Source organism: Larimichthys crocea, chromosome III (genome assembly GCF_000972845.2).
Source record: "Larimichthys crocea isolate SSNF chromosome III, L_crocea_2.0, whole genome shotgun sequence".
NCBI classification, from domain to species: domain Eukaryota; kingdom Metazoa; phylum Chordata; class Actinopteri; family Sciaenidae; genus Larimichthys; species Larimichthys crocea.
In genome coordinates this window covers 22,579,765-22,722,933 of record NC_040013.1, presented here as the reverse complement: position 1 = coordinate 22,722,933, position 143,169 = coordinate 22,579,765, and the positions used below count along the sequence as shown (strand labels likewise).

Here is a 143,169-nt window from a genome sequence, read left to right as displayed (position 1 = left end):
TGGACAGTCCACAATAATGCTACAGCTCAAAGCTCCAGTGGCGCAATCGGTCAGCGCGCGGTACTTATAAGACAGTACACTGTAGAGCAATGCCGAGGTTGTGAGTTCGAGCCTCACCTGGAGCATTTCTGTATGCTATTGGACACCTGTGTTTGTTGTAATGAAAGGCAAGTTGTGTGTGATGACTGTTAAGATATGAAAACATGTTTAAATACAGTAATAATAATTCATAAACCCTCATACCACATGGACCAAATAAAAAAAACAAGCTCAAAATAAAGTGGTACCGCGCGCTAACCGATTGCGCCACTGAAGCTTAGAGTTTCAGCTCGCTACTTAACCATGATCTGTCTCTGATTTAAATGAGATTGTGGAAAAAAAAGTTCCAACTGTTCATTTTATTAATGATTGTTTTTGCTCATTAAAATCTAGAAAGATCAGCTGGAGGTTAAAGGTCAGACAGTGTGTACTGCAGCTCAAAGAAACTTCACCAGTGAACTAGAACAGCATGAGGTGTGAAACCCAGCATGACAAATGTCATCTGCACGTATGTATCAAACATGTCTCATCGCTGGATTTTTGGCAGCTGGACAGTCCACAATAATACTACAGCTCGAAGCTCCAGTGGCGCAATCGGTCAGCGCGCGGTACTTATAAAACAGTATGCTGTGGAGCAATGCCGAGGTTGTGAGTTCGAGCCTCACCTGGAGCATCTTGGTACACTCATGTTTGTGTTTACGCCTGTCCACCACAACATGATGGAAAACATTCAGGTATTTATATATTTTAGTTTTTTTGTACTGTTGAGCTTCATCTGATCTGTAAAACTTCTAAGGGGTAAGCTGTGTTCTAAATTATCAGCCTCACATGACTCGCTAAAATTCAAATATTTTTGCAGAGGAGTAATTCCCTGAAGACCTGTAACTCTAACACCAACATGTATTTTGATACTCTTGGTTTCTGCTCCTTAGGCGAGCTATTCCCCCCCCAAAATGACCTATGACATAGAGTACATGCATATTTCCTTTCAGTCTGTGTCTGAGCAGAGCTTTTGTTTGAGTTCCAGGACTCTTATCCAGCTTATCAACTTTAAACACGAAAAAAAGTGGTAAATATTTACCTGCCTGTTACGGACTTATACAAAACTTAGAGTGTCACCTCAGGTTACAGTTGTTCTTGCAGCAATTTAAGACATTTCAATAAAACGGCACATTTGAAAAGGTGTAAAAAAACAAAAATAAACAACACCATGGGCGTGGCCCAGGAGAGCAGTGCCAGGTGAGTAAATGACACAGGTGTCGTGTACGTGTGCAGTAGTGCATTGGACCCCGAGGACACGCACACACACCCAGAAGACAGGTGGATGCATCCGCCCGGTTCAGTGGGTGACTTCAATTGTTTAGTTTTGCAACACAGAAGCGCATGAATGTCTGAGACTAATAAAAGACAGCTTAAAATCATATATGTCAACCTCATATGTGGCGATAAATGAAAAAACACCAATGTTAGTAGGTTTAATTCACCATAAGTTGTATAGATAAGAGAACGTGTGTATGCAGGGAGTGTCAGGAATCGGTGTATCAGTGTGAAATTCTTCACATGTTTCAGTGAGGACGTGAAGCAAATTAAACAAGGACTCAGTCAGGTTGACATCTATATCTTGTTTTAATCTTGAGAATACAAAAATGGCAAAACTATACAAATTTCAGCTGGAGGTCTTATACCTAAAAAAAACAAAAAAATACAACTCACCATCCTTTATGTACTGATGATTTCTTGGCATTAATTCAGTATGACAAAAGAATTCTAAAAAAAATCAGTGAGAGATGTTTTTTTACGACTTCCACAAACGCCTTTCAGCCTGTTCACAGATCACAAAGGGAAGATGAACGCTCTGATGGCAGCAAGAGGCAAATATCAAGTAACAAAACAGGTTTTAAATTTCATTCATATAATAGAGTTCACCCGAATCACAAAAAAATAACATTTTTTTGCCAATGCAAAAACAATACAATAGCGGTGAATGGGGTTTCATTTGTGGTGCTCGAAACATTAAAAAAAAAAGAAAGAAAATCAAGCGGTAATTTGTCTTTTCAGAAACAATGTCAATGGTTACAGTGGATAAACCTACTTTCGGGTCCAAGAAATAGTCCCGATAAATCCGAGGCTAACCACATTGGCACTAGCAGTCTAGAATATGTTTTGTTCTTGTTTGTTTTATTTTGGTGATCTAAGCTAACCAGCTGTCAGCTGTAACTTCATATTGAAGGGACAAACATGATGGAGTTGGATCGATCCAAAGCACTTGCACTCTTGCTTTTCTGTTTCCTTGTGTCCTTTTGATTCATTTATTAAAATATATGTATTATTACGCAACAAAATCCAGTATAAAAAAATATATCTGTTTAAGGCTCAACGTGGATGATAGTACGAGGAAACGTAAAATTAGAGATTTTATTTAATGCTAGTGATAATTTTGTTCCAAATTCCATGGTCCTCTAAAAAGACTAAAAGTATGAGACCTCTTATGTAGGTTAATAAATGATCAGTGGCTAAAGAATGATAAGTGGTTCATATATTGATCTTGTGCCTAACACAACATTTCATAGGAACATGTGATATTTGTAGGGTAAAACTCTTCGTTTACTTTCATTATTCATTCTCATATTCATCATTTTATTGGATGGTACTTCTTTAAAAAAATCCCCCACCCGCTCAACCTTCACTTAACATTATTAAATGTTCCAATAACGAGGCTTAAAAACCTTCACGAATCCGGCCAGGTTGATGTCACCACACGTACACGCAAACATACACACATACATAAACACACATACAGGATGCACACAGCACTTTCTTCACACGGGTCGCTCTTCAGAAGTTTTTCCATCGGATGGCGGAGAGGATGGTGTGGATGAAGTAGAGGAGTGTGGCCACGAAAGCAAATACCTGAAACAAACAAACACGCACATAAATAAATAAAGTCCTTCTACATTTTTCTGACACTCACATTTAACAGAATAGTTCAACATTTGGACAAATATGGAAGCTGAGGGTGTCAGCGCGTTTGTTGATTTGCATGGAGGAATTCTATATCCGAATTGTTCCTTAGTACGAGTATTTATTTAGCATCAGGACATCAAAATATTACATGTACATGGACCCTGATTTGTTCAGCAAATCACAGTCTGCAAGCAGTTAGCTGCAACCAACTTTCCAAAAAGAGAGTCCCTAACTTAACAAAGTTATGTGTGCCTATCTCATTGGTCCAAAAACTGTTAGGGAGCGGCCCTGGTTTAAACTTGGCTCTCCCTTGTTGGTGCACAGGCTGGTCCCAGTCTCTTGGCACTCAGCTGCTCCAATCGTTTTCAGCCAGCTTGCTAAAGAGGAGGAAATCCTAAACTCCCCCTTGGATGTTCAATTGTACCTAGTCAGTGATCTGAGACCTCTATCTTACAGTATGCCTCACATGACTTCATACTGAACTTTTAGGGGGTTTGACTTTTTGACCCTGACAGTATCTTGTCCCTCTGTTAATCAGAGTAGCCCTCTGTTCTACAGATCCTGTTTCAGTCAGCTGACAGAGGTGGCTTTCTGCTCTATGGATCTATAGAAACCAGGGTGATGAGTTTGCAACTTACAGGTCACACATTACGAATATAAAACATTTTATTCTAACAAGGGTAACGGCTATCCTGGCTCCGCTCTATCCGAATCCTCAAAAACTGTTGGTGTACCGGTTTTTAGTCTTGTTCGCGAACTTATTGGAATACTTTGTGTAAACAAACAAGATAAAACAGGTAAATTAGTGAGTTTGAGAACTGCTGGTAAGTGGATTTAGTTTCCCTCTGTTTGCAGTCTTTGTGCTGTAGCTTTATATTTACAGACCATCCTCTATCTCTCAGCAAAAAAGCCGATTTTGAACTATTCCTTTAAACCGTATGACAAATCAAGCTGTAAACTGGCTGCAGACATGTAAAGAACGTCAATCTGTCAATATCTGTTTGTTATTTAAGTGCTGGAAATCAGTTCTCACCACAGCAGCGATGTCAATCTGGTATATTCTTAAAACGCCGTACTTCTTCAGCATTGTGATGTAAGCCAAATCAACCCCTGCACTGAGGTAGAAGAACGCCGCCAGGCCGTGGTAAGCAAAATCCTGGACACACACACACACACAGAGATTAAATAATATTGCAGCATGCTTATATTATTATTAATTATTATTAATTTCTCTCTCAGGTCTTACAGCAGCAGCCCAGCCGGAGCTGTTCTTGTGACCTCCAGCGACGAAGATGATCATCCAGAGGAAAGTCATGACGAAGCAGAAGACGGAGACAAACATCACCCAGCCCAGAGGGTTCGGTGGATCCACGTGGGTCGACGCCACCAGGATCCAAACCAACCCACCAAACACCTGCAAAGAAAGAGAGGTTATTATGGTTTCTGATATTTTGGATATGTGTTTGTTTGTGGAGGAGAGGCTGGGTTGGCATTTAAATGCAGGAGGGGGAGAGGTGTGAGGACGGCTCAGGAGAGCAGTGCCAGGTGACCTTAAATGACAGAGCTGGAGCTCTTTGTGTTATCATAGCGCATTGCACCCAAAAAACAGACAGATGCACCCACCTCATTTGTTGAGATTTTGTGAATGACCTGTTACAATGGGGTACTATTTAGTTTTGCAACACAAAAGTGCATGAATGTCTAATTTCATGGCAATCCATCACAAAAAAAAAGATGAAAAGCCACCAACGATAAGTTTAATTCACCAGAAATGTCACGCTGCTAACGTGCCTAAACGTGAATATTTAAAAACGTGTGTGTGCAGTGTATCAGGGAAGTTGTAAACCACACCACATCCGTCTGGGACACCAGATATATTAAAACAGTCTGGGTGTATAGTTTTACACAGATCTAACTTTTTTAGAAACGCTTTGCAAGTTAATGCTTGTTTGTTTTCTCCTTTTTCGGGTTCCCACTGTGACAGTAAGTCACTGAAATCCTGCAATTACTCTGAAATAACTGCTGAGATTGTGAGAGTGTGTTTTGCTACTTAAAATGACCTTTGGCTTAGGGGCCATGCTATCTTTCAGTCTAATTGGGCTGTGCTGCGATCCTGTTTAAAGCAGATGAAGGAAAATGAAGAACTTTGTCGTCATTACTGGCAAAAAGAAAGACTGACCGAGTGTCTGCTTAGCACCTGCTGAGGTATCACTGCCATTATTTTGACTGGGACATTAGGTCACCTGTGTTAGTGATTCAAACATTACCTGGATGCAGGTCGACTCACACAGTTATTTGTATTTACTTCAAGATTAAGCTTCATTTTTTTGCCTCATTTGTGTCTGTGTTGTCCTATTAAAGTGAAGAGGCCAAGAAACAGCAGCGACGTATAAAAGCTAAACTATAAATTGGATTGCATACAGTCAGCAAATATTAAATCTCTGAATGTGGACTGAACAAACACTTTCTATACGTATGGGCGGTGTTCGATAGAATATTAACCACTGGTACTGATACTGAGTCATAACTAACATGGCGTCTGACCACAAGTCACACCTGATAATAATTCAGACGACTGACGCAGCTCTAGTCGAGAATCAGCTGTTGCAAACAGTAAGTTCTGATTCCCGTTTGAAATATACATGTGCACTGAGAGGATATTTGTCCTCCAGTCAGATTTACTTCTGTGGCTGATTGATCACACTGACTCAGTTTTGCATTATTGGGAATGAGACGTTGATGATTGTTGTTACTTTCAGCCAACAGATAAGGGAGGGGGGGTTACAAAAAGCCTCAAGCCAGATGCATTTCTTGTTTTTCTAACTGGCTACATTAATTCTGTTTGTTTTGGGGACAAAATAGACTTGTGTGTGTGTGTGTGTGTGTGTGTTCTACGAGTTGGTATGATAAAAACCAAGTCACCAAAACAAATTGGAGGGCAAATTCAGAGATGAGAAGAGAGAATTTCTCAGTTTTACTGCTCACCATAAACTGTGACAAATACAAATACTGGTCAGATCACTGTCTTTCCATTTCATTCATGCATATGATGATAAAAGCGGAGGAAAACACTGCACACATCACCTGTTCAGCATTGAATCAATGCATAGTCATGTCTTGCATGTTCATGTCTTCTTCTCTGGTCATTCAGGTGAGATTATTTTCCCTTTTTTTCACAATGCACGATTAAGGAAAATGTATTAAATTGAAATAACATGACTAGGTGTCGCTATATTCTTCTTTTGTTTAGCTCTCTTAGTAAAATGCTCTTTTGTTTTACACTAGAATTTTCTCATCTTGTATCAACATGAAACCATGAAAGGAGGTTGCCAGTGAAAATAATCCACCAACATGCTCATCAGCGAGTCAGAGCCCGATAAAAGAGGCTGTGTGTTGTTCTGCCCAGGCGTTAACACCCAAAAGATACACATCTTATCATCATCTTGTCATATTTCAGGATGTATATGTTTTTGTTTCGCTTTTTTTGACAGAACAAGATACCCTCTTTAGACTTTTGGCCCTTTAAAATGTGCACAGACTTGTTTTTATGTATCTCTAAGTCAGAAACACGACTAATTAAGACGATTCTTAGTGCATCATTTTCATCCCAGCCCTTCCCTCGATGAAAAGAAGCCAGGATAAACAACCTCAAATAAATTTACTCAGGGGGCATTTTAACACAGACACCTTCCGTGGTCCAGTTATTTTTCCTTGCGGTTATATGAGCTAGTTTTCTATCTTTTGTCATCGTTCAGGGAGAAGAAGAGTTGGCCGCATTCTTTCTTAGATTAGTAGCACAGATACAATATGAGTGAAATGTGAGATGTGAAAAGACGTTATGAGAGGTGCTCCTCCCATGATGAGGAACATGTTTCATCTCACCATTTTCACCGAAAGTCACATTTTTTTGCATTGCACTTTTCATCGAAAGAGTTTTCACTTCACACTTTAACTAACATCGTATTTATTCGTAGATATAGCAGCACAAAAAGTCTTCTTTTTTAGGGACTAGCGTTTGACTTTGGCCATGAAGGTATCACATCATGCTGGCATGAGCTGTAGCCAAAGAATTCGTGTTATAATTTGGGCTTTTTTTTAAAAAAAAGGTCATGAATTTTGGGTTAATAAAAGTTCATTCGCTCGTTGATCTGAGGCTCCAAACAGTTATTAATACTGAGTCTATCAATTGCCCCTTTTCCCCTTAAAATGACTGCAAAATAAAACATTAAAAAAAAATTCAAAAATCAATCCAAAATGGAAATAATCCTACGTCATCATCCACTCACCATTTCAGGCAGGTAAAATATATCCGGGGCCGTGGTGCATATCTCCAGTCCGCTGGGCAGGCTCCCCATAGGCTGAGCAGTAGTTGCAGCCATCTCTGCCTGTTCTGCCTTCTCCCGGTACTGAGTCAACAGTGAGCAACCTGCCCTCCTTTTCTGAACCAACTAAGCAGCAGCAGGTGTTTCTGACTCTTATAGGAAAGCTAAGTTAGCAGACAAACCCGTTCCGCTATTGTGAGTGAGAGATCCCTTCCCACAGCTTCTTGCACCACCCATCATCTACCTCACCCAAGGCTACATGGTGTTTAATGTGAGCTGGTGATCTGTGAAGGGATTTTGAAACAACCCGAAAGAGGAATTTTGTGCCCTGTGGCTACCGTCAAACCTGTGCGGCTGAAATGTCGACACTGTTTGCTGCTTAGTAAAGAAACGGCTCGTTGAGTTTTGGGTTGCGCTGACTTTATGAGGCTTTCATCGGGAAAAGAGTGCCTGCAGCCTTTATTTGTACTGCACACAGTGGCTATAACAGAAGTTTCTTTTCAAAACATAGATGCTCATGATTGGCTTTGTAGATAAATCATTTTAACCTTTGTGTTTTGGTGTCTTTCAGCCCTTTTTCTGGGGGGGTTTACGACACACCTTTATTGTTTTGGTCCACTCTTACTTTCATCAACCATTACCAGCCACAGCCAATGCAAAGGACCAGAACCAAATAGAAGACAGACAAACGTAATGCCGGTAAACATAGTTGAGCAATTAGTTGTTTCTCTCAGGAATTGGAGGAGACCAAACCAGAGCTAAAAAAGACAGACACTATCGGACTTATTTGCCAACAAATAGAATATCAAATCAAACTAATAAAGTGATTTACATTTCACTCTTCTGCTCATAGGTTTGGGCTGTTAGATAGATGCTGCTTTCAAGTTGAGATTCAGGACATTAAAAAACAAAAATTAATTAATACTTTCCAGGCAACATTGTCTTGTGATGAACTGACATCATGTAAGAAAAATCTATAAAATGTTGCAGAATAAAGAAGACAAGAGCGTAGGCACACACGAAATACAACATGCACAGTAGACATTACATGTTCACAGGCACTATTTCAGTTAGAGGTCATTGTATCTGTGATAAATGCAGAAGTCTTGACTGGAAACCTGATAGATTCAGACATAGTAACCCAAAGAACTCGTGCCCTGGAGCTATGTAATACTAACACCACACAATAAACCATTATGTGGCTCATTGTCTTTGCTAAGAGGGATATCAAAGGTTTCACATCAGAGGAAGAAGATTGGTGTTCTTTATTATGTTTTGCAGAGAATTGGTTTAATTTAAACTGAAGCAGCTTTCTTTGACATATTTCCAGGAGATTTTAAAATAAAGCCTTGACATAAGAGTAAGGTGCATGTGTGTATGAAGATCAGTGTTGATGATAGAGAAACAAACCTGTTTACAGACTGTGATCATTAGTCACCAAACAGAAAAAGCCACAATGTCTGAATTTACAATTGATTTATTTCACATTATAGATTCCAAAAAAATGAAATGAGTGAAATCATCGAAATATTTACATCCTCAGATTTTTGGAAGTTGAAAATAAAAATGCAAAAATAATAAATCATACATCCAAACTGAGCCTTTTCGAGGAAAGAAAAGAAAAGAAAAAACAAACAAACACTAAAGTTATTGTATTAAAAATGAACAAAAAGACTAATGGTGTTCAACAGGGAGAGTTTGTATTCCTACATTTATCTTTTGTTTATCATAAACATCGAGAAAACATGCAGGAAACAAAGTGCATTCCCCCATCCAGTCTTTTAGTTGTTCAAGGTTTCAGGTTTTAATATTTATGTGCTATACTACTACTACTACTACTACGGCTTTAGAAATGTTGAAGGCAAATACGTCAGTTTTGGAGGTCACTGGTCATTTTACCTGTAAAGTCACCTGTAATCAGTGATGAGCGATGTTGGACCATAAAAGGCTGCAGGTTGTTCTGTTAACAGTAAACACGTAATTTCCATTTTATCTCGTTTCCTTTCAGATGCTAAAGCCGAAACTGAAACCAGTCACCACGTGGCTGCCTCCAAAGATTTCTGCCTTCATATAAATACATGAAATTTCATTTGTGGCGCTCACAGCCTCACAAACTTACCTTTACTGGTTAGTGTGATTATTTAAAAAAAAAAAAAAAGCTATGGACAGCTTTTAATTACGCCTTAAAAAAATAGTCCCGATAAAAACGGTGTCGATAAAATTTGGGTCAACTAAACAATTAAATCTGTGATTTCATTAGTTATCTACACACATCCATTTTCATTAAAACTTCATTTATTTCTAAACACATTTTAACTTGAACCTCATTTCACTTGCATCTATTCTGACCAAAGTGCTCCATCTCTGATTAGGAAAAGTGAGTCATTCATTTATTTTTATGTTTTGGCACTTTGGTTCAAAGGAAGTTGCCGACATGAAAATAAAAAGAACAAAAAAAGAAAAGTTCAATGACAGGTTAGCTGTTTTTTTTTTTTTTGTTTCTTCTTGTTCTTAGTTTGTGTTTGATGTTTTGTTTCATTAGGACCTCTGCCACCGGATGGCAGAGAAAATGGCATGGAGGAAGTAGAGAAGAGTGGCCACGTAGGACATCACCTGAAAACATACACAGACACACAGAGACACACACATCATTGTCACGTTGAGGTAAACATATATGAGAGATACATTTTGATTTGAATATCTACGTCAGTTCACAGTAGAGCTACAAAATGAGATTATATCTTTAAAAAGTCATGCTGCACAACCAAATGTTCACACAGAACTTTAAACTCTTAACGTCTCTTAAATCAACTAAAAGTTGGAATATATACATAATATTATATACCATGATACTGGGAATCCAATCACAAATCTATTTTACTAGAAGCAGTTATATAGGTAACTTATGGAGTTGTTTTACGTACCACTGCAGCGATGTCCAGTCGGTAGTATTTGAGATTGTCAGCAGTTGGAGACACCGCCAGAATTGTCGCTTTCAGAATGGTGACATACGCCAGATCCACAGATGCACTGAGGTAGAAAACCACCGCCACAAAATGAAAACCCACGTCCTGCAGGGGGAGGAATTGGGGCAGAGTCAGACAAAGGGAGGAAAACCCGAGGGAAGACGAGCAAAAGAAGCCTAAGCTCCATAACACAAGCAAAAACTCAAGATAAGAAAAACTCTAATAGCTTCCAGGACCAGCTTCCACTCAGGGGAAATACTACACAGTGTGCTAGTCACAAACACACCCTATGCATAAATGTGGTTAATTAACATTGTGCACTGTGGAGATAATGCTCAGTTAATACTGAAGGTCGGGATGCTAATGATGCAGCCTACTGTAGCATTTTTAATGTTACAAAGCACAATGCTATTCTAGAAAGTGTGCTTCCAGCTCTGTGGAAAGAGTTTGGGGAAGGCCTGTCACTGGTTCAACATGACGAGTTTGGTGTGGAATAACTTGACACTTGAAACTTGAAACTTGGACAGAGCTCTGAACTCAACCAGCTGAGAAAAATGGGCATGTCTAACCAAGGAGGGCCAGACGCTGCTCTGATTGGCTCCGCAGAGGAAGATGAAGAACCAGAGTGTCGTCAGTACGAAGCAAAAGACGGAGACGAACATCACCCAGCCCAGAGGGTTGTCTGGCTGGACAAGAGTCGATGCCACCAGGATCCATACCAAACCTCCAAACACCTGCATGATGACAAATGGAAAGGAAGGGTGAGGGAAAAGAAAAGCCAGAGTGATGCATCTCATGATAAATTAAACATACAGAAAGTTGCGAACACAACATTATCTTTCATTTGGAGTTGTGTTTCTGGCTCTGTGTTTGGTCCCCACCATCTCCTCTCTGGATCTTTTGGCTGCTAAGAATTCCCCTATGTTCACCAGTTAGTTGCTAAATGTGTCTGACGGCTTTATGCACTGAAAAAAGCTGCTTGATCTGCCCAAACATTACGCCATTAGTTGGAAACAGTACAGTTGCAGGCCGGACAACAACAACAACAAAGTGAAACCTGCAGAAGCAGAGACATCTTGGCATTCAGTCCCTTTGTATGGGTCAAAAAGTTGGATCATAAAGCATCATTACATAAGACTCTTGATGACCGACCCACAGTTTTTAACATGTTTTCTATACACTTGTAGTTTCTAAACCCACAATCCCCTTTACAATAAGGGTTGGGCCTTAGGGCTACACTTTGAAAAAAACACACACACACACACAACATCAGCAGACTTGGGTGTAATTTTCTTTCTCTCTCCTCCTTTGGTAAACATTCTGCTTGAAAGAGTCTTTGGCATTTAGATAGAACATGAACCTACAGCATTTGTTCACTGATAAGAGGCACTAATGCTTTACTGTAGATACCGTGTACCGTTTTTTGGTGTTCTTTCCTTTTCATGTTGCAATCTCGTAATCTAAATGACAATTAAGGCTCTGGGAACAACGGCCAATATTTCAGGGCTTCAAGTGTAGCCAGAGGATAATGCTTTTTCGGATAATGTCTATAAACAGATATGTGCATATAAATGCAGATACATTTTATTTAAAAAGCTAAATCATCATCAGGCGACAGTCGGTGTATTTGGCCAGTGCATCCCCCTGTCTTTTGCCTCCGATGCTTGAATCTCGGTCCCTTTGTTTGCAGACTTTGCATTCATGTGCAGATATCTGTTTAACCGCCTCCTGTCTCTTGGTGTAGTGTGCATGCCAGCTCACTGTCATGCTGCCGTGGCCGACTAGGACACTTGATTAAACGGAGCTATTGTATGTTGTTCGAACCACCTGTGCTTTTCCTTCGATGACAAGTGGAAATGTCTGCTGTGAAAAAGACCTATTGTGTCCTAGCTTTGATTTTTTCTCCAGTTGGCCAGTTAAGTGCTACACACAGGCCGCGACAGCTCGATCAATCAGCATTAAGGCCTCAAGGATCAGGTGTGCAGGAGCGGAGCTGGAGCAAACGCTTGCAAAGGGGGCGCATTTAGATCTCAGAGAGGAAAATTTCCCACAAATAAACTTCACTGCTTCTCAGATGAGGGATTAACACAAGAGGAGAACATAGCTGCTCTCACAGCTTTCAGCTAGAAGGAAATTCTATACATTTATATAACAAAAGACCCCATTCCCATTGTACACTTACTGCTACACAGCATTTTTTCAGGTGTACTTTCGATACAGATGTTCAGGTTTGCATTAACAGGTTTTTAACTTTTAAAATCTTATGTTAAAGCAACATTTTTCAACAACTTTCCCACCATAAATCACCAGATTTTCAATCATTTTTATACACTTTTATACTGTTTTTAGTTTTCTTTCTTCTTTTTTTTTGTTGCTCAATCACTTTAGCTGGCTGATATCCAACCATCGTATCTGAATTTCTGTTGGGGGAGAGGGGGTTAATTGTCTTAAGATTGCAGTGAAACTATTTCACTCAGCTGTGTAAACACAGTGAGTTCAAAGTCAGGACAGGTCTATTCATAATCTAGCCGTTATGAATTTCTCTACCTCAGTACACAACGTTCATTCTGACCGCATGTAAGGAATGTGCCACGCCCTGAATGAAACACTAGAACTGTAGGTCTTTACATACATTCATTTAATCCCATGAAGTCTGTATGATACTACTGACAGATGTCACGACATTCATGCACCGTTATCCATGAGAACATTTCTACATGCGTTATGTATATTTTGTAAACTTTGCAATCTTGAATCCTGAAATTCTGAGGTTTTAAATAAAGTTAGTCCACATCACACATGGTTACATGGTTAATGGTTGGCTCACTGGTGAAGAAAACCGTACTTTTCATATGATCAGTTTTATGTTAAAAGTATTGTTACAGTTGGCTTGTCTTGCTTTGAAATATGCAGGTTTTAGGATAACAAAATCTCATTTTTTGCAATCTATAAGAAGGTGAGACTGTTTTTCATTGGAGATATACTTTGAGCTCAATAAGTAATACATAATCAGTTATGATTTTATCCAGAAAACATTGTTGTGTTATATTTAAGTGACACGTTTGCTATTTTTTATTGATCATATGTAGAGTTTTTTTTTTTTTAATCTAAGAAACTCTGATCAAGTAGCTTTAAAATAGACAAAATCATAAGCTGCCTGTGAAAACTAAGTACTCTACATTCTCTGTCATTTTTAAAAACAAGAGGTCAAATTGTTGTTATCACGTTAAAGGACCAGTGTGTACAATTTAATGGCATCTAATGGTGTAGTTGCTAACTGAAACCGAGCATGATAGAAAAATAGTGTTTAGTTTGTCCCTTCTGAGCTACTGTAGAAAAATGGCATTAAAATTCAGCATGGTGAACGATTCGTGTTTTCAAGTGATTATTTTAGTTCCATATTCTGTAAATAGAGCCCCCTAAATCCTGCACACTGTACCCTAGACCTGAAGTGATGAAACAGCTCCAATGTTTCCGGTTTCCCCACATGCATGACTGTCACTTTGGATTCAAACCTTTGATGAGAGAAAGCAACGTTAATCAAACACCTGACAGTGCTCGAGCACGGCATGTTCAGCAAGTGAGACGTGGGAAAATCACCTGAGGCAACAGTTCATTGCTGTAAAAAAAAAAAAAAAAAAAGACTTCATACAAACATTAATTTAGGCTATCACATGCAGTGTTAACCAAATATTTCATAAGAGTTATCTCTATCACTCCATATCAGACTTATCTGTTCCAGAGGAAAATTATCTATTCCTTTACAGTCCAATCCAGGTAAAAGGGAATTGGCATGCAGCCAATTAAAGTTACACTTTAATTACACCGTGCCAAAAGAGGCCTCGGCTAAAATGTTGTTGTTGGCAACATTTCTGACAGTGCCATCTTGGGACTTTCACTCAACGATGTTATCTTAAAATGCTGTGTAAATCATCTGAATAAACAACCATAAACTTCTGAAACCACTCCACTTCTTTGCTGTTCATTCAAAATGTTCAAGACAATCCTTGCATTGGCAATAAATAGCTAAATATGGAATTGTTTTGGCTTGTTACATGCCGCAAAAAGAAAAATCAAAAACATAAACTGCTTTCCTAACTTAATTTAAAAAAAAAGAAACTGCCTGATGGTTCTGGAGCGGCAATGCCACATTTCTATCAATGTCTTCTCGCTGGTTTTTCCATCTAAACTTTCTGGGTTTGATATGATTCAATTACAAAAACAACACAGGACAGCAGACAAAAAGCTGCCAAGCCTGTCTTTTCCCTGCCCTTTCTGTATACATGATGGTTTAGGTTTACAGTGCCAACTCTGGCCAGAGTAGTAAATACCACCAGTACATTTCCATACCTGTGTAGCAGGTTATTTCATGAAAAGGTGCAATGGGCAGCAGCCTGAACAAAAGACCCATGCCCGCAAGTAAACCATGTGAGTTGATGGTTTAGATTTACACCTCCCTCTGCAACTAAAGCTGTTTTTCCGCCTGTGCCACACAGATTTTAATCTTTAGTTCCCTGTACAGAAACTGGAGATAGTCTATAAATGTTTATGAATGATGCATTTCAGGAGCTATATGTGTTATATTCCTTCACTGAAATATTGAATCAAGTAGGAAAATGGGTCTCATATTGCGAGGACAGACACACCTCAGGACAGATGCAAGAGATAAACAAGAAATGGGAGCATTCAGTAGTTTTTCCGCCGAAGAAGAAACTCTGTGGCCTAAATTCACACAACGGGAAAAATCTGATAAACCATCTAGATCAACATTTGACTGAAATATTACCTGGGTTAGGCCAGGTTTATACTGTGGCTCCATAACCTCTCTATTACCATCCATTACCATTCTCTCTCTCTGCCTCCATAAAATAGCCCCCAAAAAGTTCAGTTGGTGACTACTATTGCAAAAAAAAAACCCTGAAACCTTCATATTCAAACACTTTATTGTAGTTTAAATGATTATAGACAACTGAAACGGCTGTAAATAATCAAATTAAATTTAAAATCATGATCCAACATTTGTAAAATATCTACATTGTTGCAAATGGATCCATTTAAACATTGTTATATGGCCAAAAAAGTGGCACCTGTCACCTTGTTGCAAAGTAACACTAATGACCAAGCTTCATATGTAAGCTATATATAGTCTAGTCAAATAAATATATAAATATATAATTCTTTCACCGTGTCACTGCAACTTCAAATGTCATGCTGATTTCTCGCTTGATATTTAGCTTTTTGTTGCTAAAACATGAAGTTGAAGTTGCTGTTTTTCCTGTTGCTGTAGCAACGTGTATATACTCAGCTGGTTGCTAAGCTTTCCAAGCGGCATAACCTGTAATTAATGTCAACAGTAATTATTTAAATGAGTAGATATGAGTGTTTTAGCTGGCAGGGCTCTAACCTCCTCATTAACCAGTTTTCATTGGCTCATTATCCTTGTGTTGTTTTGGGACCAGGCCGAACTGATCAGCTCTAACTCTAATCTTCGTGGTTGGTTTCACTGTGCTCTGTGTTGGCTCCACTGATCAAACACTTGATGCCTACTGACCAACATAACAAGACAAGACAGATTCCTATCAGGAACAAAGACTTCCCTCAGTGGAGAAATGACTAAGGGAGCAGATAGAAAGTCAAGGAAACAAGATCGTAATCTAAATGATGCTGACCCGAGTGAATTAGAGGTGATAGAGGAGAATGTGCAAGAAGGAAACAGATAAGAGAGAAAGGAATAAGATCTTAGTCCATGACACACTTGGGTGAGCAGAGTACGGATGGAGAAAAGGGGGATAATGTTTCAAACAAAAAGAGAAAACTTCTGAGAAAAAAAGGTGATAATGAACAAATGCAAAACTCACAAATTCAGGGAGGAAGAACACATCAGGAATGGAGGTGAAGATCCTGCCGCCTGTGGGCAGAACATCACCCGAGGTGGTGGAAGCCATAGTCCCCAAAAAAAAACAAAAAAACACTGTGTGAGGGTGTGATTTCTTCCAAAATGAGATGGGTAGCCTGTTTAAATCTGCTTTTTAAAGACCATTTTCACTCCACCTCTCGCTCTCCTCCCGCACCTCCCTCTATGTCTCTTCCACTCCACCTACCCATCCATTCCTCTAGTTGAAACTACCAGTTCGACAGGTGTTTTTTTTTTTTTTTTGGCTTTGTTTGTGCAGCAGGAAGATGTCAGTGTTTGTGTGTGTGTGGGTGTGTGTTTGTGCGCGCGTGCATGTGCTTTTGGGTGCAGTTTTTTTTGCATCCACCCCCATATGTTGTTTCTATAAATGTTGACGGTCCATTTACATGCACACAAGAAAGTGATTGTGAGGCAACTAACGCATGCAGGGATTCACGTGGGGTATTACGGTAGCTACGGGTAAATGTTATTTGGTTAGCAAATGTACAAGTGTACATCCTGTAACTTTATCTGGACAAAATGAGTTGTTTTATATGGTACACTGCACTAAACAGCAAAAATTATTTAGGCCACTGAACTCCAAATAATCCCAAACAAGAATGTTTGGGAGCTCGGAAATGTGTCTCTTGATATATTCATATTGTAACAGAGCTGGATATGGCACAGCATGTACATTTTAACAAATGCACCAAAAAATCTGCTTCCGAAAAAAAGAATTGGTTGAATCTTTAGCCCTTTGCAGACATGGAGTAAGTGACCCAATGGAAAAAAAAACATACAAATATACAGGACACTCATATTTGTGCAAAACACATAACGTTCCTGACTTCATCGAGGTGTTAAAAAGGTCTCGTCAGTCAGACATACAGGCGTCTTTTACATCAATGTTTAGTGGCATCCAGCAGTGTAGTTGCAGATTGCAATCCCCTCCACTCGCCTTCCTGTTCCAAGCGTGAAGACGAAACTACCGTGGCTGCAAAATGTGCAACAAACACAAAAGAGGACCAGTGTTTGGTTTGTCTGTGGAAACATGGAAGAAACCCACACCATCAGTAGATCCTGTAAAAACCGTAGATGCCCTTAAATCTTTAATATTTATTATACAGACATGACAGGAGATTTATAGAAACAGAACAAGTGCTCCCGTGATATTTGGCATCTTGTGCAGATAAGTTCATCAAGTATTAGACAGAGAATGTGCTCCAATATAGATTTTTAAATTGCCGTCACTGCCCGAACTGCAGAGCAAGAACCGTAGGCTGACATTGGCGAGAGCCTCATAAAATAAAAGTCTGATAGACGGACGCTGAGATGGGCTTCTTGCTGTTTGACTAGAAATGGATGGAGAGAGGAAAGGAAGGGGAACTGAGAGATGATTCTTGAACGAGCCATCAGGACAGCCAGGGCAAACGAGAACACATGTATGCGGATGAAGCGGGAAGCAAGCAAACAGAGAGTTAACAGAGAGGTTGGGAGTGGCTGTAACACTTGTAGTTTTCCGGGTAACACCAAACATGTACTGGTTCCAGCTTAGAAAGAGTCTAACCAACTCCCCGTGGTAGCTTCAGATGAAACTTAAAGCATTTTTTATTGTTTTGTCTGGGATGATGTCAGTCAGCTGGGAGTCACAGTACACATGTAATGCTTTATGAGGCCGAGTGTGCTTTTGTCACCCAGTCAAACTGTCAAACACAGCGTGATGGTTTCCAGGCTAAGGGATTAAAACTCAGCACAATATACAAAACCTATTGTATAGGTCGAGTCTTTTCAGCTTTTTCAACTCTCCAGTTTGAATTAATCTGCAGTGTTGTTACAAAATAACAACATGCATGCACATGTTTGTGATGAGCTGTTAGAGTTATGGGGTCTTTCAGATACAAAGAGGCACATGAAGATGTGAAATCACATCCATCTTGTCAGGCTTCAAACTATGTGCTCGTGTCTGATCCATTGTGTTTATCAGTGTCCTATGTGGAACTATTTGCAGTTACAGAATAAGTTACGGCCGTGGTTTATCACAATGCAGTTCCTCAAACGGCCAATGGTCATTATCCGTGAACTCCCATATTGAAGCGGCAACCTCACAGCGGAAAGCAAAGCTGTTTACTTACTAGTAGTTCAAACTTTATTATGGTTTAATTTATGCATAATTAACAGCATAGCCGCTTCGAATGACAGGTCGGCGCCATTACAGGTGACTTCTTGAGGCACCCAAATGTCATTCAGGTCCCCTGACAATCCATGTCTTTGGCAGTTTTGAGATTTGCCAGCTTCAAAATGGCTAATGACTGCTAAAGAAATATAAGCATTGATGCTTCTAGCATTAGTTATATAAAAAAAAAAGGGGGAGCATGTCTTCACTAAAACAAGAGCGACACAGAAGGTTTTTCTCAAATGGAAATTTATTTTCACTTTTCTCCCAACCAACTTCATGATGTTACATGATCTGTTTATCTGATTGGTTGATGTTTAATCATAAAAAAAACTGCTCTTTTACAAACAGTTTCCGATGACGTCTTCCTAGATGGTTCTGTGTAAAGAACCATTTGGCACAATCAGGGTTATTCTTTCTACATGAGTCACAAATGAAAGATTAATGGAAACAAAAGCTACGGGCTCAAATGACACATAATCTTAAATGTGAAGAACGTCTCATTCATCTCGATATCATGTTTAACCACGGCATGTGTTGCTAACTAAAATACTAACAACGAACTATAACAGATATTTCGTAACAGCCTTCAAGTGACGGCTGGTTTCTGGTGAAATGTATCTTGTGATTTGTGCTGGGGAACTGACTCGCCGTTTGAAAGGTACCATATAATTTTAATGTTGTGCAGTCAGTCATTCTGAGTAGCTCTCGTGGTGTCCAAATGGAGGTTTGTCTCTTTCAGAGAGAGAAACTTGCTTTGATGACACACCCTGAGTCAACCTGTTAACGTTGTAAACCGCTGTTAAGGTGAGTGAAGTGTGTTTGGAGACCCTCTTCTGTTGCTACAAAGCCAAAGGTTAGGTGACACCAAACGATGCCTAAGTGGTCATTCAGTCAACCTGACATGACCGCAGAGATTTTTCCAGAACCTCCAGTTCATTGTACATAAAACACCTGATGTTTGAACACCTGATGTTTGTAGCGAAAGAAGTTACCTAGCAGCCATCAGAAATTCAATGACCTCGCCCCCGAATATAAAACTTGTTTTAATGTTTTATGAAACAGTGAGTCAAAAATGAGGTAATCATCACAAGTTAAACAATTACTTTATATATATATATTCTGCAATATCATTAAATCTGCATTAACATCTTCATAAGATGAATCAGTGTTGTGTTTCCAACTTACTGCGATGTCCCCAAATGGCCACATAAACCTATTAACGAGGTTTGAAAGTTAACATTGTGAATGCGCTGGCAAACATCAGCTTATGTACACACCGAGCAGACACTATCATTCATATGGAGGCGTGTTTGCCCACCTGATGAATGTAATGTCAATATACTCTCTTCTTAGCTGCGTTTTTTTTTGTTCTCCACTGACCTCCACTAAGGCAAAACATTTAGCTCTGGCTGTGTGGCGTTTGGTCGTAGGCCGATAAGGTTACAGTTGGTTTGTCTGAGCTTTTTCTTGGGGGAAAGTAGTAAAAAATAAACTGCTAATAGGAGTGGTTTGAGGCAATTTGTGGGCCGTGAAACCAAAACAATGGGCTGAAAGACACTAAAATGCTCTGCAGAGCTGAGGGGAAATGCACTCTGGAAATGTTTGTCTGGGGGTTCACTTCAAGCGACCCTTTCTACTTTAGACATAGTTGTTTGAACCATTAAAAAAAATACTCGTAAGAGCAGTTTTAAATTGAAAACTTGCACATGCAACCTGTTCAAACTTTATTTCAGATATCTGACCTTCTTCCTTTTAATATTAATGTTTCGCAAATGTTTTGAAACAATTCATAGAGCGAAATCATCCTAATCATTTCATCTTCTCCCCCAAATATCTCACAGTCTTCAGTTTCTTTCAACAAAGCATCAACAGCTTTTTAAAAGAATCTTGTAAAAGCTCATGTTGTAAAGGTTTGTTTTTTATTCTCATATAATGAAATGAGATACTATCTTAGGCTTGTCTTAGCCACCAGACAAACATTCATACGCAAGTTGTGTTTGGCCAGTGTTAAGAGAGACACACCTTGGACTAGCTCCTTCGTTATGGATCTGGTTACAGGTTGTAATCCTCCACATGCACAAACACACACACACACACATATATACACAAGTACTTCCATGGGAACCCCTGCCAGCTCTGTGAAAATACAATGGCTGTTTGTCAGTGTCGGGTGTAGCTACACACTGTAACACACATACATACACAAAGAATGATGAGGAATGCATTGTGTTTTACGTCCTGATGAACAAAACCACACATTTTTGTATCCATAAAAAAAATGAAAATATCTCAGGGCTTCATTCCACCACACTGTGAACTCTGACCTCGAGGCGAGCAGGGCGGCCTGGAACCAGGTTCAAGCTGCTGTGCTGAATTCTTGCTATAATATATCCAAGAGATCTGCTCCTTAGCTGAACCTTACCTCTAACCTCCCATGGGGAAGATGAACACGGATGCTTTACAATATTAAACATCCCACATGTCTGGAACATAATCCTGAATGTGTAACATGAAAGCGGTTGCTCGTGGTGGCGAACTGACTCTACAGAGTGTTTTTTTCATAGTGGTGCTGTCAGATGTCCACAATGCTACCCACCCAGCACCAGATGACAGATAAAGTGAGCGACAAGCTGCTGAGCACAGTTAGCAACTAAAGAGGCAGATATTTTCCTCAGGAGATGGTGGAGACCAAAACAGAGCTTAAAAAAATAGTGAATATTGGATTCAAACCCATCAGATGGTCACAAACAAACCTTCAAATGAATGCTAAGGTTGGCCCATGTTTGTTGGAAGTGTCACATCGACTATATAAAGTCATAATATCAATGTGTATGCTGTGTGCTACAAAAATAATTTTAAATTCTTGCTCATATGTGAGAGGAACCAATGCGTTACATGTCTAGTTATCAAGACGATGAGTGGAATATTCTTAATAATCTTGCATTGGATCAATGTTTACAAAGGTCTAAACCAAGCATAAAGAATTAATCTCCCAGCTTCCTGGATCATCTTTCCAGCCATAACCTATCACATAGAAACTCCCACTTTCCTGCTCAACCTGCTCTTACTCCTGCTCCCCCTCTCTCCTCCTCCTTCCTCCTCCTCCTCAGACACAATGGTCCTCTTGGGGCACAAAAAGAACTGGGTGAGAACGTCTCAACACATCCGAGAGATAATATCAGTCATGTTTACAATGAGGTTTTCTGTCTGTGGTTGAGTATCATCCCACTACAGTTACTGTACTGACTTCACCTGCATAGTAAAAACCAGATTCTACTTATTAACGTAACATATTCAGGACCGACAAGTGTTGGCTGCATCAAGTTTCTTGCACATTCTTTATACGTATTTTTAGACTCCACCTATCTATGTAGGAACTTGGCTTACACAACCTGTACCTTCAAATAACATTTTAAATAAAGAAGAATGACTTAGCAAATAGGAGCAAAGGTCGAGTGAATCACAGAGCGGTGCATACATATGTACTGATTGTTAACACCCTGTCTCTTTTTATTGCGCTGTAGGTTCTAAGTTTTTATTGCCCACGCTGCTCAAATCAATTCCCCTTTAGGAAAATAAGCACTGATTTGTTATTGCAGCTTCCTAAATGCATATTTCTTTTTCTTTTTTTAACTGTCAATAAAACAAAAGAAGACTTTTTCCAACCTGTAATGAGCATTTTATAAAAGTAATTATAAATTGATGAGTTAAAATCAAGATTGGATTATGGTAATTGTTAACACTGATGGTAAGGCTAATTACTAAAATTTTAAACAAGGATAATTGTTTTTGGCACCCTGCCAGCATCAGTTGGTCACAGGCGTAAATGACTCTTTAGAAGCTGGCATCAGTTGCTGCTTGATCAGCAACACTATCAGCATCTTTTTAATGTGTTTATGTACTGTAGTGCTTCGTATGACTAAAATACTCACCTTCATCTACATGGTTATTATAAAGATGCCAGAGAAATGTTTGTCTGGTTGCTGTTGATCATTCAGTTTAGTGGTGAAGAGGCAAAAGAGAAGAAGTTGCTCTTGGCAATTTCATGGGCAACGCACAGCAGGGTGACAAACTTCAAGTTGCTCAAAGAGTTTTCTCCATCCCCCTCCACCACCTTTGTTCATTGCTGCCTTTAGATATTCCATTACTATCGCCCTGATGGTTACCTTGTTTTTTTACCCACACCAAACAAGCGCTCTCTGGTCACCGCAGACACCATCACCACGGCAACGGCACTGGCACTGGAATGTGGAAATACAGGATATTCATTATTCACCAGCTCAGGCAGGACATGAAAACTGTATTTGCACAATTAGAAAGAGACCGGACGTGAAATATTGAGGTCTTCTCAGTGCTTAGTTGAACAAGAAGTTGATAGTTGGGGGTTAAAGTTGTGGTTTGTAATGTTTAAATCTGATTGGATGTTAAAGGATGAATGCAGTTAGTGGGTCCATGTAAGTAATACAAACATGGATGGGTGATACTCTTTCTTGGCGTTAGGGCTAAATTTGAAGGAGTAGTAGTTGGCAGCCCTGCTACCCACTAACTAACATGTTATATCTGCTTTGTTTGATTTGTACAAGAACTGAGGGTAAAAGAGAGAAGCTGCGGTGTGTTGAATTATTCCTTGAAAGGTCAGGATGTGTTGTGACATCAGCGGAAATTATCTGTCAGTTTAAATACTGCATAAAAAAAAAGATAAACACCACCTTAACATTTTTAAAAGTCTGAGTCATAACCCAATATTTATGAAGCATGAAGTCACATGTTTGTTTCGACTTTCCATGAATGTTACAGTAACACTAACAGATAACTGCTGTATCATCGTTACAATTTATTTATTATGATACCGTAGACGCGACTTGCCTGAATCTGTCTGCGCTCAGACTGATCCAACCTCTCGCTGCTCTTGTTCTTTTATACCAGGCTATAAAAAGATGACAGCAGACTAATTATTAACTCCATGCCTTGTAACTCTACACTACACACACACACACATATACACACAGACACATGACTAATGTTGAACTAAAGGGTGGAGATGAATGGAACAGCTCAGTGTCCGTGCTGAAAACAAGCTACATAGAAACATGCCGTGCTTTTAATATAAAGTTTATTAAAAATAGAACAACATTTGGCAATAAATAAGTATCAAAACATGCTGCTAATATCACTGTCGGTTCTCTATTAATATAATGCTGCGGTATCGGTACAAAGTGTTATTATTGCAACCTGTTTACTTTAAGAGAAGCAGTGTGATCTCGATGATATCAGTAAGAAGGGATGATAATGTCAGCATTGTCTACATTTGCTCAACCGCTTATTTCACACACGTTAACAGGCTTGTCAGTGTGTCATGCGACCACAAAACACACAAAGATGTCTTTGCGAAAGCGCCTTATGTTCTGCGCGGTACGTGTATTCTCATTTCTCGATAAAGAGGCTGCTTTCTTGTCACAATGCAGAGGAGTGTGTCGGTTTCTGTTATGGTCTGCCACGTTGACCTAAAGGATGCATCTATATTACTGTCAACGAATTTCAAGGATGCGTTGATCCCACTAACAAGTGATATCTGTGTATCCAAAGCCTGCAACAAATGCCAATTTCCCAGGTATTTTTGAGAATTCAAGTATCTCTCCATCTAGTTTATTTACATTTGTTTCTTAAGTGGGCAATAATTTGTGACCGAGAGCCAGAAATATTCCAAAATGATTATATTAATGGCACATTTAAGGGTTTTAGTGTTGTCTAGCACACACACATATACGTGGTGTGATGTTACCGTGCCACATTTAGGAGGTCAAAGGTCAACTCTGTGATATCAAAGGCGAGATGCTGATGCATGGGGTCGACGAAGACCTCCGGGCCTCCAGATTGGCCGCTGGTGTGCTGGGTGTGTTTGAGGGTGTCTAGGTAGGCGTAGATGACTCTGGCTCGTTGCTCCTCGGTGGCGGGATCCGCCCAGCGATGACGGGGCAGCGAGGGCGAGTGGAGGAGGAAATAGACCGACGACATGTAGACCTTCGCAAACTCCCGTTTTAAGTAGGACAAGTCTCTCTGCAAGGAGACATCACACACACCTCGGTGGACAATATTCACTGGACACACACACAGATAGATTTGAACTTTTTTTAGCAGAGAAAAGCTTAAACTGTCAGCACCCTCTACAGATGAGTACTGGTACTACATGCACTGACCTTCTGCGCTCTGCTCATGTTGGTCTCCGCATCCAGCCAGACATTCTGAAAGAAAACCTCAATTTTTCATATATATATATTAAACTTTGCACAAATTAGTATTTAAGTTTGACCATGATGCACTCCCTACTGACCCTGAGAGCATCCAGCAGGTCTGGTTGGTCCAGCAGCACAGGGAAGGTAGAGAGTATAGGACTACATATCAGATCTGAAACAGAGAGATGTCTTATTCAAACAGAGTAACAATCAACGTCTCCAATATTTGGATTAAGGGTACTGACGGTGTGTGTTACCTGCATTCTGCATGGTAGGCCTGTCCATCAGTAGCGCGTCGGCCAGCAGCTGCCTGTGTAGAGCCAGCAGGTGGACGCAGCTCAGACAGTGCAGCAGAGTGTCCGGTAGGACGCTGAGGAGGACAACACGCTTGTCACTAACGTACAGAGCACAGCGTATGTTCACACACAAGCATTTGGGTCGAGGTGAGTCATGAATGGGCAAATGATTTGTTGTTCCCCCTGCGTGTGTTGGAGCTCTGTGGTAGTTTTTTTTTTTTCACACCTGAGCTGCGTTCTGGTCCGGCTGTTGACTGATTTCACCTTCACGATCAGTTTGTGCTGCCGCCTGGCCTGAAGCATCTGCTGGAAAACACCAGCTGGAGCTGACAGGAGAGGAGAGGCTCAGATTTTTCTTTGTTTGTTTTACATCCTGCTTACAAGATGTTTGTACATACAGAGCAATGAATTGTTTTTTTCTCTGCAGTTCTCTCTCTGTTCTTACATCCTCTGGTGACTGATGCCTCTACCTCGACATCCTTCTCATAGGGAGTGCCACCGTTCACTGGCAGCTCATACGTCCTACAAACAGGTTAGATTGGATTAGATTTTTAAAGTATCAAGGGCAGATTTATTCAGTCCCTAGTGTTTTAGTCCGTGTGTACCTGTTGGGGATTGGATTTCCAGTGTCATCGGTCAGTTTGAGGAAAGCCCAGCCACAGCTCAAGTCCCCTCTCTCACCTGTAGACTAAAACACACCCCAAAAAACAGGTCTTAACGGTGGTTTTCCATTTCCTGTGTGTGATTCTGTGTCATGCACTGACTTAATCTCATCACTTTCACGCGTTTCCATGTGCATGTGTTTGTCCTTACATTCCGTATAAAGGTGACTCCCAGTTCGAAGAGGATGCCGAGGTCGGGAGATGCAGAGTTGCAGCGTAGGAAACAGTCACCGTCCAGGAAGGTGGGCAGGATACCTGTCATCTGGAGCAAACACACTGGATTTCAGATTAAATTCAGCCTTAAGAACAAGTTCAGTGCCAATTCTTTCAGCACTGAACCTCAGTAACAACAACCAGTCAGAGTGCAAGAAGTAGTTTGAGCAAAGGTCACAACACCTGACCAGACAAACGAGGAAAAACAAAGAACAGTGTGTAAGTGCAGGTTTATAATGTTTTAAACATACCCTTGGAGAGAAGCTCCAGGTCTTGGGGCTCTTGGAGTTATAGGTTGCCCTCACTGTGTGGATGTTACTCAACACCTGAAACAACAAGTACAGCTCGTTCAGAACAGTCGGGAATAGAACAAGAGAGCGAAAAACTAAGAAAGTCCAGTCTGAAAAATGTTGTTAATAAGCTGACAAAACCATCATGGATTGATACATACACACACATACAGGTGGTTTGCAAATGGATTTTGTAGACTAATTATGAATGAATAAAAAGTATTTATTAAATTGTTTTAACACTGCAGAGATTTCAGGTGCGTTAAGAACGTACAGTGTGGCAAACAGCTGTAAACACAGCAGAAATATCCCCACCTGAGTTCCATCAAAGGCGCAGAAGCGAATGTGTCGACTGAGGACCTGAACTCCGACCCCGGGAGTAGGAATCATCCTGCAGCTCCACAAAGTGAAACAAACACAAGTCCTGACCTGCCGAGCACGGACCTACGAGATGGAATGAGTTTGTTCGGTGTAAGAATCTCAGATACGCCGAATAACACAAACACACACAGAGGGAAGGACTGCCTCACCCTGCCGGTGTCTGGGTCCAGGAAGAGGTCACTAAAGGAGAGCTTTGACGGGCTAAGCTCAGGCTGAATACAGTGACTTCCTCTGTATGTTGAACCTAAAAGAATAATACACAAATGGTTACAGCTTTGCCTTTTAATCATCGCTGTATTTATCATTCAAAGAAGTACTAGTACTAAAGGCATGACTGTCGCTCTTTGACCTTCCACCAGCAGTTTATTGAGGGTTGATGGTCTAAATCCTGAAGGTATAGCCCCCATGGCGGAGAGCACATCTGTTGCATCAATCTGTTTCACACACACACATACACACACTCAGTGAAAACCATACATACGTTGTACATACAATTCACAACTGTGGCTTTAATGTTGACAGTAAAATTAGCAGCAGTGTGTGGACGTTTACCTCAGTCAAAGCCTTTCTGACTGTTCCCCAGTTGGAATATGAAGCACCGCTGTTGAAGAACAGAGACATTCGGATTGAACCGGTTGATGATGGCGGTTGTTCGTCATGCAGATAACGAGCCGTCTCTAATTACTTTGTTACTGACAACAGACAGTCAATCTACAAAATCTACAGAAAGTAGAACCTCTGTTTCTCTTTGTCATCGCTCAGTTCTTCATCATCTTGCTCTTCCTCCTGCTCTAACTCCTCCTCGTTTTCATCATCGTCGCCATCTTCATCGTCATCATTATCATCAATACCAGAGCCGATCTGAAAAGTGAGTGAGTTTTAACTCCCAAAGATCCAGTGTTTTGTATTTTCATATCAATCATATTTTCTAAGAGGTTTTCCTAAAGCTCTTCAGCTAAATAAATAAACACCAGTCACTAGTTTGTGATGCAGATGTTTAGCAGGTTGTGTACCTTCAGGTAGGTTTTTGGAACCACTCCTCTGTTGCCTTTGCTGTCCTGAGCCAGCCACCATCCATCTGCAGTCGTCCTGATAATCCTCAATACTTCCCCCCTCTGAAAACAGCATGAAAACAACAAGACTTCACCTGTGAGTTCACATGATTCACAGGCAGAGTTTCTCTGCTTGATTTCACACTGTCTCTCTGTCAGCCTTTCATTGTACCTGCAGGGCTCTGATTAGGAAGGCAAGAGCACCCTCTTCTGAACAGTAATATAATAAAAAACTAAAGTATTAAGCCAGTCTGTCTGACTGCTGTCTACTGTAGGTAACACACAATGTATGCTCAGACAACCCCACTTTAAAAAAACCCCAAACTATCCCTTTAAAGAGCCTGGGTCCAGGTTTCAGTGGAATACTTGACCAGAAAGAGGTAAAGAGGTAAATTTCAGTCTGCCAACTGTGAAAACAGCAAGAAGGTTGCGTGAAGCATCCTTGAGTAGCTGAGGAGTTGGTTGGGGACAGAAACTACTGGAATGCTTAGGCTGCAACTTCAGCTGACCTCTGGCTTCTAATTTTAACCACCTTACAGACCCCCGCATGTTGCTGACGTAGACGTAGACGTCTCTAAAACGGGAAGTACTTCACCTGAACAGACAGATCTCCCTCCTGCTCTCCTTTGAAATCACTGAGGACCGTGTAGACACGAAGGCTTGACTGAGAGGGCGGTTTCGCTGCCCGCCTTTCGTCTTCATCGTCGTCAACATCATCATCACTGCTGTCTTCGTCATCGTCATCATCTTCGTCATCATCATCCTCCTCACTATCTTTCTTTGAAACGTCGCTGTGGATCAAAACATGGTCATGTGAATGTAAAACTAGTGTTTTTTTCCTCTACAACCTTAGAAAACATTGAAATATTGAACTACAAAGTTTCTGTGCGACTCCTTTAAAAAGGACAAGCGTAGATTAAACCAATTCACTGTGCGGTGAACGCGCAGGTCACTGACCCCGCAGCAGAACTGGGTCCTGGCGGTGAAAGCTTCAGAGAGAGTGTGTCTATACGCTCCAACATGTCCTGCAGTCGTCTCTCCTGTTCCTGCTTCCTCTGATCATAGTTCCCCACTGGAGCTGGCTCGTCAGCCTAGAAAGCGACAAAAATCATGGCAGTATATTTACCGACTTCAAGAGTCTAGAAGAAGAGAATAAGACACAATACGTACACAGTACAGTGCTGACAGTACAGTACAGAACTAACCTTGCCCAGTTTCTTCAGTGACTTTAGTGTCTTCTCTGCCGATATCTGCAGTTCTTGACATCTGTTGGGTTAATCGTAGGTTTAGAAGACAGTCAAATCTCATGGAAAAAGATGATTAAAATCAGATAAATCCTGACAGGATAAAAAGAAGTAACAGACATAAGAATCAGAGTACAGCTATGCCTCTTCAATAGTGTGGATGAGGTCTTAACTGGAGTAACACTAGTGTAGGAAGCAGTGTTGTACCTCTGTAATGCCTTTTCAGTGGACACATCCTGAGTCTGCACGTCCTTCACCAGACTGTCAAACTGGATTTAGAAAAACAAACAAGATGAATTAGAAATGAACACATGAGCAGTCCAGGTCAAACTGCATTACAGTGTGTGTATACTTGATGTTTAATGATACATATAGCTCTGATCTGTTCTATATTTCGGGTGTAGTTCATTGTCATTTTACAATATATTTGTGTTGATTTGTCCTGTACACGTGACATCTATTGCACGTCTGTCCGTCCTGGGAGAGGGATCCCTCCTCTGTGGCTCTTCCTGAGGTTTCTTCCACCTTTTTTCCTTGTTAAAATGTTTTTTATGGGCAAGTTTTTCCTCACTCGAACCGAGGGTCTAAGGACAGAGGGTGTCACTCCCTGTACAGATTGAAAAGCCTCAGAGGAAAATGGACTTTGTGACTTTGGGGCTATACAAATCAAATCTGATTTGATTTGTTTCATTGGCAACAAAACTACAGTCCAGCAGCCTATGTGGAAACTACTTCAAACAGGTCATAGAGGCTTTCTTTGAATGTTTTCTAGAAACCAAAAAGCAGCTAATCATGAGAAAATGCTCAATGTTTGCCTTTGTTTACATGTTTGAATAAGAGGCTAACCAATACAAAATGACGACTAGCTTTACACTAGCGTAAAATACACATGTAAAACGGTTTTTATAATAAATCTGGCATATTTTCCACACACGTGGAGCTGCGTTAGGATCACTTTATTTTGGAAAGTGCTCGGTTAGTGGCTGCAGATCTCTTCTTCAACACGTAAGCGAGCGTCATTTCTGTCACAGACCTGTTTTGTGATGTCGTCCACTTCCCTCTGGACGAGCTGCAGAGGTCCTTTTCTCTTGGGTGGCATTTATTTGTTGTTTACAGAGAATAATCCACGTGTGACAGACTCGCCTTTGCAAAGCTAGCTGACGCTACATTTCTTTGACCGGTCGCTAGGCAACTAAATTGTTCTTCTTCTTTGTCTGCATCCCTCAGATGTTGCATTTACTGCCCCCTGCTGGACTTTACTTCTTTACTCCTTCCTCTTTGTTATATTCTTTTAATTAAAACAAGATACCTCATAATGATTTTCCTCCCTTCTCTAGATTTCCCATCCTCTATTATACTCTTGAAACTATTCTCCACTGCTCATGCCTTCATCATCTCTTCCCTCTCTTCTCTTTCATATCAATGACAAGCAACAATCACACACTCCACTGTCTCCCCACATCTACACCAACCAGGATGTAGATGTGTTCAATATGAAAGGACGCTCACACATATTTCTTCTGCTGTCTACTTCATGTTTTTATTGTGTTTTATCTTGTTGTGCAGCACTTTGGAAACCCTGTGCTAGAAATCATGCTATATAAATGAAGTGGATTGGATCTTTTAAATTCATACTCCTGACTTCTTTCCCCACCACAGAGAAGTCCTGTAATTTTTCAGGCTAACCATTACATTTGTCTATTTACAGCAGGGGGAACACATCCTGACAGCTTGGATTATTACTGTCAAATATTGTTCCCCCTTTGTAATTGTATGTTCTAAAAAAAAGTAAGTATACACTATGTATTTTTTTGTTTAATGATATTAAAGTCTTTAATGCATGTCTGAGACTCCTTTAATGTTGAACAGAGGGTTTCCAAAGTGCTGCACAACAAGATAAAACACAATAAACAACACAATAAAAACATGAAGTAGACAATAGAAGAAATATGGGTGAGCGTCCTTTTATATTGAACAGAGGGGAACAGTATCTGACTGTAGCTGTCAGGATGTGTCCCCCCTGTTTTAAATGGTCAAATTTAATATCAGCCTGAAAGAAAACAGGATTTATCTGTTGTCCCAGTTTAAAAATAAAATGTGGATTTCACTTCTACAATACAACAGGGTAAAACTTGTGTAAGTGCATGTATGCTTGTTGTGAAACATGCTGCCTTCAAGTTCAGCTCGTTAGTTTGTGTTTTCAAGTCCTTAAGCAGTCCAAATTATGATTTCAACACAGAATTCCCGCTTTGCTTTAGACAAAAAATGTTAAATGTTGCTTTTGTTTCTTCTAAAGGTCACTTCTCGGTAAATCTACCTGCTATTTTCCCTTTAAAAATACGAAATTACGACGTTTTTGGGTGGACGAGAAGGCACCAAACACTCAGTGTTATGTCATTTAACTATCATGGCTGCACCCGTCGCGCTTATTCAGGGGGCCGGCAGAGGACTGGGGCTTGAATTCTGCAAACATATCTTAAAAAACAAAACAAAACCCGCTGCGGTTATAGCGACATGCAGAAACCCGGACGGAGCAGCCGAGCTGCGGGGTCTTGCCGTCCAACACCCGGGCAGAGTGACGGTCCTCCGGCTGGACGTGAACCGAGAGGAGGACATCCGCGGGGCTGCGGAGCGGGTTAAGGAGAGCTTCGGTCGGCTGGACATCATCGTTAACTCCTCGGCGATGCTTCACCCCTCAGGAAAAGGGGAGACCAGCTTGAGAGATGTTTCTGCTCAGGTAAAAACATGGTGTTATAACAGTCTGAGGATAAAAAAGTAGAGTAAAAGAGAGATAACTATGAGGTTTTGTAAGGGTCATTGTGGGTTAAGTGGACTCCTGAGCTAATTATGTTATTTTAAATGGACCATACTTTAGAAATACAATGTTAGAAGCCACATTAGTTTAGATAGATAGCAAGGAAATTAAACATGTGCAGAGAAATTAGACTTATGCTGTTTTTACAAAGAGAAAACTATATATTAAATGTAAAAAAAATCTTTATAGAAATAAGATATAGAACTGCAAATAGACATTTAAAAAACTATAGACAATTAAATTGGCTGTAGAGAATGATTGATAGTCTAGAATGAATAATAAAATGTCCAGCCAGGAATTAGTGCAGCAGAGAATGAGTCTGTCAGTTGTTCTTTGTGTCCTTCCTGCCATAACTGAGAGGCGTTGGGACAGTTTTATGGTTTTATGGAAAGAGTCTGCCACTGAACAGCCTCCTCTGCCCGGCGGGCCTGTTGTGCAGAGGAGGTTGTGCATTGTCCAGTGTGGCCTTCCCTCTGCCACTGTCACCAGTGAGTCCAGCTCTGTGCCAACCACTGAGCCAGCCCACACCTTACCAGTCTGTCCAGTCGAGCTTGTGTCCCCTCTTCCAACCTAGCAAACCACAGCATAGAAGAGGACAAGATCATCAGATCAGAGATTATTGAAATTAAGTCAGGATGTTTTTATATATTGCTCCATATAGCATAATTGTTCTTCCAGTAACTCAAGGGACTTGATTTATTGAGTAAATAATATATTTTCCCTGTGATCTGTTTTTTGTTCATCCATTTCTATGACTTTAGGGAAATATCTGAACACAAGGAGGAACATTTGATTACACTTCACACCCATTCATTCACACATTTGTCTCTCTCAGTTCCGCCCATCACGTATGTTAATTCATCTTTATCCCCTTTCAGGGCATCATATCTACCTTGACGACCAACACAGTAGGTCCTCTGGTCATGGCCAAGTACTTTGCACCCCTCCTTCAGAAGGGTGGAGGTGGTTTCGGTCAACAGCCTGCAGAAAAAGCCAAACAGCACAGTGGCATCATCGTCAACATCACCGCCAAAGTGGGATCTATCGGAGACAACGGTGGGTGTTTTGTGGCTGGCGGCGCTGTACGCACATCATGTAGACTACACAACTCAGAGGAAAGTTTTATTATTATGACCCTAAATCACAAGATAAGTAATTTGAGGTGTCTGCACAAAGATGCATAGTTACAGTTAGTATTATTATACACATATAGTTTACATCAAGATAGTTATTTTGGTCGTCAGCTGTTCTTTTGAACCATCTTGACTTTGAGGTTATTTGGAAAGGGGTATCAAAAAACCATCCGGTTGGCACCGTTGACAGGAGAGATGATATTTATGATGTAGCAGGGGAAAGATCAGGTCAAAGGTTAAGGGCATATATTGGGGTATCCTGGAAAAGGGGCCTATCTTCTTCCTTTTTCCATCTGACACAAGTTATATGATATTGTTAATTTTGTTTGCATGTCTTGGAAGCATGATCTCCATCGTATAAAATGGCTTGTCCCGCATAGTTCAGGAGAGTCTCAATATTTGGCCAGGGGCTCTCCAGGTAACGTTTTACTAATAAATTTGTTATGCAACTAAGACAGTGTCAGCGGAGTTTCTCTTCAAACATCTTCAACTGCATCACCACTGAATATACGACAATTTCTAGGTCAAGTATGCTTGCTAACGTAGTATGATATGACTCATTTGTGACCCATGTTTTCCTCTCTCCACCTCTGCCTCCTCCTCTCAGGTCTTGGTGGTTGGTACAGCTACAGAATGTCTAAAGCAGCTCTCAACATGGCAACCAGGAATCTGTCTATAGAGCTAGGACGCAGCCGGCCCAAGGTAGGTTTGAGTGTTATTATATAAAATATAGAAATCTGTGTCCATTGTATCTAGATTTGATGAAGCTTGTTTGTGGTTTTTCCAGGTGGTGTGTGTTTCCTTACATCCGGGAACAGTGAACACGGACCTCTCCAGACCATATCACAGGAACGTGCAAAAAGACAAGCTGTTTAGTACAGAACACTCTGTGGACTGTCTGATGAGCATCATCGACACACTTAATATCGAAAAGACTGGCAAGGCGTACAGCTGGGACGGGACTGAACTTCCTTGGTAGAATCAATAAATGGACAAAGAGAGAGATGAATTCACTCGCCTCTATTGAAGTTGGTGGAGTCACAGTCCAAACAGTCAAAAATAAACCTCTACTTTCTACTACCTCACACCCAGCCAATGTGCTTAAATCACCTCTAACACTTCTGCTAATCATAATGCCATCGCATAAAGGCCTTATGAGACCTTAAAGGTCCAGTGTGTACAATCTAGGGGGTTATATTGTCAGAATATGGCATAAATCAAATATATAATACTCATAAGTATATTTCCATTGATGTATAATGACCTGAAAATATGAATAAATGTGTTTTTGTTACTTTAGAATAAGCCTTTAGTCTTCAGTGGCCTAGAACAACCAATCACTTAACCACTGAATTATGTATCACCGAATCAAATAATCAAAATGCAGCAAAAGATTCTGAAAAATAACACTAACTCCTTGTCCAAACAAACTTGTATGGCCATAGTTTTGATGATACAAATGTGACACAACTTATATTTAACTTTTCAAACCTATGAAATACATTTTTTCTTCTGGTTTCAGGAGCAAACCTCCTGCATTGTATAGATGTGAGTGTGTGTGTGTGTGTTTGTTTGTGCAGGCCTTATTTACAGAAGAGACTTATTGAAGAGAAGAGACTTAAAGCATAATTGGCTGGTAATGAATGAGCTCAATCCTGTTAAGGGATTTTTGTACAACGCTGACCTGATTCTTACCGAGTTTAGGTCACCGGGTTAACTTGTCATTACAACCATATGGTGCAAAAAAGTTAAATAATGTTCTTAATTTCATTTGACTTTTACTCTAGATTAGAACACAGCACACTTATTAATTTATAGTTAGTTAATTACTTGTAACCAGAAGATGGCAGCATTTCAAGACTTCATCAGTGCTTCACATTTATGGCCTTCTCTCAAGTGAATTAGTGACATTATGGACATGACGGTGCCTGTTTATCTATGGTCATATGATGGTCTATATTTCCAGGAATTAATTGTTTTCAATGTAGTGAGTTAGTGATACCATAACAGACAATATTGCCAATATGTCTGCATTGTGACTTTATATTTTAAGGCAAGGATGTCAGATTTATCATCATGGTGCAAATGTGCATTACAGTTTGCACATGTACACACGTCTTAAAAAGTTTTATCGGGAATATCAGTTACAAACTATAGCATCTACAGCTTTAAATACATATACAGCATTTTAAAAACTCCTGTTTACATCAGGATTATCAGGATGACTGTTCTCCTTTATCAAGCTGACATTGTTGTTTTTTGACCTTTGTATCTTGACAAAAGCGTGCTTGCAATCAAATGCTCTGCCTGAGATCAGGTGACCCTTGAATAATAATCTCAGGTCCCTTTTGAAATAAATCTTAATCTTAATGTAAAGGGGGGAGCTGTTCACACATGTCCCAGATTAAACCGATTCAAAACAACAAAAGGCTTATTATCAGATGCTATTGTTAATAGAAACACACAGTGTTAACGCAGAGAGATGTTTCTGCTCAGGTAAAACATGGTGTTATAACAGTCTGACTTGCTGTCTGCAGGGACGCTCCTGGGCTAATTCTGTTATTTTAAATGGACCATACTTAACAAACACAATGTTAGAAGCCACATTAGTTTAGACAGATAGCAAGGAAATTAAACCGATTCAAAACAACAAAAAGGCTTGTTATCAGACACTATTGTTAATAGAAACACACACCTACATCTGCCTGCAGCACCATACACACCATTATCTTCACCCCCTTTTGTATAATATATTATCTCTAATATAATATATATATATATATATATTATCTATATATTATATATACATACACATGTATATACATGTATATTATATATATATATATATATATATTAGATTAGATATACTTTCCCACCACTGGGAAATTTACTTGGTACAGGAAAGTGTAACATACACTACAGAATTAGAAAAAAGTAGAAAAGGCAAAAAACAACACAATAAATAGACAGAAATATCTATAACCTACACAATAAACAGAAAAAACAATCAACCTTCAAAACAGACAAGTACTGAGGATAAAAGTGGCATGATATATAAAAAGAGTATTGTAATGTAAAGTGACCATAGCGTAAGAAATATTGCAAAGAAAGTGACCATGATACAAATAATAAATAATAAAATAATATATATATATTGTTCTTGATAGATGGTTACTTGTTTACCTATGTTGTTTTTGTTTGTTTGTATACTTGAGTATTGTAACAAAAATAATTTCCGCCCTGGGATTATTAAAGTATTTCTGATTCTGATTCTGCTTTGCACGCAACCACAGTGTTAACGCATCTTCTCATTTGCATCTCTGACATGTTGTTGACTGGCAGCAGCAGCATCATCCTCATCATGCGTGGAGAGAGGACTGCGGGGAATGAGGGATGACAGCCTTATAAATAAAGCGCCCACGACAGCTGCAACACACTGACACTGTGTGTGTGTGTGTGTGTGTGTGTGGGTCCTCCCTTTTTACATTTCTTTGTGTGTAGAATTACAGCGTCGCTTTTTGCTGCAGAGAGAGGAGAGAGAAAACCGGTCGGAGGAGGTGAACGGGTTCGGACCTCTCCTGGAGGAGGCTGGTGTGACGTAGCCATCCACACACACACACACACACACACACACAGGCTGCCGCCGCTGCTGCTGCCAGACTCTCAATGTGTGTGTGGGGAAATGACCGCGAGTGACCTCAAAAGGAGACACTGTGTGTTAGCGACTGCTCGCGTTTCCATTTCACGCCGCATTAAAAGCGTCAAATTCAGACACTTGCGGCGGTTTGAATGCGTTAAATTGTCGTGTAGCTAAGCTGAAGTCGTCCCCCCGCGGGGGGGCTTTGTAACATTGGTTTCTCCCTGCAGATGCTAAAGCTAAGCTAGGCTAGGCTACGTGGGGCTAGCTGCTGTCAGATGGATAAAGCCAAGTCGATGATGGACAAGAAAGGAGCGTCGGGACCCTTTCATGTCAACAACGGCTTTAACGGACACGTCTCCGGTAGCTGCTGCAGCAGCGGCGGCGGCGGCGGCTGCAACAATGCTTTCGGGTCGAGCGGCGGAGCCAACAACAGCAATAGCAGCAACAACAGCGGCGGCGGCGGCGGCACGTTTGAGAACATGCACCATCTGCACCGCGGGGACGATGCCGAGTGCAACGGCTCCCCGGCCAAGAGGTGCAGGCTACGGAGGAGGACGGAGTCGGTGAGGCGGAGCAGACCTCGTAAGGACAAAATAAATTGTTTTATTTATTGTTTAATTGTGTTTTTTTTTCTGATTGGGGTGTGTATGTGACAAATAAATCAAGGTGGTTGCTACCTTCTGCTGTGCAAAACAAATCATAATTTCATATTTAATGTTTATAATCACAAATCCATTTGATTACATTAGACTGGTCTCAGTCCTGCAGCCGTCGTCAGGGAGACCACCCTCTTGTTTGTATGAACCCTGTGAGGTTGGCATTTGCTGCGCTCTGATTGGTCGCTTCCCTGGTGGTGAAAAAGCTCCTGATAAGTGGGCCTGGCTTGCCTCAGCCAATCAGCGCTCGCCTCTTGTCTTTGTAGAGGCAGGGGGTTGAATGGGTCGCGGCCACGCCCCCCCCTTTTTTTATTTACCGAGTGTTTCGGATGATGATGTGAGTAAAGATCATCCAGGAAAACTTTGCACTTTTAGCGCATAATGTCGTTTTCTTCGCAGTTGTCTGTGTGAGCTTTTTTTTCCTCCCATGAGCTTGTCTTGTGTTTGAATATTTTGCATAGATTTTTTTTTTGTTTTGTTTCTTTTGTGTGGTGCACCTGTGAGCTGATAATTTGCCTTCACTATGAAGCTCATAAGTGAAAAGAAACCTGGTAAGTGTGAGTCTGAGTTTGCCTTCATTCATTATTAAAAACATCTCTTTATAATTTGGTTTTTCAGGCGATGAAAAGATCTCTAAAAAATGCATTATCTGATTTGATTCATGTTTCATTCTGCACGGCGGGAATGTTTCACATTTCAAAAGTGCTAAAAAAAAAAAATGTCATGCTTTGCAGGCTTCTGTTTATCTTTTTCACAACATGGGAGTTTCACCTCATGACACCTTTCCAGCGCTCTTTAGTCCAAAGCCTTTTAGGATTTATTGCGGCTGAGTGTGCATGTCGTGGAGAAACTTGTTCTTATCCTTTTTAGAGATGTTTTCTCAAAGGAGAACAGCTGTTAGTTGCTAAGTCATGCACTCAGCATTCCTTACGTCAATCAGTAATTGTGTTTTTAGGGAGAAACGGAGAGAAGGCGGTGAAGAGATGTCATCACTTTTTTTTGGTTCCTGTTTTCAAGGAAATGTTCAACCTCTGACGAGCTTCCGTATTGCAGTGATAATAATCAATATGATCTTAGATATTGTGGTCAATTATTCTAATGTATAAATGTTCACTTTCTACCTAAATCTGTCACAGTGTGAGCAAAACGGAAATCAAAACATTGATAAATGAAATGATTTGACACAGTTTGATGGGTTTGAGTTTCAGTCTTTTTTTATGCTGTAAATATGGATTGTGGTTTATGTAAATATAGGAACTCCAGTTTGTGATGATATTGTATTTATTGCTGTATCATAATCAGACGCTCTTTACTGTCTCAGGGTGCAGACGTCATGTATTTATTTATTTAAGTATCGTGAGTATTTGTTGAGTGTCACGTCTTTAGGCTACATCTTTTCTCATTTGGTTAAGTGTTGTATGCTGAGGATTAGACCCGTGTAATACCAGTTAACCTTAGCTCCCGCTCGCTGTCCTTTAACAAATGTTGACTTTAGTAAATTAGTTGACAAGCATGCAAGTTTGCAACCTGTAGAGTGTCACAGGACAACTTTTAAAATGTGTAGTTTGCACTGGGAATGCATTCAACTTTAAACACGGGGCTATCCTCCTATCACAGGAATAGTGAAGATGGGTAGTCTTTGTAATGCTTAGTAGCCTGAGAAAAGAGGGGCCTACCCTGGAACTGGCCCGGATTACGTAATTAAGTGGACATCTCATCAGTAAACTTTGAAATGTCTGCTCAGAAGCTCCTCTGCTTTATGGCTGACTTATCCTTGGATGGAGGCCAGCCAGCTTGATAAACCCGGATAACCCTTTAAGCTTTTCCCCGCCGTGGGCCAACCGTGGAATGTATCCCCCTCGGGGGATGTGATTTTTGACTTTTGTCCTCAGATTTTTTATTTTTTTTACTCCGTGTTTGAGGTGGTGTTGGATTCTTTGTGGTATATCTCTGCCTGTAGTACCTCTTGTTTACACCAGAAGCGACTTGGCAGGAATTTTCATTGACTGCCTCCAGGAACAGAATTGCCTTTATGTTAGTCTTTCTCCAGCTCCACCACGTGTTAACTTCACATCTAAAACCTCCACCTTTTGCTACCTGTTATCATCTTTCTTGACATAACAGAGAAATTGAGCCTTTGTATCACCCCCATTGAACTGAAACTAGTTTGTGAACATGCTCTACAGTATGTGTTGTTATGGGTGTGGTCAGTAGTGGGCAGGTGAGTCGCTACAACAATGGAAGAAAGTGGAGGAGATCTTCTATTTCACCCCACCGACTTCATTTATAATGTGACCCAAACAGACGTCGTAGGCCGTTGCTTGTGTGTCCACGTGTCAGTGAGACACATGGCTTGATATGGGGAGGAACTCTGCAGTATGAATGTGAAGAACAGTCATATTGATGCACAGCCTGCGATGTTTGGTCTTAGTTTTTGTGAAAGTTTGACGTGTGTGACTCAGTATTTTGACTGACATTCCCGTATTTGTACAGATAACAGGATGTTATGATGTAGGGATACAGGGAATAAAACATACTTTACAAGGAATCTCTATCCAGAAAGATTTCTTGGTAACTAGTGTTGAGACTAGGCGTTGGCCAGCGATACAAGGTGGTTTTTGTAGGGTGTGGCTAGAGGGCTGAGTTTAATTGGCTGTGCTCTTAGAAAAGAGTCTAGTTTAGCTTTTGAGAGTTTGTGTGTGTGTGTGCTATCGTAGTAAAAGAACGACTCGCATAAAAACCATAGATACAGGTTTGTTGCAGATTGACTGTGAACAGGGTATGCAAGTTTCAGTAGGGGTGGATGTGGGAGTAAACCCCTGACACACCTAAAAAACCTCCTGAAACTCTGTGAACACAACTACATGTGTTTAGATTTTCTGTTCTGTTCTGTTTTTTTCACTAGACAGAGTAGGAAAGACAAATCGTCTGTTTGTTTTGCAGGATATTAAACACCTCACTCCATAAAGCTCAGTGACCTGCGTGTTAATCCGCCTGAGATTCATTCAGACAAAGCTTTTATTTGTTGTTGGTAAACTTAGTACTAGTAGTAGTAACCGCATGGCTGATAGTAGTGATTAATGTAGTATGAAGTATAGTTCACTTAAGTCGACCAAGAATATGACTTTTAGAAGAATTAATGCACCAATTATTTTTATGATTTGGTCTATAAAATGTCAGGAAAAAAAAGTCCACTATCTTAAAATCGCTTGTTTTATCCAACCAATTTCTTTTTTCTGACATCATATAAATCAAATGATTTATGGATTAATTAGATAATCGACAGATTAATTTCGAATGAAAATAATCATTAGCTACACCCGATTTAGTTTACAAGTTCTCACAATGTGAAACCTGGAACAAGGAAATAATTTTCTTTTTCTACCTGAAAAATCATTCGGTTGATTATTCTGAGTAAGGTAAATAGTTAATAGTTAATTAATCCACTAGCCTGCTCATATAATAAATAGTAACTATCGTGCTAAAATGTACTGTGAGTAGTACTGATACTTGAACTTGTAACATTGTTATAATCAATCAGCCTCATGCCGGTTAGGTGAAAACATTATGTAGAGATACGGACGAACAATAACACAGAATCAATGATAAGATTAACAAAGGACAAAACTTCCTGTGATCTTGTGCAACATACTGAGCGTATGTTATTGTATCCACTGCAGGCACAGTGTTCAGCTGCTGCCCTGCTGTATTTATTATGTGTCTTATCACACAAACATGATGTGCGAGTGGTGTCGTCCTGTGCCGTCCGTGCAACTAAGTCTCTCTGCGAAACCCGAGATTAAAGGTTGAGCAATAGGAAATTTAATAGAAATGCTTCCTGATGTCGTGTTAGAAATCTGAAAAGTAAGCATGCAACTATATATTTATAAAGGGCCTCTAGACTTTGGAATTGAAGTCAGACTGTACACACACACATATACTGTACCTACCACGCGGGGAGTGTGAGGTAGATGTATGTTAGGCCAAAGACCTTTCACCTGCATGGACACATATCACTCCACCAGCCCCTGAACCTTGTCACACTGACCTTTGTGTCTTGATATGTGTGTCTGTGTGCATTTTAAATAGAAACCCTGCAGTGAGACTCAGTGGGTACTTTTGAGGAGTAGGGTTGTCAAAAGTTTTGACACTTTTTGTCACTTGTATCTAAAGAAAAAATAGATCTACGAACAGAACGAGGCCTTCCGTGACAGATTAACCTCGCTCTACTGACAAACACACAGCTCAGACCCGTCTTGTTATTATGTTGAAGATATGAACACAGACGCATTTATTTTACAAGCACGAACCAGGTGAAGCAACAGTGAACACACGTGGACGATTTTGAAGGGTTGCCAACAAGCCTCCTCCTCCACACGTGGCTCATCCGCTGCTGCTGTGACAACCGAGTCACGGGTGAAAAAAAATCCAAAATGCGTGTTATGTTTTTTTTGACAGGCTTTATAAAAACACCGCTATACTACCTGCATGATTCAGAGAGAGGCAGCTGTGTATGTGTGTGCAGTAAGAGACAGGGATGAAAGGCAAGGTGAAGAGGTTAAAGACGAAGGTGGAAAATTAAAAGAACCTTTTGCTGTATCTCTTTTTAATCTTACTATTGCATCGAAGCTCGAAAGGACACATGCAGGAAAACAGAAACGTCTCAGGGAAGTGTGAGGGTTTCTCCAACATCGCTTCACTAATGGTCTTCTGGACAGCTGTGGGCGGTTCGAATGTCTCGGTCAAGAAAATGGTGACAGGAGTTGCTGAGGGACCACTCCATTATAATTCCTGTGTTTTTCATAGAAGAGCCACAGAATAGCCACAGGGCTCCGGTGAACGAGTGAAAGAAAGAATGTAGGCTAGTACATTGTATTCCCACAATGTCCTTTCAGTCGGCGCGACCATGTTTCTTGACATCGCTGACAGCCAAGTTGCAGAGAAGCAGTCACGTTTCCTCCCCGGTGTCATCTGTCACTGGTTGTTGTTTCTGCGGCGCGTTGTAATCAACATGGAGGTAATACAGTCAATAAAATGTCAAGTAGACTAATGACAAAGTGACAAATGACTCTCGATTCAGGCGACGCCTGTGGCTCAGACATAAGAATGATTGTCATTCAGCCGCACAGGTGACTGTTATTATTATTTGTCATTCTCATGTCAGGTATGTTATCACGCTCAATCAAATGATTAAAGCTCTCCATGCTTTAGCCATCAGAAACGCCACATACAAAAGCACCAAGTCATTTTTTTTTGCAAACTGTTGTGCCCAAACGTTGCACAATACCGAACGAATGACACAGCAGTTCGCCTGCAATAAATCCGAGTTTGTTATCTGAAACCACAAGGAAATGTTCAGTTAAGTTAACATTCACAAAGAATATCTCCAACACAAATGTTGACATTTTCGACCGTATCTTACAGCCAGCGCTGGTTTACTTTTTTTGGTCCAAACCATAATTAACCAAAGTAAACACCAAAGCACTGACAGACTTTTGCTTTCATACCGACACATAATTGGCCGTTAGGAGAAGATTAACCACGTCCTGCCAGTTTTATTAGCATTTTTTAGGGTGCAGTTTCCAAGCAATCTAAAGTTTATATCCGGAGAGGGACCTTTGTTTCTTCACTTCAGGTTTTGTCATCTGCATGTGTTGAATAAAAGGGGAAAATACCTTGATCATCACATAGACACAGGATTTCTGATGGCCATTTTCAGGCCTCTTAAAAACAAAAATGTTCATCCTCAAGCCTTTTAAAAGTTAGTTACTTGGTAAAGTTGTGTTTGTAGATAGATGACTACAAAGTTAGTTACTTGGTAAAGTTGTGTTTGTAGATAGATGACTACAGTGGTCCCTCGTTTATCGTGGGGGATACGTTCTAAAAATAACCCGCAATAGACAAAATCCGCGAAGTAATCAGCTTTATTTTTTACAATTATTATACACGTTTAAGGCCGTAAAACCCCTAACCACACACTTTTATACACTTTTCTCAGACAGGCATTAACATTTTCTCACATTTCTCTCTTATTTAAACACTCTCAAAGTTCAAACTTTGGCAGATTTAACAAAAATAAGTACAATACTGTATTAGTAAATGAAACCGTATTTCACAGTTCCTCTGACGGTGTCTTTTTTGTCCTGGTGCCGCTCCGCTGTAACGGCTTTTTCCTCTGAAGGCCTTGGTGCAGGTGTTTTTTTTCCGAGTGCAGAACATACAACACATTTTTTACAGTACCCCCATAGCCAATCAGGACGCCGAACACAATACACGTTCATACTGTACAGTACGCTGTAAAAAAAAAAGCATGCAAAATTACACACAAAAAAATCTGCGAGACCGCGAAAGGTGAACCGCGTTATAGTGAGGGACGACTGTATCCTTTAAGGAACAAAAGGTCAGTGTCAATATGTTGCAACATCCTCTGTCATATTTAGTTTAACTGTGATTAATCGTAACATTTTGACATTTCAGTTTGTCCATGTTTGGTCATTAGGTGTGTGATGAAATATGTATTTCCCTTCTTCCTAATTCAGACTGATTATGTGTTTGTCAGAGCCCGATGAAGTCCACATCGAGTAGGTTTGATTGCTCGTATGCTCCAAGAATACATTTGTGATGCTATCTCACCTGAACACAGAGTGCCCTGTTGTTTTCCGTGCTTGTCTGCATCACTTAATATCATGCCAGACTTCCTGGATTGTGTTTTGTGTTGTACTTTACTCTGCCCGACTAAAGGGCACCTGTCTGTCTGCCTCCATCAGTCATGCAGCGTCTCCTTACTCCATTGTTAATAGATGTCTTCCTTGTTCGTATTGGATTCAGTGTTTTTCAGTGTTCTTCAGGGTTTTTAGGTTAATACAGTTTGAGGATTTTCTACTATGACGACATTAAATTCCAGGAAGGGAACACATCTTATGACACATACACGTGTGAAATCTATTTAAGACAGCATGTGGTGCTGTGATGTCAGTCATTTCTGATCATGTCATTAACGGTTGTCGGTGTGTTTTTTTTTTTTTTTTTTGGCTGAGGCTGTGGAGGAAGACGTGATTGTCACTCACTCATCACGTACCTCCGGCTGGCCTCAAACACCTGTGCTTGTGCTCGCACTGATACCTTTCATTATATCAGAGGTGGAGATCATATTTCTGTTTCCACGGCTCTGCTTTCACTCTGACGCTTGTTGCAAAACATTCGGCTTCAAGGGTGAAGCAGCTGACCTCAATAAGAAATTCTGCTGTAGGAAACAAATGTGTTACACAAATTTTAATAATAAAAAAAAAAGACTATCAAGTTCCTTGTTTGTCCAGTCGTTGATGTCATGTGGAAAATGTAATAAGATCATTTAGTCGATTTAGTTATAGTTTTAAAGCTATGTTATCAAGAAAACCAATTCACAGCTCTTTATTTCACCTTTTTTTTAAAGTCAATTTTACAGAGCGGACCCTGCGACGTCGATAATCCTCAGGTCGTGTTTACAGACATCAGAGCTGGTCAGTAGGTGAGAGGGGACAAACCAAACAACAAAGGAGGTGACAGGTGACTCCTGAAAGTAACCAAACACCAACCGCTGTAGTAGCAGGTGTGATGGCATTAAGTTGTAGCTTTTGCAGGTAACAGTAGCAGCAGCGATGGTGTTCATACAGTGTTTTCATAACTGAGTATAACTATAATAAATACAGTTTTTTTTACAGAATTTAGATTTTATGATGTTGTCAGGGATCAAAACTGGTGTCACGTGATTGTTAGTAGTGTAACAGATGAGATGCTGTGACACATTAACAGTCTTATATCTCACATGATATGATTCACAATAAACGCTAACTTGTTGTGCCGTGCCACCGCTGTCAAACCTAACGAATCGTTAATGCTACCTCACTCGGTTTGGAGAGCAGCGACAGTTGAGTACGTAAACGCTGGCACCGCGTGAACGTGCAAATACACGTTTACATACATGCGGTCCAGCCGTGACCTAAAGTCTCCAAGGTCAAATTTTGTGTTTCAAAGTGGACTTTGGTCCAATAAGCAGAATGATTCTGTTCACTTTAACGGCATGTTGTAAAAGGTCCCATCTCCTGATCACCATGTAAGGGCTGTGCTGAGTATTTTACTACTATTGACTGAGGATGACTTGCAAAAGAAAACGATCTCCAAAGATCTCACGACGTTGCCCAGAGGGGAAACATTTAATCAATAATCATTCATTTATTCATTCGATCATTTTTTTCATCCCCTTGGTCTCTCAGTCTGTTGCTTTTCTTGTCTCGTGTGACAGCAGACGATGTTATTTGGTGAAACTGTGACGGATGTTTTTCACGTTTTCGTGAGAAAATCCTGATGTTTCAAACATATCCGAGCTCATTTCAGCCTTGTTTTTTTTTTCCATCACATCGTTCAAGTTGCTTCAAACACACAAATGGAAATGTTTGAACATATTGATATTCTGTCTCTAATTGAATATATTTGCATAAATAGACCAACATCTCGACGTCTTGTTACCATGTTTGACATCTATTCTGCCAGACAGTCAGTGAGCCATCCGGTCCAAAAGAAGCTTGCACTTCTTGCTCTGTATTTATCACAGACAAACATGTGAAACAATCGAGCTTAAGGCTTCTTATATGTGAAGCACTGTGCTCTGCGGTAAGTCGGTGGGCTGACCCGTCATCATGCACTAAATATTTAGTTTCAGCACATTCTTTTTGTTCAACGCTGCTGCGTTCCAACAACAACAACAACAACAACATGTGTTCTGAGAACACGTGTCGTCTTAAACAGTTTCACACGGTTCGCATTGTTCCACACTACAAATTTAAGCGTCAGCTCCTTGTCGTTCTTTCCTCACCTGTGCCGTGCAACAAATGTAAAACATTAAACAGACTGGAAGAATGCCGAGGAGGCCCCCTCTCTGATTTGACCATCAGTAACCTGTGTTGTGTCACCGTGGCTGCGAAGTAAAGAGCACGCTGCCTTCAAACATGTTTGACTGAGTGTCAATCAATGCAGGCGGCTTCTAAAAATAGCAACACGCACAGCTAGAGCTGAAAAGATTTGATGTGGGTCTTTTATATTCTGAGATTTTCTTGTTAAAGTCTGTGTTACATGTTTTGTGTCTGTCGTTTGTGATCTGTTGGATACAGTATGTTTTTGTTCATTCATAAGTGAACCACATCTAATCCGACGTTACGGTTTTCTCTACATGATCACAATTAAATAAAGTGGACACGTTTATTTCACCTAGTCTTTCCTAATTTCAAACAACTCTTACTCACTTTTATTTCTGCCATTTTTAATAGATTAATCTGCCAATTATATTCTTGATTAATGACTTAAAAATGTGGAAAAATCCCCGTCACATTCTCCCAGAGGCTCAATGACTTGTTTTGTCTGACAAACGGTCCAAAACCAAAAGATAGCAATGTAAAACAGAGAAAAGGAAGAGGAAGAGCTTTTGTTTAAAGAAATTACTCAAATTAGCTTCAGATTAATTATCTGTCAATCGATTAATCTGCTAAACGTTTCAGCTCTGATCCTCATGCAAATAAAAGCCGATGGAATTAAATTGAAAATCTTAAGAGAAGCTGATGTACCGCTAAGTTAAATATAGTAATTGCTTTGCAGTGCATTAAAAAAATCTTGCGGTATCAGTCCTCTTCCATCCAGTGACCGTAAATCTTGCTCGAAATTGAATTAAATCGATCGAAGAGACAAGAAGCAAGCAGGCAAAAGACGGGAAGAGGAGCGGGGAGGATAAAAAAAGGAAGGAACCAAATGAGAGAGGTGAAGATGGAGAGAGGGAAAAGATGGATGAGAACGTGATAGAGGCTGAGAGACGGAGAGGAAAAGCTAAGTGGAAGAGAAAATAGGAGGCTGAAGTATGTATGTGTGCATGTGAGAGAGCGATGGCGAGAGGAGGAGATGATGGAGAAGGGCGGGGGTGTCTGTTTCCATGGCAACCGTGTGCTGGAAGATTTTTTTTTTATTTATTTATTTATTTTTATTTTTGTGCTGAACTCGATGTTTTACCCAACTAACTGTCCAGACCAGATCACAATCCTCCTGTCCAACCTCCTCTTGTGCAGCAGTGTTTTCATATTAACACTATTGATCTAAACACTGGCAAACCACCGATGATTAATCAATTAAAAATCAATAAAAAAAAATACAATTTGATAATCAATCAAATCAAGCAGAAATGGCAGAAATTTGCTTCTCAAACACGAGGATTTGCTGCTTTTCTATCACTGGAATTAATCTTTGCACTGTCGGTCGGACAAAGACATTTTAAGTCATCGCCTCTGATGCTGTGAAATGATTTTATCTGACTAAAACATTAATTAATCAATTACTCAAGACAAGTCTAATGATCAACCTGGTTAACAAAATATGTGAAAGTGATAGTGGCGTTAGTGTTAGAGAGTTCATAAGAGTTTATGTTACCATAACATGTCAAATTATGAAGTATTTCATAATTTAGCTCCTCATCTTGTATCTAAAATTATTTTATAATTTAGTAATATTATTTTCTCCTGCGGTGTCCACTTTAAAGAGATGTTTTCATTCAGTCAAAGCCTGGGTTTGGTCATGTCTGTGGTTAATAACAGTTTTTCTGGTTCTCCTCTCCAGCCTTTCCCTGGTTTGGCATGGACATCGGTGGCACCTTGGTCAAGTTGGTGTACTTTGAGCCAGTTGACATCACTGCAGAGGAAGAACAGGAAGAAGTGGAAAACCTCAAGTCCATCCGCCGCTACCTCACCTCAAACGTGGCCTATGGTATGTCTACCCACACACACACACACATGCCTGTGGTAACATCTCTTAACTCATGTGCGTATCTAAGGCAGGGTAAAGTCAGGCCAAGGAGGGTAAGGTTGATAAGGTTTTCAAGGCTTTGTTGTCAACTTCAAGGTCATAGAAGCAACAAAATCATGAATCGATACTATAAAAATCACTCAGGCAAAACAGGCGTCCGCGACGTCCACCTGGAGCTGAGGAACCTGACCATGTGCGGCAGGACGGGGAACCTGCACTTCATCCGCTTCCCAACACAGGCCATGCCCCGTTTCATCCAGATGGGTCACGACAAGAACTTCTCCAGTCTGCACACAACACTCTGCGCCACCGGAGGCGGCGCGTACAAGTTCGAGAATGACTTCAGAACGGTGAGCGTATCTCCAGAGAAAATGTTTAGGATTTGAGCAGAAAATGTCTGCATACCTCGACGTCTTTGCAGTTGACTGACGCTGTCCATACATTTGTGTTTCCCCAAGTTCATTGACCCTTTTTGCAGTGCAGTAAGATTAACAAACTCTCCCTGGGCAATGCAGCACGAACTGAGCTGAACCAAGTTTGTTTGTTTTTAAGAAAATCATTTTAGCTTCATGAAACCGACAAATTGATTCTTCCAGGGAATGGGATAATCTTAAAACCCCTTTCATAGCGTTCAGCAGCTAAAACATGTGCCCTCTGTGCTGCAGGTGGCTGACCTCGAGCTGCTGAAGCTTGACGAGCTCGACTGCCTGATCCGTGGTCTGCTGTACGTCGACCGCGTGGGCTTCAACGGACACCCGGAGGGCTACTACTTCCAGAACCCATCGGACACCCAGAGCTGTGTGAAGAAGCCCTGCACCCTGGACAACCCCTTCCCCATGCTGCTGGTCAACATTGGCTCTGGGGTCTCCATACTGGCTGTGTACTCAGAGAACAACTACAAACGGGTGACTGGGACCAGGTGAGGAGGAAAGATTTGCACCATGAAACTCCCTCTAAAGCTTCTTCAGCACTTAAAAATCAAGAAAATTCTAGCCCCGACAAACTTGTTCTTAATCACTCGTTTGAGGTTAGATTGGAAGAGGTGTGTTCATGACGTGTGTTATTATAATCACCAATAGAAACACATAAGGAAGCCTGTTTTGCCCCAGGTGTCGTTCACAAAAATGTTACAGAGAGACTTCAGCAGACAAAAAAGCTGAGTATGGCTAGTAGTTGTGCTCGAGGACCTGAAACAGTCAAGAAAAAAAGTTGTTTTAGTTAGTTCAGTATCATTTTAACAGTTTCTGAAAACAGTGTTTTCCTCTGTAATATCTGTATTGAACTCGCACATCAGGTCAGGACCACACGAAGGTTTCGTTCACACCTAAATCTGGTGTGACCGCACCCTTAGTTTTCACACTACCGCACTGATTAGACAGTTGATCTGCACACAGAGCAAAAAAAAACAAAACAAATAGCAATCAAACATATCACAACAGCTTATATTCTGTTACTGATATAACCTGGCTTTAAAATGAATTAAGAATAATTGTAACATTGTACTGAAATTAATGAGATATATATTTCGCTCTGTTAGCAGTACAGTGAGTTCCCAAACTTAAAAACAATAGAAAGACTAAACTGTTCAGTCTTTTGAACATGCTTGTTCATTCATGGCGTGTGTTGGTGTGCTTACTGTCTGTTTTAGAGACGGTAGCAGTCGTTGACTGTGGGTAAAGTAAAAAGTTCTGACCGGTCAACATCACAGACAAGTGCTCAAATTGATTTACGTCTTAAATAACCAGATAAACCTGAACAAAAGTCTCAGAAAGCCAAATATCCTGGATGTAAAATTATACAGCAAAGCATGTGACACATCAAGGTCACGAGTTCAAGGTTGCACATCCTAGAGAGTTAGCACACCCATTAAAGGGCCGATGAACACAGCTAACATTAATTTATGTCAATTCTAATTCAGTCTAATTAGCAATTCTAATTATTTCAAATATAAGGTGACTAAAAAGGGCGACCATCTTTTTAGTTTCAGCCACCGGACACTGAGACCACTTTTGACCGTGAAGTTGTTTTGCATGAAGTATGTGCAAAAGGTGAAGGTGCCTGTATATTTTTTACAGCTCCAGTAGATCTGCTCGATCTAGAATCAGTTGTTTGAATTCCAGCCGTTCATTGTCTATTATCACCTCGTGTACCTTCAGTACTTACGTAACAGCAGGGCTAGATTGTGATTAGATAATGAACTGTTGGACTCTGAAATAAAAGGAGTCATTTTACATTCATACGTTATGTTATTTAACAAACGAACAGGACTCGCTCATTAAACCAGACGACCCAGCTGCAGTCCGGTCAGTGTGTGTGTGTCTTTGTGTGTGTTTCACACTGCTCGTGAGATCAAGCCAAGGGTGTATAGGGTGTTAAACGCGTGTGTGTGTGTGTTTGTGGGTTGGGTGTGTTAGGTGTTCAGTGTGTTTGTGTGTGCGTGTGGGTTTTTTATGTAAATGCATTTTCATTTATTTATTACAATGACTTGTTCCGTGGTTGGATGTCTGGTCTGTATTGCACAAACAAAACCAATGTGACTCTTGAATTATGGTGCAAGAGACTGAAGTTATTAGTAGGAGAGTTCAGTACATCTTTCCCAATTTCTTCCCCATCTTCTCCTTCCTCGCTTCTTCATTCTCTCTATCCTGTTTCACATTTAATCCTCCCTTACCATGTGTCTGTGTCTGCGCTTTATCCTCTTTCAGTCTGGGAGGTGGTACATTCCTGGGCCTTTGCTGTCTGCTGACGGGCTGCGAGACGTTCGAGGAGGCGTTGGAAATGGCCAGCAAAGGCGACTCCACCAACGTGGACAAACTGGTGAAAGATATCTACGGAGGAGACTACGAGCGCTTTGGCCTACAGGGCTCTGCTGTGGCATCCAGGTGAGCGTGATGAGGGGCTTTGTCACCTGAAGGTCCACACAGCCACTGCTGGGCCTCCCTCGTTCTCTTGCAAACAAACCAACAGACACAAACCAAATAAATCTTCTCTGTGTCATTATTCCTACTAATAAAAAGGTTGTGATTATACTAGGAGACTCTAAGAACTCTTTGTGAACCATTAAGAGCTGAAAGTATGGAGCAATACAAAACATCCAGCCAGTCTGCCTATAGATTACATCACTGAGTTTCCTTCTAACTTCTTCTTGTAAGCCCATGACTTGAATAACCAGTCCAACTGAACTGCATATCAGGTCTTTACTGTTGTAGATCTTTATGTACACTTTCTTGTTTGTCTCTCTGAGCTGTATCATTGTATACAAAGCAATTAACAGCACGTTATAAACCTTTGCAAACCTACTCTCGCTCCTGCATCCAGTGTGACTGGAGCCAATCAGGAGATGTGATCTGCAGTGTGTTGAAGATTTTATTACTAAACTATGGCTGTATGATGATCAAAGACACAAGAATGTCTGGTCATACATGCAGATGCGATGGGAGTTATGTGAGTGTGGGACAGTTGCTGTGCTGTTGGGCTGGATCGTCCAATAACTGGGCGGTGGCGGTGAATAATGTATTTCTCAGAATCATAGGTGACATACATTTAATGTAACAGACACAAAAAAAATATATAAAAAGTTTAATATTTCTCTCTAATACAGCTCTAAAATAAGTATCCTCATTCACTGTGCCTCATCAAAATCTGGATAAACCTAATTATAACAAAATCAAAAGCTAATTAAGTCATTTAATGCACATTATTAAATGAATTATGTGAAGTGAAGTGTGAAGCGTCCCGAAATGACTCTGTATGGTTTAATGTGTGTGTGGACGCAGTGTAATGTATGGCTGCACAAACACACAGTCATAAAAAAAGACATACCAACAAATGCTGTGTGGTAATAATAACCAAAGGTGACACACACACACACACACACACACACACACACACACACACACGCTCAGACCTTTACTTGCTAATCTGGGTTTAACATGTGCTGTACACTGTAAACCTGCTGCTCTGTGTTCAAAGGTTGATCCATAAAGCAAAGTGTTTATCACAGATTATAATCGCTGCGTCTTGTTATGGTGTTCCATCCTGTCATTTATTGGAAAACACACACACACACATCGACATCGACAAACAGCTGTTTACTGTTGTTCTGAAGGTTGTCGTGACCTTTACAGAGGGTCATGTTCTGTGTTTGGTTTTCTCTTTGCTTTCATTTAATCTGTAAAGAGTTCATCATACATGAATAGTGCCCATGATGAAAGTGTGTGTGTGTATGTGTGTTTACATGTAACATTGCAGATTGTATTTATTTACATGCTGTGTCTCGTGTCGTCTGTTTTTGCAGTTTTGGTCACATGATGAGCAAAGAGAAGCGAGACAGCATCAGTAAGGAAGACCTGGCCAGAGCCACGCTGGTCACCATCACTAATAACATAGGATCCATAGCACGGATGTGTGCTGTCAATGAGGTACACACACACACACACACACACACACACACACACACACACACACACACACAGAGGATCCTATCTGTCGTGTGGTTTTATGTAATGCTTGTACACAGAAACATTAGTGATTATAGTTTCTCTGAACAGAGGCATGATCCATTAGCACATGCTGGTGTTGAAATACTTAAACACACACACACACACACACACACACACACACACACACATACACACCAGGACCAGGGTTTACAGATTTCCCAGTCATTCAGCATGACTAACAAAATGTGCTGTTAGAAACCTGATCGATAAATGTCGGGAAAAGTGATGCGTGAAAATAGTTTCGATAACCGTACATTTTCAAAATAAACTCAGCCACCTCCTGAAATTTTGGGATTGCGGTCGCTCATTAAGCGCCACAGACAAATTATGGAGTTTATCACACACACAAAAAGCCAGAAATAGTTTAACGACTGAAATAAATAGTCCAGTTAAATAAAAACAGACCCATAGCTGCATATAAAAAGTTCTTCAGTGGCAGCAGAGGAGACAGCCTGGAGTCTTTCTGTGTGCTGTGAGCTTCTTTACAGTGTTGCCTTGTGGCATGGCGATCAAGCAGCATTGTACAGGGCTATCACTGCACACAGAGCTGCAGCAAAGACGTGCACGTGTCCACAGACCGTCGGGGGTTGAGGGCTGATATCGATATTTTTGTATGAAATCAAAATGTAACATGTCCAATAGGAAGAGGAAAGTGTTTCCCTCATGTGGTTTCAGGGATTTAGACACTAAAGTTCTCCTCTGGAAGAAATAATTAGTTAGAACAGTTAAATAAATAAATACAAGAGAAGATTTACATAAACTCGCCTTGTTCTGTTCTGCACAGTCAGGATTAACAAGTTGCATAGTGCAGTTTACAGCTAACCTGACTCAATCTTCTTCTTTACAGCACAAAAGTGGTCACAATGCTTCATTCATTCATTAATTCATTCATAATTCCCCCCCAAATTCACCAACCATGTTTGTAATTTTGCCATTATCCATTGTCAAACATGCAGAGTATTGTTTCAATATGATAGTTGTTGTACCGCTCTAAATAAGTTGTCTAAATAAATATAATGTAGTGTAACAAGAGGGTGACCAGTAACCAAGTTCATCAGCTCTCCAGCACCACCATGTGGTCATGAAGAGTTGCTGCATTTTTAGGTTCAGTTACTGATATGAATTTATCTGACGTACACTTCTTGATTACAAGAAGGTCTTTCATATTTTCAAATTTATGTTATTCTCATTGTATGTGATGTGGTTATCACATACAATGAGAATAACTCCATACTGCCACATAGCCATACATATACTTATATTTATACTGATAATTCTGTTTACATTACACTGTGCCATATTGCCACACGGATGTCTTTTAGCTTGTATATTATTTTATATTTTTTACATCTTTTACTTCTAATTTATATGACATGTTTATGCTGTTTGCACCGGGGATAAGAAGAAAATGAAATTTCAATACTCTGTATGTCCTGTACATATAGCAGCATTGACAATAAAGTTGACTTGATAACAGAGTTTGATTTCTCATATTTTTCTGTGTCTCTGTTCATATCAGAAAATCGAGCGCGTGGTGTTTGTCGGGAACTTCCTTCGCATCAACACAGTGTCCACAAAACTGCTAGCCTACGCCATGGACTTCTGGTCGAAAGGACAACTACGAGCGCTCTTCCTGGAACACGAGGTGAGGCTCTCGACTAAAACATGATGAAGGACAACTTCCTGTTTCTAAAACTTGAGCTTAGTGCCAGACTACATGTGACAAACTGTGTGTGTGTGTGTGTTTGCACCAGGGTTATTTCGGAGCCGTCGGGGCGCTGATGGAGCTGCTCAAGACAACAGAGGACCCGTGAAGGAAACTGTGTCGTGACATCGTCAACCCCCCCTCGACAAGACGATGTCACGCACCCCCTTCCCCCCTGAACGCTGTGATGTCATCAACTCTCGATGCTGTGACGTCATCGACTTTCTTTTCCTTTCTTTTTTTTGACGCTGCTGAAAGGTCTCGTTCACAGAGGCCGCTAAAGGAACACTAAGAGAGCGGCACAGAAACTGAGAAAAGCCATTTTAATAATTAAACTCTTGTAAATAATGATAACCTCTAACATTCATGTTCCTAAATTACCCAGAGTCCCCCTTATCATAGAGGTTTTAATATTGTAATCTTTAATTTATGGTTTCCTGTAATCACCTCTTGTTGATTCCAAGTCATCAGTCCTGCGTCAGGAAGCCCAGTGACGCAGAGTATTTTAGAGGTTTTTTTGTTTCCGTGTGTGTTTTGTGTGAATAGCTACTGTAGCATTACGTCCTGGAGGCTGTGGGACCCCAGGCGACTATTTGTGCAACAGTGTCTGCACAGACACGAAGCTACTCTTCAATGAGTCATTTTTACCACCAAGGATCGAAAGGAAATTCCTCTTCTGCGACCACTCAAACATCATTCGACCATCAATCCCTGCTGCCTTTTTCTGTGAGAGCAACGGCTGTATCCGAAGCTTTTCGGTAACTCCTGCTTGTTACCGATGCTGTAAAACCATCGAAACTACAGCTGGTGGTCACCCAGCTCCGAACTGCAGACAGACAAGAGTTGTTGGGAGTAAAGTCTGGAAGGCGTTTTGTTGCACAAAAAGTTGCCCACCAATGCTCCGGTCTTCTAAGGATTGCACTGAAGCCAAATCCTGTTGAGAATCGTACGTACCTTCGTATCCGCCTCCTTCAACTCAAGATGGGAAGCAGGAAAAAACAAAAACAGTCTTCAATTCTTCTTTCTGTCGCTCCACTGCACATGGCCTTCGCCTTTTTGTTTCTTTCCTCCGTCTGCCTACACGTCAACAACATTAATAACACCATATTGCCATGCATGCGTGTGTGTTCACTGAGTTTAGTGTTAGATGATGGGACCAAGACATTGTCTTCCAACAGATAGCGCTACAGCTGTGTTTGCATTGTCGTTTTTCTGTCGACTGGCATCACTACGACTACGGTTCAGCCCGCGGTTCAGCGACCTGTGATGTTTGTGATTTGTGAAATATTACAGGATGTTTTTTTTGTTTTTTTAAATCTCTGTAGGGAATCATATTTTCTTTTTCCCTCGTCCTTCCCTGTGTGTGTCAGTGTCGAGCTCATGGACACTTGGAGCAGGATGGAGGCCTGTTCCCTCAACCTCTAGCTCACCTGTCACCCTGCTGCCTTGTTTGGCTGTTGCAGTGTGATTTAATGAGGCGTTCAGGCTGCAGGCGGAGATCACATTGGCTCTCTTTTAGCCAAGAGTCACCCCTCAAGTAAAATATATTAATGCAAATTAGCCGGCAGCAGGATCAGCCCTGCCGGTTAGGCCGTGTTTTTACCGTCTAATGATGCAGTTATTGTGCACGACGTTTGGTGATTTGCTCACAAAGTGCTGCTGGGCAGGTGACGTTTTTATTCCCTCCCCGCTTTGTACTCACAAACAACAAGTACAAACAGTCGTCCTACACTTCCTCTGTGACTATTTCACTACATTACATTGTGCTTTATCTCAACCAACACCGAAACCTTGCAAGAGCTTGTGTTTGAAGGTCAGAACCGATCAGAACTGAACACATTTGTGCGAAAATCAAGCAGAAATCTCATTTATCTCTCGGCCGCACAGTTTGCATACCTCCGTCTCCCTCCGTCTGACTTTTTAAAGGAATATTACACGATCTGCTGATAATCTGGCAAAACTGAAATTGTAAATTACATGTATACACCTCATCCTATAGTCAAGGTTTGCTTGTGATTTATTATGCATGGCAACGAAGGCTGTAAAGAGGCTTCATCATCAGTCATTAGATCTTAGTGGTTTTGGACAAACATGAACTTGAAGTGTATTGTTTCCTGTAATATGGTTAACGGTAACCCCGTCTCCCTCCCAGCCTGGACCTTTACAGCCTCTGATCTCTGTTTAATGTCAAAGCAGCTGAGCTGTGAAGCCAGACAGCGCTGTCTCCGCTGTTCACTGCTTTTATAGATTTAGTACCACTGTCTACATGCCTTTACTCTCCATCAGACAAACTGTGCTCTTCCCCCCTTTGTGTAATCGGCCTCCATTTCTTAGTTTTTTGTACTCTTGTTGTTAAAATACCTCCGAACCATCACTACCAACACCCGCTGTTGTCGGTTAGTTGTCTGTGTTTCTGAGCCTGATGTACAAGTGTTAGTTCATAACTGGGAATTTTCTTTTTTTCTTTTGTTGTTATTTTTTTTTTTATTTCACCTACAGGATAATAATAAGGTTAAAATCTTATCAGCTAGCTGAATGTTATGCAAGTGTTCTGAACGTCTTACTGACGCCCGTGGACTACACTTTGACCCCAGTGAATAACATGTTTGCTGCTGTGCAGTTGTTGTTGTTTTTTTAAGTTGGATTAGAGGCCACGCTGTTCTTAGGATGTTGTTATTTTAATGTTTTTAATCCGCAGTGACTCATAAAACACTTAACATTTCGATTCATTATGCACCATTTGACAATAACGGTTGTTTGGAAATTATTGGGTTGGAGAGAATTTTTATTTTGGTGAACTCATGTAACAGAGAGGATCGTCTGTAGTTCATGCAAAGGCTACATCAAGCGTAACAGGCTTTATTAACTACACATTGGCTTCAATAGTCCAGACGTCAGTCGATGCTGTTTGACGAGTAGTGTTTTGGAACTTTGCAACCATTTCCTGTGAAAACACTGAATAATCAATGTGTTTGATCCTGCGTGCTTTCAGGTGTGATGACAGTACAAATGTTCTTTTCTGTTTTCTTTTTGTTATTTGCCTTGTTCCAACTCATGTTTGGACGACGAAAGTGGCCTCGACCCGTCAGGTGTCGGCGATCTCGTGCCACCCCGCCTCCTTTTTTTGAATCTATAAAACTAAAACCCCAAACGGGTTGCCTTCGCATGTCTGTGCCCCTCGGTTTCCTGTGTGATTTTTAAACTTGTGGTGTCTTATCTGTTTGTGTTTTAGTGCATGCAGATGCATCTACAGTACATGTTCAGGTTTCACCCTTGCTGTCTGTTTTATTTTCTGCCTTTTTTTTTTTATTTTTGTACTGTAACAGGTTCACAGCAGCTCACCTGCTGGTCCTGAAGGTGCCGCTAAAGTCCCAATGTTCTTTATTAGGTATCACAGTTCATCAACACTTCTTCTCATCATGTTTTTGTGCGACAGTTTGGTTTGGGAACATAAAAGGTGTGTCCTTTTTTTGTCTTTGTTTTCTTTTTTGTTTTTGTGGCCAGTAGTAATAATGTGAGTTCATGTGTTGTTGTTTTTTTTTCCCCACGTGATTTGAAAATGGAATTGTACTGACTTTCTTTACATGGTTTGATTCTTTCCGGTTGGCACAAAAGAACCAGTGTGATTGTAAATCCTCGCTATCATGCTCTGTCAGAAGCCTTTTTTTGTTTCAAACATGTTTGCGATTCGAAGCACTTATCAAAGTGTCTCACTGCAAGTTTTTTTTTTTAAACATCTTCAATGCAGAACCTGCAGAACCTTTATATCTAAAAAACATATGGATACCCAAGTATATATATATATGGAGCATTATTAACATTTTGTAACACAATCATCATGTGGCTCAGCTCAGTCTCGGTGTCAGTGCTGTATTTTATTGGAAATCGTCAAACGAAGACACACACGGGAACATTCTGACACATTTGTCTCTGCATAATATAAATAACGTGTTCAAAGTTGTTCATTTTAAATTGTACCTGTATGATCTCAGTGACGGTACGACATCGTTTTTACACATTTAAAACTCTTACAAGAGTTCAAATACTTGTTAGTATTTTTTGGACCTTTCCTTATGTACTGCTGCGGCGTCAGTGTTTTCGACTGCAAAAGACAAATTAATAACGTTAATTTATTCATATAAACTGTGTTTATGTTTCTGTCACCCATCGTGCATTGCAGTACCACGTCTTACACTTAAAGTCGACATTTCTGTGACGTCGTCGCCTTTTCTCAAAGTGTTTCCTGTAACTGAAACACAGAAGTAAGCTGTTTTTGCTATCATGAGTCAGCAGGTATGGGTGTTTTGTCCGCTGAGTCGTGATTTTAAGAGTTTATTTCCCCCCACCGGGACCACCTGTACTCGGATCAGTATGTATTTCTCTGCGATGTATGGAGCGTCTGCTTAACTCGCCCACCGAACGGCAAATGTTCCGTCATCCATAATGAAATCGAACCAACGGGCTATGCAGTAACTCATCCATGGATCTCTTTGTCCCACTTTTTTCAACACACTCACCTCTCCTCTAAATCTACAACAGTTGATTTGACTTGTTTGTAAATGTTTTTAAAAGAAAATATATGCAACCCTGTTAGTTTGACCCCCCCTCTTTAGAAATCCTGTTTGAATCTTGACGGAGAGAGTTTCTCCTCCTGTAGTTTGTCCTGCTGATATAGTCGTTAACACTAATCGAGGCGGATGCTGCTCGCGAAAAAACAGATGTTTTAGGCCAAATTATGCACCGGGCATATGTGTGACCTTAATATGCTGAACATGTATGCACTGTGGCACTGAAAGGTCATTGACACGGACAATAAGAAGCATACTTGTTGGCTGAGTGACCCTGGGCGAAGTTTGATGTTCTTTATCTCTGACGGTGTTGGAACGGGATAGAGATAGAACTGTAAACACCTTGCTGCTGTCGATCCTCGTGTTGCAACTCGTCAAAAGCGAGATAACGTTCTGCGTGACCTTTGCTAGACCTTTCAGGATTTCCTCAGAAGATTTTGGCTGAACATCCCGTTGCGTGAACACATCCAGCCTTGTAAAACTTGTCTTCTGGAATGCTTGACTGGCAGGACAGACCTTTTCACCCTTGTGTATTTGATTGTACAGAGATTTTTGTAAATAATGATATTATGATATATTCTACACCAGCAAATCTGTCTGTTGATTAAAAAGTTGTTTCAACTGTTCAGGGTCAGGTTTCCCTAAAAAACGTGACCCGGCACTTCATTTACAATCCCATCGCAGACAGAAGACGCATCGAGACGAACCACTTTCCTTTGCCAGAGCTGTGATGAACAGTATTGACGAGTAGTTTTAGAAGTCTGTGTTAACCTCTATGTGGTGATATGATTTATGAGATTTTCCTCATTAGGATTAGACACATTTCTAAATGTTTTTTTCTGCGACTGTCTTTTTTTTTTTTTTTACATTTATTGTCACTTTAGTATCATTTTCAGTCCATCTTACTTTGATTTAAAGAAAAATAGACGTTCTAAATAACTCATACTCTGAATGGTGATTGAGAACTGATGGGGAAATGTGGTATGTTGAATTAAACCACATGAAGTCCAGGTGCCCGTTTACTGTCTGCTGGGTTTTTTGTTTTTTTTAGTGCCGGTCGTTCACACCAACTCCTCCGTGATCTGGATTTGGGGCGTGAAAAGTTTTGGGAAGTTACCAGTGCTGGTTGTTGGCGTCAGTTCTGCTGCTGCTTTTAACTTTGGTTTGAAAACGGAAAGGGGTTAAAAAAAAAAGAAAAGACATTTAAAAGAAAAAAAAAAAAAAACCCCGGCTCCCTGCCTTGTGCAATGTGTATGTACTGAAGTGAAGAGATTTTTTTCTTTTTTCTAAAAAGGAATTAAACTAAAACTGGATGATCTACGTGTTCTGGATGTTTCTTTACTCGCCTGTATTTGAAATGAAACTACAAGAAGTTGTGAGTGACTAATGAAGAAAGAAAATAGAAAAAAGAAGAACTAATTAAGGACAGTTGTTTCCTTAAGTAGATTAAATGTGTACATTTATGGGAGTTTAAAATCCTACAGAAGTGGAATTAAAAAGAAGAACTGAGTTTTTACTGAGTTTGATTTACAGTCAACAAACTTGTTTAAAATTAAGTTGTTAATGACTTTGCATTTCCAGGTGGCAATACAAGCCAATGGGAGTCATGTATTCATGATTTAGTTTAACAATTATCACAAAAGAATATTCTCATAGCAGAAAGACTACACGCATATATGACGGGTAGTACTACTGCGTATATGAAGTAATGCTATACTAACTAAATACAAGCCACTGTATGGAGCCCTGAAACCAGAGGTGGTGGTGAAAGTAACTGAAGACAATTTTATTAGTTTTGCACACATAAAACATAAAAGGCAATAAGACAGGAGATTGTGATTAATTTGTAAATACCTGTATTTGTAAATGTAGTTGATAATTAAGTCAAATATAACTAATAAATGTAGTGGGTGTAGCTTAAGTTTTTCCTTACTACTGTTGCCCAGTGTTCATGGTGGGAATTGTTGAGTCTGTAAATACTCAAAGTACAAGTTGGCTCCCACACACATGTTTTACGAGAACAGAAACATGAGCTACCCAGGCAGAGAGTTGATCTGGGCATGTCTAACTCGTAGAGCCAGTATTTGAAGTAAAGCCAATGCTGAAGTGCCAAAAACTGCAGTCCCTCAAACGTCCACTTGAGGCTGGCTCCAAAATGAGTCAACCTCCATAAGCCCCCATGTTAAAATGTTACAACTTCACAGCAGAAATAAGCATGTTTATAGCCTGGTACTAAAAACAGTTTTGGTCTCTATAGCTAATTCATGACAGGTAGGGGCCATTACAGATGGCTTGTTTGAGCTCCCAGACAGGATTCAGCCTGCAGAGTAGAAGTGTGTCTCCCCCAGGAAATTATAAATGTGCTTGTTTAACAGTGCATTAAAACATTTCTGAATACATTTGAGGTGGGAAATAAGGTTAACAGGATCTTATATGTCTGATCAGCACTGCCTAGTTTTACAATTTGAGCTGCGATCTATGAACCTTCCCGGCAAACATTTATCGACCTGCATCGAGGCCAACAAGTCCAGTAGACTTCGAGCCACAATGTGACTTTATTTCTCGGTATCTTGGTAATGTATTACCAAGATAGCATATTGCATGCTTGTTAAGTTTGGTAATATAGTACCAAGATAGGCTAAAACAGCTGTGTTATTTTTTAAGATAGTTACATCTCGTTCTACAGTTCCACATTGAGTTTGACAGGAGTGGCGGGTGTTGAGTTTGAGACTAAAAATGCTCCAACATCAAAAGAAACAGTACAGTAATGTGATACATATTTCTGTTTTGTTGTGTCTTCTTTCCAGCTGCTGGGAATAGATGGATTTGTTTTTGTTCTGGTTTAAAGATGTTGTACTCTGGGTAGTACATATATTTATAGCCCAATATTGATATCCTTTTACCAAATGAACTAACTAGTAAATCTACTAGGAATTTCTGAAATTAAACTTCATCACGACTGTATTTCTTGTTTGAACCAGTTTTCCTGTCTGTCAATATTAGTTTTATGTAGGCAGTAGTGGAGCCACAAGGGTTAAGTATGTGGGTGTTTAGTGGCTTTGAATGAAAGTAAATTTCCTATGAGTTGAATTAACGTATATACAAAGTTGGTGGATTGGTGTCGACCGTGAATCCACATTGGTGAAAACACCAACATGAGAAGATCATAAGATGTTGGATCGGTCATTTGATCGTGTAAATATCCAAATTGTTTGATCTTCTCTCTCCCTTTGTAGATTTAAAATTATTTTACTTCAAATGTACGATGATGGTGTGGTGAGTTTGTGAGCAGAGATCCCTCATACTTACCTTGTATATGGCTTAAAGTGATCTCTCATGTCAGGTCATGAATATGCGAATCAGCATGCGGTCTACTACTTTCACTGGCCAGCTGCTCAGGAGAACTACACGGAGCAGAATAAGAAAAGACAAATGTGAAGTTTGTTTAACTTTTAAAAACAAATCGAAGGTAAAGAAATCAATAAATGGGTATTTTATTTACTGACTATTATCCGTGTAGACATTCAGTTCTATTTTTTGACTTGTTGGATAAACTTTATTACATTATTACAGGAATATTAACGCTCTGCCAAAAGACTTTTGAACAAAATGAATTCGAAATGAACGGACAATGAGGTCTTTGTAGGAGCAGCTTACGGGGTGAGTAACATTATCTTTACCACAGGATGTAAAACAATTTCAGAAGGTCTGATAAAGTCTATGAGGCTCATTAGTACCAGGCTGAAGCAAGCCTGTAAAACCAAATATCGTAAGACTATTATAAAATGCAACAATAAAAAATAAAAAAATAAAAAACCCACACCATGAAATAAAATAAAGGGGGTGGTTTACCATGCAGGCACACTTGGCGTCTGTGTGGGAACATTTTGGGATTTAACCTCCTCCTCTTTCCTCCACCTCCTCTCTCTCCTCCTCCCTCCTCCCTCCCCTCTTATCTTCGGCTCACAGCTCCGTCCTGGTGCAGAACACCTCCAGGGTGTTTGCAGGACGGGCTGCAGCAGGGGGAACTTCCTTTGTTGAGTCATGAAGCGGTGACGCATGGGAACAGGCTGGAAGCTGATGTAAGTCAACACAAAACTTTAAATTCACCTTTTTTTTTGTTTGTTTTTGTTTTAAACACAGTGATGCTCAGAATTATGTAAATGTGTTGAGTTATAAAAGAAATGGTCTGAATGTGCAAAGTGCACACATGTAGTTCTTTGTAAATACTCTTTTAAGACAAAGGAAAACTTATTTATTCTGAATGAATGCAATTTTTAAGAATCTAATTTGAATCAACATGTTTTTTTAAGCCTACATCTGTCAGTCAACTCTGCTGCTGTTTTCAGGGGTCAGTGCCGGTTTGTTTTGCAGCAGGAGGGAAAGTCTCTGTTAGTGACGTACACGTGCTGTCGATCAACACACACACACACACACACACACTAACTTTACAGTTCGTTTGTCATGAGCAACAGATGACAAAGCAAAAAGAGGCTGCCAGAAACCTTTGGACGGGTGAATGAGTTTAGAAATCACACACTGTTCCTCGTGTTTCATTTCTTTTTAGGTTTTAAATGCCTTTGTAGGAATTTTTTTTATTGTTTCATTTCTGAGTTAAAGGGTTTGCTGTCCTTCAGCTGAGATCCCTTCCCCTTTCCAACCGTCTTGTCCACACACACACACACACACACACACACACACACACACACACACGCTGACTTTACAGTTTGTTTGTCATGATAACGTCTTTGGAGCAACAGATGACAAAGCAAAAGAGGCTGCCAGAAACCCTTTAAATGCCTTTGTCAGAATTTATTTTGTTGTTTTATTTCTGAGTTAAAAGGTTTGCTGTCTTTCAGCTGAGATCCCTTCCCTTCTCCAACAGTCCACACACAAACACACACACACACACACAACTTGTTTGTCCAGATTCTTTGAGCTTTCAACTTTAGACAATGTAAGCTCAAAATGCAAAAACAGCACAGCTGGTGTGAAGGCCCGAGCTTTTCAAATGGAAACACATATGGCTTCACTGTTAGTGGTTTACGAGTAAGACAAGACACAATAAAGAGACGAACCAGTGGTGTGCAGCTTAGCCTCGGGGTGTGATTAAATGCAAACTACCATGGTCTAACAGTTAGCATTTGAACTGCTGGAAAATCCCCCACGGACACACTGAACCACTACCAGCCCGGTAGGGGCTTCTCATCTGGTGTTTGACCACATTTTTAAGCCTTTTTTTTTTCTCTTTACAGTCAACCATAGTAGGAGATTATCATGGCAGCTAGTGATGGGAATTTCGGCTCTTTTTGGAGAGCCGGTTCTTTTGGCTCTGCATACTATAAGGAGCCGGCTCTTTCGGCTCCCAAACGGCTCCTCACATTTTATTAATTGGTTTTATTAATTAATTATTTTTATAATTTTATTATTATTGTTGTTATTATGTTTTATATTTTTGCTGCTATACATCTTGACCAGTCACGTGCAGCTTTCACACAAAAAAGTGGAGAAAAAAAAGTTTTTTTTCCCTCTACTTTTTTAATTGAAAGCCGAACGTGATTGGTCGAGATGTGTGAGAACAGGCATGGCACAAGGGAGAGTATCAGAGGGAGGAGACCATAGACATATATACATAGACATATATACATAGACGCCGCATTGAGCGGGTTGGTCGTTGGTCACACATTAGTAGCTGTAAACACTTATCATTAGAAAAATACATACGTTGGTTTGGTGCTTACATAAGGAGTAAACATTTATAATCATCACTTTAAAAGTTACATACGTTGTTTTTGGTGCCTGTTTGTTTCCCAGATATATTAGTGTGTGTGTGAATCGGTGTATAAGAGACATTAACTTAAAGAACTTTGTAGAAAGGCGCTTTATGAAGTTCAGTCCATTTCCTTGTATTAGTTTACGGGCAGATCTGCCCGATCCAATATGGCGGCGACGTCGACGTACGATTCAGCGCTCAATGCGGCGTCTATGTATATATGTCTATGTATATATGCCTATGTATATGTCTATGGAGGAGACAGTGAGGCACAGAAGGGGAAAAAAAACAAAAAACACATCCCCTAAATAGTTCACTTTAAAGAGCCGGCTCTTAGAACCGGATCGTTCGCGACCGACACATCACTAATGGCAGCCATGTGATAATCTTAACAATATTATCACATGGCTGCCGTGTGATAATCTTAACAATATTATCACATGGCTGCCGTGCTTTTGCCTTCACGCTCGAGGATGAGGCGCTTTGAGGAACTGTGGCAACTTTTATTGAAGCCTAATGAGCCATGCAACCATATTCCAGTTTGATCCGTCAGCTGGTTAAAGATCATAAATTGTGGCAACATACATGCTTGAAAACTCATAAAATGTCTCCCAAAAAGGGGATTATGGCAAAAGTTAAGAGATGTTTATGATCATCGGCAGTGCCACAATAATTGGGTTTGACTTTTAGGTGAGATTGTGCCGTTTACATGCTCGCAACCTTCTACAATGTTGACCCCAGTTCTGCTGGGGTGAGCGGGTCAGACCATCAAATTTTGTTCGTTTGACTTCCTTGTCGTTCTTTGCTTGGAACTTTGAAAGTTATATATTAAACAGGTCAGATGTCAGATGGGGTTGGAGTACGGATGGTACTTAACATGAAATTTAATATCGTCTTCAAAAGGACTTAAAGGCAGTAATTGTTTGATGTCTCGTTTCAACATGAGAACAGTGAAAAAAGACACCACTAAGAAGTGGGAGCGCTGGCTTTTTGAAATGTAAATAAGTAGATGGGATCAAAAAGGTGTCAAACTACATGATCTGTGTACTGTTTAATGCCAGTATCTTGTTTTTTCTGCGGTTTGAGGATTTAAACACACCCAAGGCAACTGAAAATAAATCTTTTGGCAGCGCGTGGGCCAATGTTTCTTGTCTGATGTTATTCAGCAGGCTTATGTTCTCAAACTCCAACTCTCCGCTGTTACATTCCACACACGTGAATGAATGACACAAAACAGAAGCAGAGATAAGAGCGTCCACGCTATCGCTCGCAGTGGATTGTCTTGCAGTAAGACGATGTGTCTGCATCAGCTGTCTCGGCTACTACAGCTTCTACTAATTACACACTTCTTCTTCTACTTCTTCTTGAGTTTATTGCTCTAGTTCATTCTTACACAAACATGATTTAAATGGTAAACCATGTAAAACATTATGCATTATTGGTATATCTTCATGAATAATGCTCATATATACAATTATTTGCAGTTTACTTGCATTGGCACGTTGTTGAGGTGGTACTATAATATACTGCTGCTGCTACTACTTAAATATAAGTAGTTAAAAGTTCAATAATTGGTTACATTTCTGCCTGTTGTACTTTCTGTGCTTTCTCAGTGACTGATGACGAAGGAACAGAAAGCCAAGAAGGTCCTTTAAGTCTCCTGAAGATCTTTAAGCAGAACAAGTCCAGCCAATGAAAACGTCCTGCACGTTTGGAGACAAAAGGAGAACATCGAGGAGTGAAGTTTTCAGCTCCGGCATCCCTCGAAACAGACCAGAGAGGCCCGGCGGATACTGATGTCAGAATGACCGGAGCGATGGCAGTCACCAAAGAGGAGAAGCTCGAGGGAGGCAGAAGGGAGTCGGAGGTCACCACCGCGCCGGAAGGAGGCTGGGGTTGGATGGTCGTTGCTGGATGCTTCCTCGCCACCATCTGCATCCGGGCAGTGACCAGGTGAATGAGTGTGTGTATGTGTGTGAGGTGAAGACCAGCTGAAATGTCCCAACTTTGAAGGTGTCCATCCTCACAAAGTACAAAGGCAGACACATACGTAGAGCTGCAGTGACAATTTGTGAGATTTTGGAAGTGAGACTTCCAGAGCCAGAGGAGTTAAGCTTCTATTAAATGTACAACATTGCAACATTGTGTCCTGGAACATCATATTATTTTGTGTTTAGCTAGTATGCTGCATGCCACTGAACATGTCTCAACATGAAGCTTGTGGGATACAGTTGTGCCATTTGCTGTTCTCCACAAGGCTTCATGTTCTTAGCTTTGGTCCTCTATGTTATTGCTCAGCAGGACTCCATTTTACACTCAGCTCACATTGTTTAAGCCACTAACCTGATTCAACCACCGGCGATATTTTATTAAATCCACTTCCCGCTGAGATGTTTCCATTTTTCAACTGTGCACAGTCAGCACATTGCCTCCACAACTCAGCTGTCAGCTGACTAGTAGATTTCCACTGCTATTGACGTTTCAATAAGTCTGTGTCGGTTTCACTTTACACCCACAGAAGCTTGCCGCTTGGTTGTACCTTAAGAAAATTAGTCTTGCAGCGAATTGTTTTGATTTGTTTTGAATTGTTCAGTATTGGGTGCAGCTCCATCGCCGCACCCTCTCATTCCTAAAGTGAAGGAGAAACTATGGTGGCTGTGAAACGTGCAAAAAAAAAAACACAGAAGGACTTATCAGACTTATAAGAGCCAGTGTTTAGTTTCTCCATTGTGGATAGCAGGTGGTTTATCTTACACATCAGACCTTTAAGCAGTGAGAAAGAAATCACTTTTGTTAGACGCGAACCTATAACCTCAGGCAGAGATTATAAATGAAGGTGACGGTGATCAAAAGTAGCAATTTCTCTTATTTAAAGTCCAACTTGAATCATATTTTATCAACCAGCCTGTATGTTTTAATAGTTTTCTTTTATTATCGAAAGGAAGCAAAAGAGTCTTTAGGAAAATGTACACAGACGGGTACAAGAATGGTTTCATACAAGACGGACAGACATGTATGCTGGAGCAGCCAAAAAACACTTTAATTGCAGTCTGGCTTTTAGGAATCTCTGATAACAGGTGATCTGCGAGTTGTCGCTGAGGTTATGCAAGAGGCGAGAGTCATAAAAGACCAGTCAGCAAGGACAGAGCCTTCAGATTGGCGGATATGAAGGACAGCCATAAACTGATAAACGCACTGGACACAATGCTGACACCTGATAAGACTTTGAACCCTGTCGATTGAGATCATCGTGACTCTCTTTTGGATGGCTTCCTAAAGTGTTCATAGACTTTTAATGTTGCCAGATTTTATGATTTTGCTCTTGTCAATTCACATTTTCAGACTTCATTTTATCCTGATTCCTCATGATCCTTTTGTACTGTTTTTTATGTACTGTTCTTTCTGTAAATGACTTTGTAACCTTGCTCAGAGTTACATAAATGTAGTTCATTTTTATAAGTCATACAATATTTATTGTGTCATTAATTGGGGTCAAAATCATGTCCTGATGTTCTGATATAAGACATTTGACTGTTATACAATGTCTGATTTATAATCTTTAATGTTTAATCTTGCCTTTAATAACTTCCTCCATATATTCGGTATGTTTAAAGTAGTCTTGCACACATAGACTTGCAAAACCTAGTTTCACCAGTTTATCACATCCTTAAAGTGATACATCTTGGTTTTGTTTCAGCTTCTTTATTTGTTTCAAACAATCCCGATAATGAATCATATTCTGGGAGGCAGACGGCTTTTTTCCGGGCAACAGTGAGAACATTTCATCAAACATAAACGCTTTTATGAAAAGAGTATAACTCTTGTTCTGACTCACTGAGCCAAAAGATAAAAGTTATTTAAAAACATTGATCAATATGACATTTTTTTGGACCCTGTTTAAATGTATAAAAATGCACTAAATCTAGCCTCTCCCCCGTCTCTGTATTCAGATGTGTTTCCATGTTCTTTGTGGAGTTCCAGCTGCACTTTGAGAAAGATTACTCCACCACCGCCTGGATCCACAGTTTGATCGACTCCACCACCATGCTCTGTGGTAAGACCATCACTACCAGTATCTGAAGGCAGCTCAATGCTGCCATTAAAACTGATTTTTCTAAAAGAAAAACTTGTATTTGTTGGGGGATCCCATTTGTTTGTGTGGTGAAGGTTTAGAAAGTGAAAGTTAAATGATTTCTTAGAAGTGGTTTGAGCTTCTCATAAATTCGTGAACTTGAACTTTCAAATGCTTCATCGTTGTAAAACAATGTAATATGAATTGCATATGAATCGCTGTCTGTAAAATATTTAACCATCGGTCAATTAACTGAATCACACACTTCCAGCTCCTCTGGGTGGTTTCCTTGGGAACTACCTCTCCTGCAGAGCTACAGTGATGCTGGGAGGTCTGCTGTCTTCTGCTGGTCTGGTCCTCAGTTCCTTCGCTTCCAGCCTGGAACATCTTTACATCAGCCTGGGCATCCTGACAGGTACACAAGCACCATTATAATTGGGCAGTCTGTAATCAAAACATTTAAACATTTCATAGAAATTTCGCCATTTAGCTTCTCTAGTTTCAGACTCTAGTTTAGGGTTTAAATAAATTGATTGCATTCCTTGCAGCTAGAGATGTATAGGCACAATTCCCATCATTCATAGCCGATCTTAAGATGACTTTAATCTAATTAAAAGTTCAAGTTAAGACAGTGCAGGTTTCAGGGATGTCCCTCTGTGCCGTGTTAGCAGCCTCAGTTATCTTATTGATTGAAGTGGATTGAGCTAAAACTCCGTCTGAACCTTCTTTTGCTTCAGTCGCCATAAGAATACCACGAAATCTTCAATGTTGCATCAGAGCGAGCTTTCCAGCAGATTCAGTCTCCAAACCAGGAGAGGTTGTCGTACTTCATCTTGACCTTTGAAAAACAGATTCAGATTTGTTTTCCTTTGTTTGATTAACTTTTCCAACCTTCTGTAAGACTTTCATATTATACAGCCTAACCATGTACATGTCAGGGTCTGACCCTTTGAGAACATTTGTGAGTGAGTCTACAACCCATGCAAGCACTTATATATACAGTATAACGAGTTTCTACACACTGGATGAGTTTGAATTTGGAAGGAAGCACTGCTGAACTTTGGAGGTTTGAATGTACTTGTTAAGAGTCTGCCAAGTGAATGTAATATAAGGTAATGTAAAGTATGTGTAGCAGGGTGTATCAAGGCGGCATATCCTTTTGACATCCAAACTTTTGGCAACATTTGGCAGGTTTTTGCCAAACTCCAAACCACTTTATCCATCCTCTACAGGTCTTGGCTTTGCTCTCAGCTACACACCAGCCATAGCGATGGTTGGGAAGTACTTCATTGAGAGGAAAGCTCTGGCCTATGGGATCGCCCTGTCTGGTAGTGAAATCTTTACTTACTGTTGCTTTCTTTTCTTGTCATTCATACCTTACTTTCCCATCCTCTCTTCCACCCCTTCAATCTTCTTTCACTTCCCCTCTCATCTGACTTCTTTTACTGATTTTCCTCTCCTCTGTTTTGAAGTTCCTCTATCCGTGCTTTTCCTCTCCTCTCCATCAAGTCCAATTTCACCTCATCTTCAGGTAGTGGCATCGGGACCTTCATCCTGGCTCCTGCTGTCCAAATGCTTATTGAGCATTACTCCTGGAGAGGAGCTCTGCTCGTCCTGGGAGGATTTGTTTCCAACCTGTGTGTCTGCGGTGCTCTGATGAGACCGTTGAAACCAAGAAGAAGTGAAAGGTAAGTCATCGGCTCCACTGCTAATGTACCGATAAACAATGAAGTCTGTCTACTAAATTAACTATTGACTTAGTTGATGGACTTATTGCTTTTAGAAATAGTTTGAGCTTTAGGCAAATATGTTTCCTCACTTGATCAGAGTTCAGTTAGAAGATCGGCCAGGCTAAGCTGGACATAGTTTAGTGTGGTATTGATCTTTTCGTGTAGCTTTCACCAGTGCCAGAAAGCGAATAAGTATGATATCCATGCAGAGCTGAAATATACCCAATTTAATTCTCTTCTCCTCTATCTAATCTAAAGGATATGGGAGAACAATATGGCAACCCTGGAGAAAGACTGCATGACAACAACACTGGATTGCAAAGACACTGACCAAGTATCTGCCGACTGCACACAGGTGGAGCCGAAGCAGCTGGAAATAAGCCACCTCAAGGAAACTCAAGGGCTACTCATCGCCAATGGAGCGCTCAAAAACTTTGGACTTGAGAATGACAAACTAAGTCAGGGGAACATAGCGCTGCTATCAAGCCCAAGCCTGCCTCATTCAGATGGGAAAATAGCTAAATGCATTTTATTCAGTAACAAGCTCACGATGCTAGGGGAGATCAAACTATCAGATGCTAAACAAGAAAACTGTAGCACAATCGACGACATGAAATTAGTAAAAAGCATGAACGTGAACAACAAGGCAGCTGATATGGAAGCTAAAGTAAAAGATTCAGGAATCCCCGAAGCCAAAATAACAGATCCGTATCACTTAGATAAAACCGCGAGCACTCCTCCAGAGCCTTTAGTGAGCACAGAAACAGAAACTTTGTCCAGAGGTCAGTGTTCTTGTCTCAAGTCCAAGAAGGAGTTTGGATTTCTCATGTTACCTGAATTCCTGACTCTGTCCGTGTCCCTCCTGTTTATGGCATATGGCTGCAGCGCTCCAGTAGTTTACCTGGTTCCTTACGCCCTAAGTGTAGGTGTAGGGTACAAGGAGGCTGCCTTCCTCATGTCCATATTTGGAATTAGTGGCATTGTCGGTAACATCACCTTTGGATGGATCACGGACAGGAAGTAAGTATTGGTTGGAGCCGTTATTTTGTTTAAAATGAACAGCAGGTATTTAATTAAAGCTCTATACTGATAAACCTCCTTCCCTTTAGGTGTCTGAAGAGGTATCGCATGCTGTGCTACCTGGCGGCCATAGCAATGGAGGGTCTCTGCTGTATGTTCATCCCCGTTCTTCACTCCTTCTCCCTCCTGCTCTCGTTTTCCATACTCTACGGATACTTTGACGGTGCATACGTGGCACTCATTCCAGTGGTGACCTCTGATGTCGTGGGTCCAACCCACCTGACCTCCGCTCTGGGTGTGGTCTACTTCCTACATGCCATCCCTTACCTGATCAGCCCACCGATAGGAGGTAAGGGTTCATGAATGTATATAACAGCTGCTGCAGTGTTTGAATGTGTCATTGTAAAATTTGTGTAGGTGTCACCGGCATGTCAGTTTTAAGATGAGACTGAGATGTTTGGTGGTTTCAGTCTTGTTTCAGAGCTCAGTTTCTCAAGTAGTCTGTGAGAACTGCACAATAGTTTTGTAGCAGTAGCTCGTTAAAGACGCCATTTAGTGCTACTAGTGATGAAGGCTAAAGTATGATGCGATAAACTGAGTCAGTGGCAGTTAATAATCCCATAAAACTCCACTCATAACTTTGACTTTCACTTTGACTATCGTAGTTAGATAGCTGATTCCTGAAGGGAAATTTGAGTGTTACACCTGCAGTTACATGTATTACAACAGACCTAAGGTGTAGACAAAAGGCATGAGGTAGAAGGTAAAAGTCTGAGAGACGGAAGAACACATAACTCTTATAATATAAGGTGTAAAATTCAATCCAGATTAGTCAGTAAGCAAAACTGTGGGCTGCTATTTGTGTTATTGGTGCTCGGGTAGCAATGGTTAATATACTGTAGTTCTTAAGAAAAAAGGTATTCAGGTTATACAGTAAATTAATAATAATGATAATGATAAATCTACATAACACTTGCCAGGCACAGAGCACAAAGGCTTTCCAAATGAAACGAATCATCTTGGATTTCTGTCCCACTCAGGCATATGACATCTTTCCTGTTTCTTTGTCTCCAGGTTGGTTAGTCGACATGACCGGAAACTACGAAGCAACATTCTTCCTCAGCGGGGCGTCCTTCATGTTCAGCTCTGTGGTGCTAGCAGCTTCCATGTTAGTCAGATGCTGTCGGAGATCCAAGTCTAACTCGGCTGCACATTTAAGTTCCAGTCACATCACTGATGCTGCAGCTCAGCAGGGCATCATATGACAATGTCAGTCATCTGTCACCTCAGCACTGCTGGTAGGTTTACAAAGAGTATAGTAAAGGTGCTATTTTGATGTGGTTCATATCCTGCTGATGTATTTTTGACATAAGACCCCAAGATCAGCCTCAACAAGAGTCGAACCCAGAAGAACCTTTTTTTTTTTTTTTTTTTTTTTTAGAAACAATGTTGTCATAATTAATTGTAAATAATTGCTCTGTGTAGCACAATTAAAACCAAATAATGATTTTGTACTTTCTACTCAAGCACGCACATTGTATTTACCTTTTAAAAAATAGCAACAATTTTTTTTTCTCGTCTTTTTTTCAGCGCTGCTTATATAATTTCTGTTCCCCATTGTATTTGTGTCAAACCTGAAGAAGCAGAAAAATGTGATTTATTTGCCCCTATCAACATTCATGCATTCTGCACACTTCCAATCACTTTTACATTGTGCCTATTAAGCTTATTGTATTCAGTGGTGATGCCGGGCACTACCTATAGCTGTAGTTGTAACAGTATGAAACTCGTCTTTTAGTCTGCACCACTGGAGCTGGTCTCTAAATAATCAGTAATATAATAATCAATATTGTGATGCTTAGAATGACTTATATCTGTGATATGTCTTATATCTCTTTGCATTAATATTGTTATCTACTGATTTTATATATATTCAGATATTTCAAGCCAAGACAGCGTACCTATGTCAGGACAGCAAAAAAACGAAACCCATCATAGAGTTTTATACTGTATGTGTGAGTGAAAAGTCTAGTAGAAAATACCACAAAAAAGAGTTTACAGGTCAGCGGCAGTTGTCTGCAGTTCCCGCCTCACCTGTGGTGCTGGACAGAATTTAAAAAGTCTGTATTGATGCTCATATTTAGCCATTTCTGCTTAACCTGTAATGCAATTTGATGTGTTTTGTACTAGATCAGAATATTTTTGGATAAAAAAAAAAAAAGGTTCCAGTGACTTATGTGTTATGTGCCTTTGATCACAACATCACAAAACATCACAATGAAGTGCATGACACTTGACAGGACAATAAATGTGACAGCTGTACTCTGCGTGGGTGTTTTCATGTGGAAGAAGCGTGCAGTTCAAGTTTTATTTTGAAATCTATGCTTTTATTTTGATGAGCAGTCAGTCAGCGGCCTGTTAGCCAATAACAAGACAGTGTTTTGGTGACGTCAGCGGGTACGGTCGGAGAAGGAGCCGGGTTCAAACAGTTTGTTTCAGCTCGAGCAGACAGTTTTATCACCGCAGCCAACCTGTACACACCTGTACACACCTGTGCACACCTGTACGACCACGACACGTCATCTGAAGGTGCAGTCCGCTGATGGAGGACAGGTAAAATAAATGATTTATTTGAAGTCGTGAAAAACAAACATGTCTGCTAGGAATTGACTCACAGTTGCAGGTGAGGTGTTGTAAATATGGACAGGTGCACATGTGCATTTGTTAAAATATCAGGTGTAAAATATCATGCCGCATATTTTCTTTCTTTCAGAAACCTATGGGTGACATCCCTCACTCATCATTTCATTCTTTACTGTTATTGGCTCAAATATGCCACCTGTAAACGCACCCACCTGTCAATTAAAGTGGCCATACTGTTAATTATGCATAACCTTAAGTCTTCATATCATTTTAACGGGGAGTTATTTTAATATTCAGACTCTGCACAGTTGTTATAAACAAAAGAAATTAGCTATAGAGACCAAAATCTTTGGTTTCCACTTAGCAATAACACAAAACATAGCAGTCAGTGAATATTACTAACTAGTCCGACAGCAAGAAGCCCAACTCGACGTCCTTTCATCCTTTTATTTCATGAAGCTCTCGCCGACGACTAAAAATCATCATGTCCGGCTGCTTCTGCTTGGGCACTCCGTCTTTTCCTCTTCTTAGCTTCCTCTGTCAACAGCCTCTGCCATCGGGTTCATAGACGCTGCGTACCCAGCTCCAGTTCTGGCACGACACCGGCTCCACTCCCCGTTATTCACATTCCCACACACTGCGGCCTGAAACCCACCTCTTCATAATGGTCCAAACCACCTGTGGCACAAACATTAATACTCCCACCGGTCCTCTGAGCCCAGGCAGCCCGGCTAACAAACAGAGCTAACATTTGCTAACAGCAGCTGTAGTTTGGAAGAGTTACACAAAGTTGCTTTAAGCAGTGGTGGAATATAACAAAGTACATTTATTGTGCTTGTACTAGATTTAAAGGACCGGTGTGTAAGATTCATCTAGCAGTAAAGTCGAGGATTGCAGTCGTTCACTCACACTTTTCCCAAGCATTTAAAATTTAAACAATAATGATCCATTTGGCTGGAGTTCATTTTGCACTTCTCTTCACGTGTCACAAGATGTCACTGGTGACCGAGCTACGAGAGAAGAAGGGGAGAGAGTGCAAAGTAAGTGAGATCAGAGCAATGAATAAGGTCTCTATCTATTTACTCATTTATTCATTCAACCTTTATTTAAATCTTGAGAAATAATAGAGGGCAAGCTCTCCTTTTCAGTGATGTTGAGAGTATAGTTAAAACAGAATATCAATTGCAAGAGAGCAATTGATACCTTCACATGTATCACAGTGTTTCCTTAACAACAGAAGAATAGCTGGCTTGTTGGGTGAACTGCATGATAAGGTTTGAAGAGGGCACCTGAGCCAAAGAGCAGATCCTGAGTGCATCATATCAAATGGCAGCAATCCTACTATATGATTATATAAATACCAGCTGGTAAACACCAGTATAATGCAGCTATATTTTGACTTTTTAGTACTGTTTTAGCCTACAACCCTAATCTATAAGCCTTTGTTTCTTTCCTCAGAAATTAGTTGAAGAGATGACTCTGGAGGATATAAAGAACCACTCCAGACAAATGCTTGAGAGGCATCCAGCAATATTTTTAGATACCCTGATGATGCATCAGTGCAGGCATGATGCCCCACCTTCCGCCAGCGTGCCACATGCATCATGGTGTACTTGTGGTGTACTGCAGGGAAATGCAACGTACCGGGAAAGGAAATGCTGTGGCCAGGATCCTTTTATGGATCCTTGCAGGAACGAGAGGCCCTTACAGGATTGGGAGAGGTTAGGGAGCTCGGGGATGATAAACATAACCGTCATCCCCAGCTGCTGCGTTTGGAGGATCAGGGACAAGTTCCCTGATTTTCAAGGACAGTACCCCAGTGTGGAACCTGGCCCCTGAGTTTCTGTTCCAAGTATAATCAGGGTATCAAAACCAAGTATACTTTTTATACTTGTATATTACCCTTTACATATTTATTTACACACACAGGGGTGTACACAGCTGTGCTGCATGTAACAGAAGAAACTTCTACTTTTTTCTATGCGTGCGTCCAAATTAATTTCCCTGAGAAGGATCGATAAAGTAGCTCTTCTTCTTTTTGTGTAGGTGTGTGTTACAGATCTGACATCGTGTCTGCAGACGTGGTGTGTTGTTCTCCTCCATCCTGAAACAGACTCCAGCTTCAGGTTGCCTGTTTTAACTTGAACAGGGTGAAGTGAGTTTTTTTAGCCACTAAGGGGCAGTAGACTCCTGGGTGCAGCTTCAGGGTGTTCAGTCCATCTGTTCACAGTTTCATACATACAATAAATAAGTTTATTCAGAGCAAATGGTCAACCAGCAGACAGCTACTGGACTGTGAGGTAAGCAAAAATGCTGCTTGAACCAAACTGGGTTTCAAATTCACAGGGGAATGTGACAAAAATCATCCACAGACTCGACGCTTTACCTAGATCTAAACTACCGGTACATATTTTGAACATGTGATTAAAAATCCTGATTTTAGTCTGGAATAATGAATTCTCAACTACACCGTATGTAATCTCTGTCGCAAGGAGTCAGCAACCAGTTAAACAACCGCCACTGCAGATGGAAATCTATCGGACACACTGACAAGGTAATGTATGAAGACTTTATTCATGTTCTGCTTAGTCATGTTTGCTGACGCCTGTCTTTACTCTGATATTATCCAGAAGTTTTAGCAGCAAGAGAGGCTCTAAAGGGGGACATGACAACATTCACAGGCGACCAGATGAAATGCACCGTAATCTTTAATATAAAGAATTGGACATTTGAACATTGTTGGAAACATTTGGGGTAATATAAACAGAAAACCCAACTAAATGTATAATCTAGTTGGTTTTAGACATTAACATTAATGTGGAAATGTATAATCATATTTTAATAATACTGAAGCTCTATTTTGATTAAAGACTTAATTACAAATTGTCACAGTGTTTATGTAAGACACGAAAACTCACAGAAAGCTGGCTTCAACTTGGACCTTTATGATGGATGCTTACGAAAACAAAAGCACAGTCAGAGGTTTGAGATGTTAAGTTAAATGGTTTCAAGTTTCTTTATCATACACAGGTTAACACAGGGTCAACAACACAATGAAATGTGTTTGACAAATGGAAGCAGTCGGCTCAGCGTTAAGAGTGCGTAACATAGAAATAAGCTAAGAGGTAAAATACAGTACAATAATTTGAAAAAAAAAAATATAAAATATACTAAAATAGAATATGATGCTGAATATATGCTAAATTACATGAGAGCAGCAGGCACTGGCTGCCTGACCTCTCTGACTTACTGCTACAGGTACACGCACAAACACACACGCAGCAATTTACTGTGTAATGAGTGAGTGTGTGTGTGTGTGTGTGTGTGTTCATCTTGTGTGTGCGGCGCTTCATATGTATGCATGTAGGACTGTGAACTCTGTTGACTCTTGTGCATCTGTGTGCCGTGCATTTAGAGGAGTGTGTTTGTACAAGCGTGTGCGTGTGTGCGTGCGTACCAAAGAGAACATCCCGTTCTGAGTGTATCTGCCCCCACACAGGGAGCCCTGCATTGTTCCGCTGTTGCAACCACGTATTATCTGCATCCTCAAACGTGACACGTGTTTGCCTGTAACCATCGCACACGTGTGTGTGTGTGTCTTTGTGTGTGTTTGTGTCTGTTCGGATTAAGTTCATCACTGTCTCTTAAACATATAGACTCCTTTTGTGTATCTGCTGTTCCTTATTTAAAGCCGATGCTTCATTTGCACGAACTCTTTATTAACCCAGAAATGACTTTGCATGCCACTAACGTGAGTGTCACTCAGAGATAAAGTTGCATTTAGTTCCTCAAAATTGTTGTTGCTGGGCGGATAACAATATAAAAAAGTCATGTAGGCGTATCTACAATTTTAGATTGCCTTGAAACCAGAGATCTATATCAATATCTTTTATCAGTTCAGAAAAATGTAGTAAAAGTCATTTTGGTCGTGTTACTGTGTCACAAATCTCTTTGCCCTCTCAGAATTCTGGTATTAAACAGCCAGTTAAGAGCAGTGTTGAAAAAGTTGCCTGTCTAGATGCGTTCAGTTACATTCTTTGTGAAAGTGAGAAATCTGATAAGGTAGTTCAGTAAACATTTCGGTTTTCAACACTGCTCTGTAATTACATCGGTCAGTCAAGTGCAGCAGACGACCCTACTCAGGGGTCCAATATCACAAACTGTGGGAAACACTGACTCTGTGCTGAGCTGATACAGCATGGTTTAGTTTGTCAAAAGCTGATTCAACTTCCATATGAAAAAGAGATCTCGTACAAACTGTAAATCATAACCACATCAGTTTAGTTCTGCAGACACGGATGAGTTAGTGAGATTATGACCTGATGCTTGGGGCCACCATTTCCTCTAATGGCACATGACTTCCAATAGGGCTGCCAGAAGATACTTCACATCACCTGAAAGTCTTTACAGACGGCCTTGTGCGAACAAACGCTTTGTGTGTCTGTGTGTGTGTGTGTGTGTGTTTTTCAGACCGAAGTTTCCACTGTGTAGGTGGATGCGTGGGAGGCAAGCGGAGGAGGGGTTTCCTCTGAGGTTGGCATCCCCGAACGCAGAAGAGAAAAGGACTTCCCCTGCTTCTGTAATGACACACGTACACACACACACACACACACACACACACACACACACACACGAATACACATGGATACACACATACACATGAATATGTGAGTTATTCTTCATCATCTTCTCTCAGTGGAGCCTTTCAGTCCTGATACACAGGCCATATCTATAATACAACCATACAGTTTACACTGTCTTCCATAGCAAGCGTGCATTCTTCAGCAGCCTGAGTTTACTGAGGTTATAGACTGTTGACTCCACATGGGGGAGGCAAAGCCAATGTGATACTTGCGAGTCCACCATGTGGGACCATGTGCATACAACAGTGCAAGAGCCAGATTCTTCTATTAAACCATATTCAGTTTTTTTATTTGTTCACACAAAAAGTGAGAAAAGTTTGGACTGCACTTTTTCACGTGCTAGCTCAGCATCAGCGTGTGCTTTGTATCGTCACACATAATGCGTGTGCATTTGGTGATGCAGCCTGGTTGTCTGCAGCTTGGCAGTAATATCGTTCTGATTTCCTTCAGCATTTCTGGAAGAAAATGATCAGAATTTAAAGATGTTAAACTTGAATAATAACGTAATATAATATAAGACTAATGCAGGGCGAAGGCAAAAATAAAAAGTAATTTAACATTAAACAAATCAAACGCAGCAAAACCTGAACATAACTAAGATGAGGTGCGTTTGTTAGTAACGTCAGTGGCGAGGGTGCGTATATGCATGAATGTGATGTGCAGTGAGGGTAAGATGTTGGTTGAAATGAAGGCAACCCAACTGTGCACGGCAGAGGAAAGAGAGCATCTGGGCCAGAAAGGTGTGGTTTATGCAACGGAAATCACCGGGCCCAGATACCTGCCGCACTAAAGAAACAACACAAAGAGATAAATAAACAAGGAGACCATCACAAGACACTGCTGAACTTCAGAACGAGCACTACTGATGTCAGCCAGGAAACGCGCTCACACAAACAAACACACACAGACACCTGCGTTGTTGGTTTACACTCACTAGATTGACTTTCTGATAAACTTTTGTCATTCTGCAGCCAGGTGCATAGTGTGTGTGTCTGTGTGTGTATGTGTGTTACCACATCACTCATACACACTATTCTCTGTGGGAAGACAAACACTCTACAAAACACAAGATGTGGAAGCGCAGATGAAAAGGACACATGTAGAAAACTTCCACACACACACACACACACACACACAGATATACTGTGTTATCTTCTTTTTTATTTTGCAGTTTTTCAGCTGTCATGTTCACCCCAAAACTTGTTGTGACTGTCAAAAATGAGATTCCAATACCATATAGCATATGGCGGTCATGCTGTAGCAATGTCTGACTGCAGTTCTGGGCATGATAATTCGTGTTGCTTTCTCCATATGTGTTGCCAAACAAACCGATGCATGCAAGAAATGTGAAAAAATGATCAGCTTGCAGATCTAACAGACTTTGGCACGAACGAATCCACTGTTGACCTAAGAGGGATTGTTGTTGACCCGACTCATTCAATCTAATCTTCTAAAAAGGCATCGAAGATCTTCAAAGTCGAACGCAGCAGAGTACAAAACCCGAGGTCCGTTAATGAAGGGAACTGATTTCTAAGCTCAAAACATCCTCAGTACATGTTAACACCCATCTCAAACCATAGTACACACCCATCTGAATTTCTCTTCCAGTAAAAACATTCAGGGGCTCGGCTTCAGACTACCTCCCGTTGGTCTGTTGATGACTTTGTGCACCTGTTTCATCACTCCATCCACTGTGTGTACTTGGTCTTCACCCAATGCACCACATTTCCATCCCTTGTACCCTCCACTTGGCCTGAGTACACTTGTATTAAATGACGCTGATTCTTTCTCTTTTTCCTTTTTCCTTTGCTTGTATGTCGTCCAAGTACCAAGAGCAGCAGATCCATCTGAAACTCCTCCAGTCACAGCTCCTGCTCTAATCATTACCATCAGGTAACAATGGACTCATGCAACACAACAGTACTTAGTTAAAACAAAGAATTTAGTCATTTCACACATCAAGCCTGTGTGTTATACACAAGTCACTGAACTTTATGATAGACTGCTGACCGTTTACAAATCACAAATGGTCTACGATTGCCTACTAAAGCTTGCAGACTTCTCACATGCTCCCAGAAGTGTGTAGAAACGAATATTAAAGCTCAGTCGGGCTCAGTCACCTTCAGTAGGACTTTCCGTGAGTCTTCACTCATTTAACTGGGCTGACCCTCAGTGCTGGATTCATATGCCGTGTATAGAAAACAGGTCATTTGATTTGCTCTAATCCATTTTTAAATGGTTGTTTTGAAGTTGGCTGAAAGATGAAAAGCTAACCTGGACTGAACTGCATGTCCTATATTGCCATATTCATTATTCATGTTCTTTTTTTAATTAATTATCTCATTTGTGTGGCTCTTTTCTTCTTTCTAGCACAAATGATCGTCATTACTGTGCTGTTAAGTTGAGAAAACAGAGCTCATATGGCTTATATTTCAAAATGAAACATGAAGGATGGATTTTTACCCTCAACGAGCTCTTGAGCACAATGAAGTTAATGTTTGATCAACATTTGTGAAACACTACATTGTTTCCCCGTAAAATCTGGAATATACAGTATACGTTAAGGTACCCATGCATCATGCCTTAAGATATGCTTTAGTTTGTTCCGCCTCTGCAAACAGATAAACTAATGTTCAATGCACTGCTGATGAAGACATCCTCCATGATGTAGTGGCTACAACTACTTGTCCGGAGCTTTAAAGACTGTTTAGAGTGGCTAAAACCACGGAGCAGTGCAGGCCTTTAAGTCTAAACTGAACTCTCTGTCCTCATCTGTAGCAGAACAGTCTTCACGTTAAGTCACAAGACATCCCCCGCTCCACTCGATATTTGAAAGCGACCTTTGTCGACCGCTGAAACCAGAATACATTAAGTGACTACTCGCAATACGGACAAATCCGATTTTTCTCGCATTGAAGACAGGCGGGAGACTCATCGGGTGTGTTTGGTTGTGGTGGTTCACAACATATGCGGAGATATAACGTCGTAATTAGATTAACTAAGTTACTGAGTTCGTCTAAAAAAAAAACAGTCATGAGAGGCACATAAATCACATTTTCTGGCCAAGCGAGGGCACCATGTGGACACAACATTGTTCGTGTTGGAAAGCACCAGATCTCCATGGGTCGGCTGGAAATAATTCTCATCAAGACAAGGAGAAGTGTTGAATCTGCTATGAGCGGTTGTGAAAGTGTGGTCCTGCAGCAGGGAGGAAGACTTGGTGGACAGAGGAGGAAGATGAGGGGGAGAGATGGGTAGGAAGGTTTGCAGGGAAGAGGAGGAGGAGGAGAGAGAGGAAGGGAGGATGAGTGGGCGAGGTCACAAAGGTCCTGAGCAGGAGTAGTATTTGATTTTTGTTAATAACATTGTTACGGCCGCCACCGTTTCGCCCCGGCCTATATGTGTGTGTGGGGTGTTTGCTTTATGTAAATGCAGGTCGGCGGGCGCTGGTGAGGGGTTGGGTCCTGACGGCGCCGACCTCCGAGCAGAGAGGACCAGGATTGGCTGCAGCGTCCTCCGCATCCTCTGCCAGTAGACCAATGCTCGAGTCCCACGAGGACATTTAAGCAGCCGCGGCGAGAGCATCGTGGCGGCTTATTGTGTGTGCAATAGTAATGAGCTCGCCCCGTGCTATCTGGTTAACCGTGTGTTTTGAAATTGGTGAGGAGGTGGTAATTTTGGTTTGGGACTGGGCAGGGATTAGTTTAGTCGCAGCACTGATCTCACCTAGAGGATTTTGGTTGTTAGTAACATTAGTTCAGGGGTGCTGTTTGGGTGTGTGTTTTGTTATTAGGAAATTAGTGTTAGATAGTGAGGCTTTTCTTTTTTCGTTTTGGTTCTTGTTAGAAAAGTAACAGGCTCTGTTAGAGTTCTCCTTTTGTTATATTTGTTTGTTCTTTTGACAGCATCCGCTCGCCCTTTGTTCCCTTTTTTGCCTCTCCTCCCTTTGTTAAAAGACAATCTGAACTTTCATTTAATAAAATACTTTTGTTTGATAACCTTTAAAATCTGGTTCTTATGTTACTTCTTTCATACCCTTTTATGGTCGTAACAAACATTCTGTAGCGTATCTTGTAACGCCACTCACTGAAAGTTCACAGAGCACGAAGGTCATATGAGAGTGTGACTGCAAATAAATGACACGTATTGACCTTCGAGGGGCGCTGTTAGGTTAGTTTATCTGTTGTTTTTTTAGCTGCGACATGAGATAATGATGCACAAGACCACGTTGTGTCACACCCAGCATCTCAGATACCACTCAACTGATTTTAATAAAGCCTGGGGAAATAATGTATCTGCACGTCAGTAAAGCGACACTGGCTGAACCAGCAGTGCAGTTAGATTGACTTGACTGATCCCTCAAATGTTTTTACACATAAACAAACCATACACAGAGAAGGTCTGTGCTGGACTTGAACCAGCCTCCCTTTGGTTCCTCAGCCAAGTTCCCATGAACTGAAGTGTGCTGGGCTTGAACCAGACTGAATTGAACCACACACAGAGCACACAGAAATCACCCCTACTGGCTCCTAAAAGCTTGAGTGCACACACATCTGTTTTGTTCACAAAGGATCGTCTGATGCAGCATTTATCTGTAAAAACTGTAATGTGATGGTCGTAACAATAAATGGGACTGGTCGGACAACAATGATCCTTCATATGGGAGACTGATTTTACACATACACAACAATAAAGGCAAAACGGAGAGATGGAGTAGCAGCTCACAGTCTGTGCTGGATTGAACCAGCCTCCCTTTGGTTCCCAAGCCCAAGTCTCCATGAACTGAACCACTGCCACACACAACACAGCACAGATCTCTTAATTGAGACTCAGCGGGGAGATGGTGGATGTTGGCAAAGCTGACATCCATCATGAACAACTCCTCCCCACCCTCTGCATGAAACTGTGGAGGCCTTTTAAACAGCTCCTCCAGCAACAGACTGCTACTCCCACCATGTAAGAAGGAGTGCTAACACCGTCATTTCTTATCAACCTCGTGTCCACAAGCTCATCGTAGTAACAGATCATATATTTATTACGTTGTCCAAACACATCAGTTCAGAAGGTGCAGGGATCCTGTCCTTTGTGAGGCAGAGAGTTAGGTCGTGTGTTTGTGTGGTCTTTTCCTGCCTGCGAGTGCTTGTACATCACGTCTACGTGTATTAATGGTTGCTATGTTGTTGTTGTAAATCTTTTTTTGGTTTTCTTGCACCATCTAAAGCCAGTTAAGGTAAAGAAAACCACACACTTTTTTTTCACACCTTTAAGACCCATACTTTCCAATCTTTCTTCTCCACCCTCCCACACATGCTCACGCACGCTTACAAACCTGCTTCTACTTCTATACTTGTGAGGACCCTCATTGACTTAATGCATTCTCCAGCCCCTGAAACTTAACCATCAATTTAATTCAGTGTAATATAGCACCAAGTCATAAGAGAAAAGTGCAAACTTTTTGAACATAGCAGGTCTAGACCATACTCTAAAACACTATACTATACTATACTATACTATACTATACTATACTATGCTATACTACTATGCATACTATAAAATGATTTACAGACTCACCAGTTTACAACTAAATGCCTTTACCCTCATTCTCACTCTAACCAAGTCTGACCCCTCACCAGCTCTTTAGAGGTCTGTCCACGAGTCACTTTCTGAAGAAAGTCTTCACTCCCAAGGTCTTGAACATACAGTAGATGTGTACACACATCTTTGCAAAGAGTTGTTTCAGAGGATAAGAGAGAATATAAGAAATATGGAGAAAATAAAAGCTGATTATATGGAAAGCAAACAAAGAAAAATGGGAAAAAAAGATGAGTTAGTTTGGGGGCAGGTTTGCTCTTTGATACATCTACAGTATAAAAAAGTATTAACACCTCACACTGTGCAAAAAAACAAACAAGAAAAGTAAAAGGTGTGCTGCTTTGTTGTGGCGGATTTCTTTCTTTCTTTTGTCTTGCAGGCTTGTTGCCTTTTCTCACCTCCTGTTTTATGTTCACCACAAGAGGTTTGATTAGACCAATAGATAACTGTAAGAAACTGTCCTTCACAGAGCGATGCTAACTCGACTCAAAGCACTCAAAGTGTTTTTCCATTGCGTTTTGATGGTATTGAATTAACAGTGTATATTTTTGTATACGTATATTGTTAGCACCTTTTTTCACTCTTCTTGTGTCAGCAGTATATTCTGCTGTTTTTATTGTAAAAAAAAAATAAGTATAGGACGATTGTTTGCAGGGTCAATACGCCGCCCGTGGAAACAAAAACAAAAAAAGAAGGTAAGATATTAATGAAATATAAGTTTCTTATGAAAGCATTTCTGCTGTTTCACTTGCAAATCCTGCATATGTCCTCTTCATACTGCCTGATATTCAGATTTCAGTTGTAGCGGCAGATGTTTTGTAATCATAACATATATAAAGCTGTTTTCTTCTTATGGAGCCTTAAATTTATGGGCTAATTTCACCTCTGGTGTCATAAAATGAATCTAATCAGATACTTCAAATAAAGAAAAAACAATCTTTTCTGATTTTCTACATTAAGTAAATACACGACATTCATGTTTGTAGACACACAAGCCATCAGTTGCTCCACCTTCTCTGGTGTGCATGTACATTTTAACCCTTGTAGTGCCCCTGTGTTTGTTTACCCCCCCTGTGAGTCTCTGCACAGTTAAGCTCGGCTGCACACCTTGTTTAAGGTATGTGGGTGTAATGTCGTGCCTGTTTCACAATGTACATACAATATGCATGTGTGCTCATCTCATTGTTTGCACATGACTTTGTGTGTGTGTCACTGCGCTCCACATTTATCATTTTACAAGGTACAGGCTCTTTGTTGTGTGTATTATCTGTGAGTTTGTGTGTGAAACCAGTTTTCCACTCGTCTTCTGTCTCTCAGGCTTGCAGAGGAAACCCTGAGTTCTCATTTTGAGTCAGCCCACTGTTCTCTATGGAAACTTCACACACAAACACACACACCGACACACACACGTTCACATACACATACAAACAAACAGGCATGGCACAGTGGCAGAACATGGCGTTAACATGTGTGCATCTGTCACGTTTGCTACAGATAAAAAAGAAAATTCAACATCTAAATATAACAAAGAAAGACGAGAACCGCAGAAACAGACGTATCGTTGAAGTGCCGTTGCCCACCGAGTTTAAAGTTCTTTTGTTCCAGAAATACTCACAGTGGCCTCTGCTGAATGACTGAAAGCAAAACAGCTTTAAACAAATTTTGTTCTTTAAACGGTAGTTTGTTTTCTTGGGTCTAAATCTGAAATGTTAAACTGTATTTTGTTGTGTTTTATATTTCTGGATCTTTCACGCTCATCTGCCTATTTGCAAGCAAAATGAGGCCCATGGACAACCGTCACGTGCCTCACAACAGTTACCTGTAATCACAACGAATCTGTGGAACTTTCCCTCAGCTTCAGAGACAGTTGGTCTCTTCTTTGCAATGAGCACTGAGCTTGTTTTGATCTGCAGTCTTTTTTTTAAGTATATTTTTGGGGGCTTTTTATGCCTTCATGGACAGGACAGTTGAAGAGAGACAGGAAGCAGAGAGAGGGGGAATGACACCCAGCAAAGGGCCGTCCGATGCGGGTTTCGAGCCGGGGCCGACTGCAGCGAGGACTGTAGCCTCTGTACACAGGGCGCCTGCACAACCCACGACGCTACCGACCGCCCCAGATCTGCAGTCTTTCTAAATTAAATTCTATCTATCATAAAGAAACCACAGACAGCATCTGGAGGGATCAGAGAAAGAGAGAAGCTGCCTGATGACAAGTATTACAAAGAGAAATATAAGTCACTGCTTCAACCTGCTCAGGCGACAGGAATTTTGAGCCAACTTGTCCCTGATTCATCACTTTGATCCGGTATGGCACCTCAAACTGGTGCTGTAGAGCCAGGCTCAAACTTCCCGAACTGCATCCAGACTTATCGTGACTTCAAACATGTTTGATATGTAGAGGTTAAAGTTTGGATGATTATATCACTACTTTCAGATTATTAGATCTGATCTTTTGCCAACTGTCTAGCCCATTCTGGCAGGATCATCTTTGTAATGTCTTGTAATGTGTGATACACTATTATTAAAAGAAGAATAGAATATACAGGCCTGAAATACAACCCCAACCGCACACGCGCAAATGTGGTGAGATGGTGGAGTGATGGCAGCCGTTTAGTGGCGCCCTGGGAGCAGTTATGGGTTCAGCACTTTGTTCAAGAGCACCTTGGTAGTGCCCAGGAGGTAAACTTGGATTTAATGCCAGACTGTAAAGATGTAATCAGACAAAAAGGACCTCCTCCTAATCACGTTTCCACATCGCCACCTCATGACCCAAAAATAAAATACAAACACATCACCTCTTTCCAGACCCTGCCAGTTTCCTGGCTGTTTTGGCACAGATGTTTTCCTCTTTACTCTCAAACATGCCCACATTGCAAGATTTGAAAAAAAGAGTTGTGACAAGAGTATCTCAGTCCGCAGGGACTTGGCTTGGGAACAGGAGGGTGGCTGGTACAAGCCCAGCGTGGTCCAAAGTATGGAGGGTGGACTGGTAGCTGGAGAGGTGCCAGTTTACCTCCTGGGCACTGCTGAGGTAACCTTGAGCAAGGTCACACAAGCAACTGCTCCCAGCACGCTGCTACATGGCTGCCATCACTCCACCATCTCCCCACATTTGCATGTCTATGAGCCTTTTGTGTGTGTGTGTGTGTGTGTGTGTGTGTGTGTGTGTGGTTGTATTAATAGAAATGCCACAAGATAAAAGTTTGCATTACTGTTTATGCAGTAATGTATTTGGTGTACCCCACCCGACCCCTCTGCAGGGGGAAACACCGAGCGCACATTCTCTGCTTCTTTCATCTAAATATCTGCATCCTGCCTCTGAAATATCACATTTTGGGTTTTTTTTTTAAGGGAGTTTGTGGTGGGTTTTATTTTCCCCACGTGTTGTGGCGGGATCGTGCTGCACGAGACTAGAGAAAAAAGAGCGAAACAATGAGAAAAGTGGAGATAAACGTTTGGTTTGAATGTAACATCGAGCAGAATTCAGCGTCTAAGGTGAGGAAATGTCACGAGGTTGAAACTAGGTGACTCCTCCCTCAGTGTACGTCCACAAACATGTCATGATGTTTCATTTTATTGCAACATTTTCTTTCGCAGCATGCTCACTGTGTGTGTTATTTTTAAAACTTGAGACCATGTCATAGTTTTGGTTTGTAAATATGTGAAGCGTTGTGCCACCTCTGCAAATTACATTTAATTTTACACGTTTCACACGTGGAGTCAGTGGGCTCTTACTCTGTACTGCCTCGTTTGCTCGTCGGTCCCTGATCTCTCTCCACGAAATCCCTCTCTTTTGCCTGTCCTTGTAGTAACGGCATATAATTTTGCTCAGTGAGCATTTTAGTGGGTGTAGTGCGTCTTGGTTGCGGTGGTGCGGGCCACTAGGGCAGAGAAGTTGAGCTGAATCCCAACTTTTGGAATAAAATGCAGCCTGAAATGTCTAAATCAGAATGAGAAGAAGTGTTTTTTTTAACACATACATACACACATGCACCCTCATTGTCTTTGGCAGGTTGAATTTCTTCAGCTGCTGCAGGAAGTGCATCCTCTGTTGTGCTTTCTTGATGAGGGAGCTGATGTTCAGCCTCAGCTTCAGCCTGAGGCTATCCAAGTGGTTTGGGGTCTTTGTTTTGATCTGCAGTCTTTCTAAATGAAATTATATCTATCAAAGAAACCACAGCATCTGGAGGGATCAGAGAAAGAGAAAGAGGCTGCCTGATAACAAGTATTACAAAGAGAAAAATAAGTCACTGCTTAAACCGGGCTCAGATGACAGGAATTTTGGGCCAACTTGTCGATAACAAATATTACTCCCTGATCTCTCTTTTGCCCATCCTTGTAGTCTTGGGACAAAGAACCATACAAACGGAGATAACAGCATGTACTTTTGCTCAATGACATAAATGGTGTTGCATTTGGAAGTAGTAGTGAGAATAAGGCCGTATTTGAGTGGGTGTAGTGTGTCTTGGTTGCGGTGGATCCAACTTTTGGGAAAAAATGCAGCCCGATCAGACCGGTCAAACTCCTTCACAGTCAGCCTGAAACGTGACTGAAACTGAGACCATCCAGGTGGATTCATGGAGTAAACTCTGATACTTTGATACCTTTTGTGTTCTGGCTTTGTTTATTTCATGTACACAGCTTCTAAATCAGTGTCTGACTCGCAATTTACCTTGCAAAATAGTGACACAAAGAAGTTTCCTTTGGTTTGTGTCTGATTGTTTGAGGGAGAGAGAGAAGGATAGAGTGTGCACTGGCTTTGATAAAGCGAAATAAAAAGTTATCATCTGATTGTTTCGCACCCCCCGCCCCACAACCTTCCAGGCCTACACACTGCTGCACAACCCTGCGACGATTCGCTGCAGCACCTGATCCTGTCTAAATCCAGCCTAATGAACGAGCTTGGCGCCTAAGAAAGAGAAGTTCAAACGTTGCCGGGACATGACGCTGTTTTGGTCCATTCTCCACATGGCTTCATGACCAACCGCAGGAGTGTTTCAGAAGGTCGCCAGCTTTTGTTGCTCAGGTTTAAAGTTACAAATGCGGTTGTGGTCAGAACTGAGGCGCTTGTGGTGAAGCATTTGGTTTAAAGCACACTGCAACCTTCATCATAGTTATCAGAAGTTTCTTGCTTAATTTTCTTTTCCAATGAATCCTCAGTTGTACTGGGTTTTGAACCCACAACCTTCTGTTCACAAGCATGGAGAAATCTACTGGATTTTGCATTTTGAAGCACTCGCCTCCATTTGGGCCTAATAACTTGTAAAATTTGACTGCATATTTAACAAATAACAAACATTTTGTCACAGTAAGAAAAGGATATGTGTAAGGAAAATGAATGATGCCTGCATACTGGCTCACTGTCATGGCTTCCTGCGACCCTTGAATAGAGAGCCAAATTATGTGGTTACTATGAATGATGGGTTTGACCGTGACATATTAAGGGACATAACTTTGTATGTTTCTGTAAAGCCATCGTCCATTTTTATAGCTCCAACTTAATGTAAAACATCCAAACTTAGATGAACGCATCTTCACTAGTTGCACAAGAGAAAACCTTTACACCTTTACTTAACAAATTTAGTGCTTACGACAAACAGATGAAAACATATTCACACACATGTACATAGACAGATAAACTCATTGACTTTTCTCTGGGTTATTGAGTCACATGTGATATTTCCATATCATATAAATGTCGACGCAAAGGTGTGTGTGCATCTCAGAAAGTGTTTTTCCACTCTTTGCTTTGACCTCATGTGGCAGTTGAGACCAACAAACACAAGCACTGTAGAGAGACCATCTATTAGAGTAACTGTGTCTATTTTTCCATTTCCTCTGTTCACACTGAGCAGTTGAGGTAACTCACTAACCACATGCTTTTCTTTTCCAATAACCAAATTGACTTTCTGCTCACAAAACACAGCTCGGTGTCTTCCCACACCACTGTCAGTTTGAAGATTTGCATGCACCCTGTCCACTGACTGAATAAATCAATAACTATACTGTTTTCAAACGGTTTTGTCGTTGTCTTAGAAACGTAACTTAAGCATCTTGTTGAGATGGACAGCTGTTTCACAAGAGATATGTGACACCAAAACATGTAGATGATGTGGACAAGTAGAGGCCAGTCAGGAAACATTCAGAGAAATGTGAGTTGGCATCACAGGAATAAGGTTCCCAATGTAAATTTAAACTGAGAAACCTCACCACGAGGTCCATTTAGTAGCTCTTCCGGGGCTTTTGATCGTACCATGTGATCTTCAACAGTGTAACAAGTTGGAATTGTCGTCCTTGTTTATTCTTGACCTGTAGCTGAGGAAATCTCATTACAAGATTGATTGCTTTTGATCATGTCACGTTTTTTTATGATTGGCTTATAAAGATATATTTACAATAAATGTGAAGATAGAGTGGCCAGATAGTAATGAAAGTTTAAACGTTATTTGGGAAAACTCGATCCGCTTAGGACAAATTAAATTTACCTTTAAAGCCTCTGGAAATGCAGCTTGAAATGGTGAAAATGCATATGTGATATCAAAGTTGAGCATTTCATTTAGAAACCACAAATATCTGAGTGACGCTAAACATTCATAACTATTTAAAAACCTGGTTCAAAAGCAGCTCATTTTGCCATTTAGGCCATTTCTTAAGACATCTCAGAAGTGAAACATGCTTTAGCCAAAAACAGTATCACCAGTGTTTTCCATTAGTTACCTAGACTGCGTGGTCCATCGTAGTCTTAATTTATCCCGCCACAGTTTCATAATGAATCGAACATATTTTTATATTTCAGGCAGATCTTTTTGAAGCTTTCACTTTCACTGTCGCAGCTATGTTGACCCACTGCTAAAGAGAAACAAATGACAGTGGAAAGTCAGTTTATGAAGTTATTATACAGACTATAGTTATAGAGGCCACAGAGGTTTTGTTTTGAATAACAGATCTGGATTTCTTTATGATTGGTTTGCAGAATAAAGTTTGCCCAGTTTGAACTTTAAAACTACTAATACTTTTTATATGCTTGCTATTATGTACCCCAAATTACGTAGTTTGAAGGCTGTTGTGGATTTGGGTTTCCAGTGGCTTTCATTGAATTTACAATGTTCTACGGAAAGCCTCTAAGTCACATTCCATCACACGCACATCTTTGATCAAATGTAGCCGTACATAACCATACATGTTTAAAACGAGTCCCCGAAAGCATATATAAGGTCTATTATCTTCCATTTCAAGAGGTCGTGGGTCGGATTCAAACCCCGGACCACTGTAGCAAGGACTAAGCCTTTGTACACAGGGCGTTCTGTCATACCAAGTAGATAGTCAACCATTGGACTGTGGGTGGCCAACCACTCACTGTTATTTTGTTTTGTTTTGTTTTGTTTGGCTGTTTGGCCAATTCAGGATGACGAATAAGCGTCAGAGGTCGTTGAGAGCAGTGCTGTGTAAGCATTATATTGCGGTCTGCTCCTTTGGGTATCCCAAAGGATCAGGAGCTTTTCCATCAGTGTGCTGAACGGACTCCAGCCCAAACATGAAGACACTACAGTACAGTGTTTAACTGGCACGATGTGCCACACAAGGCATGTGTGTGTCTGTCACTACTGTTTGATCACAGTAAAGTGAGAACAACTGTACTATCAGACTCTGCTGGAACTGAACAACAGGCAGAGAACACACACACACACACACACACATGCAGCAAGCTTTTTTAGTCAGCGCAACCTATCCTGTTTCACGGTAGAGTAACAGATAGAAACAAGTTCCCGGAAGAGTTGTGCGATTGAGATTGAGAGCCGAGACGGAGGGAGTGATAGGAGAGTCAGCAAGGCAAACACTCAGAGATTAGTTGAGCTTTTTAGATTTAGATTTGTCACAATGGACATTGTGCCATTCATTCAAATAAGCCCTATTCATTTCTGTTTGCGTGGGCTCCATTGCAAATCAGTAAACAAAGCAATGTAGTGTGTCAGAAATGTTTCAGTCTATTCAAATCCCTAATGGATTAAAGAATGCCGCCATGCACTGACTGAATTGCCCCTGTCAGCTTCTAATCAATGCGGAGGATCTGCTTTAACACGAGACGCAAATTTTTTCAGGTAACAAATCTTGATGTGAATGACCCTTGACCTGTTGAACTGCACAGTGAACACTGTGGTGTGCTCTCTTGTTGCGATAAGATTCAAGGTCAAAAAATCTCATGCTACATCACAGTCGTGATGAAGACGACGCATGTGCACACTGGTGCTTTTCAATGGATACGGCAACTGTAACACTTTGAGGGTGTTTTTCTCATGTTTTATACAGCTCATCTTTTTTAGGGTTTAATTTTTCACCAAGAAAAACACAAACTTAAAAAAAAAATATATATATTGTCAACAAATCCCATAAAAAGACCAAAACCACCAATGAATTCATCCAAATCTGTGTTTCCAAATCCAAAACCACCAATGAATTCATCCAAATCTGTGTTTCCAAATTGTGATATGTTATTCCTTTGCGACATAAACATACATATTTACTAAAAAAATATGTAAAACACATATTGACACACATGTTGAACACTGACGCTCTACTTTATATGAGTTAAACACCATCCTGCTGCTCTCAAGAGCACCAAATGTGTTTCAATCCACGAGAAAACAAGAAACACGTATTTCGTTTGTGAGCCTTTTTTTTTTGCAATCGAGCTTTCATGTGATGTGTTGGCTACAATCAATTGCGGCCTTTATGAAAGTCTGCACAAACCAAATAATTGAGTTTTTTGTTCATAATCAGCCACTTGTCATTAAAACCGTGAAAAATGGGAGCTGTGGGCGTACGTCCCTGCGTCCATGCACGAGTTCCAGATCAGAACCAAAAAAGTAAATCGGAGTCACATGTGAAGCGAAAACACAACAACAGCAGTCGGAAGCAGAGCAAAGACGGACAAGTGATACAACACAAGTAGAGGCATCCATGTGTGTGTGTGTGTGTGTGTGTGTGTGTGTGTGTGTGTGTTTCTGTGTGACACGTAGCTGTGACCTCTCACAGCATGGTGTTAGGTCTTCAGAGTCACAGTGCTATTGTGTCCTGAACTCTCACATTACAACCAGTCAATATTATTATGGACACACACGCACACACACACACTCTACGGGTCCAGGTGGTCAGTATTGTCTTATCGGGGGAGGTGGGGGGGTCATGGTTCACTGCATGGGAACCGATTGGCTTTCCATTAGCACTCAATGACCAGTAGTCAATATCTGTTAAACACACACACACACACACACACACACACACATAGTTTCAACTGGAAATTAAACATCAATAAGATAATTAGAAAATACACAATTTATTTTTAAGTCATTATAAATCAATGAATAATCATAAATCTGCTGATTAATCACTATAAATCTTATCTGAAAGTAGTGAACACCCATAATTATCCAGAAGCCAGTTTGTGCCAACCAACAGTCTAAAATCCAAAATATATTCAGTTTACTATGATAAAAGACCAACAAACACAGCAAATATTCACATTTGAGAAGCTAAAACCAGACTTTAGCTCTTTCATTTGCCAAACTTCACACAACCAAACACATTCATGGTGACTTTGGTTTTGCATTTTTTATTATCTTGGAGTTATTAATAGTAATTAAGCAGTAGGTGGTAGCAAAAAGGAGCTTGAAGAGGTTCTCTTCACATTGTTCACAGTTCAAATGTGTGGGAGGGCTTAAATCTAAATTTGTCAGCATGTATTATTTATATAGCACCAAAACATGACAGAAGTTATCTCGTGACATTTTTCATGTCTAGACAGTACTTTACAGTATTATTTACAGAGACGCGACAGTTCCCACCATGAGCAAACACCTGGTGAGAGTGGCAAGAAAAACCTTCCTTTACAGAAGAGGAGCCCAGCTTATGGTCAGCACCGGTCGAGTTAAAAAATAAAAAATAATATTATAAAACCATACTTATGATATAACTATGACTGTAGTAATAGTGATGATGATGATAATATCAAGAGTATTGGTAGTGGGCGTCGGGTAGGGCCACAGCAGCAGGCACAACCGCAATCCCCGATTTAGGCGTAGCTATGATTCATATAAACCTGCAAGACGAGAAAGCACAAAAACTTGGGGGAATAAGAGTTATTAAGGCTTCATCCATGGACGGTGTTTAATATTTTGTGTGTGAGCGTGTGTGTGTGTGGTGTAAAGTGTCGTAACTGGTGGTCACAATCATGTTTGGTCATGACTTATTTGCTGATGATGCATCAACACAAAGATGATGTTGGAACATGCTGGTGTCTTTTCTTAATCACAGAATCAGTATGATTTGCAGTTTTTATATATTAAAAAAAAATCATTTTCACATATACATTTTTAACTCTAGTTTGTTTGTATCATGCTTAACTTTTACTTCTATGGCAAAAAAAAATCATCTCAGTGCACATTAATTTGAGTGCTACTGTTTCCAAGAACAAAAGCAAAAGTTTTACTGACATTAGCTGCAATACGTATTATTACATATTGAATGTGAGTAAGTTGTTGCACACAGAGTAAGCACTGTGTTCAGCGTGACTCACACGTTTAAAACGCTTCATTGACTTTCACAACTGGGTCAATTTGCTGTAATGAAGCCTCTCATGAGGCAACGTGAGCATGTTGACTGTATCATTTCCTCATATTTTACACATAATCGCAACAGCAAAATAAATTTGGATTTGTTTATCACCAACATTACCAGAAACTACTGTGGTTGTAGCTGTTAGACGTCTAGACATTCATCAATAAGGAACTATGTTCAGTGGAGTTGACTGTCGCTGGGTCTGTAGAAACTGTGAAGTGGGAAGTATCCATCACCTCTTGTCTGAATGTATCTAGTCATCATGACACAGTTCACCTGCTATCGTTTGTTTGTTCACGTACACAAAACTGTTCGGTTGGCGCGCTAGACAGTATAATTTACAACTCTTTACTCTAACGGTATTTACTGTAGTGAGCAATCTGTAATTACCCTTAAATTCCCTGAGGGCTGCTGAATGGTGCCATAAAACTCTGTTAAGTTTCGATGTTCCAGCGGTGTCAGGCTCCAACAATGGTTTGCCTGTTTAAGCAAATTTGCAGAGGAGAGCACAGACAAACCACAAACGTCATTATAAAGCGGGAAGCGTTGAAATGCACTTGTATAAAATCACCCATGCAGAAACTCTCTCCCTTTCTTATCTCGTCCTCTCTGTAAACTCAGTGGTAGTCGATGGGAATCGTGTTGTGACAAAGTCCACAACCCGAAGTCTTGATGTACGTGACTTTGGGTTAGTCGCCTGCACCTGGACCTGCCGTGACACAACATTAGAAAACAGTACAAAAAGACCAACCTGATATGAACCTTTTCCTGAATGAATTATACGCCACTTGTTCTCCTTTGTCGCTACAAGTGCTTTTAACGCAGGTTAGATGTAGCAGTCCATCCAGAAATCCAGAAGCATTCCCAGGCTAAATGGGCAATGTAATCTCCAGTGAACTCTGCCCTGGGGTCTACTGCCAGCTGGACGTGTCCAGAAAACCTCCAGAGGTTGCCCGGTAGGCATCCTAATCTGATGCTCGAACTACCTCAGCAAGCTGATGAGCAGAAGCTTCCTCTAGATGTCCTCACCCTATCTCCTCACCCATTTTTTGATTTATTTTATTTATTTTCAAGGAGGAACCTTTTTACAATTTGTGTTTTCCTCTACACACATTAGGACCCGTTAACGAGCAGGTATCCAACAAAAATCATCCATCCCTATAACATTCCCACCATCATTAGCATCATCTTCATTATCTTCACGCTGAATTGAGCTCCAAACTGCCTAATGTACAGAAAGTGAAAGATACAGAAGACAGAACAGGCAATAAAACCGAGGCACGTATTTACAGTCATTCACAAATATTTTCCCACACTCACACAATTGATCGGTATTGATCACATGTAAATGGGATTGATTGTCTCACCCTTTTGTCTGTCTGTATCGATCCGTGTCCGTGCCCCTCCTCAGCTGTCGGGAGTCGTGTAAAGTCTTCCCGCTGCTTCCAGGCATCCATCACTACTCTGCTCTCCACCCAGCTGCGCTCACTCGGCCTCACCTTATAGCATCACGGAGCCAGAGCTACCTGCAGGATGTCACTTGTATCAATACATTTATCGTCTGTTCATATGTTATATTGTCAAGGAGCAAGCCTAAGTAGATTAATTTACACCAAGCTCTGAGGCGATAGCAGCTACTTACAGGCTGTAACATACACTGTAACTAATGTCATTGGCTGCAGATATCAGAGAACAGACCAATGCTTCATCCTCTTGCATATCATGAACTGCACATTGACTATTTCTTTAAGTTCGTCAGCAAAAGACCACAGCACTGATATTTCATTTCAAGTTCTCATTAAAACTTCATGAGGTTTTGATGTTAAGGACGATGGTGGAAGAAGGATTTCGTCTGTCAGGTTGTTCTGGGAGGACGTGCTGAGGCCTGTTTCCACCCATGCTGCTTACAGACCTCGATCTTCTTTTCCCAGTGGTCCAAAACACCCACAATACACGCACTAACATTCCCCCAGTGCTCTGAGCTCACAGTCCAGGCAGCCTGGCTACAGCAGCTATAGTTTACAGCAGTTTACTTCACTGTCCATCAGGGAACTCTGTAAAATCATAGAGAAAAAAACAGGAAAAATAAATAATTGGTGGTGTGTGACTTTGTGCCATTAAAGCATTGCGTACTTCTTGTGGGTGATTTCCTTTCGGGGATTAATAAAGTACATCTTATCTTATCTTATCTTATCTTATCTTATCGTTACATAGTGCAAGAACTGATGTACTAGGCTCAAAGTGGTACTGATAGAGACACCGTTCGCCTGATTATATGTCAGTATTGCATCAAAATGATGATTATCTTATGTTTGAGAAGTTACACAATGTCGCTTTAATGTCGCTATAATAGCTGTCTATTATTGTTTCTTTGCCCAGGCAACATTTCCATATGGGCCTCTGTGTGTGTACAATTCATCCTGGGCGGTGACCTTTTCTGCTTTTAACCAGAACCAATCAGAAATGCAGATATTAGTGCACTGTAACATACAATGACAGGCACGTATACATAGTGGAAAAATATTCTTTACTGAGCTTCCTCTTTTCTTGACACGTGCAAGTCTGTTTTCAGAAACATGAATATGCCATCAGCAAACCTTTTAGGATGATTCATAACTGCAATAGTAGCTCATATCGGGTTCTACTTTCATGCCAGCAGTCATAGTACAAGTGTAGGCGTCAGTTTCGTCCAAATTGTGAATGTCTCAATATCAAGTGCGCATTCTGCTTTCTTAGACTGTGCAATGGGGGAAAATATTAAAACTGAATTTGTAAGTTTATGTTTTGTCATTTTGACAACGAATTGCATGAGATGGTGGATTTAAATACTTGAATCTTTGTTTTAGTGGAAGAAATTGTGGCACTTATTCATTTTGTTCTAACAGGAAATAGGTGAACAGACATGCACCTGTAACTTCGTGCACAATTTGCAATACTGGCAACATTTAATGATGATTTTTCAAGCAGTGATGTACAGAGATGCATTAACTACAGAGGCCCAACAAACCAGCAAGGACAATACATAAGAGTACAGGTGCAGGAATAAACTTAATGGGGCAGTGTGTAGGATTTCATGGCATTTGTAGTTGCTGAATCACAACCTCCTCGCCTCATACTCTCCTTTCAGGCTTTCAAGGGAGAAATTACAGTGGCTATGAAACATCTAGAGCCAGTGTTCAGTTTGTCTGTTCTGGGCTACTGTAGAAACAAGGTGGTTCAACATGGCAGACTCTGTGGAAGAGGACCTGTGGTGTCTATAGGGGTACGGTCAAATAATAACAATGATAATAAATAATAATAATGAAAAACAACATGAGGTCAAGGAAAGATGTGAAGTACAATTCATGAGGTTACTGATGTAATGTCTGGTAAAACTACAAAGTTAAGAAGATGGACTACAAAACGCACATCTGAGATACTTCTCCTTGTGCGCTCTTATCGTGGACAACCCTGTGGACTTCATTATCGACGTCAGAATTGAAATAATAAAGGAATATTGTCCACCTGTTTGTCCACTCATATATAAACGTGTTAGCAAGTTATGACAAAAGATGGATGATGGATGCAGGGATGCTGGACGTCCGTCACAGTTGGAGAACGTTTTTACTCCACAGTCAACAACAGAACAGACTTCATGATCAAGATTATTATATCACGTCTGTCCATATTCACTCTCTCTCTCTGCTGTAGTCTACATCACACTTTTTAAATACATTGATGTATTGTATTATTGCTGCCGCAAGGAATTGTGGGACTGGGATGGTGAGGTGTAACCTCTGCTGAATGAGATAAGAAAGGAAGCACTGAAGCTCCTCTCTTTAACGTTTAGAGAATTCGAACAGCTCATATCATGGCGGCTATGTTAATATTTCCGGGTCATTTCACTCAGTTAAGAACCTTCCTAAGCAAAATAGACTATTCAACCGCACCCTAGATCTCATCCCAGTGTGTATATATGTGTATACATATTATATTTAATGTCCACCTTATTCTGGAGCTCTGTAACTCTTACAAATCTCGATAACAAAGGATGAGATGAAGATGGGGTTAGATTCATATGTAGTATGAGACTCATTCTGTGTGTTTCGGTTACAGTGAGACACAGAATGAGTCTAACAGCATTTACATTTTTCATTGCTATATTTTCAGTAGTTGTTATCGCTGCTTTTGTTTCTTGTCACTTTGATTCCTTGGCCAGCAGACACTTCATGGATTTCATTGCCAGTGAGTGCCTCTGATAGACAGCAAGAGGGAGCAAGAGGAAAGAGAAAAGAGCTGAGAGAGAGACCACACCCACCCGGTAGGTGGATCGTCCTCAGAGGAGGAGCGCTCTTTATACCAGCCATACACTTTGTAGTGTTGAGAGAGAGGGCAGACAGAGAGAGGAAGACGACGAGTAGAGTAGACAAAAGCGCAGTTTCTTCTGGATTGTTTACCTCTTCTTGCTCCACTCGGATAAGGTGATGATTCAACCGTTCCTCTCTGGGGGAAACTTCAACAAAAACTCAGGGATTTATTTCACTTTTTCCCTTTTTTTTTCCCTTTCCATTTTTTTTTTTTAACTTTTAGCAGTTAATGTTTTTCCCACTTTGGACCTGTGGATCCTATTTGGATTTGCATTTATATTATTAGATTTACAGTGTTGTTTTCGGAGTCAGCGGTGATGTCCCGCCACTGACATGCATCATCCATCCAGGTGAGTTGGGACAGAGGGAGCAGAGGTGTGCCTGCGTGTGTGTTGTTGTTGTCTTTATACTTAATTACATATATTAAAAAAAAAAAAAAAATCCAGTTTCCCTCTTACCGGCATGTCAGCTGTCACGCTGCAAACAGCCGCAGTTATACCTGTAGTCATCAGTAATTAGTTAAAGAAAATGTATAAGAACTTTTTACACTGTAATGCGTTCTCTTCTTATTGTGAAATATCGCTGTAATCTCACAGAAGAGTGTGCCATGCGTAAAAAGACTTAAGACTAAAGACTAAAGAACATTACGACGCTTTATTTCCAGATAATATTTCTGTAATACTCCAGTCACATATTAAAGCGACCATTTCCTACTTTTCGGAGGTTTCTTGCACTCTATCGAGCAGCCGTAGCGTTTGTGCCTTTTTGCAGCGAGCCTCTGCACCGGCTTCAGTTCCATCAGCCTCATAACAAGTCGTTAGTTGAGTGCAGACGGCTTTTCACCCGGGATGAAAGCTGGATTCTGTCAAAATGTCAAGCTGTCTGTCGCTTTGTCTCCAGGGACGCAGAGGAAAACTGTGTTTCATTTGGTAAATAGAGTACGCGCAGCTTCAGGAAGACATTATACATATTTCTAAATAGTGTCCAGCTTCAGAGGACGGTGTGATGTTTTCCTTCTGATCGAGGAGCTGCTGCTTTCGCCTCTCAGTGGCGCTACTGGCTTTGGAGAAGAAAGCTGCAAATATATAAAAAGAATCCAAGAGGCATACGCCATCAACATGACAGCTGCTCAACTATTTTAATATCTTTGTCTCAATAGTAAAGTGAAACCTTATCGTGTTTTTTTTTCCTGACTATTCTGTCGTCGCCCACGGAGACAGAAACTACAGCCTACCTCTCTTCGTGTTCTTACACAGTGACGCTGCAGACGCGCTGCTGACTGGATCTCGTTAAACATTTAGCACCTGATCAAATGCCTTGTTTGTTAGTTTCCCTGTACCGGTGTTTTGTCCGCTGCGTGTTTCCTTCTCTTCCCTCCGGGTGGACGCCGGTTCTTCTTCTTTTTTTATTATTATTTTTTTATTTCTTGGTGCCATTTGTCCACATGCCGCCTGGCACGCTCAATAACACTCGTCGCGCTCGGATTTGCACTGAACCACACAGGGAAAGTTTGTATTTCATGTGGCTGGAGGACAGACGTCGCGTCCACTTTGAGTGCGGCTGTTGTCTCCGTGCGTAAAAATGCGTAAAACGCAAAAGGATGACTGTTTCCATCAAAGGTGCGTAAAAGTGTGTTTGTCGGTGCATGCAGGGCTGGTGTTAAAAAACAGTTGGTTATAATTTTAGGTCATTTTGGCGCATAAGTAGGTCATTACCGCTGGGAATCCGTGCGCGTAGGAAGCTGTAGTCTGGACAAACAGGAAGCGCCGCAAGAAAATGTCATTTTGACGAGTCCCTATTATAGAAAGTCACGTTGAGAGTTCTGATAATTAAATAAAAGATGACAAACGCGTCGGTTTTGTTCGCAATGCCAGTGCTTAAAATACAGTAAATTCCCAAAAGTAGCCTCAAATCTGCGTAACTGCCGCTCGTCAGCTGCGAAAAAGCAGAAATGTAAATATTGTTTGAGATAATTTGTCCGAAAAAGTTGATTTCCAAACTGACTCAGGTCCGCCGAGGCGGATTTCTTTCATATTTCATGTGTGACGCAGTTGAAGTTACAAGTCAAACAAAGATATGCTGCAATCAGCAACTTCTAACAATGGAGACGCACCGGGCGGCCAGTTTGTGCAGGAAACCTGGGCTACCGCCTGAACAAGAACATATATCACTGCACATAAACTAGTCAGACTCTCGCCACACAACTCCAAACGCCTTTGTGGGATGTGCGCTAGAAACATTTTATATATTATTGGCCACTTTATTGTTGGCACGTCCGCTTTTAGTCCGGAGGAAAAAGTCGGTGCTCGTTGGCACGCCTGTCACCGCGGATCCCCTGTGAAATTAATCAGCTTTAAGTTACAGAAATCCCGCATTTCTAAAGGAAATCTCCGAGGTCCGATCCTGACGCGGCAGCGCGCTGCAACGTGCCCAGCTGCAGCTCCGCATGCAGCAGAGACGTGAGGCTGTAGGCTGTTTGTCCAGAGTGATGACAGCCCAAGCTGACGGTGCCGCTCTGTTCATCCAACAGACCACCAAACCGGTCCGATGGCTCGACCGCAGTAACAGGAACACGAGGGAGCGGAGGAGATCCATCACCCGCTGGTGCCGTTGGAGCCTCAGCGCAAACCTCCCGTTTAGACAACGACGGCGAGCGGAGCTTTGGCCACAGCAACTCCACCGGAGGAGGAGAGCCGGACTCGCCGTCCTGGTGCAGAACCAAACCCATCTCCCCTCTCGACAACAGCCTAGGCGTGTTTCAGACGAGGTCGATATTCCACCTCCCTCGCCGCGCCTCCAGTGGATATTTCTCCTCGGACGGCGACTCGCAGCCAAGCTCTCCGCACTCCCCGAGGCCAGCGATGGCTGATAGAGCCACGCAGACTCCGAGCCTCACCGGCCAGGTGATGCAACACGCCATACTGCGCATGACAGAGGCGCCCGGCGGAGGACCGGGGACGCACCAGCAGTACGGTGAGAACAGGCACTTTGCATACATAACCGATGATTAACCTCCAATATCGAATGCACCCAGTTGGAAGACATTGAACTTTCTCACTACAACGCCCTCTGAAAAGTGTTGCAGTGACAAATACAGCAGCAAATAAAGTGAGATGCAGAAAAACAATCATACTAACACCTTCCATCACTGCAAAAGCCAGATTTTTCTGCTCATAGGAAAGCCTCTTTCTCTGTCTTGCTGCTGTTATATAAGGCCAGTCAAAATCAATGTGACAGAAACAATAAAATAATGCTTGAAATCATTTTCCACTACTAATAGTGGCAGTCCATCAGTTTTAAGAAGCTGGTTTTAAGTAAGTGTCAAATGCATGAATGCACACCCTCGGATACTAAATATTAAAAAATGCACTGCCTGTTATGTGTCAAAGTGTCTGCCCTGAATCATCAAACATACAAGCTGCTCTGGCTGTTTTCACTGTGCTGCTGCTGTGTGGGTGTACAGCAAAATATGAAACCAGATATGAACCCAAAGCACGAGCTTCCTTTATCAAAAAATTTGAGTGTTTGGGCGGGCGGCGGTGTTGAATCTTAATGATAGTAAAACGGTGAGAATATACTCAGGATGTTTTTCTACTCCCCTTTCACAAGATCTTACTCATGATTTTTTTTTTTCCACTACTCTAGTAGTATTTCACTACTTTCCCAGATGAGTAAATCCGGTTCATCTTTGTTTTCACATTCTGATTTCTTGAATAATACTCTCTCACTTGGAGGGAAATCCGAAACAAATTCCTACTGAATCACGTGGATCCAAAACACACTAACATGACCCAAAAACCTTGCCAACCCTTCACCCCCCGTTTTCATTCCATTGTAGTAATTCTTCTTCCTGTTGAGTAACATCTACCGCCGCTGAGTGTGTAAAACTCTCCCGACCTCCACAGGATAATGTGGATTCACTGGGCCATAAAACAAGTGAAACTAAAAAAAGCATCTTAAAATAATCCAATATGGAAATCACAATCACAATCTAACCTCTCAAATAAGCGATTATCTTCATCTGTACTTTATGCTGATGAACACATAATGGCTCTTTGTGATATTGTGTAATAACTAGTGTATTTATTTATTTATTTTCCTCTGTTTGACATCACTCACTTTGTGAATGAGTTTAACTGCCTCTCAGCAGGCTTTGTTAGGCCTGCTGATGTTGGACTCCTGCCTTGGAGTCATTCCTGCTGAGTCAGATATACAGGAAGGAACAAGGGACTTGACATCTGGCTTAACTAACCACGCCCCAGGAGAGTGTACAGGAGGAGGAATGACGCACCAACCTGTCAAAATACTTTTTCATTACTGCCACACTAAATACTTATCAGTATTCTAGTCATAAATACTAACTACATAAATACTGCCACGTGAAAGTCATTAATCAAGCAGCCAACTGACGATATCAAGTGAAATAGGTCAAACCTGGAATGTAACAAAACTAAAATTTAAAAATAAAGAACAGGAAAACATGTTTACTCGCTGCTGAAAACTTGCAGCTGAAATATTTGAAACAATCTTTGGAGCTTTTGATACTTTAGCGTTGCTCCTCTTGTTGGACACACAATGGTCAGTTTAAAAGAAGAAGTATATATTATATATAAAACATGGACATCGTACCTGTGACGTCACCCGCGGGTTTCTGAAGAGCCATCGTTCACTATGTTGGCTGCCTCCCAACTTATCTAAAACGAGGATTGTGGGTGGAGCAGAGGCGAGCTGAATAACACCTGGTTGCTCAAAAAGTCACCTGCAATGGTATCCACCTGTCAATCAAAGCAGCCATGTTGTTAATTATGCGTAACTTTGATCCTTAATGGAATTTAAACGGGTAAATTATATAAAAATTCAGCCTCAGTACAGTTGTCATGAACGAGGAAACTAGCTATAGAGACCAAAACAGTTTTTTGTACCAGGCTGTAAACATGTTTATCTCTGCTTTATTTTAACATGGGGACTTATGGAGACATATTCTGTAGCCAGCCTCGAGTGGCCGTTCAAGGAACTGCAGTTTTTAGCACTTTCGCCTCTGCTTCACTTCACACAGTGCCACTTGGCTTATCCCACACTTCCTTGTCGAAACGTGGCGCATGCATTACCCATGATGCAACCAAGATTTCTAGGTGTTGTTTGTTGGTTTAAAAAAAAAAAAAAAGTTTATCCAGGAAATGATTTCATTGGGTGTGTCGCGTATAGTCTGCAACACTGCAGCTGCTAGAACCTCCTCGACAGTTCGGCTTGAGATGTGAAAGTGTTACGCCGGTAGCAGCTACTGTGCTTGCCGTTTCTTTTTAAATACACAGACCTAACCGATGCTGACTCGCGTGACATCACTTGTGGTGATTTATCAGATTTTGTGCCGCTCCCCCTGGAGCCACGAAAGACTATTTTTTCACATGTGCATTGTTTTTACGGCTGTACCGTCATCTCAAAGTGAATGGATGCACATCATTTCACACGATTCTCCGTATTTCATTCAAGTTCTGTCGGCGTGAGCTCGTACTGATGGAGGCTTCCCTTCTCACAACCTTGATCCTGTTTTTTATTTCTGCTGTTTATTTCGATACAAAAACAGAACAGAGGCGCTCATCGCTCTTAGCTATGACCCCGGCGGCTAAAGTTGCCTATACTGTTGCTTGGTAACAAACAAAACTGTGACATGAGGCTGAGATTTGGCACGAAAAGAGAAGAAAACAAACAGCTGACAGAGTAAATCCCCTCACAGTGGATGACAAAGCCCGGCTTGAACCGCGGCCATATCTATCTAGCTTTGTATTTTCTTTGACAAAGATAGTGGTGTTTTGTGAGTCAAAAAAAAAACAACTAATCTCCGGGGGCTTAAATAAAACTTCAGTAAGTGTGTTGTAACATATAATTCTGCTTTTTATAATAGCAGTGATTAGCTTCACTGATTGCCTTGTGTCTCTCTTATTCAGCCAGATACGATGCAGCCAGACAGACGAGATACCAGTCAAAACAGAGCAGCGCGTGTGTGTCATTCATTAAGTACACCAATCAAAATAGGCCTCAGTGTGTGTGTGGCAGTCAAAATAGGCCTGCAGTTCTTTTGTAAGATGCAGACAGAAACCCTTCGCCTCTTATTCAGTCCGCTTCGTCCATCAGATAGGACAGATAGGAGATAAACACACACACTCGTACAAAATATCATAGATTCCTCAGCGCGCAGGAGATAGAGGATGGCTTTATCGTCTTGTTGTTGTCGCTCCCTGACAGCGTGATTACAGCCATCCTATCACAACACTTGCTCCTTCGGCAGGAACATCACACCTAAAACAGTCATGTTTCTTCAGGCTCATGCCGGGAGGAAGAGCAGCCTTTGATGTATTTTCGTCTTTTGGTTCATATTCACACGGTTTAATTATAACACAACCTTGAGGCTGGTTGCGCGAGAATTTTTTGCCCCGAGGCTTCGATCTAACAGACGGCAGACAGTTAATAGGCTACACAAAGCTGACTAATAACCGACTGTCTTTAAGTAGGAGTGTGTTCTCAGTAAATCAAAACTCATCTGACTCAACATCATCTGAAGATTTGTATCTCCTGGAACGAGTTAACAACTTGTTATGAGGGAAATATTTAGTGATCCAAGATGTGACTGTTGTCTCGGCATTAGCAGAAACTAAATTATGAGCCATGTAAAACAACTTTTAGAGGCTGCTAGTTCTATAAAAGTTGCAGAAATTTGAACATGTGACATGTTAATAATAATCCTGATATAACACATACTGAAATTCTCTGTCGACCTACCGTCAAAGCAGACCAACACTTTAATAAATCCTCAACTTGAGACACCATGGTACCTCAGGTACTAAAGCTGAGTCCTTACCGCAGTGTCACCGATACACAGTTCACCAGTTACCACTGTCTAAGTCAGTATGTAAGTGATCTGTATCGACATTCAGATTATACGTTTATGTTATGTGTCAATCAGCCTCAAAAATTCAATATCGGTCGTGTTATCTGGCCAAAATGAGACAACATGTAACCTCAGCATCGCATTACTCACTCATCTGAGCTCTGTGCTCACATCATTTGAGAGATAACTCAATATCAGTCTGAGTTTATGAGGAACTCCATCCATATATCCGTGAGTCATTTTCACTCATCTTTGTTCCATTATTTAGTGTCTCTAGGGTTCAGATACATTATATTTGACAGTTCACTTTTGATCTCTGGGGAATGAACCAGAGAAAACACTTGCTGATGCTCTAATATAGCTCAAAGTGTTTCTGTGTAGTCATGAGTTACACTGCTCTCACGCCAATACTTCCCGTCGTAAACACTCGTGTTCTCGGCTGTGTTGGTCTCATCAATATTGGAGGATGTGAGAAATATTAAGTCTGGGTTTCACAACAGCCTTCATGAGTCATAAGTGGAGATCGGTAACAGGTCAGAGCCTTTCATATTCATACTGTAGTTCAGACTGAAAATATTACAGATTAACCACAAAAAAAAAAAAACACGCACACGCACGTGTGTTTGCTCACCCGGTCAGCTGGTGTAAGGGGGTATTTGTCTGTAGCTTTGCTATGATGCCAGCGAGACAAACACATTTAATATTCTGCTTCACATGGAAATATGTTACATTGTCATGATTTTTGTTGTTGTTAATCTCACCTGCACGAATACTCTGCTTTACATCTCCTCCTGTGGTTTTTAACGCAGCATTGTGATCTTGAATATTTTTTAACATCAAATAAACTCAACTGGGTCAAAACTCAAAAAGTCTCTGCTCTGAGTACTGTGAACCTCCCACTCCCTGAATCACGCTCTGCCTCTCTCTTAGTTCACGCCCCACAAATTGTTACCGCTGGGAGGATTTTAATGAAGAAGCGAACATGCATTTTTGTAACTGGAATCATTGTTTTGCATGGAAAGCTGGACACACATCGAAAGACGCACATTACATGTGAAGATGTTTTAAACAGCGTGTGTCCTCACCGTTTGTCATCACTTTTAATCAGTCAAGCTTACAGGATCTTCAGTCAGGCATTTGGTGATTTTGGTGCGCTGGCCACAGCATGAACTGCAGGTGCCAATCTGTCCTTGATTTCTGTTCATGCTTCCAGTAATATTTCTAACATCTTGACACTGACGTTTCACAATTCTTTTTTTCATGCCAAAACCCCCAACCACTCATCAAGCTACAGATTAACTTTGACTTACCAAACCTTTCATTTATTGCCAACTGATTGCATTTGCAAATTCTCCATGTTTTTTTTACCTCTGTGTTTTCAGGACATTCTCCCAGCCCCTCTAGCACGCGGCCACGAAACGCAGCAGGGGACATGCAGACGGAGGCAATCGGACGAGAGCTCCGACGCATTGGAGATGATTTCAACAGACTTCTCCTCTTAAGGGTCAGTGGTCACATACAACTGTGTGTTTTTGTATGTGTGGGAGAAGGGATCTGGGTAAAGTGACCACATTTGTGAAGCTCTTGAGAAAAGTCCTGAACGTTCAACAGCTGCAGTAGCGCAGCTGATTGGCTGACAGAAGACTGTGGTTAGCTAATAGATGTAAATGACTTTTATCAAGTCCAACATACTTCTGTTTTGTTACTGTTGGGCTAAGTGTTTTAGGGTTTCTTGAGATGCATCTAGATGTGACTGCATGAATGTGTAAAATCGCTTTTTGTTCAGTGATTTATGTCACATGGTTCGTTAACGTCGCTGTTTGCCACAACTGATTAGTCAGTGTTTGTCAGATCACAGCAGTCGGCAGCACAGAAATCAAAACAAGTCCAAAACAGCAGCTGTTAAACGGTGTGATCGTAAAGCAGTACGCTGCTGGAAATGAGCAATACTGCTCAGAAGGAGAGGGTTGTCGGGACAAACATGTCCCTAAAATGCCGCCGTGGGTGATCTGAGGGAGCCTGTGACCAGCTGGTTATTTCCACTGCGCTCGGAGTGAGAAAAACGAAATGACTCTTGATCAGAAAATAACCAAGCAGACTGCCTGAAGCTGCAAAGAATCCAGATGCCACGCTAACCACTGAAGTTCAAAAAACCTCAAAACCAAAAAAAACAAGAAAACAGCCGTATGATACAAAAAAACACATCCACAGTGGAGAGGGGCAGAAGATGGACTTATCGAGGAGGAGAAAAAAAAGCAGCTTCATTCTCCTTCAGCCGGTTTCCAGCAGTGGGAAACAAAGAAAAACAAAACTTAGCGGTATAACTGGTGTTTAAATGTGGTGAGACCCAGAGAGGCTCATTGACTGCTCACATTATAAAAGCGGAGGTTATTTGCTCAGCCTCAGCAGCAGCAGTTTAGCAGTACGTGGAGGTGTTTGTGGATGCTGTTATTCTTTGGTAGATAAGAACAGGAAGTGGTTAACACTGTCGCCTCACGGCAAAAAAGGTTCCTGGCTCGAACTTCAGGCTCGGGACTTTCTGTTCGTGTCTGCATGGGTTCTCTCCAGGTACTCCGGCTTCCTTCCACAGTCCAAAACCATGCAGTTAATAGGTTAATTGGTGACTCTAAATTGCCCTGGTGTGTCAGCCCTGTGATGAACTGGTGACCTGTACAGGGTGTACAGGGTCCAGCCCCACCGCACCTTTGATAAGGATAAGCGGTTATGGAAGATGGATGGATATGTAATTGTACATGTAATATGTCATTTATTTGGATAATCTACTTGAAGCAGTTAAAAGATGGAGACACGGTTATACACTTATAGGTTCCCTGTGGAGTTTTTGACAACTAGTAGTGCTATGGAGCAATGTTTTTCTAAGAGTTGGTCGACACATTCCTGCCACTGGTTTCACATTGTTCTGCTTATCGACAGTTGGTGGTAATGTGCCCACAACTGGGAGGAAGAAGAAATCACAAGCTGGCAAATACGTATGTAAACATGCAGATGAACAGGCAGATATGCAGATGTTTCATAAGGAGGGAAATTCCACAGGGCACCTTTAACTGTTTGCTATATCACCTTTGTAGTGTGACATATTTACTCCTCATATAATACAGCTCGAACATGAGGGGCAAATGTGAGTCTTTCTTGAAACACGCCATTTCGTCACATTCGACTCATGAAAACACCAAAAATGAGTTCAAAGAATACGTGACAGGATTATTTTGAGATATGGGCAAGTAATCCACCCCAGTTACTGCCGCTCTGATTATGATATGAAATGGCAGTTGCAGTAGCCTGACTATAGCCTTACTGGAGAGATAATCACATTGTTACAGAGGATATAAATCATTTTAAATGGCGTAGGTCACCCATCAGTCAGTCAGACAGGGTGTGTTGTAAAGTTGCAAGAAGAGTTAATTTCCTCCTGAAATCTTTCCTTGGCAACATTTCTGCATGTTGCATCATTCCAGTTTTATTTACTCCGTTATCAAAGAGCTGACTGGATCTTTTGGAAAGCCAGAGAGGAAGCGAGAAGAAAAACAGAGCTGGTTTGAATTCACTTTAATCTCATCAGAGAAACGGATTAAAAAATAAAAGTCAAGAGCAGGCATGACAGAACTGTTACATCCCGGTGAAGAGCTTAAAATGCACCCTCTGTGTCAAAAGCTTAGCAGCGATAAAGCTACAACTCCCCAGCCGAGCAGTCTGATCAGTCTGAAATGTTCTTCTCCTACTGCGTTTAACCTACTGAGTGTTAATGAGCATCAAACAGGAAGACACTTAACCCTTTCCGCCCTCTTCTTCGCTTCTTCGTTTTTCCCCCAAACACACACATGCGTAACCAAAAAGCCATTAAACCGCTTAAGGGATGTTATTTGAGCGCACTTGTGGTTCCAGCAGTCATCACACTGCACTTGAACCCGTCATTAACAGAGCGGGGGTTACTCATCCGTCTGTCAGGATTTGGATTTGATCAATCATTGCATCTGCTTTTTAGATGATCTAAGTATACTGTCAACACGCTCCTTGAACATTTCACCAAGTTATGCACGAAATCAAATCAAATCAGACTTTATTTGTATAGCCCAAAGTCACAAAGTTTACAGAGGGTGGTGGTAATAGAGAGAGAGAGAGAGAGAGAGAAAGAGTTTTTAGTAAAGGGAGATGTGACTGCATCTTCAACCAATACCATGCCTGACTAGGCATAACCCTGAAAGAGACAGACAGGGTAATCAGGCGTTTAACAGCTGACTGCAGTGCACTGACATCAGAAAAAAATGAATTCATTTCATAAATGGAACAGGATCTCAGCCACAAGCTGGGATAAGGTAAGTCTCAAGAAACATCTTCCCAGGCAAGTTTGGCTTGGCCCAGCTGTGACCCAAGCTACAGAGGAAAACAGATGGAAGTTGAAAAAAATATGTCAGAAGGTGATGAGGCGGGGCTGTGACTCAACACCTAGTCACATTACCAGAAAGACAGACACAGAAAGAGAAGACGTGCAACTGTGTTTGTATGACTTTTCGGCGAACCTTGTGTGAACTGTGGTATAAAATTATCCAGAAAGCATGTGAATGTGTGTTTCCTAACGCTGTAGAGCACGGAGGAGGCAGTGAAAAGAGGAACGTGGAGGTTTGTTCCCTGTTCTCTTGGCAGGTGTTGATGTTGCTGTGGACAAGTGCATATGCATGGTTGCACATGATTTCATAACCACAGCAGCAAGATGTTTTTCAGGTTTTTCGGAGTTGAATCAGAAACTTAATCGTGACTACAAGAAGAAAGTTGTTTTTGATTGTGAAACAGTCTTAATCCCAATATAACTATGATTGTACAGAATGAAATATGGCTAAAGAAATCAGACCAAAGTGCTTGTACAATCTCTTCCGGTGGGAAGTCAGTGAGGGATTGCATCCTTTAACACACAACTGCAAACTCCTACTGGTGGTTTATGGTGCCTGCAATTTAATGGGGCTGTGTCTTGGCCGGTCACACATTGTGCATGGCCTGACTCCAGCTGCGAATCACAGAGTCTCTATCCCAGGCAACCCTCTGAGATTTTCTCACCAGTCGTTGTAGTCTTTGTGAGTCATCATGTATGGTTTGCCTTGAAGAATGACCCTACCAGAACCCTGATCAAACCCAGACACACTGGAGTGATTATACCTTAAACTCGAATTTAAAAGTTCAAAGATCTGAGCGGAACTCGAGGAAGTTTCCGAACAAAAGGAGATTTCAGGTTCTCAACAATGCCATGAATTTCACAGTGTCATCAAACTGGCCCAGCAGGATGGGTGAATCATCACGACTCATAAATGGCTCAAGTCCAGCTGGACTAGACAAAGGATGAATGTAGGGTGATTCAGGCACCTGTTGTGGCTGCCCCCTGCAAACATCTGGAACTTAGAGCAGTGACTCTCAACATTTCTGACCTGTGACTTGCATACGTCTACCAGTTGTGGTCAGTTCAAGCAAAGAATACATTTTCCCTCTCATACTGTTCAATTCTAAGTATGTACATTTCACACTAATTTATTAGAAAAGCAGCAAAGATTTTTCGTGGATGTATTGCCATGAAATTTGTTCTAGATATTCATGGTCCAAGAGGATGAATCCTACTCACTTTGGTGATCACCAGATTAGTTTTTCTAGCTCCACCATGAGCTTGACATTGTGGTTTTTAGTGAAATATTTCAGCAATAGTAGTGTCATTGGTTATAGGTAACACGTGTGTTGGATGGATTGCCATGAAAGTTTCATTCATGGTCCCCAGATGATGAAGCATACTGACTTTGGTGATCGCCTTTTCTTCTAGCGCCATCATAAGTTTGCTGTTTGTGTTTTTTTTTTTTGTGAAATGTCTCAACAACCATTGAATGAACTGCCATGAAATTTGGCACAGATATTCATGCTCCCCTGAGGATGAGTCACTATCACATTTACTACATATCTTACCACTGTTTCTCACAACAGCGGCCTAGAGGGTAGATACTTGAGGAAGCTTCTGCAGAAAAAGAAATGTAGGCGAGTACTCAACAACATCATGGACATCTTTTTCATAAATATATGAGCCAAGCTGGACAGAGAGGCAAATTTAAAACCAAATCTAAATAGGTAAAAAATGAACCTGATGATATTGTAATATGTGGATTGTTTTAGATGTTCTCACATTAACACCAACTTGTTATTCCATTAGTGTTGAATCACTTCAGACTGTCTTGTATGACCATGACACATCATGTGAGAATGCTCTCATACACAGTTTCGGTGCAGTTCATTGTACTGCCTTGAATAGGAATTAGCACTTTTATAAAAGATGATTGATTATTTGCCAGGAAAACATTACAGCGGTGTGTCATCACTAATATAATGATATTTTTTTCCACAGTAGTCTTCTTCTCTCTCACTGGCTCGCTCTCCTTTGTCCTCATTTGTCCCCCTCCTCTAACACGCTCGTCCAGTAAAACATTTACACAATGTGTGCGTGATTATGTGTGCCAGTTAAATATTTACACAATGTGTGCGTTTGTTTTCAAACATCTGTAAACGTGATCTGTACGGTGTCTGGTGTGTGCATGCGCGTGTGGTGTGTCAGTCTAGTGTCCGTGACAATGTAGATTCATTACGGCTCAGCCCTGTGGTTAAAAAACTCTCAGGGAGCAAAGCCCAAGGTCTAATTATCCTGCCAAAACACACACACACACACACACACACACATGAACACACATGCACACACTCAAACTCCAAGACACACTGTCATCTTTCAGTAAGAGGTAAAACCCTTTGTCCTGAAGACTGAAATAACTCAGAGGAACATTGTGGACCAGTCGCGTGTCACTGACTGGCTGCTTGTGTTTTTGTTTATGTGTGTCCGAGTGTGCATGAAAGACAAAGAGCAGGAGAAAGACTTTTTTTTTTTTCTTCTATTTTTAACCTCTGTTTATCCGGGAGTTAAGAGTGCAATGCTGTTTCCATCAATGAAATGTCGGGCAAAATATTGGAGCATTCACCGGATTTAAAGTCAACTAGCTTCAGAACTGTTCTGATCTTTTTTTAGCTCAAATTCCAACTATGAACATTTTCTACTTTATGAACAAAATGTAATCAGTATGCAACAAAGAAAGTATACTGCCTGAAATGCACTTGAAGGAATTTTAGTTTGTGAAACTTTGGTTGCTGGTTAATAAGATATAAGACAGATTTTATTGATCCAACATCGAGGAAATGTACTTGTTACAGCAGCTCACAATATACAAGGTGCAAAAACAAATACTCAGAAATAGAGGCGCCCTAGTGGCTCAACTGCTGGAGTTTTACCTCCATGTATTAAGGCAGCGACCTGGTCTCAACTCTATAATCTGCTTTCCTGTCTGTCTGCAGCTTCTTTTCACTTTAGTACGGATCACCGGACTTTCCACAGAAGAAAACCTTTAGTTGTAATAAAATAACTTGAACTACACACTTTTGGGTCTTATTTGGGAAATGCTAGGTAAATAATATTATCAAGAGTATGACCTAGACTTGCTCTATATGGAAAATGTCATGAGACAATTATCACTGGGCACTAAATAAGTTGAACTGAACTTAGTTTTGTGTTGTCTCAGGTCTTTCAGGCGTTTTAAAACATGATGCTCACATTGAAAGTGTGGTGATTTTGAATGGACATTCGGCAGAGAGTAATTACAGCTTTTGACGGGGATGGACACACCAACTGTTGCGTTTTATGCCAGAATCAAATCTTAGAGCAGAAAGCTTGCTGGAACATTTTTATATCCCAACTTTGCCACACGTCTAAGGAAAAATAGCAAAAGAGATAAGTAATAACACGGTGATAGAGATTACATGCAATGAAAGTTATCAGTCAGGGTCAGAACCACAACAACACTAAGGCAGCCTCTGTGTGTGGGTTTGCATGTAAAGGATAATGTGCAGACATGTTTACATGTACATAGATGTAAGCGAGACTGCATATTTTTGTGTTTAAACTAAATGGATGCTCTAACAAGAAGAAATCCAGAGATAAAACCTTCAAATTATAGTATTTGAAAAGCTTTTCATAGTGGCACCAGAGAGAGGTACGAGTGAGGACGACAGAGAAATGATATAACAGTTTACGCTGTGTGTGCACTAGTCTGGTGTGTGTGTTTGTAAGTGTAGCCTTGTTTAGAGAGCTATTTTTGAACTGCAGCATAGTAAGTTGTGGTGACCAAACAAAGTCACATGCGCTATTTGGAATGGGCTGACTCAATGTTTCCACCGTGAAAAGGAAAGACGAAGAGCAAGATGAGATATTAGAAATCCTCCGCATCAGAAATGTGTCAGAAATTAGTCAATAGTTCAGAAACAGAAAAATAGAAAACATCTCTTCCAAATGACTAGTCAAACAGGGTTGTGTTTCAAGGTTGTGCTTTCCTACTGATTGCACTTCCAGTTATTCGAATGGGGGTAGTGCGCTTTGGCTGCTGAGGGTGCCCGAAGAAAAACCCCCGCAGCGACCTGCAGCGGAGTCCCGACGTCACAATCAATCAACTCCTTCCGCGGTCAGCCTGAAATTTCACTGAAACTGAGCGCGCTCCACATTTATCCATGGACTAAACTGTGACCTGCTGTGTTCTGGCTTGGTTTATTTCATGAACTAGCTTCTAAATCCGAGTCTGGCATGAAGAAGTTTCCTTTGGTTTGTGTCCGATGATTTGAGAGACAGAGAGCACAACCCTGCAGCTTAGACTTTTTCACTTCACTACAAATGGACTTACACACATTTTAAACCTGGTGGGAAATTCAAACAACCCAACACAGAACCATTTGGGAAGTTCTCGTCAACTAGGGTCAACCACACGCACTTATTTGCTGGTGGTCGAGGCTGTGACTTCACTGGTCAATGTTCAACAACTCATGGTCAACTCAAATTTGCTTTGTAGCTGTTTAATTTGCCATTTGGCTTGCAAAAAAATTAATGGGAGGGAATATCACAGGAAACTTCAAACTATCAGAATCATATGGTGCAGTAAGTTAGCCGGGAGATGAGCAAAAACAATCAAGAAATCCCTTCAGTGCTGTTCTTTGCTCCTCTTTAATGAACAAATACTCTGTAGTCCTGATATAAATTCTGCACCTACGCTAACCTCTTTAGGAGCTATTGCTGCTCCCCATGTCACACCTAGCGTTAAACCACAGCTGTAGCTGCTTGAGACGCTGACTGGTCTGAACCACAGTGGACACAAGCATGATTTCACAATCTCCAGCTGTCTTCCCTTTGATCGTAGCTTAATGCTCAAAGCTGCCAAATTACTCGTTTTGCTCTGATTCACAACTGTAGTGCATGGATGCAAATCTGAGCTTCCCAATAAACGTTTGAACTCATCCTCACCTTAGAAGACTTCACATTCTGGTGGATTCATGTGTGCCTTACATCAAGTTTCGACTTAAATGAACGGAAACAAATTCCAGCAACGGAAACACAAAGAAAAAAATATTGTGGGATGTGGTATGTATTTAAACAAAACATGATCTGTTGTAATTTGGAGTAAACGTGCAATCATAATCAGCATTATCCTTTTAAAGTAGACGTGCAGATATTGTGCACTGGAGTTGTATCATCTTGTTTCATTGGTCGGCTGAATCACAGTGTGGTTGATTCATCGGCGCACTGATTTATTCTCTGACTGGTGGATTTTCTGGTTGACTGATTATCTAGCCAGTTGATTGGCTGACTGCCCGCTTGGTTTTTCTCTTTTGTTGTTGGTGTTTTGCTTCTATCTTTCTTTTTCTTTTGCATATTTTATCAGTTTGTTTTCATCTTCCGTCATGCCAGCAATATTGTGTGCAAGTGCGTGTGTGTGTGTGTGTGTGTGTGTGTGTGTGTGTGTGTGTGCCAGTTGAACTACTTGTTAGAAGTCTGCACAGTCGCAGGGAAATGATTTCTGGCAGCAGGTTTTCTATTCTCAGATGATGGAAGGGGTTATTTGAGGTAAGGGTTTAAATGAGGTAACTATTAGAGGCTTAACCATGTGTGTCTGTGTGTGCGTGTGTGTTGTACATTTCCTTTTCTGTAATCCTGAGGTATAAGGTTAAATATCAAGAGTTTTAGTTGGTGAAAATGGTTTTGGCTTTGTGTCAGACTCTCAGGCTGCAGTTTTCCAGTCCTAGGAGTACATCTGTTTCTGATGGCAGTGGATCAGACCTCTCATCCTGACTGTGAACTACAACCAGTCACCCAAATAACAGAGCAGCTCTATTGTCTACTTAGGTTTTTTTTGTTTAAGTGTAGGTAATTATTTATATTCCCAGAACACTTGATTTACTGTAACTTTTTTGACATCACTGTTTGTGTTTAGATTAAGCAAACAAGATGTGACATGTTACTTTGTGAGTTTTAGAGGGGCTGGTGGCTGCAATTTTGAACTTTTGGAGAGAGCCAGCATTTGCATGCTCTGAATAGCTGTGGATCTAAAATAAAATAAGTGGAACGACCACAAAGGGTATTGAGGGGGTCAGAACATCTGATTAATCTTAAATTAAAGCTGATATGTATGAATATCTTCAAGTTAAATAATGTAGATCTCAATAGATCAACAAATCAAACGTGTTTTACTGAAACAAGCTTTCAGTGAATTTGCTTTTTTTTTGTCTGGAGACTCATAAATCTTCCAGCGTGGTCTCTTCCCTCACTCTCGAAGCTGCAGACCATCTTGACAGTTAAATCATGACAGTGGTTCATGAGGTGAGGAAAGAGCACAACACAACTCTGCCAACTGAAAACCACAAAGCTTGTGTCTGCCTTCCAAAACTGCTCTGAGGAGAGACAAGTCTCTAATGTACAACACGATAAACGCTGCTGCAAGCAAATTAACATTAATAACAATAATTGTAAAGTTTTCACAACAGGAAAGTATAATTACATATCTAAAGGCCAGAAGTGGTGTAACCTGAGAAAATATCGAAGGAAAATTGCAACCCTTTGGCAAAAGTAAGATGAAAATCCACTGCGACTTTCTACTCAAAGCAAACAAAGGGGAACATCTAATCTGTGATGCCAAAAGCAAAGGTTTGAGCTCCAAATGAGAGGGGAGGCTGAGCTAATGGACTTGTGCTTCTACACCCACACGAGTCATGATTTATGGTAATAGCAAAAACGTAACATGCTCAGTTTGGGGGTTTTAATGAAATGAGTCTGGATCTCTGCTGCTCTTTCAGCTACTTGCTACACTTCTGTGTTTCCTCAGATGGTGATTTAAAGTTAAAAAGTTCATGAGGTGATGATTATTGAGAGAAAAAGTCCCATGGATGGAAGAAAGAAAAGAAAAAAAATGGCACGCTATGTCAGAAGTTTTCCAGATGTGTTTATATAGATTCTTTGCTTTTTATCCCAGAAAATATTTGGCAGTCCAGTTTTCTTCTTTCATGGTGGATTTAGGCTTCGAGTGTCGCTTTGAATTAAAAACTTACAGTTAACATGCTCACAAGAACAGTGCTAAAACATGCTGATGTTTAGCACGTCAACCAGTTTAGTTTAGCACGTTTTCATAGTGTACACATGAATGTCTCAACCAAATATCATGACGATCCTTTGGACAGCTGTTGAGATATTTTGCCATAGACCAAAATGGCAAACCAACCAACTAACGGATCGCTAGCATCGGTAGAAATCTATGGTCATGAATGTAATAGCCAAAAATATACAATCCAGCAAATATAGTTTGTTATTTAGCTAGTCAATATGTTCACATTGTTCCTGGTACCCCAGTAATGTTAATATTATAGAGAATCTGGAAGCTGTTGATCACAATAGTTCCCATCTGGAAGACGTATTCAGCTTGTTGTCTATTTTCAACTCTTGTGGTGGCTTTCTTTCTCTGTGAACCTCCATCAGGTTCTGTCAGATCCATATTTTTGAAGCAGACTGATTCATCACAGGGTTAACTTGTCTTCTCCTCACCTGTTTACTCCTCTGACATTATGGCACTCTGTGGTTTTTGGCTCACTTCGAATCAAACCACACAGCTTTGATATTCCTCTCTCGCTCTCGTCCGTAAAGATCCTGTTTTTCAGAGAACAGTCTAGCCCCGGGGGAAAAGGGCTTATTCTCTGCCAGTCGGTGTCTGGATGGTATTGTACAACCATCCGGCTTGGCTGTATTTAAAGGGTATCGTGCCAAAACAGGACATCCATCTTCCAGCGGAAAAACGATTCCCACTGATTCTTGTAAATTCCTTAGTTAAATGCATCTTCACACCTGACTTTACACCTGAGGGTGCAGTTTTGTTTTTTGTTTTTAATAATAGTTTGTCACTGAATTCTGTTTTTAACTGGATCAGGAGAATGGTTACTAAAATTTTATTATGCCATTTTTCCAAGTTGAAGTTTCCGCTACTATTATAAGGAGTGTTTTTTGGTGTCAGCGAAGCTGCTGGATACTTTTCAAGTCATTCATTGTGAAGATCCCCACCCACCTTTCCACCCTACCTCAGAAACAGGAACCCTGTTGTTTCTAAAGAGTGTTTTCCTCTAGCCCAAGCTTCCTGGTGTGCATCCACCCAGGGGATATGTCCTTTCTCTTCTGTCCACCTGGCAGCTCTCTTATCTGTGAAAAGCTGCTGCTGCTGCTGCTGGTGGTGCATTGGACCGTGGCCAAGGCGCAGGGCTTTCGACTGCAGAGATGGAGAGCAGGAAAGAAAACACCTGTTTCAGTCAGCGTGCCAAGTGTGTCGGAGTGACTACAGAGAGGTCTCCAGATTAGAAAGAGGCAGGAAAGACAGTTGAGGCGTACAATTGAAGGAACTAATAGAGACGTAAAAAACACTACAGCAGGTGATTTCACTTGTGATGCATGAAGACTGGACAGCCGGGGTTAGGGAGGATTTGATCGCTGTTTGATGTCGATTTAGTTTGAACCCAGCTGGGTCAGCCAGACTTTTTGCAACTTCCTTTTTACACATGAAGGTCAGTGTAATCGTCATGGAGAGTATAAGTGAAAACATAATGTGTTTTATGGCTTTGGAGGTGTATTGTTGCATTATTGGAAAGGCAGGATTAGGAGTCATGGTATCTCAGTTTGTCTTTAACCATTGTGCATGTCTCTTTACTTTATGCATGGGGCATTACTAGATAACTCAAATATCCCTTTAATTCTACATTATTACTATCAACTATTATTTCCTGTGGTAATTTCCTCTATATTACAATGCAAAACAATATTTCACCCATGTTTCCTTTGGTGACGAGTGAAACATGCTTTCATGTGTGCTTTCTTAGTAAAGGTGGTTAAATTGACAACACCAGGATGGAAAACCTTCAGACACGCAAGATATAAAAACACGTTGCGCATATGCAGGCTGTAAAGAGAGTTGTGGCAGGATGTAGAGAACTGTACTTAAATGCTTCCTGTGGATGTAAACATACAGTGTGTGTGTGTGTGTGTGTGTCGGTGTGCAGGCGTGTGTGTATCTCTTTGATTTTCAATTATCAAGGGACCGCAGGATGTATATTTGATGTATATCACAACATAATCAGAACTTGGAGCGTAAAATAAGAGCACATAAGTATCACTTATAATAAAGTACTTTTTCGCCCATCAATACTAGGAAGTCTACCATCCAACAAATGTCCAAATTCATTATCTGAAATAATGTTTGTTTACACATTGTTCAGTCCTCATCCTAACTGTGAGTTCACATGGAAGCAAAGTTCCACATTACTCACTCAAGTTTACTCGTGGAATCATTTGTGTTTACGGTAGTAAGCGAGATGGGAATATTTACTCTATTTAGTTACGCAAGTAAATATTTAAAACAGATCTTGCTGTAATGTAATTGTGGATCAAAAGGATGCTGAAAGAAATTACATGAGGGCCATTTGTAAGAAGTCTGACATCTCTTCTGTATGTAAGAAGTCAAGATAACTTGTTTGTTTTGTGAGTTGCGATCGTTCAAAGTAAAGTATAACTGATTGCCGGACTCAAGTAACAGACACATTTTAAGCATTTACCAGGTAGTCCAACTTCCTTGCAACTTCTATCTCCTTTTTTGTCCAGCCTCTGTATAAATATGAAGTAGTATCAGAGCTCTGGGTGCCCACAGTCAGCTACAAGTGGTTGTTGGTACCTTGGTACTGCTCGCTGCTGCAGACAGGTTGAGAAGAAACTTTGCGTCTCTTCGCGTCTTCATATTGACTTTAAATTTATATTCACTTTCTTGTGAACACATCAAGTTTTTCGCTTTTATACCATATCAAAATACAAACAATAAAACTTTCCTCTTGTCTGACTTTGTAAGCCAAGCTGGTAAATGTGGTTATTGATAGGTGTAATAACAAGCTCTACACTGCAATCTAAAGACAATCCTGTTTCTCTCGTCTTTCTATCACAGGGGGTGCCCAACCCAAGACGGGTTGTGATCAATCCGAACCCACTGCCGCACATCCACCAGGAACCCGCCATGCTGCTCTGCGTGGGCATCCTGCTCCTTCTGATTGGACGGATAATCTACTTGCAGGGCAATACGGACAGCCCAGACCACTCTCAGGTTTAGCGTTTGGAAAACCCAGCAGACGTAGCATTTTTCTTTTGATAACATGTTGGATCTATCATACCTTGAATCTTTTTTTTTGTTTTTGTTTATGAGGAGCTGAGTTTTACCCTGCTTCCTCCCATTTCCCAACCGAGGAGACTTTGGACTCCATTCATTTCCATGGATATGATTAGTTAAGACATGTGAGGAGCTCTAACATGCTTTTGTTTTTCCACTTTTGTTTTTCCTTCACGGTCTCTGAACCTTTGCAATGCAACCAAAGAGCCGAGATTTTGCACTCCTCTCCAGCACAGAGGCGATCGTGTCATCTGAATATGTCTCCGTGCAAAATTACGCCTGTGGAAATTCAAATGTGCCTTGTACAGTTTTGTTTTCTTGTTTACTTTTTTTTTTTTTTTTAGCTTCTTTTAAGGTGTTTGTACAGAAATTATAAATTCCATGGGTGGACAACTCTGCAGACCCAGGGTTGTTAAAGTACATGGGTCCAGCCTGCAAAATATTCCCCTATCTTTTCCCCCTTAAGGTTTCAGGCAGGGAAAAATGATCATGCACTCGTGTCAGGTTCAGGACCCAGCAGGTAACAGACTTTTGACCTTTGTGGGAACCGATTTGGCCAAAGTAATCCAACATTTTTGTCACGCATTCTTCCTAAACTACTGTTTAACGTTTTGTTACCATGAATTACACGTCTGCCTTTCTCTGCATTGTATGATTGACTTATCAAATGCCAACACATGAAGTGTTTCGTAGACTTCTACAACTAAAAGCCAAATCTGGACAGAATTCATGTTCCTGGGAGAGGTGAGGTGGGTAACCAAATATTGATTGGTTCTCAGTATCTAAACTAATTCTTCTGGGTAGTAAACTTTGTCAAATTGTTGTAGTTAGGAGGAAAAACAATATTAACGTTAAGATCACTCAGCTTTCCAAACAAATGAATCCTGTTCAAATGCAGCTTAATATTGTATTTATATGCGCTGATGATTAAGTGTTTTTTTTTCGACACCCTGGGTTACGTTTCAGCTGCTCTCCTGCTACCGTTTTGCAAATATGTATTCATTCATTCAATAATTATTATCCCTTAAAAGGTACTTTTAATAGATGCACCAGTCCTGCCATTTAAATGACACATTTTTTTGAATTTCCACTAGTTTTTTTAAACATCTATATTATAGAAATGTCCTGTCTTGGGTGTTTTATCCATCGTGACTACTTTATGATAGACATTATGACCTGTTAATGTCATAGTGATACCTGTCCAGACAGATTTTACTCATTGTTCAGTTTTACATAAAAAATAAAACCATTGATAGCAGTAAGATGATACAATACCAACTATCAAGTAATTGATACCAGTCTTCCTCTGTACGGATTGAATGGTGAAGGTACATGACTCACCAAACACCACCTGTGTACATGGATTCCTAAAGAATTACAGTAAAGCATTAAGGGGTTTCATTTCCCTCTTTGCTCTGGTTGTATTCAGCATTGAAACAACGATTTTGCACACTGATAATTAAAATCAGAAGCAGATTACTTCACTTGTCACTGCAGTAAGATTTAAGTGCTTATTTAAGTACCATGCTGCCGAGTTAGTGAGTGAATCTCAAAAGGGCAAGATGATGAACAAAATTAATACAGAATTCATGTCAACCATTTAAACCATTAAACAGTGTCATTTCCTGTTGTCTTGTTTACTCTTCCTCTACGTGTTGTATTTACAAACCTTACTTTGATATTGTTTTAATATTCAGTCATTTTTCTTTAATAACCGATCAAACAGTGCTTGTCTTCCACCGTTCTTTGTTTCAGCCTCTGGATTTTACTGTTAGCAGCCAGACTGTTTGTTGACAAGGTCATATTATCAGTTTATTAGCGCCGTGATTCAGACTCGGCCAAGTCTCCTCATGCCTGCCAGGTCAAACACTCTTACAGAGAGATTTTTGGACTACAACCAAACACTGAATCATGCAGAGTCAAGAGGGTTTTGTCACTGACTATTTAGCTAATAGTAGTATATCAAACATTGCTAATACAGGCTTCAGAATAAATGCATTTATTCTTATCTTTAAACACTTCATTAAAACACATCAATTCTCGTATCAGCTGCTGATCCGAAGTACTCTTTATCCAGATGTACATTAGCCAAACTGACCAGTTAATCTTCATCACTGAAGCCTTCTTTTCAAACCAAAGCATACCTTTGAAAACACTTGTGATAAAGCAGACATTTTATATTTGTCTGAGTTTGTTTCGTAGCGCGGCATGGCCTTATACTTGCCTTTCTCGCCTGTGGTGGAAAAACACGTCACGTCAACCGCAGTTTCCTTTGTTTTTGCTCTTTGGCCTTAGGGGGCAGTAATGAGCTCTTATGGCTTGGCACACCAGAATGAGGCGAAGACTCAACAGTATTCAAAAACTTGTGTTTTTTAGACTAACTGGTTGATTTGGCCAATGCATGTCTTGTTAAGGGTCCTGAATTTTTCGGCGCAGGTTTCCCAAGCAGTGGATGTGTCATTCCCCAATGCGGCTCTCCATAATACCGGGCTGGGTTTGCCATGTTCTGCACATTCAGCTACATTGTGTTTTATAAGTCCTTGAATGCAGTGTGAATGTCGACCAAAGACATTTGTGCAAAACTCTTGTTTTCTGGGTTGTCATGGATGGTACAAATGAAATGTTACCAAATTCTCTGCCATACTGTATGTTGTTTGGATCGGTACCAATCAGTCACAAAATCAGCTGCAATGAATGCCTGCTTCACCCTGACTGGAATAAAAATGAAAATGTAATTTGTTGTTTATACTTGACAACATCAATTAAAGATCTCAATAGGTTCATTTTCAGGAATCACCCTTAATGCATTTAAAGCTATTTTCTTTAATAGAAGTTCATCTGTTTCAAACTTTACTGTTAGCAGCATTGACAATACTGTGTTGTTAAATGTGTTACATGTGTCAGATTTGTCATCACTGTTGAACACTGCTTCCTATGAGGTTAACAGCAAATCAGAGCAGCAGCAACAGACGTTTGTTCAACCAAATTCGAGTATCACCAGAGTCAGAAGGTGATAGGCGGCTTATTGGTATCATGGACGAATAACTGAAGGCCTTACTGGGTACAGGCCCAGAGTTCCTGGACCAGAGCCTCTGCATGAAGTGACTGCTAAGATTTCTTTTTGTAGTCACTCAAACAACTACGAAAGACACAAACCAACCACAAAGAGACTCAAATATGCGACAAATGGATTTGAAACGACTACAAAGAGATGCGAAACGACCATAGAGTTGACGTCTTTTCCAATATTGGAGGGGTTGGGGGTCTTTTGCATCTATGTCTAGGGGCCTGTTGTCTCAATCTGTCCATGACTGTTGATAATTTAGAGTTACAAATAGCATATATTTACTGGTATTATCACATATTGCAATATTTCAAGTTGTTTATTTGCCGTTCATTTATTACACACATTTAAACCTTCCCCTGGGAAAAGCTTCTTTTTTAAATCCATTTTTATTCATTGGTCACTGTTAAAAGTCTAAAACTTGTGTCCACTGTCATTTTTGTCACTCTGTTTTAAGGCTTTAATTGCATTTCCTCTTCATCCTATTGCTTTCCTGCTGGACCAGTGTATAAATTAACATGAAACATTGACATACAGTGTCCTTTTGGAAATGCACACATCTCAGGCTTGTCTTCCTGTGCGCCAAATTTGCTCACTTTGCTTTTCCTCTGCTGTGATATTGAGAGCGCTGTGACTGCATGTTGATTTCTGATATCGTGCCATGTGAAACCTAAGACCTCATTTAGAAGTACTGTATTACACCTGGAGTGTGAGAGGAGAGCATGGCAGGGAAGAAACTGAAACATGAATTAACGTCTTCTGAAACTGATATGGAAACCTGGTAATGTGCTGATTCACAGCCTGTCATTTGTAGGTGTTACAGTACAGAAACGGCTGTGTGACATTCAGGGCTTTTACTAACTCGCATCAACACTGCTGGAGCCGCTGTATTTGTTCGAACTTTTGGGATTCATAGAACAAGAGGAATCATTCAAAGTCTTTAATCTGTTAAGAGGGAAATTAAACATTTATACTCACGTTTTTAAAAAAAAATTGTAGTTACAAAAAAGATAAACCACATGTAGTGTAGGGCACCCAGAGACACTGTGTTATGTTGTGCTTAACTGCAAATGCTGTACAGAAATGCATCTGTTGGAGTCTGTTCATGCAGAAACAAAAATAAACTAATCTGAATGACTCCAAGTGACCCAGTACAACTGTAGCAACATGTTTTTTTTTTGTTTGTTTATACTGTTATTGTACACTGTGATTGTACAATATAGTGATATTGTACATATTGTAATTATACTGTTTTAATTGCATTAAACTTTTGTAAATAAAGCTTTTACATCTTTTTACATAAAGCTGCATGAGTGATTGTTTGCCAACAGAAGTAAGGGTGTTTATTCAAGTACTGTATTTCTTTAGATTTTTACAGTATATATAAGTCACACACCACCACTGATTTCGGTGAAACCGGATCATATTGAGAAAATTTCCTGATGGACAGTAAACTGCTAGTATTAGTTTATCTTAGCTCAGTGCTAATCCAACAGCAAGAAGCTATTACCCACTTACCCAGCTCCGGTTCTGGCACAACACCAGCTCCGCTCCCCCATGAACATTCCCCCACTGTGATCCACTTTCACCAAAATCAGTGAAATAGGTGGTTTCGTTTGCGGTAAAGCCAATGGCAGTGTAAAGAATGGACAGAGCCTGAGTGACGTCACCCACAGGTTTTCGAAGCACTGCATGTTTATTTCTGCCGTAAAATTGTGCATAATAATAATGCCGCTTATAGAGGTTGATTCACTTCTGCAGCCTGTCTCAAGCGGCCGCTCGAGGAATTACGGTTTTTTAGCACTTCCGGATTGGCTTCATTTCCCAGCACTGGAGGTAAAGTGCTACGTGCTCGCAGGTGATCATGCTCGGAGAAGTTACATAGGATGAGAACAGACATACAAATGACAAAGACCCAATTCACCTGATTACACATCAGTGTATCATTACATTATGTTTCTTTAAAATGCATATAATATATATTTTTAAAAAAAGAAGAACACAGCATCCAGTAATCACATCGCAGGCAGAAAGAAGAAGATGTTTGTTTTCTTAAAGAAATCTTGTGGTCTATCATCAGCCTCACAGTTCACTTCAGGTCATTGTACTCCTAATTTAAGGACAGATTTTTTTTCATTTGAGTAACTCTGTCTGTCTTGTTTTTTTTTTTTACTCCTCTTGTCCTCTGCATCTGTGTGTGTGTAGGTGTGCGTGCGTGCATGCGTGCGCTCATCTGCAAGACATGGAAAGTACGGTGCCTTCCACAGCTTGGCACATGCTCAGATAATTATATGTCTTCCACACACAGACACACATACACACAACTCATTAACACACATTCAAATGGTCACGTGCATAAATGGCTCCTACCCATGCACACACGCACACATACGCACATTCACACATGTGTGTTTGTGAGTCAGAGCAGCGGTCCAGCAGGGTGGATTCCTCCATCTGCAGAAAAAGAGAGAAGTAACTTTTTTTTTTAACCCTTTGTGGTTTAAAGGTGCAAGGAAAGAGATACAGCACGTCTGCTTTTTCTAAACTGAAATTAAATTGCATGATTATTTTGTGCTACAGCGTACAGATCTGCTCTCTCATGTGGCGTGCCCTCAGAGAAAAGACTATTTGCTTAATGACAGTGAACCCCCTTTATTAAACTCATTAAACTTACTTAACCATCACTCTTCATTAGCTGATAACACTGACCAGCAGGCTTTGAACCGCAACCCACATTAGATTTCTAGCTAATGAGAGAGAGGATGTTGTGAACAACAACTTGCCTTTCTTGGACTGTGACGTACATATTAATGAAGACAAGAGCCTCCACTTTGGGGTTTACAGGAATCCAACACACACAGACCAGTATCTACTCTCACCACCCACTAGAACATAAGCTAGGTGCTGTCAAAACCCTGCAACCCCCAGGGCTGATAAAGCACGTTAACACAGTGGGTGATGAAGAAAAGGAAGGGTAGATGCAGCAACATTTTATCCCTTATGAAATCTGAGGATTTTCAAAAAGCATAGAATCCTGGTCTTCTTCAATCCAGATAGAAACTGATACACCCCAAAGACCATACTCCCCACACCCAAAGGGACAAGGGACACTCTTTTAGTGAGAATAGTGTTTCGTAGTTTGGGCCAGGAACACAGGTGAAGGTGGGCATCTATGTAAAAGTAGAGAAACAATCCCTCAACAGAGTACGATGCCTCAGACACCACTTATCCCCTGACCTACAATGCTGTCCTTTCATTCCTTCCCCCGGAGACTGAACAGCAATTCACACTTGAAACAATGGCCTGGTTTACAATCCCACCTAGGGAAATACTTGGGTTTCCCCACCAGTCACTCAGCACTGAAAAAGCCTCTTGTATGAGAAGTGAAACATCTTCACCGATCTACAACCAGTCCAGGTGCCCCTGATTCAACCCAGAGAACCTTCACAGACTTTCTAGCCAATGTTTCTTCAGCAACACTTTACTTCATTTAAAATTAATAAACATTATATAAACATACTTTGATGTAGCTGCAAGCAGATATAAGGACATCTATACTTCTTCTATGTAGACATATTTTATTACAACTGCATTTAAGTTGTTGGGGGCCGCAGTAGTTCAGGATCTTGGCTTGGGAACTGAAAGGTGACAGGTTCATGTCCAGCATGGATCACATTATGGAGCATGGATTGGTGGCTATAGAGGTGCCAGTTGACCTTGTGGGTACTTGTGCCAAGGTGCACTTTAGCAAGGCACTGCATCCCTAACTGCTCCCAGTTCGCCACTACGTGGCATCCCATCACTCCACCATCGTTTGGTGTCCAACCAAAACTGGTTGGTGGTATATTGGGACCCGACAGCTTAGTTTTTTCGCCTCCAGGGTCCCCCAGCAGTTAAATCCTACCATGTATCTATGTCACATAAAGCAAGCAATTACAATAAATGCACTGTGCTGTTTTGATCAGTCCAGTGTTGGACCAGTTCCCAGAAGGAAGCCATACCTGTGGTACCTCACAAAGGAAGCACTTTTAATCCTGGAAGCAGTTTGTGGTTTCAATGGTTTGGTTACAACCAACATGGGTCTCATCTAAACGATCATTGGTTACTGTGTAAAACACAGCAGGAACCAGGTGTGCACATAATTTCCTTACTGTTCCTACCTTTCACTCTCAACTTCTCTCTGTTTCTCACACACACACACACACACACACACACACACACACACACACACACACACACACACACACACACACACACACACACACACACACACACACACACACACACACGTCTGCAGCTCAGTCTGCTGTGTGTTTGCTGCGATGGGGCCAAAACGGGGGCATATTCAGGATGCTGTGGTCAGAGACCTCCAGTCTATTCTCTTCCTCTATTGACTTGGTATTATCAGCAAAGAGCACAAGAAAAACTACTCTGTGAAGAAAGGCTTCTTCCTTCTCTGAGCAGCACTTTGATGTCATCTGAATTCATAAGATGATCATGTGTTTTATATAAAAATCTAATAGGTGATAGGTGTTAGATCAATTTAATTGAGTAAACATTCCAATATTCTTCTCTGAAATAAAGTATGAATTAGAACAAAAATGGCAATACTTAAGTAAAGTATAAGTAAAGACCCAAGATCACAACTTTCAAATGAACCCCCATGTCTTTTATTATACAGGTTTTCCATTGAGTTGTCACCTTTCTGAATATATTAACAAACAGAGATAACTAAATGTTATTGTCCTAACCATGAATATCATGATCGGGTCTTTATATCAGACAAGATCAGAGATGTTTACAGGCTGCATGAGCACCAGCAGGGGAACAGAAGCAGAAGTAAATTAACTTGTGATGCAGCTTACAAATCATGTACAGACAGCGTGTTGTCTGTAGTACTGAAGAGTAAGGAAGGGGTTTTGTTGTGTCTGTTGCTATGACAGTTTAATTATTGTGACTGATAGAGTGATGAGATTATTGTTTTATACAAATATGGTTCATAATGGAACTATTTTAGAGGCTGGTTGCACAAGTGTTTCCCCTTCTGTGTTTTAACTCTTCTTTGCAGTCACTGGAAACCCAAATCCATAACAGGCTTCCGATATGTGATTTATGTACTTGAAATCTTATGTACATAATAATAATCATCTAAAAAGTATTAGGAATTTATTCTGCAAACAAATCATGAAGAAATCAATGTCAGTTGTCCCACAAAACAAAACCACTTTGCTCTCACTCAATCTGATCACTCAATCACATGAATATCATGTGGAGGAAATAAAGAATTTATTAAAGCAACTTGAGAATCACTTTAATCCACCAGGTATGTGTACACACACGAGGAATTTGACTCCGGTTACACTTAGCTCTCGTAGTACAAACATCAAACATTGCGTTGCAACTTTGCGTATAAATTAGTATTTTTGCGATTTAGTGGCCTCAGTTTTGAGTGTAATACCTCTGTGATAAATATGGATAACTGTACATTTCTTATGATTATATTCTGTGATAAATATGGATAACTGTACATTTCTTATGATTATATTACTTACTTTGCTAGCAGCCAAATGCAAAGTAAGTGTAACAACACAAGAAATAGCAGCCAGCTAATATTACTTATTATATATAAAGTTCTCGCCAAGAACCAAAAGTCAGATTTACTCTTGCCCAGCAGCTTCTTGCTCGGTCACTCCCTCCTTTCACTTCTTAGCTTCTTCCATCAACATCCCCTTCACTCTTTTTTAACTCCCTCCACGTCCCTTACCCCAATTATATTGGCTGCTTGCTCAGCTCCTGTTCTGGCACGACACTTGCTCTGCTCCACGTCAGCATTTGTAAGCATTCCTCTTCCCGGTGGTCCAAAACACCTGTAGTACAAACACCTAACACTCCCCTGGTCCTCTGACCTCACTGACTAGAAACTCTATCAATGACTGGGAGTTGATAAGAGGACATCAGACGAAAGGCAGAAAACATTTTCTCCATAAAATATGATCCAGTTTGACTAAAATCTGTGAAAAAGTTGTTGGTGTGTGACCATTGATCTGGTTAAGGAGTACAGATGTTTATTTCACTTAGATCCACGCATGCAAGCTGACACATTCAAATGTACAGTACAGTACTACATAAACTGTTAACCGACAAAAGTCCAGTAAAAGTTGATGTACTGTTGATCACGATTACAATCTCCCACGCACGCACACTCACTTCCCTCTGCCTCATGATCTACAGTTTCTGTGGAAAAACAGCTCAGCCATCTTGACACAACAGATAATATCTTCTACTGGATATTCTGTGTTTTTACATAAGAAGGTAGCTGTAAACAAAACATGTAGGCTCAGCAGAGATTAGTAAGCTAATACTGCCAACGCTCCACGCGGCTGCGAACATCACAAAGGTATCAGATGTCCCCTGTTTACTATGTGTTGGCAGCAGATACAACCAAATATGGAACAGCAGACGTGATGTCTGCTAGATGTTTGATTTTGGTTCACAGACAGGGCTCAAAATACAGGATTCAGATGGAAATCTGCCTGTTGGAGTGTGAACCAGAGTCTGACTAATGTTTTGACAGACAGTATTATCAGCTGATATCGGCTCAACACATATTTGTTGTAGCTAAGTATATTTAGTGAAGTACTGTAGCTTCAATTTCGAGGTATTTGATCTTTTACTCCACTTTAGAGACTTTTAATTCCACTACATTTATTTGACATCTGGTTAGATCAGCAGCAGTTAGATTGAAAGATATATAATGTACGAGATGAAACCTCTTTGTGTTTTGCATGACAGTATTACCTTGCTGAGCTAAAATAAATACAGACAGACTATAACCGGTTTTAGCATATTGAAATAAGATATGCCAGTTATATAGAAGAACATGTTTTATCTTATCCTATCTTATCTTATACTTTCAAATATCTATATTTTTATCAGACTTAAACTCCCATGTTGTTGTTGTTTTTAACTCTGCCAGCTTCCCCTCTTTTTTCAGTTGTAAGAAAATGCGGAAATAACTTCAAGTCTATTTATGTCAGAACTCTTATTTCTGTTTTCTTCCCATCCAAAAGAGACTGAACGAAACAGGTTAAGGAAACAATCCAAAACATAATTCAGATCAACGTATACATTTAACTGCAGAATAGAAAAGAAATGTATTTAGCAAGATGATAAACTGACATCAAACTGTAACCCCGGCAGTAATGCAAAAAATAAAGAAAAAATGTAAAGAAAAAAAATATGAGAAGTGTAGTAATGGGTTAAGGCATTGAATAGTGTTAACTATTAAGAGATTTTTATAGTAGTTCTGCTTTTTAGATAAGGTCCATGACATGGCCAAACGTCAGAAGACAGATTTCAACACTCTCTGAGAGTTTTACCTCTTTTGAAGACATGCTGAAATAAAAACTCCAAGTTCTTGTCATGTGTCCCTGTGTTCATTTTTCTGCCGTCTCTTGCTATAAGTCAAATATGTTTTAAAGGATTACATGATGAACTGTGGACCTGCCTGTGGTAGCACTCCTTCTTACATGGTGGCAGTAGCAGTCTGTTTAAAGCCACCACAGTCTCATGCACGGGGCGAGAGGAGTTGTTCATGATGGATGTCAGCTTTGCTAACATCCCCCTCTCCCCCATTTCCTCTATGGAGACTAGGGGGCAGTCCAGGACAGAGCTGGCCCTTTCCTGTCTCCCTCCGTGCTTCCCCCTCCCCAGCAGATGACTTCATAGGAAAATGCAGATTCCAAAAGGACCTCAGTCTCCCTCAGTAAGTGGAGACGACTATGACCCTCCTTGTACAGGAAGTCTCTTTTGTCCAACCAGTCCAGTTTATTGTTGAGTTGATCACCCAGGCATCTGTATGCTCCCACCATGTTCCCAAGTCTGGTCTGAGGTGTCCTCCTCCTGAAGTCAGCGACCATCTCCATCATCTTGCTGGCACTGATTTAAAGGTGATCTGATACACATCATCAGTATCATCAGATAACTCCTGGTGGTGACAGCTGTCAGTGTTGTGTCTGAAGTCTGACGTCTATATGGTGAAGAGAAAAGGAGAAAGCATCGTACCCTGTGGGGGCCCCTTTGCTGCAAATCACCACATCAGACACGCAGTCATGAAACGTCACATACTGTGGTCTGTCGGTGAGGTAGTCAGAGACAGTCCATGCAGCTGCTTGCAGCTTCCACCTTAGCAGTGATGACTGTAAAAAAAAACAAAAAAACATGACCCTCACAGAGCTTCAAATGTTTTTTCAGGTATGAGAGAGATCTGTGTAGATGACTGTATCACCCACCCCAATACCTGATTGGTAGGCAAATTGTAGCCAGTCCAGATTTGGACTCACCAACAGCCCATTTGCCCTCTTTGTCTGAGCTGCTCCTCCAGCTTCCGTGGCTGCATAGATACGAGTAACCCATAATTGTCATTGTGTGAGGGCTCCAGGCAAGTATTTTGAAGTCCTGGAATGATGAACGACGGCTGGTATAACCAATGGGATGTCCTCTGAAGAAAACAGTCACTGTTTGCATCATATCCTGCAACACTGCCTTATATTATGCCGTCAAATGAACCAATCTTATCTACCTAGCAGGCTAACTTATAGGTTGCAGGGTTTGTCATAGGGTTAGGATTATTGTATTGGTTAGAGCAACAGTCCCTCAAAATATCCATGCACCCTTGAAGAGATGCACTACTGCTTATGTTGCTAAACTGTGGTAACATGCAGACCTACACAAAGTAGCTGGCAAATTAATGTTCAGGAAGTGTTTACGTGTTGCTTGGAATAGTACTGTCATAAAACGCCTCACCGCTGCGAGGCGGAGGACTGTGTGCGCCTAAGACTGAATCACAGCTGTACTGATATTCAGTATAACAGCGCTCCCTCTCGTCTAATGTCGCTTTAAAATCTTATTTTATTATCTATGTGGGCTCCAGTATGAGAAACATCCCACATTCACACACACACACACACACACTTAAAAGCAGAGTTTGTAGGGCAGTTGGTTATTTACATTTTCTCTATGACATGTTTCTTCACAAAGAAGCTTACATCATGTGACCCTGCCCTTCTTTTTAAAATTTTATTCACATTCCTCATTAAAATGTAGAGTACTTCCTATGATACGTGACGCCTCTTTGATGAGCGCTGCAAAAAACAAAAAAAAGAGAGTTCCCCTTCTGCGGCTTTCTGAGAGGAATCTGTGTCCATGCACATACAGTATATGAGCCTGTTTTTACCTTGTATCAAAGCATCTCTACATGTGAGCAGCACTGCAGTGTCAGACGCAGTGTTGCAGCTCTTTGGCTCAGTGTTACATCAGCCTCCATGGAGCAATGCAGCTCTGTAGCAGTTCAGACCAATGTATACCCAACAGAGTCATCCAGGCAAATCAAGCCAGCCGCTCCAAGTCAAGCTAAGAAATCCCAGCTAAAGAGGGCAAACCACAAGTGAACCAGAGTGAAGGAAATAAAACCAACTTAAACAACCCACAGCAAAGGAAAGCGGTAAAATGTAAGAGAACTGACAGACACAATCAATTTAACTCAAACTAGTCCAAACTAACTTGATATGCTGGTCCATGAGACTAATCACAACAATCCCGAGCAAATGTGGCCAGGACAAAACATGTCAGAGGAAACCAAATCAAACCACAAAACACCCGCTGCTAGAGAGCCTAAACAGGAACCAATTTAAAACAGCCAAATCAAATACACCCAACCCAACCTGGACAAAATAATCATGGTAAAATGGAGAAGAAAAACTGAGGAAAAAAAACATCTCCATGCCAGATTAAATGAATCCACACCAGCCAGCAAACACACCAAACTTTAAATCTTGCCAAGAGTTACACGAGAAGACTGACAACTTTCGTGTCTATACAGTAATACAAAACTGCATCCAGCATCCAGTTATCTGGGCACAAAGGCTGGAAACAATGGGAATTTACAAACTCGGTGATTGGACGTGCCAAAATGCACCGTGGGAGTCGTAGTGAGCCATAACCCTGAATTTCTTTACATTCGCAGGCACGGGCTTTGAAGCCAAAGCCAAAGAAGTGAGTCATGTCACACTGTTCATGGGAAAAATGAATGGGACTATCTACTTTTTCCACATCTCTGTTCTTATTGTCAGTGCATTCACTAAAACAGGTTTTGTGTCTAAAAACACATCAGTGAACAAGGCCATAACTTATTTTTAATGAGTTCCACATACCAAAATGTGTATTAATCTGTGGCTAAAAATAGTCCCCAATAAAGGCCCTGTCTTATCGTGTTTGATTCATTAAAGCTACAGCTCTGAGACGTTTTATGAAAGTACTATACCACAGAAAAAAAAGAAAATAAAAGGTGAAATTAAACAGTGGAAAATATTTAATGATTTAAATCAATTTGTGAAAAAAAGAGTTTAAATATGGATTCCTCTGATTTTGCCTGTGTCATTAAAGTAACCAATAAAGTAACTTTTAGAGAATAAAAGTCAGACAATGGTGAGTTAGTTGTAAAAGTCTAAACATGGTCCCTATTGTGTCTGTATACTTGCAATTTACTGTAAAAGGCAACAAGCTGGGTTATTGGAAATGATAAATTGCGTTTGACTGATACACTTCCTGTACTGGCTCTCTCGTGCTCGACTTAACTTCCTGTTTACAGCTCCAACATCCCACAAACCCCTGCTCCTCTGATAGGAAATGCTACACGCGGGGCCGAAGCCTGCAGCCAGCTGAGTTTAGGTATGTTACGTAGAGATAGCATTTCTGCTTTCCTGTGAAATCTGCACAACTGAAGCGTTGACCTTTGCACTGGATCTCTCTTTAGTTCTGTGTTGTGTGGGTTTATTTTGCAACTAAACTTCTGTCAACAGCAGCACTTGTCATTTGACAACCATGAAAGTCTAATTCTGATTATTCTAAGGATGATAAACTCCCAGGATTATGAAATTCTCTCAAGACCAACTGGATAAAAGTAACAGTTTTGGAGTATTTGTTAGTGCTGACACACTGTGTTCAAACCGGTCCCTCAAAGATTCCCTTCCTGCATTCATTTTTCTGTGACAGGGGGAAGAGTGTGCTTGAAAGCTGAAACATTTACAGGATCCTTACAGGAAACAAAAACAAGCACAAGGGGAATTTACACAGTAGGAGTATTTTCACACAGAAAAGCACTGCAATTGTTTTAAATCACTCCGTCATCTATGTGTTTAGGGGCTTTTGGACTAATTGTTAATATGTTTGTTTTATTACCTTTAATTTACCCCATGCCCCACCCCATAGTTAGAGTAAGCACATGTACGCACATCTTCTTATCTCCCCTTTCTTACTACATATCCTGTACCACATTTTCTTCAGTAAATGTGACATGCAAGTGTCACAACCGTCGACATATGTCTATGAGGGCAAAAGGACAAAAGTGCAAAATACAGTTCATGAAGTCAGTTTACGTCAAACAAAAAAGGAACTGTCGCTTGTAAACTTCTTCTCACGAAACATAAAAAAAAACATGCTAAAAGTTTTATTTTTTTCAATTTTGATGTCACTCAACCATGTAGAAAATATTGGAAATCCAAATTAACAGTTCTGACTTGGATGTTTGGTGCTCAGCCTTGGTTTGCTGCTGCTGCTGCCTCTGGGCCCTCTGGGTTAATGACAGGTTTGTCTCACACAACATATAATCGCTGGCAGTTAGCAGAACAAACACGTCATTCAATGAGTCACAGCGAGATTCGGTGTTATTCTGTCTCATGACGGTCACCCTAGACAAAAGAAGCTGTTATTCGTCTTCAGTCTGACAAAAGTTAAATGACTTATCCAAAACTTTTCACAGGTTTCAAACGTGTGTTTTGGTTAATGATGAAGATGTGATGTTTTGCGGAGAGATCGGGTCAAATTGAATTACTCAAATGGAAAGAATGCCAGGAGGAACATCATATCTGTGATGATCTGAGAGCAGTTTGCCTAATATGATGACGGTGTAACGTCAGACACTGTGGTGTGAGGGCTGTAGTCACCATTGAGGACACTGAGGTCATATTCCTCTTTTCCTTCTTGGAGTTTTTCTTGGGAATCTGATCATCACAGCAGCTTTGTTTTTTAGTCTGTTCTACAGTTACAACATACACAAGGGCAGATACTCAGACTTTTAGACAGAATAATTAACAAAGAAATTAATAATTTAGTGTTTCCCCACAGGGACTGTAGTCCTGGCTGAGTAGAGAAGGATTTGGAAACAGCCTTTTCCAATTCAGATAAAATAAATTGTAGATAATTTGACCATTAAGTTAAAGGCCTGAGTATTTTTCAAAATCCTGGCTTCAGCCCAGATAATAGTGCACTGATGAAGTGGTGGTGCTGTAGATGTTTAAGTAATATTCAGGTAACATTGAAAGGAAGGTTAATGGGGGAAAAATCAACCCCATGTAGCACTGATAGCTTTGGTATCACAGAATGTAACAGCTCCTGTTAGGTGTCCATCATACATTGGTACATTTGACTTCCATTACGCCTCCTACTTCAACCAAATGCTGTAAAATGATGCTGCAAATCATGGCACACTGTAAGAAGGACACGTGGTTCGGCTGGAAAGACGCTGCAAACTGTTGCAAACACACCCATGCTATGTGGAGGCTTACCACTTGAAATGTTGCTTTGTTTGGACATGATTCTTTAACGAAAGGGCGCCAAACTAAATCAAGTCCATCTGCGTTGCATTTTACTAGATTATCTGAAACTGATTTACAAAATTTAAGAACTTTTCCCACATAAAATACAATTTTAACAATGTTAAACCATGCTAAGAAAAGTGTGAACGTCCTGGCAGCTTTATGGGATGAATAAAAAAGGAACACAGTAGGACAGATTCACACATGTGAAGCTGTGGTTTGAGCTGTAACACACGTTAAGGCTTCCCATCACAAGACTTCCTCCCCCTCCTGCCATGTGCCTCATTGTGCCACTCTGATAGATTTCATCAGCCGCTTGACTCACTGTAAAACTCTGCAGCAGGCACGCAGACAAATAGATTTAATCTCAGAGAAGCTGGTGAAAGATCTCTTAAACCCCACTTAAGTTAAAAATGAGGTGATGTTGCATAAACTTTACCACAGGTTTCAGAATCAAAAGGTTTCACATCTTCAAAAACAAAGATATCAAAGCTGCTCCATCACCTCGGGTAACTAAACAGCTTCACGCTCCTGAAATTGATTTTTTTTTTTCTCACTGAACTGCAGGGAAAATGATGAGAGATACGCCTGACTATAGTAAAAAATGGAAAGACCTGTGCAACATCCTTGATAAGAATCTTCATCTACTGCTTTTATTTATTTTAGATAGACATTGTTGCTCTGATAGACTGTTGCAGAGAGTTGCGTTTTGTTTTTTTCCGCTTTGCGTTGTGCTATATTGTTCTGTGCTGTGATAATTGATGCAGATTTTAGCTTGTGAGAACAGTTTTTAAAAGTCTGAAAACATCTCAGCTTGGATTTGGATTTTTTTTTTAATCAGTAAGCCTGGGTCACAAACTGTGGTTGTGGAATATGACAGATGTAGGTAGAGGTTTTGATGAAACAAAAAAGAGAATTTCTTAAGCAAAAAAAGTAATAAAATCAAAGCAATATTATTATTTTTTTTAACTCTCTGGAGTGCTCTTTTAAATATCTTTTTAGAACAGATTTATGAGCTTGTCTTCACAGTGTACTCCTCTGTATCGGGGAGTGTATGAATGACTTCATGAGGATACAAAAACAGGAAATACGCTGACTCAGATCGAACGAGCGACACTCTACTGTCTTTTTATTACGAATCAAGTTACATATTTAGACTTTAATAACCCCACTCTGGAGATATTTACTTGTCACAGCAGCGCAATACTCATAAATAAGAAATATATAGAAAGGAAATCTAAGATATACTTTAAACTACTTTATGTTGGATCATATATATTATGCACATATATAAATATATAGAACAGTACATATAATTAACACACTTACACTTACATGGTGGGTGTAGCAGTCTGTTGCTAAAGAAGCTGTTTAACGTCCCCACAGTCTCATGCAGGGGGTGGGTGGAGTTGTTCACGATGGATTTAAACGGTAAATTGAGTGTACTTACATAGCTTCTGCTTTTACACTACATATCTCGTTCACCCATTCACAAACATTCATACACTGAAGGCACAGCATTCAGATTCAAGGACACTTCGACTGCAGGGGATCAGGGATTGAACGCATCCTCTGATTAGTGGATGACCAGCTCTACCTCGTTTTTTTAATCAGTAATTTCCACCACTCGTTTATTATTTATGACTTTTGCCCTGTGAGAGCAAAAGAGGAAGTAGTGTGTTGTCATTATAGTGCATTAGTCTGTATGTCCTGTACATATGGCAGTGTTGACAATAAAGTTGACCAGTGAAGCATTAAGGATTGTTCCCTAAACTTTTTAACTATGACGACAAAGGTTCCCTAATTTAGATTTTTCCTTAACCAAGTTGTTTTTGTGCCAAACCTTACAGATCCTGAGATAACCTCGATAAAAAAAGGCTTGAAATTAAATCTACCCCTTCTCCCATATGTGCAAATACTGTTAATTTAAAAAACATTCCCGAAAAGTCACTAAAAAGTCATTGCCAGACTGGACCATGACTGGCTTCCTAAGTAGTTGTGGTATGACTATGTGCTCATAGTATATTACACTCATAGATTGTAGGAAAGGTCATCTGGATGAGTCATCCCTGCCTCATATACTGGAACTTCATTTAAAGAGAAAGGAGAAAAAGGGAACTAAACAGGAATAGGTCGACCAAAGTGAGAAAAACGTGTCGTGAATGCTCACCATGCCCTCTTTGATACCTTGATTTCCCAGAAATGAAAACCAAGGCGGCCCATAAGAGGAAGTGAGGTTTATCACGTTGTAAGCTCATACATCAGAAATTCAGATTTCAACCAGTGACTCATGATTAACCACAAAGTAAGGTAACCGGGCTACTCGCATACATTTGCAATGCAACCACAGTTCCTCTATACTCAGGTTGAAGTTAATTGCTACACAGAGAAAAAACTTTCACAATTTCCCTTTAAATGATGATTTCAATTCCAGGGGCAGCGTTTAGCTCAGTTGTTAGAGCAGCCGCCCCATGTGTGAAGGCTCAGCCCAGGGTTCGAATCCGATCTATGGCTCTTTCCCGCGTGTCATTCCCCGTCTCTCTCCCCACATTCCTGTCACTGTTCGGCTTTCTCTATCAAAATAAAGCTGGTCAAAAAGGTAATCTTAAAAAAATTTGATGATTTCAATTCCAAGAATGTTTCTTTCCCCATATCATCAGCTGAATTGTCACATTTCTATGAATCACACCGTGTGACACACTGGGCAGCTATCCAGGCGGAATCTTGCTGGATATAGGCTTCAGCTGAAAATGAAAATGAAAGGATAACACGTAAGGCAGGCATCTGTTCACAATTAACAAACCCTCACTGCCTTTTCTTCTTAATTGTGAAACTGCACCTTAAATTCACTGATTGTTAAAAGGATTCCTTGTGCACTGACTAATCACACATGCCACAAAGGCAAAAAGTCCCTTAACAAGGCATTTTGAAATGTTGGACTTTCCAAAACTTCCAGTATTTCCAAGCTTAGGAAAAATACAAAAGAAGACATGAATAATTTTGGGATACTTACAACAGCAGTCAGTTTTCAATATTGCGGGAACTAACAGAATGTGCAGGACTGTAAAGAAATGTAAACAGGTTGCACACCTTTAACTCTTGTGTTGTGTCTAAAATGATTTGTGCTGTGTGCACCATGACATCAGACCACGGTGGCTCATGGCACAATGGACTTCTTCGTTAAAACAACATGGGTTTTGTTTGTCTGCGCTGTAAACAGACTCTCAACACGTGTTTGGATTATAATTGTAAACCTTTCGTTTTTTGTTTTCTCACTTTTCATTCTGCCGTTACATTTTAATTTATTACAGTAGTGGATGAAATTCACCTGGAAACTTGAAACGAAGCCTTAACCTGACAAAGGTTGGTGTATAATGTACTGGAAAAGAGTGCAATGTGTTGTATTTCTGCTGTCAAGTTAGACATTTTAATAAGGTTGGCTTATGGAGATTGACTCGTTCTGTAGCCAGTCTCAAGTGGACGATTAAGGAACTGCAAATTTTGGTACTTCCTCATTGGCGTCACTTTACAGCCACGGAGGTTTCTGCTTGCACGGCACTAACAAAAGAGCGAACTGAAGGGCAGTAGTCGGTGACGAGGACTGCAGTAAGGAAACTGGAAGAAAAATTGGGATAAAAAAAAGAAAAACAAAAAAATGTCAATTTGCATAACATACTGTAAGACAATCATCCCCGTCCTTCCCTGCTATTTGGAACCAAATATAGATACATTAAAAAACAATCAAAAGATGCCATTTGTTTTCCTCTTATAGCGGACATGATTGTGTCATTTGGAGTTGCCTGACAGTAAGATCGACCACATCTAAAAACCTCCTGGAGGGTCATGGAAAATATGCGTCACAGAGCCAAACTGAGACAAACAATGTATGCTTCCACTAATGTGAGGGGAGTCTCTGTGTTTGTTTGTGTCTGTCTGTCTTCCTGTCTGTGAGTCTGTCTGTCTTTCTCTCTCTCTCTTTTTAAATCATTTTCGGGAAATAATTAATAACATGAAAACCAAACTGTAAGTTTTGTCTCTACTGCTTCCTTCTTTTCTATAAAGAGTCTGTGCCAGCTTATGTGTGACTCAGTAGGAGCAGTGCTTTTCAGATTCATTAAACACACGGGTCACAGTATGTCATGCCACAAGTTCCTCAGCAGCAGCAGGTCAGGTGATTATTTTTAATGGATGAGTGAGCCTAAGTATCACTTCATTGTGGTGGTGTAGGAAACCTGCGGTGTTTGGTTCAAATCACTCATTTGGGTTTCACTGATACACAGAGTTCATTGACATTTCATAACTCCTTGTTCATCTGAAAACTTCAGGTACTTTCCTTAAGGATCCCTCCCCACTTACGGGTAATCGCACCATACTGTTAGCCCCGCCTTTGTTTTGGCTGTGCACCAATCAGAGAATCTGATCTCTGCAGGAGGTGCAAGATATCATAGTTGGTTCTTGATGAAGTTCCTCCTCTGAGTTTCAGAAGATAGATAGATAGATAGATAGATAGATAGATAGATAGATAGATCTAGGAGCTGTACAAAGTACAATCAAATTTACTTGCAGAGTAAAGACAAAACTGAAAGGAATCATTCATAAATCTTTTCTGTATTAAAGTACATTTATTTAAGTAAAAGATCAGAATATACTTCTTCCCCCTACTACTTCAAAACAGGCGTGGATGTCTGATTAAAGGCTGCTGGTTCAACTCAAACTGTGCTTTATTGTCCCAAAATAATATTTAATCGTGGTGGCAAATCATCCACTTCGGGTAATAATGGGTAAGGAAGCTGAAATACTGAGTGAGAACCCACACACATACGGGGAGAATATGCCCTTTAAAATATTTTGAAAAATCTATTTCATATATTGTGCATTTTGCATAATGTATGATAACGCTTTTTCACATTTTGTGCACCAAGGTAATTTCCATGTCCCGTCTGAAAGTACCTGGCACATTCACATTCAACCTGAAGGAATAAACGACCTGTTGTGAAACATGCAGACACTTGAATTATCTTCCTTGTATCTCACCCTAAAAGCTCATTCCCACTCATTCCCACCAAACCTTCGGGTTTAAGCGGGATTCCTGCATCTGACTCATTTTGTTTGCATCTGTACTGCACTTCCCCCATGTGAGTATATTTGGGTGTGGTCTTGTCCATAACTTCCTTGGAATTTCTCTAAGTGATGTTTCTCCCTTTGCCTTTCAGATTGTGGATAATGCAAATGCTGTTAATACAATTACCAGTTTCCTCTTCTTTTTATGTGTTTATGTTTAAATAAGACACCGTATGTAGAGACTTCACACATATGGGAATTTCTGAGGATTTGTCATCTTTCCTGGAAATGTTTTGGTTTCACTTTGTCTGTAGCAGAGTTTAGAAAAGCAAAAGCTTTAATCTCACCCACTTTATGCAAACAGCTGCCTTTAAATGTATAAAATATGAAAAATAAAAATAAGATTCCATGTCAGAGAGTAGGAATTAAAGCAGCAGAAGGGATACATAATGGTAATGTGATGGAAATAACTGGTCTTTGATTCTTATATAGATATGATGATAGCATGTGTCTGATTCCTCACTTTCAGTTTATTACTTCCTCTGGGTGGAGAGACCATGCCTGACACATGACAGCTAAGCTATGTCATTCAAATTTCAAATAACAGGAAGAAACAGTCTCTTCTAAAACATGCTTGGAAATGCATTTCCTACATCCAATGTAGTTTCATCTTCTGCACTGCTTTTCCCAGAAATCGGTATGATGTGTGTGTGTGTGTGTGTGTGTGTGTGTGTGTGTGTGTGTGTGTGTGTGGTGCTGCTATCTTGGCTTATCCCATCAGGGCAGAAAAAGCTAGTCTGACTAGTTATGATCATGATGATTCACAGAGCATACTGTCTCAGCAGGATGCTGTTGATTATTTCAATATTTAATCCAGACACAATTTTTTCCCTAACCTTAAAGTTCATCCCAAAATCAAAAATACTTAGAGACCTTGGTGTAAGTCGTTTAATGTGGGAATTGTTGTCTTTCCACCAATCTGAAACCACCAACTATGGAGGAAAACGTGCATCTTCTCATAGATGAGAGGCTCATGCCAGCCGCTGACAGTATAAAGAATGGACAGTGTATGCGTGACGTCACCCATATGTTTCGGAAGGGCCATAATATCTTCTGGCTACTGCCATGTTGGCAGTCCTCCTTATTGCAGTAGCTCAGTCCATTGGGACTTGGCTTGTAAACCGGAGGGTGGCCAGTAAAGTCCTGCGTGGACCAAAATATGGAAGGTGGACTGGTAGCTGGAGGGGTGCCAGTTCACCTCCTGGGCACTGCCGAGGAGGGGGGGCCGCCCATCACTCCACCATCTCTCTCCAACTGCATGTCTATGAGCCCTTGTACTGCATGTGTGTGTGTGTGTGTCTGGGTTAAAATGCATGTAACATATAAAATAGAGTGTAAAAAGAATTTCCCCATTGCGGGATTAATAAAGTATATCTTCTTCTTCTTCTTCTTCTTCTTCTTCTTCTTCTTCTTCTTCTTCTTCTTCTTCTTCTTCTTCTGCCTCTCAACCAAAATCAGCAAAGACAGAGATCCGATCAGATCAGACTCAGTTTTTTGTACCAGGCTCTGCTGTGAAATTTGACATTTCAACATGGGGACTTATGGTGATTAATATATTCTGTAGCCAGCCTCAAGTGGCTGTTCGAGGAACTGCTGCTTGGTGTTAACATTACAACTTAACTGAGGAAAATGCCATTAACGTTTACACCACAAGCCGAGTGCCATCTTACTCTAGTGAAATATGTATTTTTTCATTTTGAACTGTCCCTTTAACTAAGTGCTAAAGTACCTAAACACATTTTAAAATGGTTGATCATGCTTTTATTTTCAATAAGCAGATACTGCATTGCACGATCTACTATTGTAGCAAAATAAATGAAATGCATCACCACTGAATGCTTTGCAGGTTTGCTCAG

At 40.7% G+C, this 143,169-nt stretch overlaps 7 protein-coding genes, 3 long non-coding RNA genes and 2 other non-coding genes across 14 annotated transcripts; 7 read left to right on the top strand and 5 right to left on the bottom strand.

Moving 5' to 3' along the window:
- Positions 1–31: 31 nt before the first annotated feature.
- On the top strand, positions 32–125 carry trnai-uau (transfer RNA isoleucine (anticodon UAU)). Its single transcript has 2 exons — positions 32–69; positions 90–125. It is a non-coding gene; the product is annotated as a tRNA-Ile (tRNA).
- Positions 126–618: 493 nt separating this feature from the next.
- On the top strand, positions 619–712 carry trnai-uau (transfer RNA isoleucine (anticodon UAU)). Its single transcript has 2 exons — positions 619–656; positions 677–712. It is a non-coding gene; the product is annotated as a tRNA-Ile (tRNA).
- Positions 713–1,646: 934 nt separating this feature from the next.
- Positions 1,647–7,527, bottom strand: LOC104939557 (myelin and lymphocyte protein). The gene is made up of 4 exons (XM_010756110.3): positions 7,290–7,527; positions 4,250–4,417; positions 4,037–4,159; positions 1,647–2,949 (listed from the first exon to the last, which is right to left on the bottom strand). The coding sequence occupies exons 1-4, from the start codon at positions 7,380–7,382 to the stop codon at positions 2,875–2,877; spliced, it is 459 nt and encodes a 152-aa protein (XP_010754412.1). The 5' UTR covers positions 7,383–7,527; the 3' UTR covers positions 1,647–2,874.
- A 1,949-nt stretch (positions 7,528–9,476) lies between these two features.
- On the bottom strand, positions 9,477–16,381 carry LOC109138883 (myelin and lymphocyte protein). Its single transcript, XM_019260537.2, has 4 exons — positions 16,150–16,381; positions 10,861–11,025; positions 10,250–10,396; positions 9,477–9,938 (listed from the first exon to the last, which is right to left on the bottom strand). The coding sequence occupies exons 1-4, from the start codon at positions 16,234–16,236 to the stop codon at positions 9,864–9,866; spliced, it is 474 nt and encodes a 157-aa protein (XP_019116082.1). The 5' UTR covers positions 16,237–16,381; the 3' UTR covers positions 9,477–9,863.
- A 7,705-nt stretch (positions 16,382–24,086) lies between these two features.
- nphp1 (nephronophthisis 1) lies at positions 24,087–29,927 on the bottom strand. Its single transcript, XM_019260579.2, has 20 exons — positions 29,765–29,927; positions 28,939–29,000; positions 28,693–28,753; positions 28,445–28,578; positions 28,083–28,278; positions 27,449–27,550; positions 27,172–27,296; positions 26,988–27,036; positions 26,785–26,869; positions 26,585–26,679; positions 26,370–26,498; positions 26,016–26,090; positions 25,703–25,813; positions 25,495–25,577; positions 25,335–25,411; positions 25,116–25,215; positions 24,851–24,963; positions 24,692–24,765; positions 24,558–24,602; positions 24,087–24,417 (listed from the first exon to the last, which is right to left on the bottom strand). Exons 1-20 carry the CDS (start codon positions 29,828–29,830, stop codon positions 24,139–24,141), a joined length of 2,061 nt encoding a protein of 686 aa, XP_019116124.2. The 5' UTR covers positions 29,831–29,927; the 3' UTR covers positions 24,087–24,138.
- Positions 29,928–31,110: 1,183 nt separating this feature from the next.
- zgc:65997 (C-factor) lies at positions 31,111–35,118 on the top strand. The gene is made up of 4 exons (XM_019260581.2): positions 31,111–31,468; positions 32,425–32,602; positions 33,287–33,381; positions 33,467–35,118. Exons 1-4 carry the CDS (start codon positions 31,139–31,141, stop codon positions 33,656–33,658), a joined length of 795 nt encoding a protein of 264 aa, XP_019116126.2. The 5' UTR covers positions 31,111–31,138; the 3' UTR covers positions 33,659–35,118.
- Positions 35,119–36,122: 1,004 nt separating this feature from the next.
- LOC104925575 (pantothenate kinase 1) lies at positions 36,123–59,886 on the top strand. 2 transcript variants are annotated; one of them, XM_019260589.2, is made up of 8 exons: positions 36,123–36,901; positions 47,608–47,754; positions 47,938–48,143; positions 48,459–48,712; positions 50,499–50,675; positions 52,091–52,214; positions 53,815–53,940; positions 54,050–59,886. In XM_019260589.2, the coding sequence occupies exons 1-8, from the start codon at positions 36,595–36,597 to the stop codon at positions 54,107–54,109; spliced, it is 1,401 nt and encodes a 466-aa protein (XP_019116134.2). In that variant the 5' UTR covers positions 36,123–36,594; the 3' UTR covers positions 54,110–59,886. The 2 variants fall into 2 exon arrangements, with proteins under 2 accessions (XP_019116134.2, XP_019116135.1); XM_019260590.2 differs by lacking the exon at positions 36,123–36,901 and adding an exon at positions 37,295–37,526.
- Positions 59,887–62,513: 2,627 nt separating this feature from the next.
- LOC104925572 (monocarboxylate transporter 12-B) lies at positions 62,514–73,485 on the top strand. The gene is made up of 9 exons (XM_010739225.3): positions 62,514–62,650; positions 65,955–66,294; positions 68,292–68,395; positions 68,685–68,828; positions 69,646–69,741; positions 69,945–70,101; positions 70,402–71,163; positions 71,253–71,512; positions 72,238–73,485. The coding sequence occupies exons 2-9, from the start codon at positions 66,146–66,148 to the stop codon at positions 72,426–72,428; spliced, it is 1,863 nt and encodes a 620-aa protein (XP_010737527.2). The 5' UTR covers positions 62,514–62,650; positions 65,955–66,145; the 3' UTR covers positions 72,429–73,485.
- Positions 73,486–74,858: 1,373 nt separating this feature from the next.
- LOC113744569 (uncharacterized) lies at positions 74,859–78,381 on the top strand. The gene is made up of 3 exons (XR_003461651.1): positions 74,859–76,106; positions 76,299–76,360; positions 76,437–78,381. It is a non-coding gene; the product is annotated as an uncharacterized LOC113744569 (long non-coding RNA).
- Positions 78,382–93,645: 15,264 nt separating this feature from the next.
- On the bottom strand, positions 93,646–120,250 carry LOC113744570 (uncharacterized). The gene is made up of 4 exons (XR_003461652.1): positions 118,356–120,250; positions 96,023–96,181; positions 95,046–95,135; positions 93,646–94,137 (listed from the first exon to the last, which is right to left on the bottom strand). It is a non-coding gene; the product is annotated as an uncharacterized LOC113744570 (long non-coding RNA).
- bcl2l11 (BCL2 like 11) lies at positions 97,379–124,837 on the top strand. Of its 2 annotated transcripts, none has more exons than XM_010739224.3 (4): positions 97,379–99,351; positions 101,532–101,974; positions 107,270–107,391; positions 120,257–124,837. In XM_010739224.3, the coding sequence occupies exons 1-4, from the start codon at positions 99,335–99,337 to the stop codon at positions 120,416–120,418; spliced, it is 744 nt and encodes a 247-aa protein (XP_010737526.2). In that variant the 5' UTR covers positions 97,379–99,334; the 3' UTR covers positions 120,419–124,837. The 2 variants fall into 2 exon arrangements, with proteins under 2 accessions (XP_010737526.2, XP_027130504.1); XM_027274703.1 differs by lacking the exon at positions 97,379–99,351 and adding an exon at positions 99,367–100,620.
- A 4,210-nt stretch (positions 124,838–129,047) lies between these two features.
- Positions 129,048–133,409, bottom strand: LOC109136932 (uncharacterized). The gene is made up of 3 exons (XR_002041546.2): positions 131,839–133,409; positions 131,667–131,737; positions 129,048–131,568 (listed from the first exon to the last, which is right to left on the bottom strand). It is a non-coding gene; the product is annotated as an uncharacterized LOC109136932 (long non-coding RNA).
- Between the last annotated feature and the right edge of the window lie 9,760 nt (positions 133,410–143,169).

Bases quoted from the DNA above. Each gene is read 5' to 3' on its own strand.
- zgc:65997 (XM_019260581.2), top strand. From the start codon at position 31,139: ATGGCTGCACCCGTCGCGCTTATTCAGGGGGCCGGCAGAGGACTGGGG. The intron at 31,469-32,424 runs GTAAAAACATGG...ATCCCCTTTCAG, and splicing joins TGAGAGATGTTTCTGCTCAG to GGCATCATATCTACCTTGAC. The intron at 32,603-33,286 runs GTGGGTGTTTTG...TCCTCCTCTCAG, and splicing joins GGGATCTATCGGAGACAACG to GTCTTGGTGGTTGGTACAGC.
- LOC104925572 (XM_010739225.3), top strand. From the start codon at position 66,146: ATGACCGGAGCGATGGCAGTCACCAAAGAGGAGAAGCTCGAGGGAGGC. The intron at 68,829-69,645 runs GTACACAAGCAC...CATCCTCTACAG, and splicing joins CAGCCTGGGCATCCTGACAG to GTCTTGGCTTTGCTCTCAGC. The intron at 71,164-71,252 runs GTAAGTATTGGT...CCTTCCCTTTAG, and splicing joins GGATGGATCACGGACAGGAA to GTGTCTGAAGAGGTATCGCA.
- LOC104925575 (XM_019260589.2), top strand. From the start codon at position 36,595: ATGGATAAAGCCAAGTCGATGATGGACAAGAAAGGAGCGTCGGGACCC. The intron at 47,755-47,937 runs GTATGTCTACCC...AAAATCACTCAG, and splicing joins CACCTCAAACGTGGCCTATG to GCAAAACAGGCGTCCGCGAC. The intron at 52,215-53,814 runs GTACACACACAC...TGTTCATATCAG, and splicing joins GGATGTGTGCTGTCAATGAG to AAAATCGAGCGCGTGGTGTT.
- LOC104939557 (XM_010756110.3), bottom strand. From the start codon at position 7,382: ATGGCTGCAACTACTGCTCAGCCTATGGGGAGCCTGCCCAGCGGACTG. The intron at 4,160-4,249 runs GTAAGACCTGAG...GTGTGTGTCCAG, and splicing joins GCTCCGGCTGGGCTGCTGCT to GATTTTGCTTACCACGGCCT. The intron at 2,950-4,036 runs GTGAGAACTGAT...TGTTTGTTTCAG, and splicing joins AGATTGACATCGCTGCTGTG to GTATTTGCTTTCGTGGCCAC.
- bcl2l11 (XM_027274703.1), top strand. From the start codon at position 100,583: ATGCGTAAAACGCAAAAGGATGACTGTTTCCATCAAAG. The intron at 101,975-107,269 runs GTGAGAACAGGC...CTGTGTTTTCAG, and splicing joins GGGGACGCACCAGCAGTACG to GACATTCTCCCAGCCCCTCT. The intron at 107,392-120,256 runs GTCAGTGGTCAC...TTTCTATCACAG, and splicing joins ACAGACTTCTCCTCTTAAGG to GGGGTGCCCAACCCAAGACG.
- nphp1 (XM_019260579.2), bottom strand. From the start codon at position 29,830: ATGCCACCCAAGAGAAAAGGACCTCTGCAGCTCGTCCAGAGGGAAGTG. The intron at 28,754-28,938 runs GTACAACACTGC...TTAACCCAACAG, and splicing joins ACTGAAAAGGCATTACAGAG to ATGTCAAGAACTGCAGATAT. The intron at 26,680-26,784 runs GTCAAAGAGCGA...TTATTCTTTTAG, and splicing joins CAATAAACTGCTGGTGGAAG to GTTCAACATACAGAGGAAGT.
- LOC109138883 (XM_019260537.2), bottom strand. From the start codon at position 16,236: ATGGCTTCCACCACCTCGGGTGATGTTCTGCCCACAGGCGGCAGGATC. The intron at 11,026-16,149 runs GTGAGTTTTGCA...GTCATCATGCAG, and splicing joins TGTTCTTCCTCCCTGAATTT to GTGTTTGGAGGTTTGGTATG. The intron at 9,939-10,249 runs GTACGTAAAACA...GTATGTTTTCAG, and splicing joins GACTGGACATCGCTGCAGTG to GTGATGTCCTACGTGGCCAC.